The sequence below is a fragment of the Capricornis sumatraensis genome, chromosome 14 (genome assembly GCF_032405125.1).
Source record: "Capricornis sumatraensis isolate serow.1 chromosome 14, serow.2, whole genome shotgun sequence".
Lineage (NCBI taxonomy): Eukaryota > Metazoa > Chordata > Mammalia > Artiodactyla > Bovidae > Capricornis > Capricornis sumatraensis.
In genome coordinates this window covers 68,259,001-68,380,896 of record NC_091082.1, presented here as the reverse complement: position 1 = coordinate 68,380,896, position 121,896 = coordinate 68,259,001, and the positions used below count along the sequence as shown (strand labels likewise).

General features: G+C 40.2%; 4 protein-coding genes across 10 annotated transcripts; 2 read left to right on the top strand and 2 right to left on the bottom strand.

Moving 5' to 3' along the window:
- Positions 1-569: 569 nt before the first annotated feature.
- TOR1AIP1 (torsin 1A interacting protein 1) lies at positions 570-43,808 on the bottom strand. Of its 5 annotated transcripts, XM_068985825.1 has the most exons (12): positions 43,135-43,808; positions 40,669-40,746; positions 34,762-34,821; positions 33,368-33,412; positions 18,307-18,348; positions 17,300-17,383; positions 15,266-15,322; positions 12,787-12,828; positions 12,181-12,249; positions 5,502-5,546; positions 5,087-5,143; positions 570-3,005 (listed from the first exon to the last, which is right to left on the bottom strand). In XM_068985825.1, exons 1-12 carry the CDS (start codon positions 43,613-43,615, stop codon positions 2,218-2,220), a joined length of 1,848 nt encoding a protein of 615 aa, XP_068841926.1. In that variant the 5' UTR covers positions 43,616-43,808; the 3' UTR covers positions 570-2,217. The 5 variants fall into 5 exon arrangements, with proteins under 5 accessions (XP_068841926.1, XP_068841928.1, XP_068841927.1 ...); XM_068985827.1 differs by lacking the exon at positions 5,502-5,546; XM_068985826.1 differs by lacking the exon at positions 33,368-33,412.
- Positions 43,809-48,975: 5,167 nt separating this feature from the next.
- LOC138090353 (torsin-1A-interacting protein 2) lies at positions 48,976-64,150 on the top strand. Of its 3 annotated transcripts, none has more exons than XM_068985866.1 (2): positions 48,976-49,086; positions 61,588-64,150. In XM_068985866.1, exon 2 carries the CDS (start codon positions 62,252-62,254, stop codon positions 62,645-62,647), a length of 396 nt encoding a protein of 131 aa, XP_068841967.1. In that variant the 5' UTR covers positions 48,976-49,086; positions 61,588-62,251; the 3' UTR covers positions 62,648-64,150. The 3 variants fall into 3 exon arrangements, with proteins under 3 accessions (XP_068841967.1, XP_068841969.1, XP_068841968.1); XM_068985868.1 differs by lacking the exon at positions 48,976-49,086 and adding an exon at positions 49,263-49,281; XM_068985867.1 differs by lacking the exon at positions 48,976-49,086 and adding an exon at positions 55,521-55,615.
- On the top strand, positions 49,013-84,026 carry LOC138090352 (torsin-1A-interacting protein 2-like). The gene is made up of 5 exons (XM_068985865.1): positions 49,013-49,086; positions 75,082-75,260; positions 77,206-77,715; positions 81,983-82,087; positions 82,920-84,026. The coding sequence occupies exons 2-5, from the start codon at positions 75,227-75,229 to the stop codon at positions 83,678-83,680; spliced, it is 1,410 nt and encodes a 469-aa protein (XP_068841966.1). The 5' UTR covers positions 49,013-49,086; positions 75,082-75,226; the 3' UTR covers positions 83,681-84,026.
- A 23,845-nt stretch (positions 84,027-107,871) lies between these two features.
- On the bottom strand, positions 107,872-109,195 carry LOC138090123 (protein FAM163A). The gene is made up of 2 exons (XM_068985582.1): positions 109,081-109,195; positions 107,872-108,282 (listed from the first exon to the last, which is right to left on the bottom strand). Exons 1-2 carry the CDS (start codon positions 109,171-109,173, stop codon positions 107,872-107,874), a joined length of 504 nt encoding a protein of 167 aa, XP_068841683.1. The 5' UTR covers positions 109,174-109,195.
- Between the last annotated feature and the right edge of the window lie 12,701 nt (positions 109,196-121,896).

The window sequence follows — 121,896 nt, the reverse complement described above, 5'->3', positions numbered from 1 at the left end:
AAAGTATTATGGTAACATGAACAAAACAATGTTTCAGGCATCAACGATCTAAAATATGGATGTTCTTGAGCACACATTTTTAGTGAGGGCAACAAAATCTTACCCTTCATGTGTATAAAGCATAAAAATATGTATATGATTCACAGTCTGTATGAAGTATTAAAATTTCATGGGGGTAGATGATTAGGGGGGAAAAAAAAACCCTAAAAAGGTTCCTTAGGCAGGTGAGAATGGAAAAATTGAGAAACATGTGTAGATTTTTACCAAGTGAGGAATACTTCCAATTCAACTTTCGTGATAGGTCAAAATCCCCAGATGAAACAGAAAACCACAGTGATTGTATTTTCTACCAACGTACTTGTGAGGAGCTCCAGTTTTCTCTTTGCCCTTTATTTCTCCAAGCAGAACTCACTAAAATTGTTTAAGTGTAAAGAAAACCCTAGGAATTTTTTAAAAGGTATACGAGTCATTAAACTTACAACACAAGAGTACAAACCAAAAAAGTAAATTTATTTAAATTACTAAAATAGCTTTTAAAGTCATTTACAGATTAGCTGCTACAATTATTTTTCCTGATATAAGTAATATTATTTTAAAATTTTGGTCAATGAAACAGTTAATAAAAACATCTGTTTCTCCATATAATACATATATGTATAAAATAAGCCTTTTCAAAAATTCTTGTTTTAGAATCCTCTATAAATCAAGAATATCTGACTTCTGACAGTGTCAGGAACAGATTATAACAAGGAGTATAAACTTACGAATACTGGTAGTCCTAGTGGGAAGAAATAAGACCATATTCTACCATCAGTTATGGGATCCTCAAAAGGTAAATGAAGAAGCCACTGACAGGCTTTAGTATTCTAAAAGCAATATTGCCATTTAAAGGTTTGTAGACAATAAAAAAATAAAGCTGATCCAGAATGTTAAGATTTTAAGAAAACCAAAGCTGTTGACAGATGAGAAAGCTGTTAAGTGATGCAAAGTTAAAACTGAAATACTATGGTACAGTTATGTACAGCAGTACATCTTAACATCCTTCATATATAGTAAACTTCACTTTCTTTTTGGCTTGAGGCACTCAACAGAATTTATCACGTGCATAGTAAATCTTTATACTTGTTACAAGAGTGTCATTAAAGGACGTAGACTGCAACAAATGGACATGCAGAAAATCAAAGCCCTCTTTAGTCACTGAGGAGAGGTGGTTGACAAAGCGGTTTACCAATTTCTGACATTATCTTTCTTAACAAAATTTTCAGGATATGAACAAAATAAACTGCCTGAATTTGCCTGTTCTTAAGCGCCAAGTGAGCAAATATACTAAACCTTATCATATACATGCTTCAGAATCCTAGGGAGGAGTAAAAATTTCTTCAAGGAAAATAAAAGTCCCAACAGAATTCACTGAGAATGGAGTTCATATAGCTATGTTTGATGAACCCCAGGTGACAGTGACTTTTTTTTTAAAATTTCTGAGTGTGCATGGGGTGGCTTGCAGAAACTTAGCTCCCCAACCAAGGATGGAACCCAGGCCCTTGGCAGTGAGAACATGGAGTCCCACCCACTAGACAATCAAGGAATTCCCCAAGTGACTTATTTTAATATTTCATCTTGAAGACTTTTCCTCCCCTTTCCTTCTCCATTCCACAACTTTTCCCTGGTCTCCTTTTCCCTGTCCTCCAAAATTAAAGAAAAAAAGAAAGAAACACCCAAACAAACACTCAGATGGCCCTTCATTATTTTTGTTCCTATAAGGAGAAGCTGACTAAGGAATTCACATCTAAATGATGAAAAAAGAGAACAAAACAGGAAAGCCCACAGTTGCGCTCAGGGAGCTATCTTCCTAATAACAAACTCTGTGAAAAAAAAACCAAGTTAAAACATTAGGGAGGATTTATAGGAAGGAGCCAAATCCCTCCCACTGGTCATACCACAGGAATAATGATTCACTCCAGAATTTAAGTAGATCCTCTATGGGACTGTATATAATTTATAGTCTGTAGATATCATTAACAGATCTCAGTGGGAAATGAGTCTCTCAGGTAACAGATAATTAGGCTGAATAAACAATACAGATGTTCCATGTTTACCTAAGAACCTAACCTCCTTTAAAAAGAAACCAGGTCTTTCAAAAAGAGCTGAGTGCTGTCTGGTTAGAAAGTTTGAAAAAATTCTCAGCACTTGAGACGTAATTTTCTCTTCCATCTTCCTTTAAAAGCAGATGCCCCTTTTCAGGTCATTTTCAGGTTGTACAGGCAGGACTAAGTGAGAAATACGGCTCCAGAGCCCACTCAGTTTGTCTGGGTCCATATGCTTGTAGGAGCTGGGTGTGTCAGAGTTGGTGAACTTGACTTTGAGGAAATCTCTCACTTTTTCTTCAATTTCCTTGAGGCCCAGATTGGTTCCAAGTGTCTCCTCCTCCAACAAGACGGTCAGGACTAAGGCTACATCTTTGAAGGCTGCACTTTCGTGGTCACAATACTTGTAGAAGATCAAAGTAGAGTCTGCAGGCAGTGACTCAAAGCGGTGGACCACAGCTGCATTCTGGCCATTTCTGAACCCAGTGCTCAGCTCCTGATCTACTTCTTCTTTGACAGTATCACTGTCTCGAGCAGCTTTGCCGGCCCCATCAATCCGGATGGCAGGAACACTACGGAAGGAGGAGTAGGCATCAGCGATCTGTTCGCTCAGACACCTGAGTGCTTCTTCAGCATCTCGGGCGGCAGTGAGCAGCAAAATCGCAGGCTGAGGCCGAGGTTGGGAACCATTGAGATGTTTTTCCAGTAATGTTTGGCTCCTTTTCCACAGCTTCTCATCTTGACCTTGGTACTTATTCATCAGTTGTTTCATCTGGTTCTGGAACTCTTGAACAGCAGTGGTTTCTGCTTCAGGAGGATGAGTGTACCAAAAACTCCCAATGAGAAGAGCGGCTATCACAACGAGGGGCCAATACCACTTTGTCTTGACAGAAGATGCACTTCTGGGTTGCCCAGTCATTTCTGCTCAGGAAAAAAAAAATGACACACACAAATATTATTTTCTTAGATTCAAGAGCAAGTGACTTTTAAAGCCCACATTAATGTTTACAAACATTAGCTAAGAGAGGGAGGAATTTAAAGAAGGGAGCTGATAATTTACTTTCTTAAAGAAACAATTTAACACATGTGTTTTAAGTTATGTATTTACTTATGTATGAGTATGCATATGTCTCTTCAATATCAAAATGATAGGAAGTCTCAGAGGAAAAGGAGAATTTAAGTATTTGAAATGGCATATGCAAATCAGAAAGAATATAATTTATAACGCAGAGCTATCATTACTACTGCTAATATTTGGGAGGTAAACAATATTAGAAGACACTTTACAAAATAGTTTTAAATTTAGAAACTAACATGGATTATTCTCCAAGGTGAAATGTTTAAGTATAAAAAGGGATAAACAAAAGGATGCATTATAAATGAAATCTTCCATGTAACTGCACTGATGCCTATCTTTTGTGGCATGCAGTTGTTAATATTGGCAAAATTTCGTTTGTAACTCACTCCTAATTATTATTGGCAATGATATCAGTTTATATTTACCTAGTGCTTTGCAGATGCAGTTTATAAAGCATTTTCTCATATACCGTATCATTTAACCTTTTAAATATGACAGCAATAATATTTTTACTTTCTATTTATGGACCCTGTAGACCAACAGATCTCAAAGTACGGCTGGTAGGCTATCTCAAGATCTCCTCAAGGGGATCTTTGAGGTTAAAGCTGTTCTCCTAACACTAAGATCTTATTCACCTTTTCCCCACCATATTGATATCTGCACCAATGGTGTAAAAAGCTGTGGTAAGAAAAACAACTGCTGCTTTAGATGAATCACAGGGCAGTGGCACCAAACTATACTGCTGTGTTACAACAATTGTATGGCAGCAATCAGGTCCCTGAAGTCTGAGCACGCCTTGCCTATGTCAGCTTCTTTCCTCATGACCTTGTCACAGGCGGGATTCCTCACACTGGCTTCCGGCACTATACTAGGAATGTCTTTGTATTCTTCACAGCCATGTATTCAAGGTTATCAATTTCATCTAAGAACATCCTTCATGAAGCATTTAAAGCTATTTACCTTATTAAAACTCAATCCTTGAGTATAACATTCTATGTGAAGAAATGGGAGGTATATATAAAGCACTTTGTGCAACTGAGTTGTGAGCTGAACTAGTGCTTTTTTTCAAAGAATTTTTACTGGAAAGGACAAGTGATAAACTATGGCTGGTCACACTTCGTATTTGGGAGATGTTTTCTTGAAAAGGAACAATGTGAGCCTCTTGCTTTCAAGGAAACTGACAATCTTTGTTCCCAGTGATAAAATTCAAGGTTTCAAGTGAAAACTAGAGTTGCAGGATATCTGCCATCATGAATTTAACAGCTCCCAATACTTAAGACTTCTTTGTCTTGAGACTAGTGGTGATCCTAACAAATGTGATCTTTTTATATCGTATTAAAAACATGTCAGCATTTGGAAGATCTATATAACTTAGTGAACCAACCTTTTCCAAATGACCAGTGTATGATATTCAAAGTACAAGAAAGACCAATGGGTTTTAACAGAATGTAAAATGTAACAGAATACAAAAAATTCATTAATATGGCTTCAGATTTCATATTTCAAATAACATTTAGAAACTAATGTTATCTGAGTTTGGGAGAATATCAAAAGAGAATATTTACAACTGTCTAAAGACTATTAAAACATTATATATCCGTACAAAGCTAAATTTTTGCAGATACCTCAACCAAAACAATATATTGTAATAGGCTGAATTCAGAAGCAGAATGAAATTCTAGCTCATTTTATTAAACCAGGCATTAGAGATTACAGAAAACACAAAATTATTTAAAAATAATTCACAAACATTAAAAAAAATTTTTTTTCAGCTTTAATCTCTAGGTAATTATGGACAGGTATAACCTTTTTTTTTCTCAAAGGTCTCTAGGGATACTTATTAAGGGATACTTATTAACTTTCCTAGTGGAAAGTGGTATTGAGACTGAGACTCATTTAATAAAAGATGAACAGACAAACTTACGTTGGTTGGAGGTTGATGGAGATTGGTTTCCAAGCTCTGATTTCTGAACACTGTCATCTAATGATAGGAGTAATAAAGATTATCAATTTATGTTTCATAATTTCAGTATTTCCAATAGAAAAAAGAAAATTTCACCAAGAGAAAATATTGGAGAGATCAGCCAGAAACAGAAGAAAAAGCAGAAGATTCAGGTGTCTAATAGATTGACAGCTGTTTGAGATACAAGACCCATTTTTTTCATAATCATTCATGGCATGTAAGAGTCTAGTACAAAGCATACTCTTAATACATTAGTTTTGTGAGAAAGCCTTGAATTTGATCCAAATTATTTAATTTGGAGTGGTAAAACTTCCAGGACAAAGGTACAAGGACAAAGAAAATAAGTACAACTATAATAAAAGGAAACATATTATACCATCTGAAAAACTGCCATATATTGAACGCTTGCCTGGTGATGATGCTGTGAAGAGGGAAAGAAGGACAAAATATGGATTATGGATTACTGAGCTATTTGGATAAGGGATTTTTAAGGTAAAACTCAATCTTAAATCTTCTTATTTTCCACCTAAAACTGACTCAATACTGCCTCTGGTGCTTCTGACCATTACAAATATCAGTAATATTTTTGAAATTACACTAAAAAACTTTTCACTATTTCTGTTAATAGACAAGTAGTTCTGTTTTAGCTTTGTGGCTAGTTAAACAATAGATATCAAAAATAATTTTCTCACAACTCCATCAAATCTCTATATCCATCATTACTTTAGAAAACAAATAAAAAACTATCCAGCTCTTTCCTTTTCCCCTCCATCTTTTTTGGCATGGTGACAGATTTTAACATCTAAGAAAAAGGAAATGGAAAGACAGCGTTCAGAAGGCGAAGAGGCTGAGTTATTCATTTGTATGATCTACGTTACCAATACTGTCATCCATCACTTGCCTGGAACTTTATAGCTTTCATGTGTATAAGTGATCTTTCTTGTATTTACCAACATTTTTCATTGGAGAAACACTGGACTAAACTGGAGGAATACAATTTATGCTGTTGTTTTTAAGAGAAATAGCCTTATGTCTGGTCATATGACAAAAAACCTCAAATGAAACAAAATGACATCAACCTTAACTCTAAACTTAATAATTGCTTTGCAATTACTAGTTTAGTCTAGGAAATGTCATCATTTAGAAGCTTCAAAGTTAGGTCACCAAAATTAAAATTAAATTCCACTAGATAATGTTTATCTTAAATACTTTACTCCATGACTGCAAAGATCAAATGAGATAATATACAAAAAATCTGTGACATAGATGATGATATTAATAATGGAGAATAGCTAAATTAGTTATTATGAAACATATGTAACATTTACAACTCATAGAAATAGAATTAAGAAAATCAAGTTAACACAAGCAGAACTCCCATTTACAACAGCATCAGAAAGAAGAAAATATTCAGGAATAAGACTAATCAAGGAGGCACAAGAATTATAACTGAAACTTCTAAAACACTGATGAAAGAAATTAAAGCAGATATAAGTAAATGGAAAAGACATCCCATGGTAATGGATTAGAGAATATTCTTAAAATGTCCACTACCAAAAGCAAGCTACAGATTCAGTGCAATCCCTATAAAAATCCCAATGGCATTTCTTTTTTATAGAAAAGGAAAACAATCCTAAAATTCATATGGAACCACAGAAGATCCCAAATAGCCAAAAATACTTTGAAATAAGAACAAAACTGGAGGCACCACACTTCCTGATTTCAAAAGATATCACAAAGCTAGAGTAATCACAACATTATGGTACTGCCATAAAAACAGACATAATAGACCAATGGAAGAGAATAGAGTCAGAAATAAACCTAAGATGTGGTCAACTGATCCTCAATAAGTGTGTCAAGAATACGCAATGAAGAAAAGACAGTCTCTTCAAGAAATGGTGTCGGGGAAATTGGATCTCCACATATAAAAGAATGAAACTGGATCCATATCATATACCACACCCCAAAATCAACTCAAAATAGACTAAAGACTGAAACTAAGAACTGAAATAATACAACTCCCAGAAGAAACATGGGGCAAAACCTTCTTGAAGTTGGCACTGGCAAGGATTTCCTGGTTATGACACCAAAAGCACAAACCACAAAAGTAAAAATAGACCATGGGATTACATCGAACTTAAAAAAGCACAGTGACTTATGTGACTAAAATCACAACATCACCTCACATTATCAAATGTATTGTGTAGCTATTATCAAAACAAAAGTACAAGCTATGTGGAGAAGATGTGGAGAAAACAGAATCTCTGTACACTGTTGGTGGGAATATAAACTGGTACAATCTCTAGGAAAATAATTATGGAGGTTCCTCAAAAGATAAAAATGGACAACCATATGATCTGGCAATCCCACTTTTGGATATATATCCAAAATAATTGAAATTCTGATCTTGGAGAGATGTACGCACACTCATGTTAACTGCAGTAATATTCACAATAGCCAAAACATGTAAGCAAACTAAATGTCCATTGACAAATTAATGGATAAAATGTGATATACACACAAAATGGAATTATTATTCATCTTTTAAAAAGAAAGAAAATTTGCCACTTTTGACAACATGGAAAGCATTATTATCCAGAAAGAATGAAGGGATGGAGCCAAAGCAAAAACAATACTCAGTTGTGGATGTGACTGGTGATAGAAACAAGGTCCGATGCTGTAAAGAGCAATATTGCATAGGAACCTGGAATGTTAGGGTCCATGAATAAAGGCAAATTGGAAGTGGTCAAACAGGAGATGGCAAGAGTGAACGTCGACATTCTAGGAATCAGCAAACTAAAATGGACTGGAATGGGTGAATTTAACTCAGGTGACCATTATATTTACTACTGTGGGCAGGAATCCCTTAGAAGAAATGGAGTAGCCATCATGGTCAACAAGAGTCCGAAATGCAGTACTTGGATGCAATCTCAAAAACAACAGAATGATCTCTGTTCGTTTCCAAGGTAAACCATTCAATATCAAAGTAATCCATCCAAGTCTATGCCCCAACCAGTAATGCTGAAGAAGCTGAACAGTTCTATGAAGACCTCCAAGACCTTTTAGAACTAACACCCAAAAAAGATGTCCTTTTCATTCTAGGGGACCGGAATGCAAAAGTAGGAAGTCAAGAAACACCTGGGGTAACAGGCAAATTTGGCCTTGGAATATGGAATGAAACAGGGCAAAGGCTAATAGAGTTTTGCCAAAAGAACACACTGGTCATAGCAAACACCCTCTTCAACAACACAAGAGAAGACTCTACACATGGACATCACCAGATGGTCAACACCGAAATCAGATTGATTATATTCTTTGCAGCCAAAGATGGAGAAGCTCTATACAGTCAGCAAAAACAAGACAGGTAGCTGACTGTGGCTCAGATCATCAACTCCTTATTACCAAATTCAGACTTAAATTGAAGAAAGTGGGGAAAACCACTAGACCATTCAGGTATGACCTAAATCAAATTCCTTATGATTATACAGTGGAAGTGAGAAATAGATTTAAGGGACTAGATCTGATAGACAGAGCGCCTGATGAACTAAGGATAGAGGTTCGTGACATTGTACAGCAAACAGGGATCAAGGCCATCCCCATGGAAAAGAAATAAGCCATATAGAGATGTGCAAATACTTCATGATGTCATTTATGTGAGGAATCTAAAATAGTCAAATTCATAGAAGAGGTAGTTTTAAGGGCCTGGGACAGGGGGATATCAAGAGATACTAGTCAAAGAGTACACAGTTTCAGTTAAATAAGATGAAAAATCCTAGACATCTACTATATAGTACCTGTATTTATTGTCCTATATATTAAAAACTTGCTAAGAGGGTAGATCTTATGTTAAGTGTTCCTATCTCACACACATAACAATAAGTAAAGAGGGTGGGAAAAAACTTGGAGGTGATACATATGTTATGGCATAGATTATGGTGATGGTTTCACAGATGTATGCTTATGTTCAAACTCATCAAGTTGTATACATTAAATACATAAGTTGTATACATTAAATGTATGTCAGTTACAGATGAATTGATAAAGATGTGGCGCATATATATATACACATATATACATACATACATAATGGAATATTAGCCATAAAAAAGAATTGAATAGTGCCATTTGCACTGGATGGACCCAGAGACTATCAAACTAAGTGAAGTAAGTTAGAGAAAGACAAATACCGTATGATATCACATATGTGGAATCTAAAATACAACACACACAAAAGGAACATATCTACAAAACAGAAACAGACTCACAGACATAGACAGACATAGAGAACAGGCTGACCTGCCGAGAGGGTGAGGGTTGGGGAGGAATGGATTGGAGTCTGGGATTAGCAGATGCAAGCTATTATGTATAGGCTGGATAAACAAGGTCCCTGTGTGTAGCACAGGAAGTTTATTTAATACCCTGTGATAAACCATAATGGAAAAGAATATGATAAAGAATATACATATTTATATATATATAAAACAGGATCATTGTGCTATATAGCAGAAATTAACACAATGTTGTAAATCAACTATACTTCAATAAAATATTCTTAAAAGGAAGAAAATCCATCAACATGCTTATCTTGAATCCATGGTTGCAAAGATCCAATGCGACAACACATAAAAATGTTTTTACATGCCCTTCTATGATGATTTTAAAGATATGGAATAGCTACTATATAGTGTATGAAAATTTACTATAACAGTTACTATAACATACTATATATTGTATGAAATATTTATTTATAGAATTCAAAGAACACAACCTTAGCAGGGCATATACTGTTGAGGCAGCACACTGTCTAAAAGGTAAACTCTATCTTTCTTATTAAAAATATTTTTAGAGACAGTAGTAAAAACTTATTTAAGAAACATCTTTTTAAAAAGATAAAGCTCAGAGTTTTTTTTAGCACGAAGAGTAGGTAATAATCAATCACTCTATAAGGTCAAGAGCAGAGGGCATGAATATTTCATAGCTATTACTACTGATTATTACACGTATACAGTTAAAAATAGATAAGTATTAATGATACATGGGGCTTCCCTTGTGGCTCAGCTGGTAAAGAATCTGCCTGCAATTTGGGAAACCTGGGTTGGGAAAATCCCCTGAAAGCCTTCCCACTCCAGTATTCTGGCCTGGAGAATTCCATGGACTATATAGTTCACAGGGTTGTAGAGAGTCAAACAGAGTGACTTTCACTTTTCATGTGATACACTGAGACCTGGGCTTCCCTGGTGGCCCAAACGGTAAAAGAATCCACCTACAATGCAGGAAACCTGGGTTGGGAAGATCCCTTGGAGAAGGGAATAGCAACCCACTCCAGTATTCTTGCCGGGAAAATCCCATGGACAGAGGAGCCTGGCAGGCTATATAGTCCACAGGGTCAAAAAGAGTTGGACATGACTGAGCAACTAATACACTGAGACTTAAAAAATGTGTTCACACATCTAGGTCATTAGAATAACCTAGTTATAGGTACTACTGTCCCAACTTTTAAGTTAAGAAAATTGAAGTTGACAACAGTTAAGTGACTTTACCGAGATCACTCAATTAGCAAAGAGAAGATCTGGGACCACAACCCAATAGCTCTAATTCCAAGCTCTCCTCTTTTCTCTATACCACTTTCAGAGGTAGGTTCCAAAACATGTATACTGATGAAGCATAGACTTAGAGGCCTGACTTTCCATGGACAGTCTTCCTTACTCTCACTATTTTATCACCTGGGAAACACCAAAAGTAAAGACAGTGGCTCTATCTTTCCCAAAAGGTTTGGATGCAGGCAGAAACCTGAACTGGGACCTGTCTACCCAGGAAGCCAGGGCTAACAAAGAATAATAACAATCTGGAATCCAAGTTCAGCTAAATCTAAAAATGAGTATTTTTTTTCTCAAAGAAGCAGAAGTACAGAGTTTAGACAAAGAGATATGAAACTTGGAAACCTAAGGAAAAGTGTTTTCAAATGATCTTAGGTTGAAGAGAAATCTATATGGCTGTCTGGAAATCACTGCAGTCTTCTACTTTGAAAATTCTTCCTGTTTATTGTTCTTATCTTGAAGTCCTTGTGCAGTCAAAAATCTAAAAAATGTTATCTGCACCTTGATGTGCAAACTTCTGCTACATAATTTCTATTTAATTCTGGAAGTCCTATATATACGATGGATGGCCATCAATCAGGATATAACTGTTTAAACCATAGCAAATGTACAAACTTAAGACAAAGCAGAAATGCAAACAGAGAATATACTACATCAATTTAGTCTAAGGCATGGCATGGATTTTTTTTAATACAAAGTTTAACATGGACACATTGCTATAGATATTACGATAAACACTGAATTCAAAGTTTTACAGCACCTATTTATTTCTTAAATATTTCTTAAACTGTACGACATCTACTCTATCCTAAACCTAAACATGAAAATACAATTTGAAGATTTCAGCATTTATAACTTAAAATAATAGGTATGCAAAGCTGGTCTAAGTGTTTGTTTACACAATGGTAAACAACTGTTTACCTTCCCTGGTGGCTCAGCTGGCAAAGAATCCACCTACAATGCTGGAGACCTGCGTTCGATCTCTGCGTTGGGAAGATCCCCTGGAGAAGGGAACAGCTACCCACTTCAGTATTTTGGCCTGGAGAATTCCATGGCCTCTAGAGTCCATAGGGTCACAAAGAGTCGCACACTACTGAGTGACTTTCACACAAACAATTGTCAAATATAGAAAAAAAACAGGTATTGTCAAAAGATCAGAATTTCATTTTCATGTGCAGACTGTACAACTGCTGGATAGAACTGACAACAAGTACAGACATATCATCCACTGGTTTTCTCACACTACTATCTACATTTTTTACCAGTCCAAACAGATAGAAATAACTACACTAGCAATCCTAAAAGTCCTTTATTAACGAGATCACAAACAACTCAAATGCTTATCTGAAGAATTAAACAGCTTTATCTGTTAAATAATTAAGAAAACAGCAAATAAAATTACTTCGATAACAGAGATTTAAAAATACTTCAATAACAGGTACAGATTTATCAACTTACTTTGCATCCTAGTCCTTATTCTTGTGGTTTGTTCAACCCGTTCCTGAGGAGTTTTCTGATATCCTGAGCCTGCGACATATCAAGATATCACTGCACATACTTTGAAAATGTATACTATATCTAAGTGTTATAAGGTACATTTATCAGAAAGGTAAAACAATGTTAGGAAGGGAAAAAAACAAAAGCAACAGGTTCACAAGTAAACGATAATGTCAAAAGATCACATCAGTGAGGATGAACTACTTCCTACAGCAAGACAGGCAACAAATAAACACATAATCTCCTAACAGACAAAACTAGGTACAAGTCCTTTGCTATGGTCTATGAGAATGGGATTGTCAATACCTGAACTTCATTAACACTTCGGTGTTAATTAAGAAGAGAAAGGTTAACCATTTACTTTTGTAAATAAATTATGTTTGGTAAAGTAGTCCTGAACACATTTCCACATTACAGAGTACCAATATTACATATAGTACTGATCTATGGTGGATTAAAAGGCAAAGGGGATAAAATGACTTTCAATCCTATTCAAATTTTTGTTGGCAGAATAAGACTGGGTTAGACTTGGATAAACTAATAAAGAATAGACAACCAACCACTTACTTAGCATTAATGGTTGCTTATCAAAAGCTGTGAAGTCTCTACCTGAAACAGAAAACAGAGATAAGGTCATAAAAACCTTGGGGAAAAAAATGAAGATGGCTGGATGCATAGACATTTTGCTTGTTTATTACTGACACCAAAACCAAACAAAAAAAAATCAAACCTTTCTGTCATCAGTCCCAAACATATACAACCTGTGTTTTCCTTTCCTAAACTTCAAAATGTTCAGGAATTGGATAAGAAGCAGCTAGCTTTAAGGGAAACACCATCAAAATAATGGCTAAATGTACTGACTGCTTACCAGTACTAAGTATAATTTTATTAATTCTCACACTTTATGTGGTAGATACCATTATTCCTATTTCACAAATAAGGAAATTGAAAATTCCTCCAAGATTAAATATGTAAAGGTAGTGGGACTGAGATACAAACCTAGAAGTTCATACATAGCAGTATAAACTACACAAGCAGATTGGTGAACACCATATAAGCAAAGCAGTGCAAGATGCTACTTCATGTTTTGGGATGGTATTTAAGGACAACTATAAAACGATACATGGGGATAATTAGAAAATTATATTACAATTATAATGTGGTAGATTTCCAAATCTGCCCTGAAGAAACAAGTTACTTCTACCTACTGATACAAGCATCAATATACATTTATGTTCAATGTAATTTTTTTTCTGACTATAAATGTAATATATATGCTGGCTGTAATACAAACACACCATTCTAGAAATGCATAACCTAAAAATTCATTAACATCTATTATGTGTCTACTATGTGCAAAACACTGTAGGAAAATTATGATGAATAACACAGACAGACGTATATTCCAGATTTGTTTCCAGTCGATACTAACAAAGAACTTCAAAAAAGTAGACACACGCTTTTTTGTATTGTCTTTCATTGATTCTATGAAGTACTTTTTAAAAAACACCTTTGCGTTAGGGCTGTATCTTACAATCAATGGTATGACACAGTTTAACTAGATGGTTTTCTTTCTCAGTGACTTGTAAAAGCGATGGCATTTTACATTCAGTGAAATATTTACTGATCACCTAACTGTATACAAACAACTCATTTTCCATAACTGAAAAGTATACCATTGCATAAGTATAGCATAATTAACATAGGGAGACACATTTCAGAGCTTCCAAAGATTAAAGATTTAGAATAACAAAGGGCAAACATATAAGATGATTCAGGGAGTAATTTTCCATAAAAGACTGGTTTTTGTTTCAGCTGCTTTAAATTCCAAACTCAGAACCTACTAAAAACTAATACATTTATAGTATATATATACACACACACATATATGTATGTATATAGGTTCAGTAGGTTTGTGTGTATACACACACGCACATATATATACACATACATATATATACACACACACACACACACACATATAAAGTGCAATTCTATGAACATAGTGATTATAAAACAGATTTCCAAAGCTTTTCTTTATAAAAATAGTCTCATGGCTAGTCTCACGGCTTCACTGGTGGCTCAGTGGTAAAGAATCTGCCTGTTAAGGCAGGAGCTATGTGTTCAATCCCTGATCCAGGAAGATTCCACATTCCATGGAGCAACTAAGCCCATGTGTCACAACTCTAAGCTTGTGCTCTAGAGCCCAGCAGTGGCAACTACTGAAGCCCACATACCCTAGAGCCCAGGCTTCACGACGAGAGAAGTCACTGCAATTCTGCAACCAGAGAAAAGTCAGTGCAGCAATGAAGACTCAGCACAGCCATAAATAAATAAGTAAAATTACATATATTAAAAAACACGTTTCTTTAAAAATATAAAAAGTCTCATGTTTAATATGGCCATGTGGGAGGAGAACAAAGTCCTTGAAGATTTCACATTCCAGGATATTTTTGATTGATTATTAATTTGAATTCTGGGATTTTACTTAAAAATGGAAAAGAAAAAAACAGTGTAATTTCTGCTTAATCTAAGAAATACATACTCATTATAGATAATCTAGAAAATATAGATAAAAGAAAATGAAAAACATCAACAACAGTTTTACTATCCTGAACAAATCATTGTTAGCATCTTCATATTACCTCCCAAACTGTGTTACATTTTCTCAACATTATGAAAAATTTCAAAGTTGGAAGCAAGGCTATAAGACTGTTATATACACACCAACTAATGAACTTTACTATACCTGATTTATCAACAAATCTGTACTGCAAATAAGGACATTCAACAAGCCACAGAAAGCAGTCGTTTTTTGTTTTTCTTTCATTCAAAATCAAGGTTGAGTACAGAGGTGATTAACTCAGGAAGCAAATTCAAGATACAAGATGAGTTGTTGTTGTTGTTGTTGTTGTTGTTTAGCATTCACTATACTCTCTTTCAACATTTTACACTAAACTGCAAAAGACAATCTTCAAAAATAAGAATAGCATTTGACCACAATCACAGCTAGACTTTTAAGAGTGTAAATTACAGTTTCACCTACTTTGTGATGACTGCCAAAGTGATTCTTTATATTGACTTGACGATCTGGTGGTTTGGTCTAAAAACAAAAAAGAAAAATAGTATACTATAAAGCACATTTAACTTTCTAAGTGTACATTTACCAGAAAATAATGAATAATCAGAAGAGCAAAAACATTCAGATAAACCTCAGGGAATTCAACACTTGAATGTGAATGTATAATTTATTTTAAAAAACAGTTTCTAAAGGGTCATGTTATATCTGAAAAATTAATTATCTGTCTTTTCTTTTTAAAGATAAAAGTAAGATACAGAACATGGCAGGAGATAAAAGAAATAATGACACCTGTGAATGGGGGAAAATCTTAAAAGTTTACAATAATGGGTCTTCCTGGAATCATTACCATCCATTTTGCTTTAAATTTTTCTTGTAAGTGATCAATATATTATGTATTTTAGTCTTCCCTTCTTAAAAATCTTCAATTTTTTTTTCATTTACAAGTAGAATTTATAACAAATTATGTTTAAAAGCAATCAGATTGCTATCTTGGGAGCAAAAGTATCTGACACATCCCCAGGCAGTGGCTAAGTAGTTTTGCTAGTGTACTCCTATAACTAAAAAACTTTTGAGCATAATCTCCAAAATATATTTTAAGTTTATATATAAGCATTACTAAAATAATATTAACTGATATACATATTATAAAACAAACTAAAATAGACATTTTAAATGGATGAAATAAAAGCTGTAATACACTAAATTCTAATATTTGCCTTCTGCACTCCAGTGGATTTTCTCCCACCTCTGCGGTGACAACAGGCCCAGAAGAGAATCTAGAAAGATCAGTATTCTTCCTAATATGCTTCACTTCTTTGTTCTTTAGCTAGAGTTTTCTTCTGCATGGGGTATATGTGGTTCAATAAGAATTTATTAGAATTCAAAAGGGATTACAGAGCCTGTGGTTTATGTGGTTTCAAAGACTAGCACTGGTGGCAATGGTATTGAGCTAGCGGCTATATGAATGGCTTAATCAGTCTCTCAGTTTTGGAGCACAGGTGTATGCATATAGGAAAACTAACAACAACTAACAACAGCACGTAATTTGAGTGTTTACTATTTGCCAGGCATTCTCTGAGTAATTTAACCTCACAACAAACCAGAGAGGAAACTGAGGAACAGAAAAGTTAAGCAATTGCCTGAGGGCACAAAACCTATCAATAGTACTGGAAGAGTGAAACGCAGTGAAACTCAAGAGTCATGATCTTAACCACTATATTAGAGTTTTGCACATCTCCGTTGGGATTTATGTGTCAAGAAAGGATGAGGGAACATGACAAAGGATGGGAAATATAAAGAATATCAAATGCCCATAAACTGGCTCCTGAGCTCATTTTGAAAATAGAATGATTAAGTAAAACATAAATAAATTATAGAAATTCTCAAAAGGTGGGGAAAAGTAGAGATTTTATTGTCAATGGGACTAACATATAAATAAAACTATTCATAAGTTACACTGTTTACAAATTTGATCGGCACTCTCACTAAGCCTCAAGCTGGTACTTCTTTTTCCTTCAGCTGATTTTTTCCTTGAATAAACTTAAACATCAATTTTTATGAATAATCAGAAACTGTTACTGCTAACTTGATGTGAATTTGAACAATTCAGAGATAAAAGTAGTAATCTAAGTTCACTAAAACTTCCTAAAAGCTAGCTAACACTCCTGACAGTACGGTGAGTCTATGCCAGTGTGATTAGTTTCTCTATCAAAGTTTTTTAAAAACCACAAATAACTTTTTTTTGGTGCAAAAAGATATGTACCACAAATAACAAGGCAAGGTAGAAGTGATTTGTTTGTTAGATATTATGTTACTAATCAGATACATATGTGGAATCAGTAATTTTCATAAATGTTTAATGTTTAAAAGTACACTTTTTAAAAAGTAGTTTTAATACTTTAAAATATTTTTTAAAAAAGCAAATTCACAGAATACTTTATACTCTACCTAGAGCTACAGCTCCTAAGAAAAGAGTCATAAAGCATAAAGCAATGTTACCTTCAGACTCAAGAGAATCCCCGGATCTGACTTTAACAGTAACATCACTGTCAGAGCTGTCTTGATCATTTTCTTCAGTTTCCCCTAAAACAAAATAAAAACACATTATTATAGTCTTTATTCTACATCTTTAAAGATCTGGATTAAAAAAAAATAAAAATCTGACATTAAAATGAAGCCTTTTAAATAATCAGATATCAAATTGCTATTTATTACGCTTACTATCCTGAGTCACAAAGTTCTAAATAAGCTAAAATTGAGCTCATTCATTTCATGTTCTCTGAAGTACATAATTATATCCCAAACGAATACTCAGTAAGATTGTATTCTAAGGCTTTAGAGCAAAAAAGTAAACAAACGAAGATTAAACAGAAGGAAAGTTTTACCTTATGGTGAGGAAAAGTACAATTAGAGTACAAATTCATACAAGATTAGTATATGCACTAATGTGTTTGCATATACGTGTGTATGTTTGCCAACAGGGCGTGTGTATACATACACCCATCCACAAACATTTCAGTATGCAGGGGACTAATCTCAGATTATGGTGAACTTAAAAACAGACTAACCTATGGCTGATTCATGTTGAGGTTTGACAGAAAACAACAGAATTCTGTAAAGCAATTATACTTCAATTAAAAAATAAATTAATTTAAAAAACACACTAAATTTTACTGTACTATTCAAAGATAAGATTTGGAAAACTAGTTATTTTAATACCATAATCAAAGGCTAGCACATGACAGAAATGGAAAATATTAGCTTTGCTTAAATTAATTTCAACACACAAAAGATGCTTAATATATACATAAAAGCCATCATCACACATTCTATCCTATTTTACCTGTCCATTTAACAGTTCAGATTTTAAGCATGAATATTTCTTTTCCTGAAGAAAAAGGCCTTCTTTTCTGTCCTCTCTCTTAAATACTTCCCAAAAGTGCTTCTAATCTTAACAACAACAGAAAGATTTAGAAAATACTGCATGGTATTTTAAGTGAAAATACCTTCTTCCAAGTAATTGACCTTCTGATGGACACTGGCAGCTTCTAGAAAAGAAAAGCATACATGTTCTATATAACATCATAAGCCAAAGTTCAGGAATCAATAAGAACATTTAATTTAGGAAAGTGAATATTACATCACAACAATTAAACTTTTCCCATTAAATCATAAAAAAGAAAGGATTATTTCCCTTTACACTATTTTAGGAATAAGTATGCTACAAACTAGAATCAGAAACTGTGTTTCTTTACTGAGAGGTCTATTTGTATTATAAAATGTAACTTGTGTTTGTAGAAAATGTGAAGCTCTATGTTGATAAATAGAGTCCCCTAGGTTGGTAAATCAGAGAGGGCAATGGCACCCCACTCCAGTACTCTTGCCTGGAAAATCCCATGGACGGAGGAGCCTGGAAGGCTGCAGTCCATGGGGTCGCTGAGGGTCGGACAAGACTGAGCGACTTCACTTTCACTTGTCACTTTAATGCACTGGAGAAGGAAATGGCAACCTACTCCAGTGTTCTTGTCTGGAGAATCCCAGGGATGGGGGAGCCTGGTGGGCTGCCATCTATGGGGTCGCACAGAGTCGGACACGACTGAAGTGACTTAGCAGCAGTAGCAAGTTGGTAAATAGGTTTACTGTATTCTCTTTCTCATATCTGCTAGATTTCCGATACTCCTTTGAAAAAGCCAACCACACAAGCAGAGCTGAAAAAGCAGCGTTTTAATGCACTGGTGAGTCTGAAGAGATTGTAAGAAAGGTAAAGAAACGCTCCTAGTTCCAGCAGGTCCACATACACCACTGTTCTCAGAGTCAGAGAATTTGGACAAATATAAATGAGTAAAATGTGTCAAAGAAATGCTGTATTTTCACATGGGCTATTCTGATTTTTTTGGGGGTTTTTTGGCTGTGTCATTTGGCTTGTGGTATCTTAGTTCCCCAATCAGGGACTGAAGCTGGGGCCTTGGCAGTGGAAGAGCAGAGTCCCAACCACTGGACCACAGGGAATTTCCTGATTTTTTTTTTTAATAAAGGAAGATATACCCAAATGCAAGAATTGCACAATTGGGCTAAAATGTTGCTGAATGATCATATGAGAACAGAATGAACCAGAATGAAAATTTGTTTCCTTTCAGATCTTCCTCTGTTGATTGTAACTCCTATTTGCTTTTCAAAAGAAAAAAGAATTGTATTGTAGAAGGCAACTAGCAACCCATCATTCTATGAATGTGGAAATAATTTTTAAAAATCAGTTTAATTAGATTGGTATAACATTAATACTAGCCAAGCTACTTTTACTTAATAGTGGCAAGTGCAAATCAGCATTTGACAACATTTTTGCTCTAAAAAAAATTGACTCTGAGAAAACTGCTAATACTACTATGCAATTCTTTCTTTGGGTTTCCCTGATTGCTCAGCTGGTAAAGAATCTGCCTGCAATGCAGGAGACTCAGATTTGACTCCTGGGTCAAGAAGGTCTCCTGGAGAAGTGTTAGGCTATCAACCCCAGTATTCTTGGGCTTTCCTGGTGGCTCAGAGATAAAGAATCCACCTGTAGTGTGGGAGACTTGGTTTCAATCCCTGGGTCAGGAAGATCCCCTGAAGGAGGGCATGGCAACCCATTCCAGTACTTGCCTGAGAATCATGGACAGAGGAGCCTGGTGGGCTATAGTCCATGGGGTTGCAAAGAGTGGGACAGGAATAAGCACAGCACAGCACAGGATTCTTTCTTTAGAAAGACTGTCTTTTCATTTTATCTTCTTTTTCCCAACCAGAAAACTGGAAAGTCAGACCTGTCTTACCGCTATTCTATTAAAATGTTAATATTTCCATTCACATTAAAAGGTATTGCCCTCTTTTTGAAAATTTTCTAAATCATAACCATTAACAGTACTTCTTTACACAGCAGTTTTGCTTTATTCATTTATGCAACTATTTACAAGGCATACAAAAAAATATTTTTAAGAGCCAATGGTCATGTCTTAGTTATTTTAATAACAGTAAGTCCTTAGTATCTTCATGTTGCTAGTTTTCAAAAAACTTCATGTGTTAATCTGATTCCCATAACATTATAAGAGAACACTATGATAGGTAAGGCTCAAAGATACCGAGTGCCCTGTCTAAGGGTGTCAAGACTGACAAGCGACAAAAAGGACTTGAATAGACTCTTCTGATCTCAAGAATTCTATTCTACCACTACATCAGCTTTGTTCAAAATAACAGCACATTGTAAGCACTCAGTAATTTTAAAAATTAATTTTTAAATTAATTTTTTAAAGCAGTTTATGATTCATGAAACTGGAGGAGGGAGAGAGATTTCCCATATGCTCCCAGCCTCTACTTTTCTTTTTGCAGTTCTATCTTGATGCTGCACCTTCTATGGGTTTAGACAAATGTACAATGACATGTATAATTCCATTATGGTATTATACAGAATATTTTCACTGTCCTAGAAATCTTCTGCGCCAGACTTATTTGTTGCTCCCCCATCTCCTACCCCCAATCCTTGGCAATCACTGATCTTTTTACTGTCTCAAGAGTTTTGCTTTTTCCAGGATGCCATATAGTGAGAATCATACAGTATGCAGCCTTTTCAGATTAGTTTCTTTCACTCAGTAAGATATATTTAAGGTTCTTCCATGTCTCTTCATGATTTGATAGTTCTTTATTATCCCATTGTCTGGATGTTTATTTAGCCATTCACCTATGGAAAGATATCTTGGTTGCTTTTAAGTTTTGGCAATTATGAATAAAAAGGTGTCACACACATGTGTACAGGTTTGCGTGTGGACCTAAGTTTTCAACTTCTTTGGGTAGATATCCAGGAGTGTGATTGCTGGGTTGCATACTAAGAGTATGTTTAGTTTTTTAAGAAACTATAAAAGTAACCTCAAAGGGGACCACCCTGCATTTCCACCAGCAACAAAGAGGACTTCCTGTTGCTGTACATTCATATCAGCATTTGGTATTGTTAAGTGTATGTAGTGCTATCTCACTTTTTCAATTGCATTTCCCTGATGACATACAATGGAGAGCATCTATCTTTACATATGTTTATTTGCCATCTAACTGCTTTCGTGAGCTATCTATTATGCTCTTTGACCCATTTTTTACATTGTTTTCTTATTGTTGAGTTTTGAAGAGTTCTTTGTATATTTTGGATAACAGTACTTTTCAAATACGTCATTTGCAAATAGTCTATGGCTTACCTTCTCATTCCCTTGACACTGTTTTTTTGCTGAGCAGAAGTTTTTAATTCTTACAAAATTTGGCCTATCAATTATTTCTCTCATGGATTCTGCTTTTGGTTTATACCTAAGAAGGCACCACCAAACGATCTAGCTTTTCTTCTATGTAATCTACAAGTTTTATACCTTTGTGCTTACGTTTGGGTCTGTGATCTATTTTGAGTTATTTTTTCTGATAGGTGTTAAGGTCTGTGTGCAGATTCTGTTTTTTTTCCTTCACGTAATGTCCAGTTGTTTCAGTATCATCTGTTAAAAAGACTCTCTGTTTCATTATATTGCCTTCACTCCTTTGTTAAAGATCAGTTGACTATATATGGCTCTACCTATGGGCTCTGTACTCTACTCCAATGATATATTTGTTTATTCTTTTGACAATACCACATTGTCTCAGTTACTGTAGCTTTAGGTTTAGTTTACCTTGGAGTTCTGTCCTACTTTATTCTTCCAATATTCTGTTAGTTACTCGGGGTCTTTTGTTTCTCCACATAAACTTTGGGACCAATTTGTTGATATCCATGAGTTAACTTGCTGGGATTTTGTTCAGTTGTTGCATTGAAGCTACTGATTGTTGGGAAGAAATGACATCTTGACAATACTGGATCCTCCTATCCATAAACATGGAACATCTCCCCACTCATCAAGTTTTGTATTTATATCTAAGTATTACATTGTGGGATATGCTAATGATATTGTTTTTTATTTTCAATTATCTCATTCATTGCTGGTATGTAAGAAATTGCTTGACTTTTGTGATTAACCTTGTATCCTACAAACTTGCATGATGGCTTCTAAGTGCCAGGAAGTTTTTGGTCCATTCTTTTGGATTTCCTACAGACAGTCATATCATCTGTGAATAAAGACAGTTTTAGTTCTTCCTTCTCAATCTCTATATCTTTTATTTCCTTTTCTCTTACTGCACTAGTTAGAACTTCCAGCCTGATGTTTAAAAGTGGTGAGCAAGGTCATCTTTGCCATGCACCTGAGGTTAGTACAAAAGGTTCCAGTTCCTTACCTATACACGATATTAGCTATAGTTTCTGCAGACAGTCTTTATCAAGTTGAGACAGTTTATCTCTATTCCTAATTTTTTATCATGAGTGGGTGTTGGACTCTATCAAATGCTTTTTTTCTGCATCTATTGACATTATTGTATGATTTTTCTTTACTCTGTTAATGATTATATGAGTTGATTTTCAAATGTTAAATCAGGCTTTGGACACCTGGGATAAATCCTATTTGGTTGTAGTGTATTCTTGTACTTTTAGTGTCTGTGTTCATGAGAAATATTAGTCTGTAGTTTGTAAAACAGTTTCAAATATTTAAGGAACACTGATCTATAAGTTTCATGCAGACAGCATTACATATCTCCATCTATGTGCTCACAATCAAATATTTGATCCCCCTTTACCTACTTCCCCTTCCCCACTGTTCTTTCCCTTTTGATAATCAATACTTTGTTCTCTATATCTACATGCTTACTTTTGTTTGGTTTGTTCATTTATTTTAAATATTAGCTTTTTATATTCTACATATGAATGAAATCATATCTATGTCTTCCTCTGACTTATCTTACTTAGCATTATGCCCTCAAGATCCATACACATTGTCACAAATGGCAAAATGCCATCTTTTTATTACTGAGTCGTATTACACTGTATATATGTTATATATATGTGTGTGTGTGTGTATATATATATACCACATCTTCTTTATCCACTTATCTGTTGATAGGCACTTGGGTTGTTTCCATATCTTGGATACTGTAACTAATGCTGTGATGATCATGGAGGTAAGTGGCAATGCAGATATCACTTCAGATTAGTATCTTCATATTCTTTGGATAAATGCCCAGGAGTGGGATAGCTGGATCATATGGTAGTTCTATTCTTAATTTTTTAAGGAATTTTCATACAGTCTTCCAGTCACTGTATCAATCTACATTTTCACCAATAATGTATGAAGAGCCCCTTTCTTCCACATCCTTGCCAACACTTGCTTTATCTTTCCTTTTTTGAGAATTCTGACACGTGTGAGGTGATATCTCACTGTGATTTTGATTTGTATTTCCTTAATAATCAGTTATGAACATTTTTTCATGAATCTGTTAGCCATCTGTGTGTCTCTTAGAAAAAAACATTTATTCAGCTCCTCTGTCCAATTTTTAACCAGGTTGTCTGGGGTTTTAAAATTTTTGAGTTGTATGAGATCTTCATATATTTTCGATATTAACCCCATATTTGATGTATCATTTGCAAATACTTTCTCCCATTCAGTAGGTTATTTTTTCATTCTCTCAATGGTTTCATTTGCTGTGCGCAGGTTTTTTAGTTTGATGCAATCTCACTTGTTAAATTTTGCGTTTGTTCCATCATTTACCCAATAGTTGTTCAGTTTCCCTATTTGTGACTTTTCCAGTTTTCTTCTTGTAGTTGATTTCCAGTTTCATTCCACTGTGATCAGAGAGGATGCATATGATTTCAATCTTCTTAAACTTACTGAGACTTGTTTTATGCCGCAACATATTGTCTATCCTTGAGAAAGCGCTGTGTTCACTTGAGAAGAAAGCATATTCTGCTGCGTTTGGATGGAATGTTCTTTAAAAATCTGTCAAATCAATCTGGTCTAATGTTTAATTTAAAGTCAGTGTTTCCTCGTTGACTTTCATCTGAAAGATCTACTCACTGATGAAAGTGAGGTGTTAAAATGCCCTATTCTTATGTTGCTGTCGCTTTCTCCCTTTAGGTCTGTTAACAATTGCTTTAATACACTTTGGTGTGCCTGTTAGATGCAAACATGATAATCATTGTAATGTCTTCTTGATGGGCTGTCTCATTACTGTATACTGTTCATTTTTACATCTTGCTACCTTTTTTGGCTTGAAGTCTATTTTTCCAGATATGAGTACAGAGATAGCAGCTTTCTTTTGGCTGCTATTTGCTTCATGTATTATCTTCCATGCCTTTACTTTTCGCCTACGTTTAGAGCTCTAGCCTCTTTAGAGCTGAGGTCTAGAGGCAACATGTACTTGTTTTTCAACCCATCCAGCCACTCTGTGTCTTTTGACTGGTGAGTACAATCCATTTATATTTATGGTGATTACTGATAGATAAGGACAGTTCTACTATTATATCTTTCTTTTTTTTTTTTTTTCTAGTTGATCTATATCTTCATTGTTTCTCCTTGTATTTCTGTTGCCATTTTGGTTTGGTGATTTTCTAAGATATTTTCCAAAGGTTCCTCTCATGTTTTGTGTCTCTGCTTAATGCTTATCCCAAGTTTTGTATGAAGTATCTCAGTTAAAATAGTCCATTTTCTGTTGACAGCGTCTTATCTTCATTTACCTATACAAGTTCTGTCCTTTTCCTCTTTTCCTTTTATCTTTTTGTTGTCTTAAATTATCCCTTTTTAAGTTGTGAGTCTGTTATCAAAGTGAGATAGCTCTATTTATTATTCTGCTTTTTTCTCCCTTTAATCTTTATGTGATAACAGATGGTTTAAAAACCTTTTCTGATAGACAGTTGGAATTTTCTGGCTCTACTTATCACCTTGCTCAAAGTTTTGCACATTTTGGCCACTTTGTTTCTGGTTGAAGAGCCCCTTTCAATATACTTTGCAAGGCACGTTTAGTGTTGAACTCCATCAGTTTTTGTCTGGGAGAGTCTTTTTCTCCTTTATATCTGAATGATAACTTTGGTGGATAGAGTATTCTTCTGTGCCAGTTTCTAGTTTTCAGTATTTTGAAAATGTCATTCTATTCCTTCTTGGCCTGTAGGGTTTCTGCTGAGAAATTCACCAATAGCCTAATGAGGGTTCCTTTGTAGGTCACCATTTTTTTCTCTGGCTGCCTTTAAAATACTGTCATTGAATTTTGAGTATTTAGGACTCCTTCATTTTTAAAACATCTTATTTCTCTTTTCTCATCTACTTGTATTATTTCTAGATTTCTATCTAGACGTCCCTACCTCTCTCTTCATTACTTTGACATTACTTTGCCGACAAAGGTTTGTCCAGTCAAAGCTGTGGTTTTTCCAGTTGTCATGTATGGATGTGAGAACTGGACTATAAAGAAAGCTGAGCGCCGAAGAATTGATGCTTTGGAACTGTGGTATTGGAGAAGACTCTTGAGAGTCCCTTGGACTGCAAGGCAATCAAACCAGTCCATTCTAAAGGAAATCAGTCCTGGGTGTTCATTGGAAGGACTGATGCTGAAGCTGAAACTCCAATACTTTGGCCACCTGATGCAAAGAACTGACTCATTTGAAAAGACTCTGATGCTGAGAAAGATTGAAGGTGGGAGGAAAAGGGGATGACAGAGGATGAGATGGCTGGATGGCATCATCGACGTGATGGATGTGAGTTTGAGCAAGCTCTGGGAGTTGGTGATGGACAGGGAGGCCTGGCGTGCTGCAGTCCATGGGGTTGCAAACAGTCGGACACGATTGAGCGACTGAACTAAATTCTCTCTTCATGTGGTCTGCTCTCATTCTAGTGAATTCTTCATCTTATTTATTGTGTTCTTTAGCTCCAGAATTTGTTTCAGAATTTTAATATTTTGGTAAGGCAATCTTTCTGCCCATTAGTCTTATCAGTGAGCTCATTAAACTGAGTTTTATTATATCTTTGAGTATCTCCTGAGTATTATATATCTTTGATTATCTTCATAACTTTTAAATTCTCTAACAGTCAGTTACAGTATTTCATGACTTTTTGTTTCTGGAGAACTGTCATTTTCTTTTTGTGGTATACTGTTACTGTGGTTCTTTGTGTTGTTTGATGATGAACTGTTCCTCTGTCAGCGCATTTGATATTAAATGATAGGTGAGAAGTTAGACTCCTTTGTTTTCCAGTTGGTGGCACTATCACATGGGTTTTGTTTTTCTTACCTAAGCTGCCACTGGTTACATCTATCTGAATGGCATTTTATAGACCCCACCTTCTCTGTAAGAGGTGTGACTGTGCCTTTGTTGCAGTTTTTTTGTGCCACCAGGGTCATAGCTCCTTGCCTGTGCTAGAGCCTTTTTCATCACCAGGATAGTGGGCTCTTTCCATTCCTTGTATCTGGGATCCCCTGAGACACAAGCTCCATCATGAGGGAAGATGATGGAGGGGGCAGAGGGACTGGAATCACACAGGCAACTCTTCCTCATCTGTTATAAGGTTTGCAGGCTCTGCCACTGTGAATGCGAGGTGATGTGGATGTGGGCACCTCAGTGGCTGTTGATTTGGGGTCCCAGGCCCCACTGCTGCCATTGACCAGTTACTTGTGGCCTTGGGTGCCAGGCCGGTTGGTTCGCTCGAGTCATGCGTATAGCCTTTCTTGCTGTTTCTGAGTTCTCTGTCTCTGGGCTCTGCTGTTCCCATCAATGGACCCAAATTGCAGCCCCCTTTCCACTATTACCTCAGTTCCCCTTCCACCAAGTATTACATTTCACCCACCTGTAGATGCACAGATGTGTGGATTTCTCCAGCATCCTGTTGCTTTTAGCAGAGACGCTTTTGTTAAGCTGTGGATTTTTCACTGGCTATGGAGTGAAGGGGAGACAAAGGTAAGGTAGATGTTTCACACTGCTGTGTTTCTGACGCTGGTGGTCTATAGTTTTTTCTAATGTTTTTGTCTGGTTTTGGTATCAGCATAATGCTGGTCTCACAGAATGAGTTAGAAAGTTGCTTCCTCTGCTTCCATCCTCCAAGAGATTGTAGAGAATTGGCATAATTTCTTCCTTCAATGTTTGATAGAATTCACTAAGAAACTCACTTGGGCCTCATGCTTTCTATTTTGGAAGGTTATTAATTGTTGATTCAATTTATTTAAGAGATATAGAGCTATTCAGATCACCTATTTCGAGTGAATTTTGGCAGATTATATCTTTCAAGGAATCAGTTACATCTCATCTAGGTTATCAAATTGGTGGGCATAAAGTTGTTCATAATATTCCCATGTTATCCTTTTAATTTCCATAGGATATACAGTGTCCCCTCTTTAATTCTTGACGTAACTTGCATCCTACCTTTTATCCCCCTCCATTTTTTCCCTTCTTTCCTTTTCTTTTTTTCTTAGTTATCTTGGGCAGAGGCTTCACCTTTGAAGGATAGGTTTGCATGGTACAATAGTCCAGGTTGGTGGGTTTTTTCCTTTGAACACTTTAAATCTTTTACTCCGATCTCTTCTTGCTTGCATGCTTTCTGAGATGTTAGATGTAATTCTGACCTTTATTCCTTTACAGGTCATGTGTTGTCTTCCTCAGGCTTTGTTTAGGTTTCTTCTTTTTTTTTTTTTTTTTACTTTCTGTGGCTTAACAAAGATATGCCTAAGTGTATTTTTATTTTTGGCATTTATCTTTCTTGGTGTTTGTGAGATTACTGGATCTGAGTTTAGTGTTTGACGTTAACTTGGGAAACTCTTAGTCATTACGGGGCTTCCCAGGTACCTCAAGTGGTAAAGAATCCACCTGGCAATGCAGGAGACGCAGTAGATGCAGGTTCAATCCCGTGGATCAGGAAGATACCCTGGAGGAAGAAATGGCAGCCCACTCGAGTATTCTTGCCTAAATCCCAAGGACAGAGGAGCCTGGCAGGCTATAGTTCATGGGGTAGCAAAGAGTCGGATGCAACTGAGCACACATGCACACAGTCATTAATATTTCAAACATTTCCTCTATTCCTTTCTTCTCTGTTATTCACAGTATCCATACGTTATACCTTTTGTAGCTGTTGCACAGTGTAGGATATTCTGTATTATTTAGTCATTGTTCTCTTTGCTTTTTGGTTTTTAAGGATTCTGTTTTTTTTTAATTGAGATATACTGATATTTAACATTGTGTCATGTGTAAGGTATATAATGTGTTGATTTGATACATTTATATATTGCTGTATTATCATAGGACTAGCTAACAAATCATGTCATATATTATCATTTCTTTGAGAATGCTATTGATATTCTATTGCTAGAGAGTCTAAGCCATGTCCACTCCAACAAGCCCATCAAGATTCTTCATTTCTGTTAAGTGTTTTTTATCTGCAGCATTTGATTCTTTCTTAGGATTTCTACTTCTTTGCTGACATTGTTCATCTGTTCTTGCATGTAGTCTACTTTATCCATCAGAGTCTGTACCAGATTAAATCATAGTTGCTTTAAATTCCTGATCTGATAATTCTAATATCCATGCCATATCTGGTTGATATTGCTCTATCTTTTCAAACTGCTTTTTTGCATTTTGTCATGTTTTATAATTTTTTTCTTGATGTACTGGGTAAAAAGAATAGTGCTGTAAATAGGTCTTTAGTAAAGTGGTGGTAAGGTGTTGAGGGAGGGGCAGTATCCTGGGAGAAGGGAAGTATCTTACAGCTCTAGGTGTCCACTTTTTAGTAAGCTTATGCCTCAAGACCATGAACTTCACAACAGTTCAAAGTTTTTCCTGTTCCTGTTTAGGTGAAATAGAATGCTCAGAATGGTCTGGAGTTGGGTTTATTTCCCATCTCTCAAGTCAGCTGGGCTTTGATACAGTAGGTTCAGTTTGGTTCAGTTCAGTTGCTCAGTCGTGTCCGACTCTTTGCAACCTCATGCACCGCAGCACGCCAGGCCTCCCTGTCCATCACCAACTCCCGGAGTTTACCCAAATTCATGTCCATTGAGTCAGTGATGCCATCCAATCATCTCATCCACTGTCGTCCCCTTCTCTTCCCGCTCTCAATCTTTCCCAGCATCAGGGTCTTTTCCAATGAATCAGCTCTTCACATCAGGTGGCCAAAGGATTGGAGTTTCAGCTTCAGCATCAGTCCTTCCAATGAACACCTAGGACTGATCTCCTTTAGAATGGACTGGTTGGATCTCCTTGCAGTCCAAGGGACTCTCAAGAGTCTTCTCCAACACCACAGTTCAAAAGCATCAATTCTTCGGTGCTCAGCTTTCTTCATAGTCCAACTCTCACATCCATACATGACCGCTGGAAAAACCATAGCCTTGACTAGACCAATAGGCTCCAGTTAACGAGATTTCCTTGAGGGCTTGTCTTGTTAAGAACAGAATACCCTGGCACGTTTCAAAATGCTGCCTTTTGGGATCCTTCTAACTTGCAGAAGTATGAAGGGATTTTTTTTTTTTTTTAAATGTGAGCCTGGCTGAGCCTCTGGAGGTAAATTTCACAACACAGTAGGGGCCCGCCTTAGACTGGGTCCTGTTGAAATTTTTTAACTCTTCAGACTTGTCCACACAGAACATCCAACAATTCATTAACTGCAGTTCAGGTTTTCCTACCCAGCACTACCTCCCGCAGAGGCTTCCACTTGTGAGTCTCGGCTCCAGCAAGCTATGACTTCCTGTATTTGCCCATTTCTCAAACCTTGGGGGCAGTGATTTGACCTGTGTCATTTCCTCTCTTATGGATGGAAGAAGAGTTGTTGATTTTTCAGTTGTCAGTTTTTGACATGTTATTAGGCTAAAGTGGTGACTTCCAAGCTCCTTACATGTGGAACCTTTTTAAAAAGTCTCCCTCAATAATTTTTTGAGTAAAATGAATGAATGGGGGGAAAGCTGAGAAGTGAATTCTTTCTAAAATGAGAGGTTCCAACAATACCTAAATGTAATACAGTAGCTTTGTTAAAATCACATTTATATTGGGGCATTATGTTTTATATAGTTCAAAAATTATTTGTTGTAGCAAAATTTAAGGCTGAACTGATTTTTGAATCTGTATTAATGGAAATAAAAGTATGTTGAAAATTTACATTCATTCACAAACTATCAGAAAAAACAAATAGTACAGTAATCCCTCTTTTTTCATCCTGATAAAATATATTTCCACAATACTTTTGCAAATCTATGTCAATTGTCTAGAGCAAATTAACTAATAATTAATCCTTTCTATACCAGGTTGCCTACAATTCAATCTCCCTTTTTTCTGTTTATGTTAGTTATGTCAATTAGTTTTAATTAGCACAGTGAAGAATTTAGAAATATTTTTAAATCAGCTTCTATAAGGGAGTTCTGCACTTGCTTTTAATACGAAGTATTAAATAAATCATGGATTTAATCTATTTTTGAACACTTTTAAGACATTTAACATAGGGTCTAAAAATCCTTTCTTTAGAATTCCATGTTCCTAACAGTAAATATTTATCAGACTATATAAGACATAAATAATAATTTATCAAGCAAGGCTATCATGGTAACATCACTAAGAACAAAAAACAGCATTATTTTGTGCCTTATAATCCAGCAGGATTTTATGAATTAAGACACCTTAAACAATACATTTTATATAGTTGACAAATACTCTTCACTGTAATAGGCTTTTGTCCTGATTGTATACACATTTTAAAACATAGTTCTCACTCTAGAAACCCAAGTTTACCAATTGAGAATGTCATTCTGAAAATCATTTACCACAAGATAGTTCAAGGAGCCACAGTTAATGTGAGTGTTGTTTCTAATGTAGAGGAGTTTCTCATATTGCCTGAACTCTAAACATAAAAGAGTGACATTCTATTACAAGACAAACTGTAGTATTTACAACTCTCCTTCTCATTTTGCCTGTTCTGCATCCTTCAAAATTCTAATTTTATCGCCATTAAATCTTCCTGACCTCTTCCACAGAGTAGGGCTCTTCTCTACCATATACATATACCACTATTTTAATGCTTATAACAATTTTTTTTACCCAAGCAGCAAAGAATGTATAGATAAATATCCAAATACAAACTGATGATGAATCAGCAGTATCTATGACTATATAGCTTTTAATTTCATTTCCCTCTTTTGTCATTCAGCTTCCTTTATTCTCAACTTCTTGGCTGCTACATGGGGGAAGCTAAAGCATTAAAAAAAATTTTTTTTTAAGTATTACTCTTTCCTACATACATGTGAAAACTTTCTAGACATTAGAATTCTATTTGGAGCAATAATACCCTAACCAAAAAAAGGTTATTTTAAAAAAATTACAAAGGCTGTGGCTTTTAGACAAATGGCAATAATTAAATGTGCTGTTAAGGAGGTGTCACTTTTCTAACAGTTTTAACCAACTAGGAAAAGATACTTCAGAAGTTTAAGGTCTTTCAGTTTGTTATAAAAAACAGATCACTTAAAACCACCTCCTCTGGTGGACATCAACCATTATCTGTATCACTTCCTGTTCACTTTCTTTTGTCTGGTCACAGTTTTAAAGAAAAATACAAAGTCCCAGGATATTTCTACTATAGGCTTTCTTATTCCAAGAGATTTATGGAATGTGTTGGTGTGAGGCGTGAAGGGTATTCAAGGAAATACAAACCATAATTGTGTTGTGTCTGGGGACAAAGGCATGAAGATTCAAAAGTGAGACGATCATGCTTTTTCAAAGAGAAGACAGGAGTCACCGTGTCTCCTTTTTGTGTTGTCAGTAAAACCTAGTGTGGAATGTTCAGTCTATGTGTGGACATAAATCTACGTCAAGGCAGTTATTTAACTCTCTGAATTTATTCTTAGAACAAATGATAATTTAGGTGATTTGCTGTCTTTAGGTCTGCCATTAATGTAATTAGAGATGGGTAAACTTTCTCCATCAAGGGCCAAAGAGTAAATATTTTAGGCTTCTCTAGCCACATAAAGTCTCTGTCATATGCCTGTGTATACATATATATATTTATTCCACAAAATGTAAAAATTTTTCTTAGCTTACAGGCTGTATAAAAACAAGACCACATGTCAGATTTTACTCAGAGGCTATACTCTGGGGATCCCCGGTATAGATACCTTACTATTCAATGCCAATCATGCTTTGGAGAACAAGAGAGTGGCGCAGCAAGAAGAAGAGAATAAAGAATAGTCTAGAAATATCACAAATGTTCAAGCTCCATGAACAGCCATTTTATACATTTCAAGATTTACTAGCATTACTATTGGGGGAAAAAAAAGGGGTGTCATTCTTTATTGATCTCACAGAAATTTCCTTTAAGCTGAAAGTACCTTTTTTAAAGTTAGTTTTTATTATAAAGTACTTACAGAAATAATTTCTAAATCTAGCATAGAAAGAACATAAAAGTGCTAGATTATTTCATCTACAAGTTTGCTTCTATTTAAGACTCAAAAGAAATTATTTTTTAAGTTTTTATATAGAGCATTTGAGAAATTGGTAGGTAAAAGTACACATGATAAGTTGCATACTACAAGGATCATTTTCAGTACCCAGACACTGTAAATTCTGAAGTCTCTAAAAAAAATTGAGCTTAAGTGGAAGACAAATTTAAAACAAGTTGCAACTATTTATAAAGAAAAATGAAGCTTCTCTCCTTTGACTCATCTCCAGATTTAGAAAATTTGTAACTTAAGACTAAGTCCAACCACAATCAATGTAAGTTCACTTAAAGCCACAGATCTTGGTAGCTCAAGTCCTATATCAAGGCAAATCCTGAAAAGAATATAAATCACTTCAACAAACATGGCAAAGGACACAACTTACTACAGAAAAATTTCCAATTCACTTTCTAAAGCAAGAAAAAACTTAATTGGTAAGTTGTTATCTCTTTTCTCACAATAGTGTTAACTTAATAACTGCTAATAAAAACTAAAATATAGGTTATGACATTTTCTTACGTGAACTTAAACAATAATATAACAAAGGACATAATTTCAGAGAATAAAAACCAAGGCTATTTCTACTATAGGCTTTCTTATTCCAAGAGATTTATGGAATGTGTTGGTGTGAGGCGTGAAGGGTATTCAAGTCCCTCAAGCTGAAATAATGAACAAATATTTTCAAGCCAGTGACCAAATGAAAGTACTCCTGCATTCTACTGATAATTCGAAGCCTCAAAGAGAACCTATAAGAATTAGAGATAAACAAACCTAATTCACTCATTTTAGTATTTCCGTTTGTTTTGCGTGCCAAATCTGCAAGAGAGATAGCAATAAAATGATTAGTGCTTAAAAGGAAATGCATCATATGGTTCTTTACCACAGGTTCATCATCAAAACCTTAACAGATTTTTATCACTTAAAAGGACAGTCATCTATCAGAAAAAAAAAAAAAAATCAACCTAACTTTTTTTAAAAGAGAATAACCGAGGAGTAGAAACCTCATGTGAAGGTAAATGTTTCCTTTTTAGTTCCTACAATAAAGCACCCTTATGGGCTGGGAAACTCTAAAAATGAAGCAGATCTCTTGGAATGACATTCCTAGTTTTCTTTCATAGTTACGAAATCAATTTAAGGGCAATACTCTTCTTAGGTCTTAAAGTGAAAGTTGTTCAGTCATGTCCGACTCTTTGTGACCCCATGACTATACAGTCCATGGAATTCTCCAGGCAGGATACTGGAGTGGGTAGCCTTTCCCTTCTCCAGAGGATCTTTCCACCCGAGGGATGAAACCCAGGTCTCCTGCATAGAAGGCGAATTCTTTACCAGCTGACCCACAGGGGAAGAAATGCAGTTAAGGCAGGAAAAATTTATAGCCCTGAGCCACAAAGGCTCAGTCTTCAATTTTTTATTAGCACTATACTGGGAAGAATAAAAAGTCCCTGACATTAATTTAAAACCATTTTGCTAACAAAAAGAATCATAGCAACATACAAGGACACAACCTCTAAAAAAGAATGAAAAAATTATTTTATACACTTATATGGAAGGATGTCTCAATATATTTTAAGTAAAAATCAACAGTAAGAAGGTACAGAAAAGAGCAATTATTGGGCTAAAATGTGGGTTAAAAAAGATAGGAAAAGATGATTTATACATGAATTCCCTTGTATCTCCATAAAATATCTCTGGAAGACTACCTAAGAAACTGACAGCACTGGTTGCTTAAGGAAACTGGGTGGACAAACAACAAAAGGAGCTGGGAGACTTTCCATCGTATATTTATAGAAATTTTGAACTTCTAACCATATAAATACATGTTCTTGTGGCTGCTAAGTCACTTCAGTCGTGTCCGACTCTGTGCGACCCCATAGACGGTAGCCCGCTAGGCTCCCCCGTCCCTGGGATTCTCCAGGCAAGAACATGGGAGTGGGTTGCCATTTCCTTCTCCAATGCATGAAAGGGAAAAGTGAAAGAGAAGTCGCTCAGTCATGTCTGACTCTTAGCGACCCCATGGACTGCAGCCTTCCAGGCTCCTCTGTTCATGGGATTTTCCAGGCAAGAGTACTGGAGTGAGGTGCCATTGCCTTCTCCAATAAATACATGTTAAGTATCCTATTTAAAAATATGAGAAAGCTGAACCAACAGACAAAACAATCTCTTACCAGATCTTGAGCTTCTTAGAGGAGGTCTACACAGGCTGATTAGAGGGTCTTCACTCATCACTAATATTGGAAGAGAAAAAAATAAAATACATACATAAAATGTCTAACATATTAGATTTATTATACAATCACCTATTTAGTCAGCAAAGTTTTTTCTGAGCTCTCCATTATGCTAAGTATGGGAATACAATAGTGAACTAGAGAAAGGTTTGCTGCTATGAAAAATACATGGGTTTGATGTAAAATTTGACAGTTTTTCTCACCAGACCATATTTGTATAAAAAGTAAGGAGTATCAAATAAAACTTTTAAATGTCTCAATTAAGAACCAAAATCTGTACTGTAGCACCAACTCAATTATCTATTCCATTGTGGCATACCCTCACTGTGGATTATTTACGTCGAACTTTGATTTGAGGGTTAACTTCCTAAGAGTTAATACACTCCCTCCAATTATTTAAATTGTGTGTTTCAACAAACACAAACTCTAATTTAAAAAAACATGTTAATGTTAGCCATAATTTATTTCAGACTATCTACTGTTCAATGGCACAGGGTTAATGAGGAAGCCAATCCCATTAAATAATAAGTTAATGTTAGCCTAGAAATCCAAGGTGTATGACCTCAAAGAGCCTCGCATAAATAATATAAACCCCAATCTATATTTAAATTTGGATTATATTACACTTGGCTTCATTTGTATCTATAAAAAAAGCAGTATGTTTGGCTCTGCTTGAGAAGTACAAAAACCATGCTCTGAACCAGCTACCACTAACCCCCTCTCCATTATATTGGCTGCCTATGTTTGTTCTCATAAAACTGACTTAACCCCATATTTCCTCTTCACAGTATCAAGAAGAGAAATCCTGAAGGGACATCCATTTATTTGTTCTAAAAATATTTATTGAGCATGTTTTTGTACATCTTAAAGACAGAGATGTAGAGACATAATTAAGTTGATTTTATGTAGCTCGAAAGGCAGAATTAAGATCAAGAGAAATTTACAGCAAAGTAGCTTTTAGTTCAGCGGTAAAAACAAAAGCAACCAAATTATTAGTGTTGTCTCCAAAACAGAACTGATGGTGAGGGAGTGATTTCTACATCACTGCAGACGATCAACAGTGTATGAATGGATGTTAACAGAAGGAGACCTATACTGACAGAAACTCTGAGTACATGACTCTCCTAAACCTTCCAGCTGTAAGATTCTATGCAATGTATCAGTTGTTAGCATTCTACATAACACATATTTAGAACTTACATAAATAGCTTTAAAAAGAAATATCACATATGTTTGTTACTCTTATTATTACAATGACTTTCCTCTTTCCCCCCCTATATTCCCATCCTTTGCAGGTTTAATTAAAACCTAAAACTCAACTTTAATCTATAGATATCAATTACTATTTCAGACCCCATCTTCTCATTTAAGTTTTTCTTGTATGCTCTACCAAACACATAGCCCTATGTAAGAGGGGTTGAAGGAGAGAGAGTAGCAGAGAGGGGTATTAGGGAATAAAATAACAAGGATTCTTCTTTAGTAGCAATCTCCTTCCCTTTTTTGCTCACCACTGCACCCCCAGAATCTAGCAATGGCACTAGTATAAAGTAGGTGCTCAATAAACATCTGGAGAATGAATGAATTCTGTAATTACAGCAGTCAGAGAATCAAATGTTCATGACAAAATGTGGTTTAGTCACTTGGTCATGTCTGACTCTTCTGCAACTCCATGGACTAGATGGAGCACACCAGGCTCCTCTGTTCATGGGATTTCCCAGGCAGGAATACTGGAGTGGGTTGCCATTTCCTTCTCCAAGGGATATTCCTGATCCAGGGGTCGAACATGTGTCTCCTGCATTGGCAGGCAGATTCTTTACTCCTGAGCCACCAGGGAAGCCCTCATGTTAAAACAGAAGGCAGTAAAAATATTTAACAATAATTATTTGACTAGAAACCATAACTACTAAAAATATTTAACATTAGGAAAAGTTACTAAAATTTTCCTACTATATTTTTAGGTTTTGAAATTAGTTTCATGAATGGAATGAATCTGGCTATAGAAGAAGTTATATAGGTATGTATGAACGGAACTGATAGAACAACCTAATCACTATCTTAATGTGAAAATAACGCAATTCTGAAACTTCAAACAATAAGCTACTCTTGACTAATACAATCAACATTTTCATGACTTCCAAAACAGGATGACAAATAATGTGGCTGTCTTTACTAGCATGTTTTAGAAAGTGGTCCCTTGGTGTGTGTGTGAAAGTTGCTCAGCTGTGTTTTTGCTACGCCATGGACTGTAGTACATGGACTGTAGTACATGGAATTCTCCAGGCCAGAATACTGGAGTAGCCATTCCCTTCTCTAGGGGTTCTTCCCAACCCAGGGATCGAACCCAGGTCTCTCATAGTACAGGTGGATTCTTAACCAGCTGAGCCACCAGGGAAGTCCCTTGGTATAGGTCATCATTTTCAAGGATATTTTTGGACAAAGTTTTGGCAGACCACTCCAGTGGTCCTATATAAAATTACAGCACGATTTTGAACACCAAAGTTGAATTGAAAGCCTGCGATTCCACAAGAAGGAGGAAGAGCCTATATTTTTTTTTTAACTGAAGTACAGTTGATTTACAGTTGTTGTATTATTAAGTTTCTGGTGTAAAGTGGTTCATATTCTTTTCCATTATGGTTTATTACAGGATATTGAATACAGTTTCCTGCGTTATACCATAGAATTTTGTTGTTTATCTATTTTATATATAGTAGTTCATATCTGCTAATCCCAAACTCCTAACTTATTCCTCCTCTACCCTCTTGCCCCTGTGGTAACTGTAAGTCTGTGAATCTGTTTCCGTTTTGTAAATAAGTTTGCTTGTATCATATTTTAGATTCTATGTACAAGTGATACTAGATATATATATCTTTCTCTTTCTGACTTATTTCACTTTAATATGATAACCTCTAGGTCCTTCTATGTTGCTGCAAATGGCAGTATTTCATTCATTTTTATGACTATTATTCCATTTTGCACATGTGTGTGTATACATATATATACACACACATACATACATACACATATATATATACACACACACCACTTTCACTTCTTTATTCCATTCATCTGTTGATGGACATTAAGGTGGCTTCCATGTCCTGGCTATTGTAAATAGTGCTGCTAAGAACCTGTGGGTGCATGTATATTTCTGAATTAAGAGTTTTCTCCTGATATATGCCCAGGAGTGGGATTGAAGGATTATATGGCAACTCTATTTTTAGTTTTAAGGAACCTCCTAGTGTTTTCCATAGTGGTTGCACCAATTAATATTCCCTCAAACAAGGGAGGGCCTATCTTAAACTTGCACTTAAAGTAGTTTTCCATCAAACTGACTCCTGTTAAGTAACTCCTCTGCTAGACAGACTTTCAGTTCAGTTCAGTCGCTCAGTTGTGTCCTACTCTTTACGACTCCGTGGACTGCAGCATGCCAGGCTTCCCTATTCATCACTAACTCCCGGAGCTTGCTCAAACTTATGCCCACGGAGTTGGTGATGCCATCCAACCATCTTATCCTCTGTCATCCAATTCTCCTCCAGCCTTCAATCTTTCCCAGCATCAGGGTCTTTTCCAATAAGTCAATTATTCACATCAGGTAGCCAAAGTACTCGAGTTTCAGCTTCAGCATCAGTCCTTCCAATGAATATTCAGTACTTTAAAAGCTTGTAAAGACAGACTTTACAAGCATTCATTTAATGACTTTCCTAAACATTCTCCTTTTTTAAGAGGAATGACAGAGGAGCAAGACAAGTACTAGATATAGTATGACTTTTAAAAGCACCTTTTATAGTAAAAGAACCCGAAGTATCTCAAATCTCCCCAAAATGCACATATCTTTATGTCTAGTTATACTGTAGCACAATATATTCCAGCTAATACATGCATGAGTTCCATCAATCTACCATCTACACTGGGAAATGTTTTGTCTTTTCCACTATCAACCACAGCATGAGCTTTGTCAGAAAAAGAAATGCTTAAGCAAATTTTATGAACTTTACACTGCCTGCAAAGTGTTGTGAGGGAAAAAAAAACCCCACCTTATATCCATATGTTTTACTGTATGCTAAGTGATTTTGCAAGTACTATTTCACTTTTGCAGTGAGCTTGTGAGTTAGGCCAGGTTAAGTCATACAGATAAAAACCTGAGGGGTCAACATGGCTAGCTAATATGACCAAGATCCAGTGCTCTTTGCACAACATTATGCAGCCATGTACCTCAATAGCAGGCCTAAAATACAAGCTTAATGTGAACTCCAAAAGACTGTATGAGACATTCTATTGTATAATAGTTTTATAATGGTCTGTATGGTCTATAGGCTGGTGCTCAACAGTCTTCATTAAATCAATTTACTTAACCCCATAAATTTTATAAATTTACTGTAGATTTATTTTTGCTGTAGATTTTAAAAATGAGAAACTTTTGTTTTTCCAGGCATAAGCGTCATGTAATTGAAGCTACTGTAAATAAAATTTCAAGAATATAGTTTTCCCAAATGGCCTGAAAAATGTGATTATAGAGAAGGCACATTATCCTTAACTGGCAGCATTTCTTCCTCCTAAGTGAAAGTGAAAGTCGTTCAGTTGTGTTCAACTCTTTGTGACCCAATGGACTATACACTCCATAGAATTCTCTAGGCTGGAATACTGGAGTGGGTAGCCTTTCTCTTCTCCGGAGATCTTCCCAAACCAGGGTTAGAACCTAGGTCTCCCACATTGCAGGCAGATTCTTTACCAGCTGAGCCACAGGGAAACCCAAGAATACTGGAGTAGGTAGCCTATCCCTTCTCCAGAGGATCTTCCAAACCCAGGAATCAAATCTCCTGCATTGCAGGCAGATTCTCTACCAACTGAGCTATCAGAGAAGCCCAAGAAGAGGATGTATCTTACAACTGATGAGATCTTAGATTTAATATAGTATCAAATTGAGATTGATTATATTGTGTCATGATTTTACTATGCAGACCATTTAATCCATTTTACATGACACATTTATTCATTCAACACTTAACAAGCTTTACTGAGCAGTTAATTATTCCATGGGAGAGTGACAGTGAGGTACTTGGGGCAAGTGAAGGGGCTTTGGAGAAGACAAGCCTAGGTCTGAATTTGGCTCAGTTACATAGCAAGTAATCATAAGAGAAAAGCCAGCTACTCTGAGTTCCAGTTTCCTCATCAAAAAAGTGGGTACAGCTATCCTGCATAGTTATGTGAATTAACATATACCAAGTATATGGTACTTAGCAAGTATTCAAGTATGCGCCCTGTATGTTCTTGACACATGCTGCTGCTGCTGCTGCTGCTAAGTCGCTTCAGTGGTGTCCGACTCTGTGTGACCCCATAGATGGCAGCCCACCAGGCTCCCCCATCCCTGGGATTCTCCAGGCAAGAACACTGGAGTGGGTTGCCATTTCCTTCTCCAATGCATGAAAGTGAAAAGTGAAAGGGAAGTCGCTCAGTCATGTCCGACTCTTTGTGACCCCATGGACTGCAGCCCACCAGGCTCCTCCGTCCATAGGATTTTCCAGGCAGGAGTACTGGAGTGGGTTGCCATTTCCTTCTCCAATGCATGAAAGTGAAAAGTGAAAGGGAAGTCGCTCAGTCGTGTCCGACTCTTTGCGACCCCATGGACTGCAGCCCACCAGGCTCCTCCGTCCATGGGATTTTCCAGGCATGCTACTATTGCTTAATTCAATTTAACAACCTAAAAATAAGATTCACTGAAACTTTGAATGAGGTATGATTTGGCACCCCTGATCGACCCAATATCCAATAACCCAATAATTATAGGCTATAATCAATACATTAAAAAAGCTGACAGGTTAGGAAAAAAACGAACTCAACTCCTCTTACCTGGAGTCTCTCGTGTTCTCCTGATAGCTTTCTTTGTGACCGTTTGGCTTAAAACAGTTTGTGAAGGTGGTTCATCCTCTAAAGAACAGACATAACAATTATAAAATTCAGAATATGAAAAGTGAGTAGAGATTATGTATATTAACAGCAATATATAAACAGCAATGCAAGTAATTCATTGTTATGAAAACTTGGTCTCTCTGTGCACGGGTGCCACATCAAATCCCAGAGACAGAGTCGTGAGTGAAGCGGAAAAGGATAGCTTTGCTGCTTTGCCAGGCAAAGGGAGACACCCCAGGATTCTGCCTCGAAAAACTGTCCCATCCCCAGAGGACTTCATGAGTGTTTTTATAAGTGGGTCAAAGGTGGGGTGTCTGACAAGATAAGGGTGTGAGCAGGGTTTGCACTCCCTTACTCTCATCTCAGGTGGTCAGTCTCCTAATCCTGATGATTAATCTGGGCCTTTTAATCTTGCATCAGGTGAGTTGTTGGTTGTTCTTCCCTTGATTAGCAACTGTTGGAACCTGCCCTTTGGAACTCAGAGAAGGTCATAATGGCTAGCGTACTGCCTCCAAACAATGGCGAGACTCACAGGGGCCCACTCAGTTTCAATCTCTTCAGAAATGTGTAATTAAGGGGTTCCCTGGTGACTCAGTGGTAAAGAATCTGCCTGCCAATGCAGAAGACTTGGGTTTGACCCCTGGGTAGGGAAGATCCTCTAGAGAAGGAAATAGCAACCCATTCCAGTATTCTTGCCTGGGAAATCCCATGGACAGAAGAGCCTAGTGGGTTACAGTCCATAGGGTGGCAAAGAGAGTCAGACACGACTTAGGGGACGCTAAACAACAAAAAATTAGGTTTACCAAAACTTGGGAATTGAACTAGTAGTACTCTTTAGGACAACATAAAAATAAACTACTCACCAATGATGCTTTACAAAATAAATATAGAAATATTACTCTAGAAAATTTAAAAGATGGGCTAAAGAGGAAGAATGAAAAACGTGTAGATTCTCATAGATTTACTAAAAATAAAAGTAAATCCTTTGTGTGTTAAAAAAAAAACAAACTAGCTTATACAATTGCATAGGCCTGTGTTGAAGTCATACAACTTAGCATATTTCCTTTGCCTTCCAAAGCATTCTTCTAGCTAGTGGAGATACAGAAAGAACATAAACACTGACGTATAACATGGTCCCTCAAATATATATGTAGGATCTGTGTATATATGTAGGATCTTTGTCTTCAGAAGTTTATAATCTTAAAAGAGATAAAACATATATAGGGGTTACACGGTCTTGAATTGCTACTCCCAACAGTAACTCACATATCTTTAACATAATTTCCAAAATCATCAACACTTCTACTGTGTCAGCACTTCAGGCATCAGCAGGCAATGTGCAGTCTATTTCTCAGCTCTAAACTGAGAAAATCCACCTCCTCTTCATCATATCCACCAATGGTCTATCACCAACTATGTAATCCCATTATGATTCAAACCCCTTGGTTTTACCTCACAGGTGCGCTACCTGGAGCCAACATGAAACTCCATCTGTGACTCAGTGTTAGATGGGGTAGGGGCAATGTGGGACAGGATGCATTACCGGCGATGATTCATTCATCTGTGACTTTCCTAAAACTATACAATCACTTTGTCAGTAACCCTGTGGCCCATTTAGATGAAAACTAATGAAAGTCTTGCTTTGTCACGCTACTGCTTAACTACTGAGGTTACACTGACGATCCCCAACATCCGAATTTCTGGCAGAGACCACCACACTAGAGAAAGAGTGATCAGTTCAAGTTTATCACACACTGGGAAGCTTCAGGTTCAGGATGACTGCCTTGACCCCGTTTCAGTGTAAACCATGTGGGTGGGATCTCAAATCAATTCATCAACTATGCTACTCCTCAAAACGGCCACTCACGAAATTCCCCTTCCTTTCTCCCCTCCTGGATAGTGACGGGGAAAGACTGGAAGGTTAGATGAGGACCAAATCTCATTGAAGGATTTCTGGCCTCGGAGTTAAAGGAGGAAATGGAAGTGGCTTTGGCAGAAACATCCGCAGGGTAGAGAGAACCGATATGAAACCGATGTGAAACTGAACTCTTGAGTGATTCAGTGTCCTGCCTTCTGCCTAACTCGCCGCCCCGAAGTGCAGGCCTGCAGAAAACGGGCAATCCTGACACCTCTAAATTGATGCCCAAGGAAGCACGCGGCTCCTCGACTCTGCTCAGGTCACTACGCACGACCGCCTTTCCTTCAGGCGCCCCCGCCCTGCCACTTTCCCGCCAGCCGACGGGGCGGCCCGGGGGTGGGGGCTCACGTCCAAACCGGAGAAGCTCAGAGGGGACGAGCTCAAGGCAGGCACACGCCCGCCCAGGACGCGCACACCCTTCGCGCGTACCCGCCCACGGCACTCCCTCCCTGACTCGCGGCTGACACTGTTACCTCCGACTGTCTCACCTTCGGATGAATGGGAGTCCCGTAATCCTCTTCTGGTCGTAACCGGAGAGGGTCGTATCGGAGGCGGCGGCGAGTGCAGCTGCTCCTGGAGGCGAGTAGCTCTCCGCGTCTGCATCTCCTCGGCTTCGTGGAGTCGGGGTTGCCTTCGCTGCCGAGACCGAAGGTAATAGGCGCTTTCTCTCACTTCCTCTTTCGCCGAATCGGGCCGGAACCCTTCTAGCGGAATCTGTCTTCCCACCCGGGCCTTTTCTTTGGCCGCCCGGGGCTCGAAGTCGCCGTACACTTCGGGCGGCTCTTCTGAGAACCTCACTTCCCGCCGGCCGTGGCGCGACGGCGTAGGAGTTCCGTACGCAGGCACGTCACTGCTGCCGCCATTTTGAGGGGCGAGCCGGGGCCTTCCCTCCCGTAGCGGAGCCCTGGGCGTGACGTACAGCGCCCATCCTTCTCTCTCCGGCTCCGCCCGCCGCCCCTCGCCTGCCATAGTTGTTGACGTAGCTTGAGTCGCTCGCGACGGTGTTTTGCGGTGCCCTTGAGAGTCTCCTGCCGTTGGTGGCGATCGTTTTTCGGGGTGTAGGGCGGTGGTGGCGGCGGTCAGGGAGGCAGTTGAGCGTCGCCGGGGCTGCCGCCTGCGTCGTCGCTGCTGTGCTGCAAACCGGCCCCTGGGCCCATGGTGTGCTCCGAGGGCTGTGGGAGAGGCAGTGCCTGTGCTGGGTCAGCTGCCGCGCGGGTCACTCCCGCCTCCTGGCTGAAGGCACCAAAGAGGAGGAGAAGAGCGAGGAGGCGTCGCTGTCCTCGGCCTTCGGGGAGGGAGGGAGGGAAGACGGAGAAGGGACAAGTGGCTGGGCAAATTGCCGGTCCTCAGTCCAGCTGCTCCTGGCAACTGTTGTCTGCTCGCAAGAGGCGCCCGGCCGGGCCCCCAGCACAGAGTCGCTGGGAAAGGCGGAGTGAAACGCGGATGGAGGAGAAGTCTCGGTCCTCAGCCCCAGGCTGTTGCGCAGTTTTCCCGCAGCCTTTTTGATCGACTCTTGCCCTCGCCGTACCTTTCCAAGTGTCCCTTTGCAGGGCTGATAAGACATATTCGCAGGTGTCATCTTTCCCTGGAGAAAATTTTAGTTTGAAGTTCCTTGGGAAAGCAGTTTACCAGTTTTAGGTTTTAAAAGTCACTTGCTGAGTACAAAATCGGATCTACAGGCTTACTTGGGTGGATTTCCATTTACAAAATGTACGCAGCAAACAGTATTACTCCTGATTTCGTATAAAGGCTCTACTTCAGCAACACTGTTCAGAGACATTGTTAGTGCTGTGCTATGGGGAGTGAGAAGTGAACAAATACTTTGATTAAAGACAGCACTGTAATTTTCAGTTGTGATCCTTTATTTTCACTTTGCTTCTGAGCATGACTTGATATGCTGCGTGTGATACAGGGTTTTTTCTGCGTTTAGTTACTGAATAAGAAAACATGACAACAAGCCATTTGTTTCACTTCTGTGTACCGTATTTGCAGAGGTGGAAAATCTGCAAATATCTAAACTTAGACACACTGAGGGAATGTTATTGAAAAATCGGTTAATCTTGCCTTCACATACACACCCCCTTCTCGGACGATTTTCCATAATTGATTTTAGTGACTAGATTTTAAAATTTGCAATTTGGATAGCAGTTACAGTGAATGGGCCTGAAAATTTTGAAGTGAAGTGTAAGTCGCTCAGTCATGTCTGATTCTTTGGGACCCCATGGTGTACCGTCCCTGGAATTCTCCAGGCCAGAATACTAGAGTTAATCTTTACCTTCTCTAGGGGATCTTCCCAACCCAGGGATCGAACCCAGGTCTCCCGCATTGCAGGCATATTCTTTACCAGCTGAGCCACAAAGGTGTGTACTCTTTCATGTATTTAAAATCACTTTAGAATGTTTTTGAGCAACTCATTGTCCAAACTGGGGGCACATATTTTATTTTAATGAAATCTTAACGATGTCTTGTGTTTTCACTAATAGGCCATAAATTTGGCCACAGACACAAGTAATTACATGCTTTAGAATCACCTAGGTTTTTGCTTGATGGAAGCTCTTGTTTAGTTTTCTGTTTTGTTTTGTTTTGTTTTTAATTATATACAATACAGCCAAAGAAACTGAAGGAATAGCAACATGAGAGATGCTACTTTTTAAAGAATCTTTTATCTTAGGGAAAATTAAAAGCATGTTCTTCCTTGTCAGCCTGAGTTAGTATATTTGAAAAATTTGTGGGACGTTTCTCTGACAAAATGCCAAGAAGTGTTGATACTTGGTTAATATCTGGCTTTTACTTGTTTTAACTAGTGCTTTATAAGGTACCTATTATATTACTCTATTAATATGTAACAGGAAAAGTACTATAATAGATGAAAAGATATAATAGATTCAAGGATATAATAAAGGAATGAGATAAAAGGATATAAAACTTTATACAAGTAGTATTAATAAAGTTCATATTATAGTGGTAATATTAATACATATATTAAGCTCTTTAACCAAGGACAGTTAACTATATAGAAACTTGGATACAGATTGTAAAACAGGTTTGGGGGGCTGTATTAAAAAAAGAAGACAGGAGATTCACTACATAAGTACATACATTGCTGCTGCTAATTTGCTTCAGTCCTGTCCGAGACTGCAGGCCCTCAGACTGTAGTCCACCAGCTCCTCCGTCCATGGGATTCTCCAGGCAAGAATACTGCAGTGGCTTGCCATGCCCTCCTCCGGGATCTTCCCAACCCAGGGATGAAGCTGCATGTCTATGTCTCCTGCCTTGGCAGGCAGGTTCTTTACCACTAGCACCACCTGTGTCATCTTGTAATTAAAAATGCTTGAAGAACTTAGGAATGGTTTTCAAAATCATGAGAAGCTTGACGCAAAATCAGAGGAATAGTAACTTCAGCATTAAAACATACATTTTTTTAGGGTTTTCCCTCTTGTCTAGGTAATAAGGGTACATAATCCTAGCTCTGCCGTACGTGCCTCCCACACTTAGCAACCCGACAAATACCAACTTTCATTACCAACTGTGAGGTAAAGCTAAACCCTTGTCGAACCAGATATTCTGCTGTAGATGTTTTCCAAACCCAAGGGTGGCACAAAAGAGGTGACATTATAGAGGCGGTAGGCTCCGCTGATATCATAAGGGAACTGCTGGACTGCTAATACCAAGAGGAAGCATGAGCTCTGAATGTTAAACAGTTATTGTGGGAGTTTGAGATCTATGGAGGAATTCAGTGAATCGACAGAGAACAAGAGAAGAAATGATTTGAACAAAGAATAGACTCATTAATTCATGTATTTATTAAACATCTGTATTCAAACAATAGATGCTTAATAAATATATGAATTCAATTAAGAGTATTCTTTACCCTGAGGGAATTTGCCATATATTAGTGAAGACATATATACAAAATTATAATTGGCATTAATTTAAATACCTAACTATTAGGCCTCAGTCTAGAAATCTAATGTTCTTGACCCTGGATTTCTAAGTAAAGCAGCTATTTTACTAAGATAATTTTTTACATGAGTTTTTTGTTTGCTGTTCCGTGCCTAAGTCATGTCTGACTCTTTGCAACCCCATGGACTCCAGCAGCCAAGCTGCTCTGTCCTCCACTATCTCCTGGAGTTTTTTGTTCAGGGTAAGCAGAAATCCTGTTATGTAGTGAGAAAGCATTTATCAATTCATTGTACATAGTGTTCACAGTTTTGGTCAGAAAAATAACTTTGGGGTTATATTTTAGAAAAAGGTTAACTGTTATTTTTAATAAGATTAAAATATTAAATAAGAGGAAGTAAAGCCATGAAATTAAAAGACGCTTACTCCTTGGAAGAAAAGTTATGACCAACCTAGATAGCATATTCAAAAGCAGAGACATTACTTTGCCAACAAAGGTCTGTCTAGTCAAGGCTATGGTTTTTCCAGTGGTCATGTATGGATAAGAGAGTTGGACTGTGAAGAAAGCTGAGCGCCGAAGAATTGATGCTTTTGAACTGTGGTGTTGGAGGACTCCTGAGAGTCCCTCGGACTGCAAGGAGATCCAACCAGTCCATTCTAAAGATCAGCCCTGGGTGTTCTTTGGAAGGAATGATGCTAAAGCTGAAACTCCAGTACTTTGGCCACCTCATGCGAAGAGTTGACTCATTGGAAGACTCTGATGCTGGGAGGGATTGGGGGCAGGAGGAGAAGGGGACGACTGAGGATGAGATGGCTGGATGGCATCACCGACTCGATGGATGTGAGTCTGAGTGAACCCCAGGAGTTGGTGATGGACAGAGAGGCCTGGCGTGCTGCGATTCATGGGGTCGCAAAGAGTCAGACACGACTGAGCAACTGAACTGAAAGACATAGTAGCCAGCTGCATTTATTCCCCATTCTCACAAGTGATAGAAAAAATATTTTGAAGACAATATAAATGAAAATGTCTTGCTGGAAATGAAGTGACAACAATAAATGGCCTTCCACTTATTCTTTGTTGAATTCGAAATTGCAATTAAACATCTAAAAATGTTCCCAAATCCTGCAACTTCTGCCAAAAAACGATGGTTGAAGACACCAAAAAAATAAGTTAATGAAGAATCATTAACCCAATAGAATTTTGAGCTTGTGCTATGTACTGCTGCTGCTACTGCTGCTAAGTCACTGCAGTCTTGTCCGACTCTGTGTGATCCCATAGAGGCAGCCCACCAGGCTCCCCCATCCCTGGGATTCTCCAGGCAAGAACACTGGAGTGGGTTGCCATTTCCTTCTCCAGTGCATGAAAGTGAAAAGTGAAAGGGAAGTCGCTCAGTCGCATCTGACTCTTTGTGACCCATGAACTGCAGCCCACCAGGCTCCTCTGTCCATGGGATTTTGCAGGCAAGAGTACTGGAGTGGGGTGCCATCGCCTTCTCTGGTGCTATGTACTAGGTAAACCCTATTCTAGGTGCTGGGGATATAGCAGAAAAGAATAGACCAAAGACAACCCTCTCTTCCTTCTAGGGTTTTATATTCTATGGGAGTCAGATAAAAATCAATGTAAGTAAAATAATACATTGGTCAGTAGTTTTATAGGAAAAAATTAGGAAAGGGGAAGTGAGATTTATGTGAGCAGATTTCTTCTCTGTTGTCTTGAATTGGCCCAGTTCAGGAACAGGACTTTTAGACTGACTTGACAAGTTGCCCTTAACCAATTATGTGTTCTTGGGTAAACTGCTTTCCATCTCTCAATTTTCATTTTTATAAAATTAATAGATCAAGAAAACAGGTCTTTTATCCATTTAGCCGACACTTTTGTTCATTATCTCATTTACTCATAACCACCTTATGTATGTAGCGTTGTCCGCATTTAACATGGGGACAGGCACCTCATAAAGCTGGCAGTCGGTTTCCAAATCAAGCTTGACTGGTGCTTGCCATTATCATTGGCTAGTGCCGCTCACTGCGTTGGTTCCATTGGTTCCTCAAAGCCTGTGAGCTTTAGGTTTTTTAAGGGCTCGGTTCAGTTCAGTTCCGTCGTTCAGTCGTGTCCGACTCTGCGACCCCAAGGGCTGCGCCAGGCTTCTCTGGCCATTCACCAATTCCAGGGCCCTCCAATATGTTGCAGAGATGTCTGCCTTCGGGTCAGAGAGCAGCACGACTGCGAGAACGCTGGGAGCCTTTGCGGTTCTGTCCCTGCTCTCCCCACGCCTCCAGCCTTCCGCCCCGCCGCCGGCTGCTGGGGGAGTGGAGCCGGGGGTGACGCCTGGGGGAGGAGGGGGAGGAGCCGGCGCCTACCAGTCCCAGCATTCCGCGGGCGCCTACCCTCCCCGCGGAGGTCTCCATCACGTGGGCAGGGACTGGGCGACGTTCAGTTCGGCGGCGTCCGAGGGGTGCAGCCCCGCGTCGTGAAGCAGAAAGAACGCTCGAAGGGCTCTCCTGACGTTGACAGTCGACGGTTTAAAACCTCGCTAGACATTGTAAGTAAAATGTGTGTACAACTTTTCCATGTTTTAATCTTTGATCTGATACCTTCTTTTTAAATATCTTTCAGAAAAGATCCCTCCCCACCCCCACCTCCTTACCGCAAAAACCTTAAACGGAGCAGGTTGGAGGTATATTTTTGTTCTGGAGTGAAAAAGAAACAGAACCGCGTAAGCATTAAACACAGGAAGGTGAGAATAAATCTTTGGTTTGGACCTTGAGAAGCAGAATTCCTCTAAGGTTCAAATGTAAACGGGAAATCGACCAGTGCAGGTGTTGATTACTCCCTTAACTCCGTGTTTGACTGGATTCCATCATTCGTCTTCTTAATCCTTGTAAGATAGTGCCCCCACCGCCCCTCACTCCCCAACCCCTGCCTTTTAGCCTTAATGGTGCTAAAAAGAGCGAAGTTTAAAGTTTTAATGAGACCCTGCAATTACCAGTTCATTACATATTATATATGTATTCCCAATTGTATTTCATACCCAGTGAGAAAGTTTATCCCCTTTTCCTTCCTCCAAAAAATGTACTGCCTACTTAATCAGTAGTGCTTAATTGAAAGATTTTATACACAAGATACAAAAATCAGTTATCTTAATCTGATTCAATACACTGTTTCTATTTCAATTTTACCTCTCAAAGTTCTAAAACGTTTTACTTTAGATCTCTATAAGAGATTGCTTCCTTGTATCTGTTTGTTAAGAGTTAGGGCTGTGACTGTTCTCCATATCTATCAGTTCAGTTTTGTTTTTCAAGCACAGGATTAGTATGTAACTGGCCAGTGGAAAATAATTTCAAAAGGAACTTAATGGTAGAGGAACTGAAAATGTTCCTGGAAGCCTTTATGTGGATTAGAATAGTTTGGAAAACTGGCTTTTGCTTTGAAAACTTTGAAAACCTCTCCTCAGCAATATTTTTTATGCTGAATGCAGAGTCCAGAACTTGATTACCAGTTTTGTTTCTGGTTTATCACGTAACCATAAGTGACTCATTTAAGCAGTATTTCACTTGTTTTTTTTTAACTTATGTAGAGATAATACTAGCCTGAGAGCGTCTGTAATTCACAAATAAAATAACAAGAAGTTATCTAATTATTTGGGGGTTATTGGGTATTTTAATAATGTATAGTGTCTTGTATGTAATCTATCTTTGCCATGGAAGTTGTTTTGAAAACTGAAGGAGAATCCGCATTCCTCTGCAGTGCAACTTGAATTTCCTGAAGGAAAGTTTGCTCAGAGAAGCTTGGTATGCTTTATGCTGTTTCTCATTTTGCATTTAGAAATTTAATTGTGTTAAAATTTCATTGCTAGTCAATATTTTATGACTATTGTGCCCAGCAAGAGGTAATTCAGTGCACTGATTATACTTTATTGTAGGTTTTGGACAGCAAATTAAGCACTTGTGAGTAAAGAAAGATGGCTCCCACATTGGTTATGAACATAGACTTTGGAGTCACAGCTGAATTTAAATTCCTGTCCTGTCACTTTGTAACTTGGGCAGGTTACTTTATCACTCTGACCCCATGAAAGCGGAAATTTAGAGTTGTTTGGAACATTAAATGGGATAGTTTAAGGACCTAAGTGGAAACAGTTATTGCCAATTGGGCTAATTTTCTCTTTACTAATATTAAAATAAGTGGCATATGGTTCTGATAATCAGAGTGGAGGAAAATTTACCTGTAATTCCACTACCTCAACAAATCAAAAATTTAAAATGTTTATGCACTCTTCTTTAGCCTCTGTTCATGGATATACATAATGTAAATAACATTTTTGCAAACAGGCAAGTTTAAGACATTAGTTTGTAAACTTCTGAAGGTTTTGTCTTAATTATATAAGTAGAGTTTTCTGGTTCTGCCTCTCTGATCTACTGGTGATGAAAGAGCAGAACTTTCCTTTAGCACAGTTTGCACTTGTTTTCCTCAGTCCGTTAGACTAATAATAAACACTTTCTGACACTTATTTTATGGTAAGGACTGCACATTATCTCTTTAACACTCATAATGCTTCTTTCATGTAGGTAGTGTTATTCTATTTTGTGGTTATTAAAACCAGAGAAACAGGGAAGAGTTCACCAAGTCAGGTGCTGGAGCAGTCATTCAGGCCTTATGCAGTCTGACTTTAGGGGACTGTGCTGCCAGTCTTTCCTATTTAGAGATTCACTATATGGATGTCAAGTTGTATGTGTATGCAGGAGATGATCCTGGAGGCTGACTTACAACTTCTTTGTATAAAAACAACAAACAGTATTTGTACCTTACAACAGCCATAACCACCACATGTAAAAAAAAATGTTTAGGAAAACAGGAGTAGGGAGGTTTTAGTGTCTTCATAGTTGAGGTATTCACCTACATTTTTAATAGTTGTGGCAGTAAAAAATATGATTTATACACCAGACAAGTTATTAAGACTAAATTTTCCCTTTTTTTATTAGAGATAAATATCATAAAGTAAATACACAGTTTATAGTGAAAGAGAGCTACCTTTTCTTCACTAAAACAGTGTTTATAAGTGTTCTTTAAACTTTATAAGGAGCATCAGAATCATCTGGTGAGCCTCTTAACACAGATTCCTGTACACCCTCAAAGTTTCTGGTCTAATAAGTCTAGGGTGGGGCCTTAGAGTTTACATTTCTAAAAGTTCCCAGGTGATGTTAATGATTTCCAGCTAATGAGTTTAGTATGGAAACAGATATTAGTGGTGGTTGTCCAAATTGTTGGCCTGATAGTGAAACCTCAGTAGCGTTGAGCACCCAGCTCCTGTTTTAAAACACTCTCCTCTAGTAAAAGGAACCAGGACTTTTTTTGCGGGGAGGGAAGCTCTTGAATCTAGGGCATGGGCAGGGAAAATATAAGAGGAGCCTGAAACATTTTGTGGTGCTGGAAATAAAGGAGATGCTCGAAGTGGTTTAGGAGCTCTTTGAAAAGACACAAGAGTGACTTGAAGGAGCTCCTCCTGATTGCCAAAGTTGGAACAACTTGACTAATAGAATGCATAATGGTAGTACTGGATTTTAACTCATAGAATAAGTGGCCACAAGTCCATACTGACATAGCTGAGTACACAAATAGGATTCAAGAAGGGACAGTTCTTTCTTATAGAAGAATTCCAATAAATAAACATGGAAAGAAGGAAATAGAAAATCACTATTAGGCAAAACAGCAGCATAGAAATTATTGCAAACAAAATGTGCCTGTAATGCTGGTAGGTGAAAGTTTGAGGAAATACAGGATATTTGCGCAGTCTCAGAGTGTCTCCCCAAGATAATTATTAGTAACTTGACAGTGGAGATAACCAACTGACCAAGGTTAAAATCTCCACAGAAATAAGGCTTATGGATATCATGAACTCAGTGATGTGATGCACTTAGAAACACATCATTTCTTTGGTATTATTCTTGCCCAAAATGCATAACCTCTTTATCTTTCTACTCATGCTGCTGCTGCTGCTAAGTCACTTCAGTTGTGTCCGACTCTGTGCAACCTCATAGACTGCAGCCCACCAGGCTCCCATCCCTGGGATCCTCCAGGCAAGAACACTGGGGTGGGTTCCCATTTCCTTCTCTGATGAAAGAAAGTGAAAAGTGGAAGTGAAGTCGCGTGACCCCATGGACTGCAGCCTACCAGGCTCCTCGGTCCATGGGATTTTCCAGGCAAGAGTACTGGAGTGGAGTGCCAGTGCCTTCTTTTCTACTCATGGGAAAACATTATAAACACAAATTGAGGGACATTCTACAAAATAACCAACTGATATTTTTTATTAGTATCAAGGTTACAAAGACCGGGAAAAGTCACAAAAGATAATGACAGAAACTGTCACAGATTGGAGACTCAGGAGAATAAACAACTAAAGCAGTGAGCGATCCCAGATTGAACCATGGAACAGAAAAGGAACATTAGTGGAGAAACTGGCAAAATTCTAAGTCTGTAGTTAATTGACTTGTACCATGTTAATTTAATGTCTTGGTTTTATAACATATAAAATTAGTTCAAAATAAGATATTTAATAAAAATGTGCTGGCTTCATGTAGATACTAAAGATGATTAGTGGAGTTGAACTGACACTGGGAATCAGTTGTGCTGCCCACTGTTGGAATCATAGCAAACTCTCTGAACCTTTGTGCATTGCTTTTTGCCTCTACAAAAGTCATCCTAAACCTGAGATACAAATCAGAGGAGTTGGGAGGGAGTAGAAAGAAGGGTAAGAAGAAAAAGAAGACTTTCTGTACTCAGGAAAGGTATATATCTGAACTGCTCCAGGCCCTTGAAAAACAGTTCCCCAGGGAAGTAAGTGGAGTGCTTTCTGTTTTTAGTGTTTAGTACTTTCTCAACTTGCCTTTTAAAAATACGGGATAAGTACTACCTAGGGAAAACACTGGGAAATGACTTTAACTTGTGATAATAGTAATCCTAACTTACTATGACAGTGGATAATGGTACAGAGGAGTGGGCAAGACTTAGTTAGGTACTTAGTTTTCAACACAGACATGTGTAGTGTTGGTTGTTGTTAAGTTAGTCCAACTCTTTTGGGATTCCACGGACGAGCCTGCCAGGCTCCTCTGTCCATGGAATTCTCCAGGCAAGAATACTGGAGTGGGTTGCCTTTTCCTTCTCTAGGGATGAAACCTGAGCCTCCCGCATGGCAGGTGGATTCTTCATCACTGATTCACCAGGGAAACCCAAATTGCTGGTACAAATTCAGAAATACATAACCTTAGTGCTACTAGGTCTCACTATTGAAAACTGCTAATTAACTTTAAAAGTTTGGCTCCTAGTGTTTTAAATTGAAACTGTAGGCAGAATTTGAACCATGGACTTGTGTCCACTAGGGCAAAGTAGATTGAAATGCACCGGTAAATGTCTAAACCAGTTGTTCCCCTTTGTGGAATGCCAGCAATGCACAAACACACCTGGTATGTTTGTCAGTTCTTTGCTTTTTTTTTTTTTTTTTTTGACTGCACCTCTCGAGGCTTGTGGGATCTTAGTTCTCCAACCAGGGATTGAACCCTGGTCCTCAGCATTAAGAGCTCAGAATCTTAACCACTGGACCACCAGGGGAGTTCTCTTTGTGTCAATTGCTGTGTGACTCAGGATAGTTTTTGTTCAGCTTATCTTCTTTCAAAGAGGGAATAGTGTGTGTGCCAAATAGTGCTGGAGTGTGCCTTCTCTCTGTGATCTCAGAACTTTGCCAAATTAAAAGTTAATTCCTCACAAAACAGACTGAAAACTTATTTCAGGAGTATATATATTCCTAATATATTTTAAGCAAAGAATTATTTTAGATTATGTGAATTTAAAAAGGAGAGGAATTCTTTTTTTTTTTCATACTTTTAAATCTGTGTTGTGTGTGCTCAGTTGCTCAGTCATATTCGACTCTTTGGGACCCCTTGAACTGTAGCCCCCCAGGCTCCTCTGTCCATGGAATTTTTCAGGCAAAAATACTGGAGCAGGTTGCATTTCTTCCTCCAAGGGATCTTCCCAGCGCAGGGATTGAGGCACCTCTTGCGTCTCCTGCATTGGCAGGCAGATTCTTTACCACTTTACCTGGGAAGCCTTACTTCTTAACTCTCAACATCTAAATTTAGAACTCGTTAATGAAATAAGAAGCTTTTGAGATTTCACTTTATATGTGAGACTTATAGGGGAAGATACCCTGGAGAAGGAAATGGCAACCCACTCCACTATTCTTGCCAGTTAATTCCATGGATAGAGGAGCCTCATGGGCTACAGCCCATGGAGTCACAAAGAGTCAGACATGACAGAGCACACACGCATGAGACTTCTAGAGAAACTGTCTCATACGAAAAATAGTTTTGATTATTGATTAACTTTAGAATAAAATATTCCACGGAAGAAAATATTTAAAATGGAAAGTCAAGAAAATTTAGAGCATTTGTATTTTTTCTGTGTCTGTCTTTTGGTTTTATGTATTATATGAGGACTTGGCTGAAATGATAAATTTGCCTGGAGAAGTCGCTCCAGCTCTACTCAATCTGAAACATATTATGCAGCCTAAAAAGAATAAGGTGGTTTTTGTCTATCAAAGGCAGATTTGAACTAACTAACATGCATTCAGGAAATAGTGATTCTTGATATAGACTTGAGCTGCCATTTTTTAGTAGATGTAAATTTCACTGGTTTAAATAGAACTGCATTTTCTATTTTGATGTTAAAGTGCTGTTTTCTAAATTTTCCTCTAATAAAGCTGCAGAAAACATCTCACACAAAAATTTTGATTTAGGGAGTTCCCTGGTGGTCCAGTAGTTAGAACTGGGCATATTCACTGCCATGGCCCAGGTTCAGTTTCTGGTTGGGGAATTAAGCCTCACAGTGCAGTTAAAAAAAAAATTGATTTGTGTTTTTCTTTTGTAGAGTTGGTCTTCTGTATCTACAAGTCTCATGTCTGTGGATTCAACCAACCATGAATAGAAAATATTTGTGGAAAAAAATTCCAGAAAGTTCCAAAAAGCAAAACTTGAACTTGCTGTGCTCTGGCAACTATTTACTTAGAATTTACTTTGTATAAGGTATCGTAAGTAATCTTGAGATGTGCATAAGTTATATGAAATTCTATGCCATTTTATGTAAGGGACTGGAGTGTTCATCCCTCCGTGCATTTTGGTATCTCTGTGTGATCCTGGATTGAATCCCCCACTTATATAGGATGACTGTATAGAGCTTATGTGGTAGAGAAGCCTTTTAAACTTTGTTTTTTGCTCACTATTGTTGGCTGGAAGGTTCTTGAAAATAAAAACATTCTAACTTCTTCTGTGGGCCTTCCATAATTTTCTGTGATTTCTATAGGTAGTCTTTTTATATCCATCTAAAAGCCCTTAAAACCCACCCTGGTGGCTCAGACAGTAAAAGCATCTGCCTACAATGCAGGAGACCCAGGCTCGATCCCTGGGTAAGGAAGATCCCCTGGAGTAGGAAATGGCAACCCACTCCAGTACTCTTGCCTTGAAAATCCCGTGGATGGAGGATCCTGGTAGGCTACATTCCATGGGGCTGCAAAGCTGAGCGACTTCACTTTCACTTTCAAAAGCCCTTATAAGACCTTTACCTAAAGCATTGGTTCTACTCTGGATTCCCTGGACATCTAGAAGTTCTGTAAGGTTTTTCTCTTTGTATTTATAATATTTAGCATTGTGCCTAGAACATGTTGGTTTGTTCCCCAGCTACTTTCAGCATTTCTACAAGCCTAATGATGCACAGTGGTAAAGATGTGGGTTTGATCTCTGGGTCTGAAAGATTCCCTGGAGTAGGAAATGGCAATCCACTTCAGTATTCTTGCCTGGAGAATTCCATGGACAGAGAAGCCTGGTGGTCTCTAGTCCATGGGGGTCACAAAGGGTCACATGTGACTGCGCAGGCATGCAAAAATGGTTATCATATATTCACCTCAAATCAACTACTTCTGACTTAAGGTAATGGTGTTGAGAAAGGAAACAAATCCAGAATGTCTCAGTGTTTCCAACTTCATGTTACAGATGCTTTGAATATTCTCTCTGATTTATATTGAAAATTTCTGAACCAGGGAACACTGGTTTTTCACTTGTTTTATTAGAAGTTCTGACTGGCAGAGTTACATGTCTAATTAATAAAATGAGAAAATGACATTATTACAAGAATGGTAGTTGTTCCGGCATTCTTCCAAAGTGAGATCTGAGAGGGGAGCCTAAGAATAAAAATAGCCTTTGATAGTGGAATGATTAGGAACCATTCCTGCTCAATGGTTCTGAACCATTTCAGGTTCCTTCGGGAATCAAAATGTGTGTACAGTTCACTTTTGAACAACACAGTTTGGATTGTGTGGGTCAACTTACATGCAGATTTTTTTCAACAATAAATAGTATGGTACTGCATAGTCTGTGGTGGTTTGAATCTTAGGATGTGGAGGAACCCTGCTTCCACTGCAGGGGGCGCATCCCTGGTGCAGAACTAAGATCCCTGCTTGCCATGCTGTGTCGCCAGGAAAAAAAAAAGGAATATTACTTCACAGATGGAGGATTACTGTTGAATGCTTGGCCAGGTGAGGCCAGTCAAGGTTCTTTGGACTTCATCTTGCCTGGAAGGAGAGTGCTTCTTTTCTAATATGCACAAACGCACCGTATGAAAAAACAAAGTGCTGCACAGAGATGTGTGCCTTTATAGAATATGCCAAGATAAACTTTGCTTTCCATTAGGTAGCTAATGGAGAAATTAATTCCATTAATTAACATTAGGTAGGGTTTCCCAAGTAGTTCAGCTGGTAAAGAATCCACCTTCAATGCAGGAGAGCCTGGTTCGATTCCTGGGTCGGGAGGATCCTTTGGAGACGGGATAGGCTACCCACTTCCAATATTCTTGGGCTTCCCTGATTACTCAGACAATAAAGAATCCACCTGCAATGCAAGAGACCTGGCTTAGATCCCTGGGTTGGGGAGATCCCCAGGAGGAGAGCATGGCAACCCACTCCAGTATTCTTTCCTGGAGAATCTGATGGACAGAGGAGCTTGGCGGGCTATAGTCTGTGGGGTCACAAAGAGTCAGACACGACTGAGTGACTGAACAACAACAACAAATAGTTGATTTGCAATATTATATTTTCTTTTACCTTGTTTCTAGAAAGAGATAGTTACTTGCAGACACAGCTCCATGTCTTTCTATAGGGTTCCTCTTCCTCAGTCACCCACCTTGCCTCTGAACAGAATAATTGCAGCTGATCTTCTTGTCCCCAGTGTGAAAATTTGGTTTTGCCTATTAATCTGTTTTTCTAGCCTACTCCCTATTTTCTGCTCTGCTCTAAAGAGTAGATATATGTTTAAGTATAACTGATTCACTTTGCTGTACGGCAGAAACTTAACAGCATTGTAAATAAACCATACTTCAGTAGAAATTATTTAAAATATAAAAATGAAGATAGAAAGAGAAAAAAAAATACCAAATAGAGGTTATGTAAGTTGTTAGGATTTGTGATACCATGACCATTCATGTATCTCCAACCATTCAAAGAAAAAATGTTTATGATTATCTTTGAAATACTCTGTGTGCCTTTCCTGCCCCCATCTACTTCCCTCTCCCATCAAAGGTAGTAATTATCCTTGTGCTTATCTTTTTTTTTTAGCCTCATTGCATATTTTTCCCAAGCAATATATTTAAACTATGTAAATGGAAACTATTACATAAGAGAGAGTGAGTGTATGCTTTTTATAAGAATACTTTTTTTTTTTTATAGCCATTCTACTGTTTGTGGACATTTTGGCTGTTATTTTGCTATTATACAGAGAACTACCATGAATATTTTTATTCATGTTTTTAAATAAACATGTAATTTTCTCTAGGGTAGTTACCTAAGAGTGGAGTTACTGAGTTATAGGAAACTCACATTCTCAGCTTTATTAGATACTGCCCAAAATGGTTATACTAATTTATGTTCCATCATTAGGGTGTAAGAATTCAAGTTGCTCTGTGTTTTCTGATATATATTTAATATATCAAAATGGTACATGTTTTATGGGGAGGGAAAGTAAAGAAGGAGAGGGAATATTGTCTCACTGTGCTCAGAGCCATAGGGGATTAGAGATTAAGGGGATGAAGTATAATCAGGAAGCTTTGGGCTCCATGTGGTAATTGACATAAGCAGAGGTACAGGTTTGATGGGATTGGTTGGTCCTCATATTTTCAAGCAGATAATGGTAGCGAAGTTGTGAGGGCAAGAAGCGGGAAGGTTTGAGAATCTTGCCAGGAATATTTTGGGAAAAGCCTCTTCACTCTTCCAGTGATAAGGCTGGGAATGAGTTAGGAGGCTGGTAGTATGTGATCTTGTTCTGAGCATTTAGTGCTTTGGAGCCCCCTTTTAACTCCCCTCTTACCTGTAGTGGTTTGGAGGACCAGGGGAGGGTCGGTTTTGTCTGGAACACATGGAACACTAGAGTTCTCTTAGTTCAGGAATACTTGGAGCTCTCAGTTCAGTTGCTCAGTCGTGTCCAACTCTTTGCGACCCCATGGACTGCAACATGCCATGCCTCCCTGCCCATTACCAACTCTTGGAGTTTACTCAGACTCATGTCCATTGAGTCAGTGATGCCATCCAGCTGTCTCATCCTCTGTCATCCCCTTCTCCTCCTGCCCTCAATCTTTCCCAGCATCAGGGTCTTTTCCAGTGAGTCAGCTCTTCACATCAGGTGGCTGAAGTATTGGAGTTTTAGCTTCAGCATCAGTCCTTCCAGTGAATATTCAGGACTGGTCTCCTTTAGGATTGACTGGTTTGATCTCCTTGCAGTTCAAGGGACTCTCAAAAGTCTCTAACACCACAGTTCAAAAGTATCAATTCTTTGGTGCTTAGCTTTCTTTATAATCCAACTCTCACATCCATCCATACATGAGTACTGGAAAAACCGTAGCTTTGACTATATGGACCTTTGTTGGTAAAGTAATGTCTCTGCTTTTTAATATGCTGTCTAGGTTGGTCATAAGTTTTCTTTCAAGGAGTACACGTCTTTTAATTTCATGGCTTCAGTCACCATCTGCAGTGATTTTGGAGCCCAGAAAAATAAAGTGTCTCACTGTTATCATTGTTTCCCGATCTATTTCCCATGAAGTGATGGGACCAGATGCCATGATCTTATTAGTTTTCTGAATGTTTAGTTTTGAGCCAACTTTTTCACTCTCCTCTTTCACTTTCATCAAGAGGCTCTTTAGTTCTTCGCTTTCTGCCATGAAGGTGGTGTCATCTGCATATCTGAGGTTATTGATATTTCTCCTGGCAGTCTTGATTCCAGCTTGTGCTTCATCCAGCCCAGTGTGTCTCATCATGTACTCTGCATATAAGTTAAGCACTTAACATATAAGCACTTGGAGCTCTAGTGCTTTCTTAACTCTTAAAGTTAGAGAAATGAAGGTTGGGAGAAGGGTGGATTTATTCTGAGCATTTGGAGCTTTAGGACTTCTTGACTCTGCTATACAGAGATGTGGAGTCATGGGGGAGGAGAAGTCTTGCCTAGGGTCTATAGAGCCCACATTGTCAAACTTGTTAATTTTTGCCAGTCTGGTTTAAATGAAATATGGTATCTTGTGGTTTTAATTTGAGTTTCTCCTTTTTACTCTAAAAATTCCAAAATGCTATATCTTTTCAACATCAAACTTAGTCATATAACTTTACCATTAATTTTTGTGTTAAACCTCACAATAACGTGGGTTTATTCTTCATCTCTTCATTGTACCCGATTTCCTGATTCAGCAAGTGAAACTTCTACTCTAGTGGCTCCTGACAGTAGACCCTCAGGGCAATCTGCTATACCCTATGTTGCCACCACAAAGGTCAGAAACCCTGTTTTGTGTTCACTCTTGCCTGAGGGGGCTGGATTGGTAGCCTTCACACATTGTCACCTAACCTCATAAAACACGGATACACTGATTCTATCTCACCCCATCCGGAGCCCCCACCAAAATATTTGCTCCATGTTGCAGCCCTGTCAGAGGTGGCTCTTCAGTTATCTTTTAAAGTTGCCATTTTAAAATGTGAGAATCACAGCTACTGTTGATAGTCTGTAAGGAAAATGCTTTGGCTGATCACAGCTAAGGATATAACTGCCTCTGCTTTTCAGGCTGTATCTTTATACAGTTTTAACCCTGTATAAATGGGACACCCATCTTCCCCAGTGTTCCTTAGTGCTCTCACAGCATCAGGCCTCAGAATTCACAAAAGAATTGCTGGAGAAAGGCAGGCTATATATTGTATTGTGATGCTCTGTGGCACACTGGAGGTGGCTGTCTAGTTGTTCAGTACATCTTACTTTACCTCACCTTGTTCACTTGTTACTTGTTTAAATGTCATGAAGGAGTACAAAGATGGTGAAAGTGTCTCTAAATCCCAACTGATTTACTATGTATGTCCCAAGAATAGTTCAGGACTGTGCCTTAATTGGCTTAAACTTAAATGTGTATAAGCCTATAAAGACGGATGTGGGCAGTGAGGCATGTCCCTTATGGTTTTTTTTCCAGCCTTCAAAAGGATTTCACCCAACTTTCTATGGTTGGTTATTAAGAATATTATCTAATAATTTTGTAAGGTTTTCCTTGCATTGAAATCTGTTTTAGAAGACTGTCACCATTGTTAACATTATCCCACCCATTATGGTAATACTATGTATATGGCACCCATTTCATGGAAAACAGATAAAAGAAATCTCAAAGTTTTACCATGTATCTGATTATACAGACCATATTATTCCCAAAGTGCAAAAGGAGTAGGAAAAATAAATATATAGTCCTAAAAAATAAATGAGACTAGTACAAATCTTAAATGAAGCAAAATCTTCCCTGTTGCCCAGTCGAGCATAAGAATAACTCCCAACAGATAAGTTGGTTTGAACCCATATAAAGTTGTCATGGGGAATCCCATGAGACAATTCTTACGCACCTTGACTGACCCAAATGATTTCCAAATGCATGTTTCTAATGATATTGTGAGCAACTCAAAGCCCATATGAGTTGTCTGAAGTTTTATTATTTACAGGTATATGAAGCATTCCCAGAACCATTCAACCAACTCAACAGCAGCTACTTCCCTGTGACTGGGTCCTGATTAAGGTCCTCCCAAGAAAGACTTCATTGGATCCACGCTCAAGAGGACACTGCCAAGTTTTCCTGACCCCTCTACATCGCTATAAAGTGCTAAGGCCTTAAGAGTTGGGTACTTGTATTACAACGGCAAGAGTGCCAGCACCCACCAAAGACTCATTGGACTGTCAGCTTCTGTTTCACCAAACAGACATAATAACTTACCAGCAAAGCAGAGTAAGCCAAGTGTCTCTGCAAATACCACCACCTGATAACACACAAGAAAAAGTAACTTAGACTAGAACCCTGTCTTTTCTTAAGAAGCTGAGATTTAAAGGAGCTATTGTGACATCTGTGCTGCTAGTAGTGACTGATAACATAGACTGGATCAGTCCCTGAGTTTGGAGACTGGCTACAAGTGAGTGAAAAATAGACAACAAAATCTTGAAGAATTGCACGGAGGTGCAAGCCAAATTTTACCCTCTCCAAGTAATGGTGGCTGGACTCAGAAAGTGCTAAACCAAAATTGTAATAGGTCTGGTTACTTGGGTGTTTCTCTTTATTATCATTGTTGCCTCTTATTGTTACATTTGCTTTCTGTGTTGTCTCTCCAGGTCCCAATGTTCTCAGATAATTCACATTGCCCTGACTGTGGGCAGCAGTGGTTCCCTAGTTTAGAACTAGGGCATTGGTTGTACCAAACTGAACTGGTTGAGAATGAATGTTACCAAGTCTTCTTAGACCGTATTAACAGAGCTGATTATTGCCCTGAGTGTTATCCTGATAATCCTGCTAATAGAAGCCTTGTTCTTCCTTGGTCTTTCCCACTTGAGTGGGCTCCTCAAAATCTTACCAGGTGGACCTTTGAAAAAGCTTGCCACCCATTTCTTCTGGGTCCTCCACTGGTTAGAAAAAGAATACATGACTCTAGAGTCGCTGGTTTTAACCCTGCACTACAGTTAATCCTGACGAGGACAGACAAAACCTTAAACAAAAAACTTGGCCAAAGCAAATAACTTCTTAAACAGTCAAGATCATAGAGACTCTAGAGGGTTTTGTACTAGTAGCCCAAGGAAGATGGAAAAATGACTCCTTTCTGAATCTGATCCAGACTGTCACTGCTTTGGGAAACTGCTTAAATTGTTGGATCTGCTTCCAGGGTCTATTTATCTCTTGTTCAGCATAAATTTAATTAGTAGTCCAAGCCAGACTGTTCCTCTGGAACCTGACTAATCCATATTTCCTATGTTTTGGAATTAGCTTGCTCCTCCTAAAAATCTCCACAGAGTAATCATTGATGTTATTATGACAAGGTAGTCCTGGAGGAGAAGCCTCATACTGTGTATACTTTAATTATATTCTAGTAATAACTTTTGTGGGAAAGCATCCTTGTAGCTGAATTCTAGATTATTCCAGTAAAACAATTAGACATTTAATAAGAATCTATATTGTTCTAAATTCCACCTCTTATATATTAATCATTGATAACTATATATATATATAAGATTGATTCGTATCTAACCAAATATTCATCATTGGCTCTATTTGGTTTATCCTCAGTGTGGCTTTGACATTATTAGCTGGTCACTGTCAGAGAAACCACATTCACACAGGCAACACCTATATAGGTTACAGAATAATATGCAGAAATGCCACTATTTAGTTACTTGGCTCTACATAAGCAAAGACTATCCTGTCTTTGTGGTGACTGAACTTAGAATGTCCTCCTCTGGAAATGGAAAAGTACCTGTATTAGAAGCTAGGTGACAGAAGGAGTTATCAAACTTGACTCCATATAGATTATGAACAGTTTAGGGGAAGCATTTTTCTTAGAACTAAGAAGAACTTACCTGACATTGGCCTCATTCTGGCCTTCACTTGTTCATAAGAATCATGGAACCAGAGTTTGAGTTAAGAAACTTGGAAAAAGTAGCTGAAAACATCTCAGAGTCCATTTAACAATTTAAAAATTCCACTTAAGATGCTAAATAATCCATTGCTTATGTAGCAACTCAACAATGTTCTCAAGGTCCCAGGTTCTGTCTTTCCCTTCTGGGATCCTTATTGTATTGGCTTTTTGTCCTCATAGTTTTCTCAGTGAGTACAGTGTAGCTTGTTGCTGCTCCAGACATTTCAATCTCTCTGAAAAGACTGGAAGTAGGGAGAAAAAAGCTTTGTCCTTTTAAGTCTCTGTTTTTTATTTGGGAAGAAAATCTTTCTCTCAGAAGTCCCTCAGATTTTTCCTTACATCTCGTTATATCAGGGATTTTCCCTTACATCCTGGATTCACAAGGAAGCCTGGAAACCTGACAGAGGGGAATGGAGTTGACATTTCCTGGGTAGGACACATTGTCTCCCCTAATAAAATCAGGGCTCTTGTAGGAAGAAGTGAGGAATGAATGGCTGTTGGTGTGCAACAAACCATGCCTGCCACATGTTGTTAAAAGTCATTTGTTAGTCTGTATACAGAATGTACCCCAGAGATCTTCCCTGTATCTGCCTTATGTCTGTCATGATTGACGTTCTTTTCTGTCCTATTGCTGAATAAATTGTGTGTGGACTGCTATACTGAGTGAAGACTAATTAGTTTATTATTAATCCTTGGTTAAGAACTACACTATCCTAAAGCTTTATCTAAAAAGTGAACATTTACTTTGAGGTATTGCTTTTGAGGATGGTATTATAGTCAATATTACTTCTCCTAAACTTTTTTAGACACACACCAAAAAACACTACTTATGTTCAATTCAGGAGAATAGAGAAAGGTCCTTTTGTTTTTGTTTTAACCAATCTCATTCTTAAATAGTGGCTTCCCTGGTGGCTCAGAGGGTAGAGAATCTGCCTGCAATGTGGGAGACCTGGGTTCGATCCCTGAGTCGGGAAAATCCCCTGGAGAAGGAAATGGCAACCCCCTCCAGTATTCTTGCCTGGAAAATCCCATGGACAGAGAAGCCTGGTAGGCTACAGTCCGTGGGGTTGCAAAAAGTTGGACATGACTGAGCAACTTCCTTCACTTAGAGAATAGAGAAAGGTCCTATTGTCTTTGTTTTAACCAATCTCATTCTTAAATAGTAGGACATTAAATGGATTTATACAGTTGAGTTTCAAGTCAGTGCCTCGGTGAGCTTGTCAAAAATGCAAATTTCCTGATCTCACAGAAGTTTTGATTTCCAAGGTTTCTTATGGGGCCCAGGAATCTACATTTTATAAATAGTGCCTCAGAAGATTCTTATGCAGATGCTCTATGAACCATACCTTGAAAAATACCATAGCAGCGTATCCATCATATTTAGTTACCTAGCTTAAAAGACTGGGAACCGAGAGTACTCATAATACTGTAAGATAGTGGTAGTTGTACCTTGCCAGTGACATATAAAGAGGTTTCATAGCAGACTGAAGGACTCTGCTGATACTTCAGGTCATAACTCGGTCACATTTTTCTCAACCGTTTGTGGGGAGGACTCTATTGTAGCCCTTAAACGGTTCTGTCGGGTCTCATAAACTTTGTGAGTATATGGGTGAGAGAAAGAAATCAAAAATACTAATTTTAATGTTGCATTAAGAAGGGTACTTTGCCCTCTTACATGATTATTATCACATACCTGGTATGGTCAGCTCTCAGAAATAACATCATCTGGTAGAGGTCTTAAAATGGAGCAAGGGGAAAAATTTAGAAAACTTCATAGCTTGTCAACTCAGGTCTTTAGTAGGACTTCACTGGGTTTAAAACATTGCAGACTATTCTAAAATACTCATTCGTGGTTATGAATAATGAATTTGAAAGTGTAAGTGTATTCCTAAAATTAATTCTCATGACAGATGATCCACTGTTGTGGATGATGTGAGCCATATTAAGCTCCACTTTCATCCTCTGGGAGAGTTGATAATATTACTTACATGTAATGGTGGCCATTTCTAAAATGACTTCCAGAACTTTCTGTTACTTTAATGCAGACCTAGGAGTAGAAATTTAACGGAAAGTACCAAAGAGAAGGCTATCTTGGGTTGGGTGACTGAGGTAAGATTCATCTCTAAGTTGTAGGAGAACATAGTCCAGACAAGCACACATGCAAGAAAGAATTCCATGACATCCAAAGAGTAGGTGGCAATCAATACACGTGTCTGTCAAAGTGAGTTGAGAGCCATACCCCTCTCTCTCTTTAGTCTCCCCTGGCAGCCCTTGAGTCTCAATGCAGTCTTCGGAACACAGCTTGAAAACTGCTTGTTACAGAGGAAAAATAATGGCCTTGCAGCCAGCCGACCTGAGTTTGTCTTCTAATTCTGACATTATTAAATGAGCTTGGGCATTTTCACCTTTCTTTGTCCAGTGTCGTCTGTGAAGTAAGTTGTGTTATAATACCTACTTCATAGTGTTGTGAGGTTTAAATGTGATACGTGTCTATCAGTCAGCACCACAGTAAGTCTTTAGGATGAGAGGTACAAGAGAATGAGGCAAAAATTAGAACTAGGGATAAGATAGAGTCTCGGCTTTAGAATAAGGATTAAGGCCAGCTGTTAGAACTGGATGCTAAATTATCAAAAATTTCTTAGATCTTTTCTGATGAAGGATAAGATTTATCTTGTAACTGAGGCTGAGCCTGTAGTTGTGTGAATCACATGGTCTGAGATGAAGATTAAGAGGCTGAGAGGGATGAATGACCCAAGGCAGATCCTTGTCGACTTCACACAATGCTGAAAAAAGCAATTAGAGAAAAGTTGAATGTGTGTAAATTTACACACATTCATATGTGTTAGAGTCACAATTCAAGCCTAGATTTGGAGTGCCTTGTAGTAGGTTTACTGTGTGGTTTTATTGTTGTTCAGTATCATGGTTAACAGCCAGGGTCCCACAGTCAGAATACCTGAGTTCAAATCACCTGAGTTCAATCCTAACTGCCTCTACTAGTTGTGTGTTCTCGGGTAAGATTCTTAACCTTTCTCTGTCTCAATTTCCTCATCTGTAAAATAGAAGGAATATTAAGTCCATATGTCATAAGATTGAAGTTCCCAGGATGGAATAGAGGTTGGGTAAGGTCCTACTTCTCTCCCAGCCCCAGTTTGATTCTTGAGAGTAGCTTTCCTTTGTTCTGTCTCCTCTCAGCTGGTTGTGACAAAATGCATAGGAAACTGTTGTTGAAGTGTGCCTTTGTAACAGAAGTTAATTGTGTGTGGGCTCAGAGTTAACCCTTACAGGTTTTTCGTTTTGATTTTTTTCCTCACAGAAGCTATTACATTACATTTTATTACTCATTTAAAAAATTTATTAACATCAATCATTTTATAGAAAAGTGCTGAAAATAGTATTCACCTATGCAGCCAGATCTAAAATATATTAACACGGGAAAGATGTCCTGTGCTCTTGGATTGGAAGAATTAATATTGTTAAAATGGCCATACTACCCAAAGCAGTCTACAAAATGTAATGTGATTCCTTATCAAATTACCTATGGCATTTTTCACAGAAATAGAACAAATAATCCTAAACTTTATATGGAACCATAAAAGACCCAGAATTGCCAAAGCAATTCTAAGGAAAAAGAACAAAGGAGAAGGCACAACTCTCTCAGGCTTCAGGCAATACTACAAAGCTACAGCAACCAAAATGGCATGATATTAGCACAAAAACAGACATACTTGGGTCAGTGGAACAGAATAGAGAGCCCCAAATTAAACCCCCACCCCTGTGATCAGTCTTCAACAGAGGAGACCAAAAATATACAATGGGAAAAAGACGGTCTCTTCTGCAGGTGATGTTGGAAAAGTTGGACAGCCACAGGTAAATCTATGAAGTTGAAACACACTCTCATACCATACAGAAAAGTAAGTTCAAAATGTCCTAAAGACTTAAACATTGAAACCATAAAACTCCTAGAAGAGAACATACGCAAAACATCTGACATAAATCATACCAATATTTTCTTAGGTCTGTCTCCCAAGGCAATAGAAATAAAAACAAGAATAGATGGGACTTAATTAAACTTACAAGCTTTTCCACAGCAAAAGAAGCCATAAACAAAAAGACAAGCTACAGACTGGGAAAAAATATTTGCAAATGATGCAAGTGACAAAGTCTTAATTTCTAAAATATACAAACAGCTGATACAATTCAACAACAACAAAAAACAAACCTGATTGAAAAATGGGCAATTTTCATACAATAGTAGGATACAAATTCTATTCAAGGTTCTATAAACTAGCAGACACTGAAACATATACAGGGACATAAAACAGTTGCAAAATTTTCATGAACTAAAGATATTGAAATCATACACTATAAATCTTAATCATGTTGAATTGGTTCATGGTGCTTCTACTTTTCTGTATATTCATTTTGATAATTTTTGAGAGTTTTATATTGAAACTCCAAATAAAAATCTTAATTTATCTGCTTAAAAAATAGTGGAACTATCTGTAATTTTGTTCTGTATTTTCCAAGTCTCCTGTAATTGTGAAAAGAAAGAGAAAAAGAAAAATGGGCAGAAGACCTAAATAGACATTTCTCAAAGAAGACATATAGATGACCAGTAGGCACATGAAAAAGATGTTCAGCGTCACTAATTAGAGGAATGCAGATCAAGACTATAAAACAATGAGGTACCACCTTACACAAGTCAGAATGGCCAAGATTAAAAAATCTACAGATGGAATTTCCCTGGTGTGCAGTGGATAAGAATCTGTCTGCCAGTGCAGGGGACATGGGTTTGATCCCCGGTCTGGGAAGATTCCACATGTTGAGGAGGAACTTAAGACCACGTGCCACAACTACTGAGCCTGTGCTCTAGAGCCCACAAGCCACAACTCCCGAGCCTGCTTGGTATAACTACTGAAGCCTGCATACCCTAGAGCCTGTACTCCACAAGAGAAAGCCACCACGATGAGAAGCCTACACATCACAAGGAAGAGTAGCCCCCACACTCTGCAACTATAGAAAGCCCAGCCCACAAAGCAACAAAGACCCAGTGCAGCTGAAAATAAAAAAGAAAAAGCAACACTTCTTGGAAAAAAGTCTACAAATAGCAAATGTTAGAGAGGGTGTGGAGAAAAGGGAACCTTCCTACACTGTTGTTGGAAATGTAAGTTGGTGCAGCCGCTACAGAAAACAGTATGGAGTTTCCTCAAAAAAACTAAAAATAGAATTACCATATGACCTAACAGTCCTACTCCAGACAAAACTATAATTCAGAAAGATAGGGGATTCCCTGGTGGGTCAGTGGTTGGGATTCTTTGCTTTCACTACTGAGGCCCTGGGTTTAATCCCGATGGGGGAACATCCTGCAAGGTTCTTGGCATGGCAAAAACAAAAGATACATGTACCTCTATGTTCATAGTGCCGAGACTGTTCACAGTAGCCAAGACATAGAAACAATGTAAATGTCCATGGATAGAAGATGATATGTAGAATCTAAAATATGACTCTAATGAACTTACAGAACTGAAAGACTCACAGAGAATCCATTTGTGATTGCCAACAGGGGAGGGAAGGTAGGGAGAGGCGTTGAGTGGGAGTTTGGGGTTAGCAGATACAAAGTATTATATACAGAATGGATAAGCAACAAGGTCCCTGTGTAGCACAGGGAATGCTAATCATAGATAAAGTATACTAACATTTTGCCACATATACCTCATTTAAAAAGCTTAACAGATGACAGTTGAAACTCATTCTTGTTCTCATCCTCTTCCTATCCTTTCCTCCACAGAAGCAAATGTATCTTTTCTGATCATGTGTTTAATTTTTATGTACATCAATGTACATTGCAATTAAAAAGTTGAACACTTTCAACATTTTATTACTCAGTAACAGTTGTATATGCATCAGTTTGTAAAATTACTCTTAAAGCTTCTAATTTTGTGTCTTCCAGGCTGCTAAACTTGGTTTTATTACTGCAGTGCAGAGATCATTCTATGTACCAAACAATAAACACCTGCCAGGTTGTCAAAGCATTACCATTGGTACATTGAGATGGAGCAGAAAGGGTGCACCTTAAAAGACAGAGCCAGGGGACATCCATGGTGGTCCAGTGGCTAAGCTTTTGAACTCCCAAAGAGCCCAGGTTCAGTCCCTAGTCAGGGATCTAGATTCTGCATGTCACAACTAAGAATTCACATGCTGCAACTAAGACCCAGTGCAGCCAAATAAATATATAAAAGGAAGATCAGGGCATCCACAACAGAAGAAGCAGTGAGGCAAATCTGTGTCCCTCTTCAGGGAAGTCCTGAGATATTGAAATTAAGGAAGGCATCCCTCAGCCTACTCCCTGTTATATTCTCCATAGACAGTAAAACTGTATTACTTGAACCTGATTTGAGCCCTCATGGAGACAGTTAAAGGAAAACACTAAGTTTTGCTGCAGATTTCAGGATCATAGGGAAGCAAAGATACCTACCAATGATAAGGCTAAGTTTTATTTAAGTGGGAAAATGAATCATTGTAACCTCTATAAATGGGGGACTGAAAACCAATATTTCACAATTGAACTTGTAAGGGATTCGCTAAAAGCAAACATCTTCTGTGCTAAATGAAGCATGTAGGTCTTCATCAGTTTTTTTTTTTTTTTTCTTTCAAGATACCATCAAAGATGGGTGGTGGTGGTGGTGGTTGTTTTTGAGATGCTCATGGATGGTTTTTCCTGAAGCTGCAAAGAGTTTTAAACGTGTCCATTTTCCATCAGAATGAGGTGCTACCTCAGTTCTGTTATGCAGTCCAGAGGTTTCTAATGCACACATTTCCCGGTATGGGTTAGACACAGTTCAAAAAATTGACCTGCCTCTGGAATCTGCCTCCAGGTCTCCCAGATACCCCACCATGTAATTTCTTCTGAAGATACATCAAGAACTTCTGTGATTATATCATTTCTTCCTTGTAGCCTTAAGGGAATACTGGTTCAGCTATGAACAGCAGTGTGTGTCAAAGGGTCTGAGGGAAATGGGCTATAGAAATGATGTATGCCTTGTGATAAGAAAGGCATATATTGAGCACTTGTAAGATTATAGATATATCTCTGGTGTTCCTTTGCAGATTGCTTATTGACTACAACCTAGTTTCCAAGTAATGTGTGTGTGTGTGTTTTTAAGCATTCAGTTAGGTTTACATGAAATAAAGTTTATTGAGAATATCCTACATGCAATAAGATGCACAGATTTTAAGCCTGATGACAAATGTAGCCACCACCTCAGTAAAAATATAGAATACTTTCATTACCCCAAAAGGCTTTCTCATGCCCTTTTCCAGTCAGCAGTCCTTACCCTCAGAACCACTTCTCTTTTCCATCACTGTAGACCATTGGCCATTCTAGAACTTCGTATAAATGGGGTCATTTGGCATATAATCTTGTGTGTGGCTTTTTAACCTCATCACATTTTTCAGATTCATCCATCTTATGTATCAGTAGTTGGTTCATTTTTTTTCCATTTGTTTAATTATTTTTAAATCACTCTATAGTATTTACAGGCTTCCCAGGTGGCGCAGTGGTAAAGAATCCGCCTGCCAATACAGGAGACACACGAGACTCAGGTTTGATTCCTGGATTGAGAAGGCCCCCTGAAGTAGGAAATGGCAACCTACTCCAGTATTCTTGCCTGGAAGATTCTCTGAACAGTGGAACCTGGTGGGCTACAGTCCATGGGGTTGCAAAGAGTTGGACATGACTGAGCATGCACACACACACACCCCCCACACACATGTAGTATTTTATGCTTCTTAAATTGTATATAAAGGCTTTAATATTGTATATTTATGAATTTTTGATACATGTTAATTGCTGTATATAATATTACATTTAAAGAATATGCCACAATTTTAAAAATCTAGTTCCTTATTTATGGACATTTAAGATTTTCTCAATTTTTCCTCATTTTTTTAAACAATGCTGCCACAAACACCATGGGGCACTTTAGGAAAAGTTTCTCTAAGGTACATGTCTAAAAGGAGAATTGCTGATTTGTAGAATGTGTGTGTCAACTTGGTATTCCGTATTGCCCTCCCAAGTTGTAACAGGTGGCCTCATTGTCAATACAGATCAGCTGCTGCTAAGTCGCTTCAGTCGTGTCTGACTCTGTGCGACCCCACAGACGGCAGCCCACCAGGGTCCCCCGTCCCTGGGATTCTCCAAGCAAGAACACTGGAGTGGGTTGCCATTTTCTTCTCCAATGCATGAAAGTAAAAAGTGAAAGTGAAGTCGCTCAGTTGTGTCCAACTCTTAGCGACCCCATGGACTGCAACCTACTAGGCTCCTCTCTGACCATGGGATTTTCCAGGCAAGAGTACTGGAGTGGGTTGCCATTGCCTTCTCCGCAATACAGGTCTGGGTGTCTCCAAATCCTCACCAACAACACTTGGTATTACATTTTTTTTTTCCAGTCTGATGGCTGTGAAATGGTATCTCATCATTTACTTTGCATTTCCTTGCCTACATTTCTTAACCAGTTCATAGACTTTTAAAGTCCTCTTTTTTATTTACCTGCTTGTTCATCTCTTTTGCCCACTTAAAACACAAAATAGCAGTATTTGTCTCTTAACTGATCTAGGGTAGTTTTTATGTATTCTAGATATTAATCCGTTGATGATTATATGTGTTGCTGATAGTTTTCTAGTCAGTGAATTTATCTTTTAACCTTGATTTTGATGATTTGTATATGATTTGATTTTTTAATGTCATCACATTTGTTCCCCTCATGGTTTGTATGCCTTTTATATCTTGCTTAAGAAAACCTTGAGGTTATAATGGTATTCCCCACTTTCTTCTGAAAATTTCAAAGTTTTACACTCTACATTTAGGTATCTAATCTGCAATTCATTTTTGTGGAGGTAGAAATCTAGTTTTTTTTTCCCATTTGAAAATCAGTTGTCCCCAAACTGTTTATTCACTAATCCATTCTTTCTCTTTGTCAGTTTCCTTTACTTAAGTATGTACATATTTCTTGGCTCTCCATTCTGTGTTATTAAGTTTGTCTGTTCTAACACCAGTGCCCTATTGTTTTTAGTATCTTGATATATCTGGTAAAGATTTCCCTCTTTCAGAATTCTTTTTTCTTCCTTCAGAATTATCTTGACTCTTAATTCTTCACTACTTTTCATGAATTTTAGGGTCAGCTCATTCATTCCATAAGAAACATATAACAATAAAAAAAATTGTCTGAAGATTTTGTTTCAAATTGCAATGAATTTACAGATTATTTTGGAGGGAATTGGTGTTCAGTTCAGTTGCTCAGTTGTGTCTAGACGGACCTTTGTTGCTAAAGTAATGTCTCTGGTTTTTAACATGTTGTCTAGGTTTGTCTTAGGTTTTCTTCCAAGGAGCAAGTGTCTTTTAATTTCATGGCTGCAATCACCATCTGCAGTGATTTTGGAGCCCAAAAAGATAAAGTCAGCCGTTGTTTCTACTGTTTCCCCATCTATTTGCCATGAAGTGATGGGACCAGATTGAATGTAGAGTTTTAAGCCAATTTTTTCACTCTTCCTCTCTCACTTTCATCAAGAGGCTCTTTAGTTCCTCTTCACTTTCTGCCATATGGGTGGTGTCATTTGCATATCTGAGGTTATTGATATTTCTCCTGCCAATCTTGATTCCAGCTTGTGTTTCATCCAGTCCAGCATTTCTCATGATATACTCTGCATATAAGTTAAATAAGCAGGATAACAACATACAGCCTTGATGTACTCCTTTCCCGATTTGGAACCAGTCTGTTGTTCCATGTCCAGTTCTAACTGTTGCTTCTTGCCCTGCATACAGACTTCTCAGAAGGCAGGTCAGATGGTCTGGTGTTCCCATCTCTTTAAGAATTTTCCACAGTTTGTTGTGATCCACACAGTCAAAGGCTTTGGTGTAGTCAATAAAGCAAAAGTAGATATTTTTCTGGAACTCTCTTGCTTTTTCCATGATCCAGCAGATGTTGGCAATTTGATCTCTGGTTCTTCTGCCTTTTCTAAATCCAGCTTGAACATCTGGATGTTCACAGTTCATGTACTGTTGAAGCCTGGCTTGGAGAATTTTGAGCATTACTTTGCTAGCATGTGAGATGAGTGCAATTACATTAAATGGCCTTGAATCTTACTGTCTGTACACACAGTATATTTTTCTACTTAGGTCCTTTTTATGTTCTTCAGTAAAGTTTTAATACTTTTCTCCCTAAAAGTTCTTTTTTAAAAAAATAGTTTTATTGAAGTATAATTTACATACCATAAACTTCACCCCATTCCAAAGTCCTTGCATATGTGTTGTAGATTTATTACTAGGTACCTTTTAGTTTTTATTATGAGGTCCATGCATGCGTGCTTAGTTGCTTAAGTCATGTCCAACTCTTTGCAACCCCATGGACTGTAGCCCACCAGACTCCTCTGTCACTGGATTTTCTATTTATTTTTAAAGTTTTGCCTCATCTGCTGTATTCACCTAACCTCTTGCCAACTGACTACCACTTCTTCAAGCATCTCGAAAACTTTTTGCAAGGAAAACACTTCCACAACCAACAGAATGCAGCAAATGCTTTCCAAGAGTTTGTCAAATCATGAAGCATAGCTTTTCACGCTACAGGAATAAACAAACTTATGTCTCGTTAGCAAAAATGTGTTGATTGTAATAGTTCCTATTTTGATTAATTAAGATGTATTCAAGCCTAGTTATAATGATTTAAAATTCAAAAACCCAAATCACAATTATGTTTGCACCAACTGAATATAAGATATGATTGAGTTTCTATTGCTTATAAGTTAACTCTGGTTTTGATTCCTTTTGTATACAGCTTTTAATAATTTATATATATTCTTCTTTGATCTATAGTCCATGGGGTTGCAAAGAGTCAGACATGACTGAGTGACTAACACAGCAACTTCTTTGAGCAGTGTATAGAAGGGCATTGTATAAAGAGATAACTATCTCCATATTTTATGAAAGAATACTGTAAGAAAACCACTCTTAGTGACAAAACTCCAAATGTGTATTTGTTCTTCCTAATACCAAGACAGCCATCTTCATCTGTAGGTCACCCCTGTGCATGTTCCTTGTTAATGATAAATGGAAGTTTCTGGTAGGCAAACTGAGAAATTTATATGGGACAGAAATTGAAGACATAAGGGAAATCTGCAGTGATTAACTCTGCAGTGACTTAAATTTTTACTCTTGGAATTACTTTTTATTTCAGTTTCAAAGGTGTTTCCTTCAAGATTCTGGTCACTTGTTCTTACTTTTTACATCCTTCCAGACACACTAGAATGTATTAGAAGGTTATGTCATCTACAAGGGTTAATAATCTGAAGCTTTTTTTTTTTTCTATTTATCGTCTCGGATTTGGAATATGAGCCTCATGAAAGCCAGAAAACATTTTTTCTTCACTAGAAAAGTTTCAGAGAGGAAATAGTACTCAGACTAAACAGATTTAGTAAATAAAGCTGAACTAGGCATTTCTCCCATGTATGAATAAAAAAGTCTTTTCAATTCTTCTCGTTTTGTTTTAGTCACTGTATATATGCCTTCTTTCCTGGGTCCACGGGAAGCATGAGCCTGTTGGGACTTGGGACAAGAAGAAACCAAGACATCTTTACAAGGAAATCCAGATACTAACAGAAAGTGCCCCAAAGTCTGAAGAGATAGAACTCAAACATGACCGACAGAGGACTTAGGGATCCTCCAGAGGGTAAGAGTTGTTTGTACAGCACGAAGTTTGTGCTGTAGGAAACTAGGGCTGTGCTAAGAGAGAAAGTCTCTGTGATTAAAACTGAAGTTTGGAAGTAAAAAAGAAGTTAGTTGCTTGATTGATTATGATTCTTATTCTTTGATATTTACTGAATTTTACCATCATACCAGACCCTAATTATGAAGACGATCAAGTTTTAGACACTCCTGTAGTATTGGGAAAATACATCTTAAAAAAAGATGGGCTGGGAGTGGGCGGGTAGTTAAAAAAAAAAAAAGATGGTAGACAGATCTTTAGAGTTATATTTTTAAAAGTCAAGTTAGCTGTGATATGCTATATATTTAGAGCAGGATCTTTCAATTATAAGGAAAGATGAAATTTAAATTTTTCATCCTGCCTAAGTGTATATATAGGAAATATAGGCAAAATATTAAATAGGTTTTTTGGAAGAGAAGGGCATATTTAAATATTTTATTAAGGATATTTTTCAATATATAAAACTAGCACAGTATAATGAAGTCACATGTACTCAACATCTAACTTCAACTTTTACCTGCATAATGCTACTCTTGTTACCTGCTTTGAAATATTTAAGTGCAAATCCAAGACATGATATAATTTTGTTAGTACTTTAGTTTACGTCTCTTAAAGCTACATTAAAAAAAAAAAGAACCAAAATAGTTCTGTCACACATAAAAATAAATTGTTATTCCACACTATTCTTCATAAATACACCCAGTATTCACATTTTCCAATTGTCTCATAAACTCTCTTTCTTCACAGTTGGGTTTCTAATTTTTTTTCTTTACATTTGGGTCACAGATTGCATTTCATTGATATATCTTTTCGGTTGCTTTTTTTTTTAACTTTATTATGGAAAATTCAAACATACATAAAGTAGAGAGATGAAATGAATTCCATGACCCAGCTTCATCTGCTGTCAACATATGGCTAACGCTGTTTCATTTATACTCTCTTACTTCTCTTTATACCCGTATCATTGTATTGAAGCAAAATCTAGATATATTATTTTAGCCAAAATACTTGAACACTTACCTCTAAATGGTAAATTAAAACATTACCCCCATTCCTTTATCATACCTAGAAGATGAACCAATAATTCCTTGGTCTCATTAAATAGCTGGTATTCAGATTTTCCTGATTATCTCATTAATGCTTCTTTAAAAGTTGGTTTGTGGGACACTGGATCTATAATGTGGTCCACACATTGTCGATGTGTCTCAAGTATCTCAATCAATAGGTCACCCCTCCTTTTTAAAATCTTTTCTTGCCATTTATTTTTATTTCTTGCTGTTACTAAAGAAACAGAGTCTTTTGTCTCTTAGAATTTCAATCATTTTGAGTTTTTCTGATTACATTCCTGAGGCATAATTTAATGTAATCCTCTATTCCTGTGTTTCTTGGAAACTGGTAATTAGCTCTAGAAGCTTGATCAGATTCTGCTTCAGTTTGGCAAGAATACCTCATAGGTAGTATAGTGTACTTCCTGTTGCATTGAATTCAGGAAGTTAGAAATGTCTGATTTTACTTCTTTTTGCGGTATTAAGATTCATCAGTGGGTTCAGGAGTTGGCAGCCAGGTTCATTCATTATAAAATTCCTCTTCAGTCTTTCGAATAATGGTTTCAGTTGCTATTGATGACTATTGCCTAGATCTGTTGTTTCATTAGGGAAGAGGATGTATTTAATATTACCAAAAGTTGGCTTGCCATTCAAAATAGTTTTCAATTAATATTATTTGTTAGATTAGCAAGATAATAAATTTGGGTAATCAGTCTCCTTTAGTGAAAGTCAAGAGAAGCAATGTTTAGGAAGAGTGCCTCTTCAGCCATAAAAATCTATATAAATATTTTTATTAATCAGGGACCTTGTTGAAATAAAAAATATAGGGAAATTTTTAAAATTATAAATTTTTGTCTCAATAGACCCGCAAAAGGATTTGGAAAATGATCCATCACTAAATACTCAGGAGACTACAGTCATTACAAGTACCACTGAAGAAGCTCAGACCCCAGACCCTGCCCCTGGGCTTAACAAAGACCACCAAGAGGTAGAAACAATTGGCCCAGGAAGTACAGATACAGATGCTCAATCAGAAAATCCAGACGAAACAGATTATGGGAAATATGTAAAGGTTACAGAAGGTGAGAACAGCCAGAGTTTTCAGGGTGGAGAACAAGGCCATCAGCTCCCTTCAGAGAGTCTGAGTGAAGACCCTGTGGATCCAGAACCCAAGTGTTCTCCAAGTGACAAGGTAGGAAGAACAGACGTACACATAGTGGGCAGCTCTGCAGCCTTCCCTGAGCATGTCAGTGATGGAGCTGGAGCATCTCAGGAGCCACCAGTCATTGACCCTCAGGATGCCCAGAGCCCTGGCCATTCCAGTGCAGGGCTGGAGAGCCAACACACACTGAGGAAGCGACTGCTGGCACGAGGTGAGAGAAGCCCTGAGCCTGTCCTGTTGTGTACTGTTCTGTCCTGGGAACACAGCATAGGTGAGGCCCTCCTTTTCAGAGAGCTTCTCTTTACTTCATAGGATTAAGGCCTTTGCATCTTGCCCAAGGTCACAAAGAGATATGACTATATTGAGATTAAATGAGGTTTCTCATCTCCTAACACTTCGCTGGTGGCTCAGAAGGTAAAGGCTCTGCCTGCAATGTGAGAGACCCAGGTTCGATCCCTGGGTTGGGAAGATCCCCTGGAGAAGGGAATGGCAACCCACTCCAGTATTCTTGCCTGGAGAATCTCATGGACAGAGGAGCCTAGCAGGCTATATAGTCCATGGGGTTGCAGAGTCAGACACGACTGAGAAACTAATGCTCTTGCTTTCAAGCTAGCTCATTCTGCTCACTACATAAGATGCTTCTCACTTATACATAAGCTGCATTTTTTAACAGTTTCCATTTATTTACTGTATCTATGATTTTTTAAATTTTTTACAGGTATGACTTAAAAAATTTACCCCTGGCCTTTTATTTCTTATAAGCATATTTTTGCTTTCACTTTTTAAAATCTTTTACTTTGGGGGAAACTAAATGCTACATGAATCAAGAGATAGGTATATTTAAAAACCAGTATGTGGTATAGTACCCTTGAAGTGAAGTGTTAGTCACTACAGTCTGTGTCTGATTCTTTGTGACCCCATGGACTGTAACCCACCAGGCTTCTCTGTCCATGGGATTCTCCAGGCAAGAATACTGGAGTGGGTAGCCATTCCCTCCTCTAGGAGTTCTTCCCGACCCAGGGATTGAACCTGGGTCTCCTGCATTGCAGGAAAATTCTTTACCATCTGAGCCAGTACCCTTAACTCAGGCATATTTCAGTTTTATAGGACTTTGAGCAAATTAGTTATTTCTCTATACCTGATTGTCTCCACTTGTATATTAAGGAGAACAGCATGCTGTCTTTCCTCACGAAGAATAGTTGCAGTGTGCTAAGTCTTTAACTGGAACTCAAGAGATACAGATTCTAGTTGCAGCCCTACCACTTCCTAACTTGGGTGACTTTAAGCAAATCTCCCAACTTGCTGGTACTTCAGTTTCCTATTTGTAGAAATGAAGAAGTTGAACAAGATGATATCCAGCTGGTTTCTTCCAGCTTTTACCTTCTGTGATATTATGGAGTTGGATTGTGTGGATTTGTGTTTTATAAGTACTCTGAAAGCTCAGCCTGAAATGCCTATTTGCCAGAGCAAAGGAATATAAAATGTAAGACATTGTTTTTGTTGGACTTGACTGAGGGCTAGAATTCCATGTTTCAGTGTAAGTCAATGACTGATCTCAAATATGCATTTTATTAGTTTATTATTAACTTGAGTGAAGACAAGGGCTATGTCTCACTCATTGTGTTTCTGTGGCTCTTGGCACAGAGAAGTGACTTTATGAATATTTGTTAAATGAGCAAATGATAGGATTTGTATATGGACCAATATGTGCCATCAGAATTTCAGTGGTATGCAGGTTCACTGAGTAGGGGAAGAAAACATTGGTTTAAAAATGCAGTTTAATATGTGAGAAGCAGCTTAATATAATGATAAAGGACAGATGGTATGGACCTACTGAAGCAGAAGATATTAAGAAGAGGTGGCAAGAATACACAGAAAAACTGTACAAAAAAGATTGTCACGACTCAGATAATCACGATGGTGTGATCACTCACCTAGAGCCAGACATCCTGGAATGTGAAGTCAAGTGGGCCTTAGAAACCATCACTACAAACAAAGCTAGTAGAGGTGATGGAATTCCAGTTGAGCTACTTCAAATCCTGAAAGATGATGCTGTGAAAGTGCTGCACTCAATATGCCAGCAAATTTGGAAAACTCAGCAGTGGCCACAGGACTGGAAAAGGTCAGTTTTCATTCCAATCCCAAAGAAAGGCAATGCCAAGGAATGCTCAAGTTATTGCACAATTGCACTCATATCACATGCTAGTAAAGTAATGCTCAAAATTCTCCAAGCCAGGCTTCAGCAATACGTGAACCGCGAACTTCCTGAAGTTCAAGCTGGTTTTAGAAAAGGCAGAGGAGCCAGAGATCAAATTGCCAACATCCACTGGATCATTGAAAAAGCAAGAGAGTTCCAGAAAAACATCTATTTCTGCTTTATTGACTATGCCAAAGCCTTTGACTATGTGGATCACAATAAACTGGAAAATTCTGAAAGAGATAGGAATACCAGACCACCTGACCTGCCTCTTGAGAAATCTGGTTGCAGGTCAGGAAGCAACAGTTAGAACTGGACATGGAACAACAGACTGGTTCCAAATAGGAAAAGGAGTACGTCAAGGCTGTATATTGTCACCCTGCTTATTTAACTTCTGTGCAGAGTACATCATGAGAAACGCTGGACTGGAAGAAACACAAGCTGGAATCAAGATTGCTGGGAGAAATACAAATAATCTCAGATATGCAGATGACACCACCCTTATGGCAGAAAGTGAAGAGGAACTAAAGAGCCTCTTGATGAAAGTGAAAGAGGAGAGTGAAAAAGTTGGCTTAAGGCTCAACATTCAGAAAACTAAGATCATGGCATATGGTCCCATCACTTCATAGCAAATAGATGGGGAAACAGGGGAAACAGTGTCAGACTTTATTTTTTGGGGCTCCAAAATCACTGTGGATGGTGACTGCAGCCATGAAATTAAAAGACACTTACTCCTTGGAAGACAAGTTATGACCAATCTAGATAGTATATTCAAAAGCAGAGAAATTACTTTGCCAACTAAGGTCCATCTAGTCAAGGCTATGGTTTTTCCAGTGGTCATGTATGGATAAGAGAGTTGGACTGTGAAGAAAGCTGAGCGCCAAAGAATTGATGCTTTTGAACTGTTGTGTTGGAGAAGACTCTTGAGAGTCCCTTGGACTGCAAGGAGATCCAACCAGTCCATTCTGAAGGAGATCAGCCCTGGGATTTCTTTGGAAGGAATGATGCTAAAGCTGAAACTCCAGTACTTTGGCCACCTCATGCAAAGAATTGACTCATTGTAAAAGACTCTGATGCTGGGAGGGATTGTGGGCAGGAGGAGAAGGGGCGACAGAGGATGAGATGGCTGGATGGCATCACTGACTCGATGTACGTGAGTCTGAGTGAACTCTGGGAGTTGGTGATGGACAGGGAGGCCTGTCGTGCTGCAATTCATGGGGTTGCAAAGAGTCGGACACGACTGAGCGACTGAGCTGAACTGACTGAGGAGATAAGAAACCTCTTTCTAATCTCAGTTTGGTCTTGGGCAAAGCCCTTGACACCTCTGGACCTTTTGTCACAGTAGGTAAGGTAGGAGGCTAGAGTAGGTGATCACTACAGATCCTTTCAGTCCTTAAATTCTGTGACATGGTATTTTAAAAACCCATATTTTGGTGTCATCTAAGTAAATGAACTATTCTTTATAGGTAAAGATGACTCTACTTCTTTATGTTAATAGATTATGCTATTTGAGTTATTTCTCTAGTAAGGATTATGGGCAGTACTCAGCTGTCATTGTTATATGAGGTACCTGGCTGGGGTCAGGCACACATTTTGACTCTAGAGGGACTTAGCTCAGAGTCTACAAAATACTGCCTCCTTTTCACCAACACATTTTAAGATTGATATCACATCCCATACCTGCATTTTTATATAGTTCATAAATTTTCTTAACCTTGTCATCCTTGTCTCATATACCTCACTCCTTAAGTTTCAGGCTTGCTTTTTTGTAGGCTATTTTGCAAAGTAAGCTATTAGTGTATAGTAATCCCTTCTGTCTTTAAACTTAGTGTCTATTATTTGCATATTTGGGAGTTGAGGATCCTTCTGAAATATAAATACTGAAATTAGAGCATCATTGCCCCGTGATGTTGAGTCTTGTGTATAGCTAACGTTTCTTAAATTCCTTCTTAGTTCTGTACATTTTGTCAAATCACATTTTAGATAGGTTTGGCTGCAGTCTTGTTTCTTTGTCCTTGATATAAGGGCTAGTGAAGAATTGTGGATGTAACAACAGTAACCTTAAGTGATTTCACAGCATTTTATTTTATTCTTCTAAGTAGAATGAAGTAGAATAGTGAGCTTTAAGTAAAAGACAGGAAAAGTAATTAGCTTTGTACAAAACAAACTTTTATGAAGTATGGCATCCTCAATCAAATTCTTTGCTTTGATAAGAAGTATGAAGGAACACACACTCACATTAGTGTACTCTCTAATAATAATGTTTTGTTTTGTTTTCCAGAGGCTGAGAGACATCAACAAGAAACACAAGAACTGGAAGAAAACAAAGAGAAGAATGCACAGGATACCATAAGAAGGACTGATAAAAAGGATTTTTTGAGCTATGGTGAGAACAGAAGTGGTCTTACTGCAGTAATTCACATTCAGAAATCTGCAGAGAAATACCCAGAAAACTAGCAGATTTAACAGCTTTAGTATTGTTTTAATATATATTTTTTAATGTTTGATAGTAATATGAGAACAGAACAATTGAGTTTTAGGGATTTTTCCTTTAGGTGTGTTAGCCAATATTTTGCCATCCTTAACAAAATGGGAATCCCCAAAGGGGATTCAAAGGGGATTTATGAAGGTCTTTTCATAAACAAGAAACTAAAACATTTTTTTGATCGAAGTAAACCTGATTTACAATGTAGTGCTAATTTCAGGTGGGCAATAAAGTGATTAGTTATATATATATATATTTTTTTCAGATTATTTTCCATTATAGTCTATTAAAAGATATTCAATATAGCTTCCTATTAAAGCTGCCTTTTCAGTGAGAAAGAAAGTATTAACTTTTGAAGTGGTATTTTTACATTTTGACCATTTAGGAAAAAATGGCCTGTAGGTAGTAGATACTTCTGAGAAGGTATTAATAGAAGAATATGCTGATAGTTCATTTCTAAATCACATCATTAGATATAGCAAAATATATATAAATTAGATTTTACCTTTTACCTTTTAACAAAGATACTGTATCTTTAAATAATTTAAGAAATTAAAAAGTATTTCTGGTAGATTTCAACAGCTAAAAATTATAAGGATTTAGGCAAAAGAAACACACCACAGTCAGTAAAATCAGATAGTGTATCTGTATCTGCCTCTTTTTGGTTTGCCACAGGCTTTATTTCTGACTCATTCTCTCTAATTTTGTCTTTTATTTTCTCTTTCTCTGACAGGCTCCATCTTTCTTTGCTTCCTGGTTCTTACCATAGTTTTGCTCAGTTGTGTTAGTAGCTACTATTCGTCTCCAGCACAGCAAGTCCCCAAAAATCCAGCTTTGGAGGCTTTCTTGGTTCATTTTAGCCAACTGAAGGATAAATTTCCAGGCCAGAGTTCCTTTCTGTGGCAGAGAGGACGAAAATTTCTCCAGAAGCACCTCAACGCTTCACACCCCAGTGAGCCAGCCACCATCATATTCACAGCAGCCCGAGAGGGAAGAGAGACCCTGAAGTGCCTCAGCCACCATGTCGCAGATGCCTACACATCTGCCCAGAAGGTCTCTGCCATTCAGATTGATGGAGCTGGGAAAACCCTGCAGGACAGTGATAAGGTCAAGCATTCAGTTGACATGGAGCTTAGCTCTGGATTTGAAAAGGGCCAGAAGGCAGCTGTGGTCCATCGCTTTGAATCCCTTCCTGCAGGCTCCACCTTGATTTTCTATAAGTATTGTGACCATGAGAACGCTGTCTTTAAAGATGTGGCCCTGGTCCTGACCGTCCTACTGGAGGAGGAAACTTTAGAAGCAAGCGTCAGCCCAAGGGAGACCGAAGAGAAAGTGCGGGATTTACTCTGGGCGAGATTTACCAACTCTAACACTCCCAGCTCCTTCAACCACATGGATTCAGACAAACTGAGTGGGCTGTGGAGCCGTATTTCCCACCTGGTGCTGCCCGTCCAGCCAGTGAGGAGCATAGAAGAACGGGGCTGCTTTGTATAAGCTAAGCACAGAGGTGGTTTTGGTCGGCATGGGGTTATTAAAGTTAGTTGAAAAGCCTTTTTATGTGGAAGGAGGTTGATGAATGTGAGGAAATGCCTGGAAAGCACAAACAAGCTTATTTTGGCAAAGAAATTTTCATTTTTTACCTTCTGTAAAATCTTTCTAATCTAAGCTTGGCAAAGCTAAAAGTTGACCTGACTTTCTTTCCTTGCCTTTCAAGTGAATCAGGTATATACAACGGAGGAATTTTTTCCAGTCCAAAAATAGAGCAACAGAATGATTAAATGGGAAGATAATCTTCTCACAGTAACTACAGAGTGATTTTTGTTTTCTTGAGACTCTAAGGAGCCTTTTGGATAGTATTTGGACTCAGATTAAAATAATTACAGTTATAAAGCAGTTTAAATTTCTAAAAATTTTCTATTATATGTTAAATGTTTGAAAAATTCATTTTAATAACATAGTTGCAGGACTACATCTTATGCTTTTTTGCACTTTTGAATAGTATGAAAAAAGAATTCAAATACTTATTTACCTAAATACTATATGTAAGGCAGTATGTTTCTCTTCCGTTAATGAGCTCTAAGGGAAAAGCAGCCTGTGCTCAAGAAATGTTCTTAAAAATTGGAAACGATGGGGGAACTGTTTATAATCATTGCAAATGAATTAATTGCAACTGGCTGTATCTTTGCTTCAATTTTCTGATATAGAGCAGTCATTTCCAAGCTGTCTACTGGCCCCTCTCCAGTTTGTATCAAAGAAGTTCTGCTTTTGCCCATTTTACGTATTGGGATCCTACATGAGATTTAATTGGAATAAAGAGTTCTGCTGATAAGTGTGAAAATCACTGATTAAGGGAAAAGACAGCTTGGAAGATAGGAAATGGGTAGGAAGAAATGAATTAAAACTCATGAATAGGTAGAAGATGAAATACAAGTTTGTCATAGAGACATGCTATTTATGAAGAATATAAAGACCCACAGATGAGTAGCAGAATGTATAAACTTATATTTACTAGCATAGTTCTATGCGTTTGTTAATTTCTGTTACTCAGCATTTCTGTCTCTCCTGATGAAATTCTGTAATTGTCTGAGATGAGGTTGAATGCTTTATGCAGAACTGATTTTAATAACCAGTTGAATAGTAGGTTTTTATATGGGTACATTGGTATAACTTTACCATACTGTTTATTTATTGTACAGTGATGGAACATTATATGATGCAGCTCATTTCTTGACCTTCTAGTTAGAAGTACCAGTAGGTTAACAATTAGAAAAATGCAGGAGATATTATACTTAGTGAGAGAAAGTAGAAATGGTAGGTAGATTCTAAGAGGTTTTAACAGCTAGTATTGTTGGATCATGTTCTGTGATTGTAAGAAAGCTCTAGGACAGTGTTTACGGAGACAGTGATTATTGATTTGCGTTTCAACCCCTAAAGCAGAAACTTTAAAATGATCTTGATCTAGTGAAGGATCTAACCCATTACTTGGCATACCCAGGAACTATCACCATGAACCTAGAATATTTCAGCTAGGTTTTGACCTCTAAAGTCAAGTGTCTAAAGGATAGAAGGATTTTCAAAAACAGTAAGAAGATATAGGGGTCTTTATTGATACCTATAGAGAGATAATAAAGATATAGGAGGAAGAATCTATTTGAAAGTGTTTGTCACAGGAAAAACGTATAAATCTGTTCTAACCAAGACCTGACACTGTGCTCAATTGAGTGTAGGGCCACATACCTAAAGGAACTGTTTTCACTGGGGCCTTTGTGAAGGACTCTTCTGCTAGATTTGAGGTGAGACCTTCCTGAACAAATAGTTAAAACATAGTGTATATAAGATCAATATCAATACAGTATAAAATCAATAGAAATGGAAAGAAAATCTGTATACCATATTCAGTTTTTTTCCAATATTTCTAGATCTCAGATGCTAGCATTACATCACACAAAACCTGTGGTGCCTTGTAGAACTGCTGCCTGCTGACCTGGGCTACCTCGGGTCTATAAAGAACCAGTGTGGAATATGCACGTGTCATCAGTGACTCAGATCACAGACAAGGATTGTTTCTTCATTCAGTTGAATATGGTGTTTCCTCATTTCCTTAGAAAAACATTTCCAAATGTCACTTTTTTTTTTTTTTTTAAAACTCTGGTGTTCGTTAAAAACAGCTTCCCTGGTAGCTCAGCTGGTAAGAATCCACCTGCAGTGTGGGAGACCTGGGTTTGATCCCTGGGTTGGGAAGATCTGGAGAAGGGAATGGCTACCCACTCCAGTATTCTGGCCTGGAGAATTCTATGGATTGTATAGTCCATGGGGTCGCAAAGAGTCAGACATGACAGAGTGACTTTCATTCACTCACTCACTTCATTAAAACAGTCTCCTTCAATGTGGAAGTGCAGTCAGCTGAAACTGTCGTCAGTTTTCTGTCCACTATTTCAAAAATCATTTTTAAAAGAAGCAGTATGTTAGCTCTGGGTCTTCTCATGAATAAAATGATTTATTCTTAAAGCATAAAACTTCATATTTTTTAAATGTACAAATAAAATCTATTATATAATGTACTTAAGTTAATTTCTATTCAGTTCTTTTGTTTTTTTTTTACATTTTTCAAGTTTCCAAATTTTCTTTTATGTTCATCTTTCATTACTGTGATAGATAGTTTGTCTGACTTAGAACAATGACTTGTGGGCATACGATAACCATGCGTGATACCCAAGCATCACCGTTTAATTATTATCACAGAACAATTCTCATTATGTTATACATTAATGTAAGTCACTTCTTTGAGTAATACCAGAGTTCTGGAAGCAACTGGTAGAACTATAGACCATCTCTAGACTTAAGTGTCTTTCCCCATGGGGTAAATTTTGAGTTTCCCAGTTCCCAAGGGTTAGCAGTGATGTTCTAGGGGATTCATAAAACCAAAGGTAGCAATGCTGTTGTTTCTATTTCTAATTTTTAAATCAATTAAGTAATTTATATTTCATCTGAAACCTGCCAGGCTTATGTGGTGAGTAAGGGACAGCAGGCCTGTGACCCACCATCCTCCAGGTAAAGACCCAGGTAAACAGTGTTAGCTGCTGAGGTGGTTTTGTCCCTTTCACAGTTTTTAATTGTTTGATTTATGTAAGAAGCATAAGGAGCACTGATGTTAAAAATACAATGAATTCAGCATGTGAAAGTGGTAATTCAGCAAGGTGGTCTTCACTGGGACTGTGTTTGCATACATCTGACCAGTTTTTATGCAGCATAATCAGGTGTCTAGTACTTTAAAACCTAAGCAGAAGATATACTCATTATATCTGATTATCATTTAATGGGAATAAAGCTTATATCAATATACAGTTTACTGACCGAGAAGGACTTTCAAATAGGAACCTGACACCTTATTTTTATCATCTGGAAATAAAAAATAATTATAAAAGTAAGACATCTTTATAAAGCCTTCAATATATGATTTTATAAAAGCAGTTTTTGATCTATTTGTCATGTTGAATATGTAGGTAAATACTAATCTTCATTTTAATATTTTGTCAATCTGAACATAATATATTTCACTTTGAAATTTATTTATTGAAAAGTCATAGTGGTTCTGTTTTCTGTTTGTGTTTTTCCAAAATTAAAATACCTTGGACACTATATCACTTGCTCAATGGGACTGTTGATATTTGTCTTTATATGTGTATTATGATTATTATTAATGATTACAAATACTATAATCCATAGAACTATGATGAAATGATTATTTTAAAATATATCTAAGGGTTCTATGAGTTTATGAAATACTGAGGCTTGTGAGTCACATGGGAAATCTTGTTTTGAATAATACATTTACAAAGAAGGTATTACCAATTCTAGAGAGAACGAACTAAAAATATCTGTGTAAAACAGTTTTTCCAGATGACTTTAAAATAGCCTTTATTCCTATTATGTTAAGTTTTAGGCCTTAGGCTGTAAAGTAGTTGATGATGTGCGGCCTAAATTTGCCTCATTCAGAGACTGGGCTATTGAAACTGATTTCCAAAATACTGCCCTATCAGATCTGTATATGGCAGTGCTCCTCGACTGGTTTTAAAAATTTACTAACTAGTTAAGAGCACTAGCCTTGTCTAAACGGCCTGAGAACACAACCGGTATCCCCTAATCTGTAAATAATTGGTAAAGATACAAATAATTTAGTCTTCAATGCCTTTCCTTCCAGGGTTGCATGCTCTGTTTACTTCAGTTTGTTTTGATGGCTTTAAAAATCCATAGACTGGTTCCTATACTGAGAAATGATCTCCCACTTTTCCTTATTGAGGCTCATAAACTAAATTTGTCCTTGGCTAAGAGCAGTCACCTGAACCAGAAAGGACATTTTGGACTTGGGAAGCAGCGGGCTGAGTAGGCAGGAAGATGTGACGCTTGGCACTCCCGCCCACAGCAGTCAGAACCTTCTTCCTGTGCCCACACTGGCCTCTGCCTTCTCAGCCCAAAGCTCCAGGCAGTTGCTTCTGGTTGGTCAGATTACAGGAGATTAAAATCTGTTTGTCATCCCTGTCATAAAAGAAGCACACATTGACCTTCAAACAACTGCATTTTGCTTTTTTTCTACTTAACAAACATAAATGGCCCATATTAATGTCAAAATTCTGGATATTCCCCTTCTTCCTTATGTAACCATGATTGTGTTTGCATTTGTTTCTCATAGATGTTGATGAATGTGCCTTATTCAAATTAGTTATGTGGTTTTACCAAAAATAAATCTCCTTAATTTTTCTCTGTTGACTGATTCTTGATTCTGTTTCTCAAAATAGCAAGTTTATAGAAATGGGTATATTGTCATTGATGATGGGAAGGGAAACCACCCTCATTCGGTAGTAAGTTCAAGAGCCAAAGAATCCTGTGAATGTCAGGTGGCACTTGGCCATCAGTTACTGGCCTCGTTGGGCATACTACATGTGCTCTTTTTACTTAACAAGGCTTTCTTGAGTAGGAGAGAAACAGGACTTGGCTTAATAAGTAGAGCTCCGGGAATTGCTCCTAACTTTGGTGTGCTGATTGGGAATTGTGTTACTCTTAAGGGCAGACATCTTTCAGTGTGTTGGGGTTGGGTGAACTGAGTTTTGAAAATCTGAGATTTATTCTTGCAGTTCAGAATAATAGAAACTCTTGGGAATCAGCATGTCTTAAAATAAGAGCTCTCCATGAAAGGGCTAAAGTCAAAGGATAAGTTGAGCCTAAAGGTAGAGAACATTCAGTTCTCCAAATGCCACAGTGGGTTTGCAGCAACTTGATTTTTTTAATTCTTATTCATAAACTCACCACTAGAGGATGTTAATATACTTCTCCAAATACATAGAACAGACTGGGGTCTCAGTACTGTGAAAATTGTTTTAATAAGGAAAAGAGGTGCTATGAATTATTTGGTTACTGTAGAAATTGTAATTTTAAATAGTATACTATAAAAATGATGTCTGAAGTTGCATTCTGGATCATGGTATATTTGATACAGAAGCTACAATGATTCTTTGCTTGCCCAAACTTTAGTCAGGCTCCTGAATATCTTCCTAGGCCTATCTGTGTACTTCAGAAAATAGTTTTCACAAGAATCCCAGTTTAACTAGGACCCTCCACCCTCAATATCTAACCTGTTTCCTCATCCTTCAGCATCCTTAGTCAGTGGTCCACAGCCTTTTTTGGCACCAGGAACTGATTTCATGGAAGACAATTTTTCCACAGACAATGGGTGGGGGCATGGTTTGGGGATGGTTCAAGCACATTACATTTATTGTGCACTTTCTTTCTAGTCTAATGCCACCACTGACCTGACAGGAGGTACGGGTCTGCAGCCTGGAGGTTGGGGACCCCTGCCCTAGGTAATGTCTTATCACTCTGGCCTGGCTTCAGCTAGAATTCTGAGAAGTCAGTTTAGCCAGAACCCCTGTTATCCCTGCTGTTTCCTCTTGGTTGTTTTCTATCCCTGCTCCTTGGCTCTAAATTCCTTCTTGCCCAAGCTGTGTTTGGAGTTGAACCTGGTTTCTCTCCACACTTTAACATCCTTTTTTTAAAATATATATATATAAATTTATTTAATTGGAGGTTAATTACTTTACAATATTGTATTGATTTTTCCATACATCAACATGAATCCACCACAGGTATACACGTGTTCCCCATCCTGAACCCCCCCTCCCTCCTCCCTCCCTGTACCATCCCTCTGGGTTGTCTCAGTGCACCAGCCCCAAGCATCCAGTATCATGCATCAAACCTGGACTGGCGATTCGTTTCATATATGATATTATACATGTTTCAATGCCATTCTCCAAATCATCCCACCCTCTCCCTCTCCCACAGAGTCCAAAAGATTGTTCTATACATCTGTGTCTCTTGCTGTCTCGCATACAGGGTTATCGTTACCACCTTTCTAAATTCCGTGTAGTGTTTGCACACTGTAACATCCCATTGCAGTGGTCCCTATACCAGCATTAACATCCTGAATGAAGTCTGCCTTATAATTTTTAGCATGTGTCACTGAATTATTTTTTCTTTAACAAGTAGCTTCATCGAGCTGAACTAGGGAAGGAACTTAGCTACTGAAGTCCTTAGCTACTTTAAGAAAAGGGAACAAATCCTGTTTCATATATGTGCAGGGTACTCTACCGAGGAATCTACCCACATGACATATGAATTTAGGGCCTGCAGAAGGCCTTCATACAGACACTACAAATGAGCCACAAATCAATTTTTTTTCCTTGTAGCCTGACACCTTTTAGGATCTCTAATTTTCTGATATACAAACCAGTACTTAAGATGAACCCTCAACTTGGTAATGCCTTTTATTATAATACCAAAGATGCCATTTTAAGTTCTCACTTTAACATCTTTTTGTAACCCCGAACATGTAACAATAATAGATAAAATAAATTCAAGGGAATTTAAAAAAAACAGCCATCATCATTGCTAATTATTAGAGAAATGCAAATCATAGCAATTTAATGAGGTACCACTTCACACCAGACAGAATGGCCATCATTTAAAAAGTCTACAAATAACAAATGCTGCAGAGGGTGTGGGAAAAAAGGGAACCCTCCTACACCGTTGGTGAGAATGTAAGTTGGTGCTGTCACTATGGAAACCAATATGGCACTTCCTCAGAAAACTAAAAACAGAGCTGCTATATGGTCCTGCAATCCCACTCCTGGGCATATACCCAGACAAAACTATATCAAAAAGATACATGCACCCCTGTGTTCATAGCAGCACTATTCACAATAGCCAAGACTTGGGAACAACCTAAAATGTCAATTGACAGGTGAATGGATAAGGAAGATGTGGTGGATATATACAGTGGAATATTACTCAGCCATAGAAAAGGATGAAGCATCATTTGCAGAAACATGGATGGACCTAGAGATTATCATACTAAGCTAAGTAAATCAGATGGAGAAAGACAAATACCATATGCTTACCTGTGAAATATAAAAGGACATGATCTGAAAAAGAGAAACAGGTTCACAATCATAGAATGTTGCCAAGGGGGAGGGGGGTGGGGGAGGGAAGGATTGGGAGTTTGGGGTTAGCAGATACAAGCTGTTATATGTAAGATAGATGAACAACAAAGTCCTATTATATAGCACAGGGAACAATATTTAATATCCTAAACTATAATGGAAAAGAATATGAAGAAGAGTGTATATACAACTGAATCACTTTGCCACACAGCAGAAATTAACACAATGTAAATCAACTATACATCAATAAAATCAGAAAATAAAACACAAAGCCAGGTTCAGAAACAACAGATGCACCTTTGAGGATCAGAAACTGTAAAAACCAAGTGGTAAGTGGGGCTGAAGCCACAGGCCTGCTGGGTCCTGCATCCAGTCAGGCAGAGGCTTCTGGGTGCTTAGAACCAGATGCCCCATGTGGGGCACACCAGTTTAGTTATATAAACAACACAGCTGATAGGCAATCCCTGCAAAATTAGTATTGTTATCCACAAAACTGAGTAATTCTTTGTTTCAAGCAGCTTTTTAAGAAAACATCTTGTTTGAATGCATCTTATAAGTGTACTGCAAGCCAGTTTCATAATTTCTTATATTCCATGTAGTTTGTTTGGAGAAAGTTAATTTAAAAAGTCCCCACTAATCTTTTTGATTATAGCCAGTAGTTTCATTACTTGATGTGGGGCTATAATTACTCATCAGACACATTACTGAACAGTGTGAACAAAAACCACACACTTCTGGTTACTAAATCACCATCCTGGTCTGTTGTCAGCGATATTGCATCACATTTTATCAATTTTTCATTCATTTATTTATGAATTTCACAGAGATAGTAAGCACATGTAGAATATTCCCCAGGTAAAATCTAGAGCAAATGGTTTTTCGAAGAATGTCAATATGTTTGCTGGAAACTAGAGAAAAAGTAACAAAACAAAAACTTCAACAATTACATTTGATTTGAAAATTTTATACAGCAGCAATCAGAATGAACAGGAGCTGGGACTTCCCTGGTGGTCCAGTGGTTAAGAATCTGCCTTCCAATGCAGGGAACATGGGTTCAGTCCCTGGTTGGGGAACCAGAATCCCACATGCCACGGAACAACAAACCCAGCACACCACAGCTACTGAGCTCTTGCGCTCTGGAGCCCCCATGCCACAACTAGAGAGAACCCGGAACACTGCAAGGAAAGACCCCACCTGCCGCGACTGAAGACCCAACACAGCCAAATAAATAAATGTAAAAATATATACAGGAGCCACAGTAGAGGAGCTGGTGCCATTTTTTTTTTTAATTTATATTCTTGGTAGGTACAGAAAGAAAAACTACTCTCCCTCTTTCTTTAATTAAAGAATATCACCCTCAATAATTACTCCATGTGAACTCAAGGTAATAGTCTTTCTATAGAGTTGTCTTTAAACTTCATGCCTGAATTAACAAATTTAAACAAAGAAGGAAAGTACCTTTTAGAATAGCCATCAGTTCAGTGGGTTTTATTTAGTGATGAAAGTATGGGGCAGATTTACCAAGAGGTTGCTGCTGTTGCTAAGTCCCTTCAGTTGTGTCCGACTCTGCGACCCCATAGATGGCAGCCCACCAGGCTCTGCCGTACCCGGGATTCTCCAGGCAAGAACACTGGAGTGGGTTGCCATTTCCTTATCCAATGCATGAAAGTGAAAAGTGAAAGTGAAGTTGCTCAGTCGTGCCCAACTCTTAGTGACCCCATGGACTGCAGCCTACCAGGCTCCTCTGTCCATGGGATTTCCCACTGGAGTGGGGTGCCATTGCCTACCATTCCAATTACCAAAAAAAAAAAAAAAACCCAGCATAGATAAAATGTATATTTCTTCAATCAGATTTTTACCATAATGCTTCCTGAGTGAGATCAGGAATCCTCAGAAATTTCTCAGAAAGCAAGAAAAGCAGAAGCACAGATGAATTCACCATCAGTCCACCATGATGTCAAAACCACTAACAATTCTTTTCATGTGATTAAATGTCCCCTTGTATTATTAAATGAGTATATTTAATATTAGTTAGCATTTATATTGTAATTATACTGCTTCTCGGCCTTTTGGCTAAGAGCAAGAGTAATATATTGTACTTCTGTTCATCATATACTTTGTCCTTTATTAACTGATTCATAGGTGTTTTATACATAATTTTGGAATTATTTCCTTCCCATAATACTTCAGTGTAGCAAAGTTGACATCTTAATTTTAACATATCTGTACAAGATGTGAAAAATTCCTAGTAAGTCTAAAAGAAAAAAAACTCTTGACCTAAATGGAAATAAATACCTATTATCAAGTCCAACTTCATACAGCTAGCTATACAACAGGCCAATAAGCTGAGAGATGAGCTGTTGGGGCAAGGAATAGTGACTTTATTCCCGAAGCCAGCAGACTAAGATAACAAACTCATATGGCAAAAAAACTATCTTACCTGAGTTAGAATCAGGCTTCTTTTATACTAAAAAGGGAGGGCGTAAAGTCAAGCACTTCCTGGTTCCCATCAGCCTCTGGAGGGGATGTGTTAATTTCTTCCTCCCTGCAGTCATTCACACGTGGACCTGGTCAGGATGATTCCTCTGAGCTAAACAAAGGCGTTTTAGCTTAATGCTCATTACCTGGGAGGCAAGGTTCCCAGAGTTGGGCCATTATGTGTATTTAAGCTTATAGGCAACATTTCCTTAGTGATTAGCTTATAAGAGAACACAAAGGTTCTTCCCTATTACACACCTAAAAATTAAATGTAGCACCCCAAATGCTACACTAATGCTAACTAATAGCACCCCAAATAATCATAGGAAGATAGAATATTAGAATTATGATATCTAATCTCTTATCTGCTTTGAATTACTTTCATTTTCCCCAGGTTTACGAGGTACAATTGGCAAATAAAATTATATATATTTCAAGTATACAACATGATAACTTGATATATGTATACTGTGAAATGATCACCACAAATAAAGTTAATTAACATATCCATGACCTTACATATTCACCTTTTTTGTGTTACGAACACTCAAGATTTACTTTTTTTTCAAGTCATATGCATAAGTTTTATTTTATTTTATTTTTTTACCCTTTAAACAGAATTTGCTTATGTTTTATTCATATTTAAGAACAATATAGCACCTTGTCCCATAATGTGTGTCATTCTGGCAGTTTTAGATCATTTAGTCAGATATTTTATTTTTTTATTTTTTTTCATGAATACAACATATTTTATTTGTTTTTCTTTTTATTTCTTTTGTTGTGCTCTCTATTATTTATTTATTTATTTATTTATTTTTAACTTTACAATACTGTATTGGTTTTGCCATACATTGACATGAATCTGCCACGGGTGTACATGAGTTCCCAATCCTGAACCCCCCTCCCACCACCCTCCCCATATCATCTCTCTGGGTCATCCCAGTGCACCAGCCCCAAGCATCCTGTATCCTGTATGGAACCTAGACTGGCAATTAGTTTCTTACATGATAGTATACATGTTTCAATGCCATTCTCCCAAGTCATCCCACCCTCTCCCTCTCCCACAGAGTCCAAAAGTCTGTTCTATACATCTGTGTCTCTTTTGCTGTCTCGCATACAGGGTTATCATTACCATCTTTCTAAATTCCATATATATGTGTTAGTATACTGTATTGGTGTTTTTCTTTCTGGCTTACTTCACTCTGTATAATAGGACCCAGTTTCATCCACCTCATTAGAACTGATTCAAATGTATTCTTTTTAATGGCTGAATAATACTCTATTGTGTATATGTACCACAGCTTTCTTATCCATATCCTGATGGACATCTAGGTTGCTTCCATGTCCTGGCTATTATAAACAGTGCTGCAGTGAACATTGGGGTACACGTGTCTCTTTCAATTCTGGTTTCCTCAGTGTGTATGCCCAGCAGTGGGATTGCTGGGTCATAAGGCAGTTCTATTTCCAGTTTTTTAAGGAATCTCCACATGGTTCTCCATAGTGGCTGTACTAGTTTGCATTCCCACCAACAGTGTAAGAGGGTTCCCTTTTCTCCACACCCTCTCCAGCATTTATTGCTTTAAACTTTTGAATCGCCGCCATTCTGACTGGTGTGAAATGGTACCTCATTGTGGTTTTGATTTGCATTTCTCTGATAATGAGTGATGTTGAGCATCTTTTCATGTATTTGTTAGCCATCCGTGTGTCTTCTTTGGAGAAATGTCTATTTAGTTCTTTGGCCCATATTTTGATTGGGTCATTTATTTTTCTGGAATTGAGCTGCATAAGTTGCTTGCATATTTTTGAGATTAGTTGTTTGTCAGTTGCTTTATTTGCTATTATTTTCTCCCATTCTGAAGGCTGTCTTTTCACCTTGCTTACAGTTTCCTTTGTTGTGCAGAAGCTTTTAATTTTAATTAGATCCCATTTGTTTATTTTTGCTTTTATTTCCAGAATTCTGGGAGGTGGATCATAGAGGATCCTGCTGTGATTTATGTCGGAGAGTGTTTTGCCTATGTTCTCCTCTAGGAGTTTTATAGTTTCTGGTCTTACTTTTAGATCTTTAATCCATTTTGAGTTTATTTTTGTGTGTGGTGTTAGAAAGTGTTCTAGTTTCATTCTTTTACAAGTGGTTGACCAGTTTTCCCAGCACCACTTGTTAAAGAGATTGTCTTTAATCCATTGTATATTCTTGCCTCCTTTGTTGAAGATAAGGTGTCCATAGGTGTGTGAATTTATCTCTGGGCTTTCTATTTTGTTCCATTGATCTATATGTCTGTCTTTGTGCCAGTACCATACCGTCTTGATGACTGTGGCTTTGTAGTAGAGCAAATTTTAAGTATACAATGCAGCGTAAGCTACAGTCACCATACTGTATTGGATTTCCAGAACTTACATCTTATAGCTGAAAGTTTGTACCTTTTGACTAACATTTCCTCACTATTATTTACATTTTAATAAGTGGTGTTTATCTTTAAAAAAATGTAATGTTATTCTCCTAAAGGTTTAGTTTAGTTGCTAAGTCATGTCCAACTTTGTAACCCCATGGACTGTAGCCTGCCAGGCTTCTCTGTCTATGGGATTTCCCAGACAAGAGTACTGGAGTGGCTTGCCATTCCAGGGGATATTCCCAACCCAGGGGCTGAACCTGCGTCTTCTGCTTGGTAGGTGGATTCTTTGCCATTGCACCACCTTTGTGTATGTGTGTGTTCGTTGCACAGTCGTGTCCAATTCTTTGCGACCCTATAGACTGAGCCCGCCAGGCTCCTCCATCCATGGGATTTTCCAGGCGAGAATACTGGAGTGGGTTGCCATTTCCACCTGCACCCCATGCAGTGGAAGCGTTTCATCCTAACCACTGGACTGCCAAGGAAACCCAAAGAGCATGCATGTGTATTCTGTTTTGCTGCACCACACAGCGTGAGGGATCCTAGTTCTCTAAACAGGGATCAAATCTGTGTCCCCTGCAGTGGAATCACAGATTTTTAATCACTGGACCACCAGGGAAGTACTCCCTGCCAGATGGTTTCTAATGGTTGATGGAAGAAATTTTCACTTATTGAGATTTGAGGAAGTCATTCTAGCTTGTACATGATTTGGCTTGAACTTTATGCCAGTTAGGACATTCTGTCTGTGGTCCATCACACAAATATTGTACAGCTGCTCTAACCATTAAAGAAAAGGGTGTGGTGTCCAGTGTTCTGAAGACAGAGATAAATGCCCCCCTTCCTGGGACATCAATGCAAGTACTCCTTTGATGATAAGGCTCCCTTCCCGGCACCAAGGTCATACTGACTCACTGGATGTGCTAATCTGTCTTTTTTTTTTTTTTTAACTTGAAGGAATGCACCCCGGTCATGTTTGATCTTCTTTGTTCTGATAAGATATAAAACTGCTGAAAACCGTGCTTCCCTGGGGTAATTCCCAGAGCTCCTGAGAAGCTGTTTCCTGGGCTATAATTCTCAGTCTGGCTTGAATAAAACTCCCCTCTATTTTTAGATTGGTTATTGATCACTTGCATTGACAGTACATTGAGGTGAGGGTGATTATGTGACCTCTGACTGCCCTCTATCCCTAGGACTCTGATCCTCACAATGGTATTGACTCTTCCAGTCTATCTTTTTTCTTCTCTCTTTAATTTACCACACTATGTATCTCCATCTTCTCAAGGCTCTAGCACATCCTCTTCATATCTGTGCCCACTCTGGTTGAATTTCAGTTTGTGTTTACCACCTAAAAATTGCCTTGATTAATGGTTTCTGCCCCAGGGACCTGGGAAACGTCTGTTATGGACTGAATGCTTTTGTCTCCTCCAATTTTACACATTGAAATCCTACCCATAGAGATAATATTAGGAGGCACAGTCTTTAGGGGGTCCTGAGGATGGAGCCCTCCTGATAGGATTTAAGAGGCCCCAGAGAGCTCTCTAGTTCCTTCCACAACATGAGGACACAGTGTAAGATGGACATCCATGAACCAGGAAGCGGGCCCTCTCCAGACATCAAATTTGATAGTACCTTGATCTTGAGCATCCCAGTCTCCAGAACTGTGAGAAATAAATGTTCACTGTTTAAGCTACCTATCTGTGGTAATTTGTCAGCCTGAGCTAAGACACTGTTCTTAGCAATTTCACTCTTTCTAACATGAGGACAAAGTCTGGCAGGAAAGAAATGCTGAGCTGATATCTACTTCCTAAAGTAACGAAGCCACATTTGACAGGTGGATGGACCCCCCTGCCCCTGGCTTTGACCATGCCAATCTGAAGACAATGGACTCCATCTTTTACTCTTTGAGTACCCACTCTGTTTTTTGTCTTTTTTAAATTTTTTGGCCATGCCACGTAGCATGTGGGATCTTAGTTCCCTGACCAGGGATTGAATCCATGCCCCCTGTATTGGAAGCACGGAGTCTTACTTAACCACTGGACTTCCAGAGAAGTCTCTTCACTCTGTGTTTTAGTTAAGGGCGAGTAAATACCTGGAAGTTTTAGTATTTTACCTGTGAAATATGTGTTAATTTTCTATCCTAGAATATAACCCACTTTGAGGACAAGGGTGGTACTTTTCATTTCTATTTCTCTAACTCCTAGCACAATGCTTAGCACCTAGTGTTACATCCCCAGCAAATGGCAGTTGAATGAAGAGTTTTGCCTATGTTAGCTCTGCTCTCTCATGACTGTTTTCCTCCATTCGGGCTTTTTTCCCGCCTAGCTCAGCTTGGAAGCACCTTGGTTCACCCTTGGTGTTGGGTCACACGGCTCAAAGCTCTGGACATGGCTGCAGAGGGAAGCACTTGGCTCACCAAGAGAATGATGGTTTCTGGCCCCTTGCCTTCATTTAGAACTTTCTGCCACATACCGATTTCCGAAAGTTACAAACGTGTCAGATTTCGGACAACCAGGAAGTTTTGTCTTTGCTGAAATGTGAATTCACTTGACTGGATTTAGATAACCAATAGGATCCTTCCGTTTTGGCTTTGAGCTTCTTTGCCTAGAATCTCCTTAAAAAGGGGACATGAAATACTAAAATGAAATGATTGAAATGGTTGTATAGTCTAAATAGTCTAATCTCTCATTTTACAGGTGGGGGAACTGAGGGACTAAGTGACCATTTAAGGCTGTGTGTTCACTAGTACAAAACTGAGACCAGAACCTAGATCCTGAGCCCTTGGCCCCACTGCCCTCTCTAGGGGAGAAACCTAGCAAATGAACTAGAGAAGCACAGTATTAAAAGAACCTACTGTGACATTGAAAATATAGCATGTGGCATTCAAAGCCAGTGCACTGGGACAACCCTGAGGGATGGGATGGGGAGGGAGGTGGGGGGAGGGGCTCAGGATGGGGGACACAGGTACACCCATGGCTGATTCATGTCAATGTATGGCAAAAACCACTGCAGTATTATAAAGTAACTAGCCTCCAATTAAAATAAATTAATTAAAATAAAATATCACAAAAAATATAGCATGTGGGGGTGAGAGGAGGTGGATAAAAAGGTAGAGCTTCAGAATGCATTTAACTTGTCATCAACTTAAAAAAGTAAAACTTCCAGTTATGAGACAAAAAGTCCTGGAGATGTAATGTGCAGCACGGTGACTACAGTTAATAATTATGTATTTTTAAAAATTACTGAGGACTACCCTGGTGGTAATCCTAAGTGGCTAAGACTCTGCAATGCAGGAGGCCTGGGTTCAATCTCTGATCAGGCAGCTAGATCTTACATACCACAATGAAAACCCAGTGCAGCCAAATAAGTATTTTAAAAATCACTGTATTGCATTTGGGAAAGTTGCTAAGAGCATAGAACTTAAAATCTCATCACAAGAAACAACAAATTTGTCACTGTATGTGGTAATGGACATTAAAAGTATTGCAGTGATCATTTTGCAATATATATAGATATTAAATTATGTTGTACACCTAAAACTAATACAATGTTCTATGTCAATTATATCTCAAATAAATAGGTAAATAAATAAGTCCACTATTGAACTAAGGCTACTGAATTGTATACCTCGAAATGTTTAAAACTGTAAATTTTATGTTATAGATAATTTACCACAACAGAAAGCAATTCCAAAAATTTTTATCTGACATGAACGTATGTGGGTTGACACTGTTTTTCCCTTTAGTCTTCTGCCCGCTGGTCTTGTGGAGAGAAAATTGCTCCAAACTTGTAGCACAGAAGCCCCTTTGCCTGTGGAGAGTGGGCACACACGAGCCATGACCCAGCCCCAGAGCTGGGAGAGTCCAAACGCGGCAACATCTGAAGAGGCTCCTGACCACTTGGCATCTCTTCAGATCTGAGCACAGGCCTCAGCAGGCTTGCCCCCAAGGGCTCTGCTCATAGCCAGGCATGTACCTGCATATGACTTCCTGGAGGGTACTTGCTATTCTCAGACACAGTCTGGTATAATTTAACTGAGAGAAAACAGTTTTCAAAATATAAAGTCACCAAAGGAAAATAACATAACCAGGTATATATTCAAAGAGGCTTCCCAGGTAGCAGTAGTGGTAAAGAACCTGCCTGCCAGTGTAGGAGGCATAAGAGACATGGGTTTGGTCCCTGAATCGGGAAGATCCCCTGCAGGAGGGCATGACAACACACTCCAGTATTCTTGCCTGGAGAATCCCATGGACAGAGGAGCCTGGAGGGCTGCAGTCCATAGGGTCACACAGAGTGGGTCACGACTGAAGCAACCTAGCACGTGCATACATTGGAAAATTTAGTTTCTGCCTTCATCTCACCAATTCCCCTGTCCCTTCCAACAGGAAGCCATTTTTCTGTGTGTGTGTGTGTGTGTGTGTGTGTGTGTGTGTGGTGTGTGTGTGTATTTTCCAGTGTCAGACATTTTATATTACCGCTTTTTTCCCTCTTCAAAAATTCTCGATTCTTAATTTTTCTATTTTGGGTTCCTCCTCATTCATTGACACCAGCTCATGACTCCTTTCTAGATGCAAAGATAAGGGGCCACATGCAGCGGGAGGGAGGCAGAGGAAGGGGAGGACGAGGGGGCTGCCGAGACTCTTGATCTCTACGTAGGGGTCTGGGGTTTGAGGTCCTCTGATCATTCTAGATTCCTTGGTTGGGCCCTACATGTTTGCAGAAAGAACTCAGATATTGTGAGGAGGGTCAGGCCTCAGTTATGAATTTAGGAGGTTTGATTAGACCCAGAACATGGATCTTCTCAGGGGAAGGATCTTTTGTTAGGAGTAAGGATGCAATTCCCAATGAGTAGAAAGAAAATCTCTGGCCTAAGGCAAAACCCAGCCCAGGAGGATATATAGATGCTGTGATGGGTTAGCGTGGGTGTGGGACCTGGCCTGTACCTGCAGGCAGGCCAGCACTGGAGCCCCACGGGCCTCCAGGGCCTCAGGTGCCAATGGCCAGGGCTGGCTGGGCCCTGGCATCGGCTGTGGAGACTTGGAGGGAAAGGTGATCTTAGATGTCCAGTCACCCAGTTTCTGGACATTCACCCCTGTGAAGACTGGACTTGTCCTGCCCACTGGGTGGAGCAGGCCTGGGAGCCAGTGAGCTCAGGGAAACGGCTGCCTTGCCTACCTGCCAGCTCCGAGCTATGGCTGGGGTTTCTTGCTGATGGTAGTGGTGTTGTGTGTCTAAGAAGGTGTCGGGGGTTGCTTCATTACCGGATGGAGAGGATGTTGGGGAGTCAAGTGCTCCCTGGAGGCGTGGGCAGATCGTCCCCCTGAGACCAATCACCCTTGGGAAAGGACCATCCTCGGAAGCAGGCTCACTTAGGATTGTGGGGGGCAGTTTGCTGGAGAAAGGGAGACTTCTGCTGTGTTTACAGCTAGGACCCTGGATGGATGTTCATCTCCTAAGCTTCAGGAAGAGTTCATGGCTGCCGAACAAATGGATTACAAGGCAGAAAATATTATCCTTAAGAATATTCATGAGAACTGTGTTATTCCTGGATGTATTTGAAATTTTTCACTGGACAATGCTTTCGCAGATTTGGTGAGTGTTGAAATTTTTCATAGCCTATGTGTGGTTGCTTTTGATGATCTTGCCTTTTAGACATTAGAAGGTGGAGGTGCCATTCTCCACCCTCCTTCCACCCTCCAACAGGGACCTGGCCTGCTCAAGATTCCTGCCAGAAGGAGAGTTCAAGAGACTCCATTCCTGGGGAGTGAGCCATGGCCTCCTCAATACACTGATATTGCGGGCAACAGCACCGACTGTTTATCTGAAGACCTGTTCCCTGGTTGGGTCCTGTGTTTGGGAAGAGTTCAGAGAACTTTGTGAGGAGGGTCAGGCTTCTGTTTAACCTTGAGTTGTTTAGTTAGGTCCAGAACAGAACTTGTGATTAAAGTGTCAACATTACTTCCCTGGTGGCTCAGATGATAAAGAATCTGCCTGCAACGCAGGAAACCCAGGTTTGATCCCTGGGTTGGTAAGATTACCTGGATAAGGGAATGGGTACCCATTCCAGTATTCTTGCCTGGAGAACTCCATGGACAGAGGAGCCTGGTGGATTATAGTCCACCTGGTCGCAATCAGTTGGACATGACTGAGGATCTAACACTTGCACTTTTTTACACTCATAGGTTCTCTTTCCTCCCATCTAAAAGTACCCTGTAGGGCCTTCTCTATTGACCCAGTGGTTAGGACTCTGTGTTTCCACTGTAGGGAGAGCTGGTTTAATTCCTGAGCAAGGAATTAAGATCCTGCATGCAACATCCAAAAAAAGATAAAAGGTACAGGATTGTAAGCTCCTGATGCAAAGGATGTATTTTTGCTCTACTTTGGTCACCTGATGCAAAGAACTGACTCATTGGAAAAGACCCTGATGCTGGGAAAGACTGCAGGCAGGTGAAGGGGATGACAAAGGATGAGATGGTTGGATGGCATCACCGACACAATGGACATGAGTCTGAGCAAGCTCCAGGAGTTGGTGATGGACATGAAAGCCTGGTGTGCTGCAGTCCATGGGGCCGCAAAAAGTCAGACACGACTGAATGACTGAACTGAACTGAAGCAAAGGGAAAGGGAGGAAAGGCAGAAGCAATATGATCTGGACTGATGAAGCCTTTTCCCACTTGCATCCACAGCAAGACACAGAGGAGGGATGAAGGCAGGTGGGGCGGGAGGTACTTGGGTGGTGCTTGGTGGCTGTCTGGATCTGGCTGGCCGCCCCCCTGTAAGGATGCATGCGGAAGCGGGGCATGGGAATGGTTTGCTGCTCTTTTACAGAACTAGCAGCGTTAGGTCCCAGAGTCCTATTTCCCAGCTCTCAGTCTCCTAGCGCCAGTCAAGCTGCCTCAGCTCATTTTGAAGTGGAAACAAGTCCGTGGATACATTTCCCCAAATAACTTAGAATTACATGAAAAACTTCCCTAAAGTCACACTTTAAGTGTTATGACAAAAACAGATGAACAGGAGCACAGCAGGGTTGCAGAGTCGGCTTACCCTTTTGGAAGCTAAATAGAGAAAGAGGACTTTGATTTTCTTTCTTGGGAATTCTCCCCCACCCACCCCCCAGATAGGAGGGATTAGAAATGATGATATGGCGGTTAGCCAGGGAAATAGAGTCCTTCGTGGCCTGTGGGTTATGTTGTAGAGCTCAGCCATAAGTTCCCTTTATTCTCTGTGGGTTTAGGCAGAACACAAGGAGGGGGACTCAGAGCCGAGTGGAGGTGGGTCCTATAGAGCCCACTGCGAGAGGTCATAGGGTGAGGCAGGTCCCATTCTCCTCTGGTTTCCCAACTCTGTGACAGTGCAGATGGTGTCCTACAGAAGCGCATTCCTGTCCCTCCCAGCCAGATGTTGGGACTTCCTCCCTCTACTCTTTCTCCCACTCTCACCTCCCCACCAACACCTGGAGGCCTTCGTCCACACCTCGACAGAGAAGCCAGGATGTCTAGCAGGTTCTGGGTGAGACTCAGCAGGGCCAGGGATGGACAATTTGGGGAGTCCAGGCTCAAGAGGAAGGGCTGGAGGGGTCCCCTGGACCCCTTCTGACCTGACTTTTGAACCCAAGTCTTGAACTTGAAAGCCAGTGAAATAAGCACAGAACTCAGCTGAGAGCTGAACTCTTGTATGGATGAATATTCTCTCCCTTATTTGTATAGTTTACTGAGGCAAATATGAGGCCAAAAGGCAGTCCTAGGTTGATCGGGGCTTCCCAGGTAGCTCAGCTGGTAAAGAATCCGCCTGCAACGTAGAAGAGCCCGGTTCGATTCCTGGGTCTGGAAGTTCCGCTGGAGAAGGGATAGGCTACTTACTCCAGTATTCTTAGGCTTCCCTGGTGGCTCAGGCGGTAAAGAATCTGCCTGCAATGTGGGAAGACTGGGTTTGATCCCTGGGTTGGGAAGAGTCCCTGGAGGAGGGCATGGCAACCCACTCCAGTATTCTTGCCCAGAGAATCCCCATGGACGGAGAAGCCTGGCGGGCTACATTCCATGGGGTTGCAGAGTTGGACACGACTGAGCGACTAAGCACAGCCCAGCACAGGTTGATGGGACCCTGGGTCCCTCCAAGAGTCACAGGCAGTTATGGGGAGGGAAGTTCCAAATGAAGGGAGAGGCAGTGATGGGCAGAGAGATGATCCAGCAGTGTCTGGAAGAGACAGGGAGACGTGGCGATGGAGGAGAGGTGGCGATGGAGGAGAGGCTTCAGGAGGCTTGGAGGGGAGCAGGGATGAAAATGAGCCCAGAGGAGCCTTTCACCCCAATGTCTGAGCGATCCCAGCTGCCTCCACAGCTCCAATTTAGTCCCCACCAAATCCTTCTAATGACAATGGCTACCGTGCCTGCTGAGCTCAGGCAAAGCAATGGAATTTTCAAAGCAATGGAATGCACGCCTCTTCTGATATCACCATCCCTGCTGAGCTCAGGAGCAGGTCCCCAGACTCCCTGGCCTTCCTCCCTCAGGCTGTCAGGGTCTCCTCAGGCCTCAGAGTTGGGGACTTAAGGCAAACTACAGGGGGGACACCAGGGCCTAGACAGTGAGGCCTGGGGAGCAGGCTGCTCCCCAGGAAGACTCCCCACCTCAGGCTCCTTCCACCTCAGGGGGCAGCAGCAGCTATGCTTCAATCCCCTTTCCCAACACATGATACATCCCTCCTGGAAGTGAGCTCTGATTGAGGCAAGAAAAGGGATGGGGGGTGGCGGGGGCGGGAGGGGGCACGGCAGAGGGAAGCTGGAAGGGAGAGGAAGCTGGCAGATCTCAGTGCGGAGAAAGGACACTCTGGGTGCTGAGAAGGGGGCGTTCACTCTTCAATCCGTGCCCCGCTGCCTCTCCCCCCAGGTAAAGCACGGAGGACCCTGCAGGGGTTTCTATTTCAAATTTCTCCTTTATTTTGGACATTTGCTTGGTTGTGACTCCAAGTTATCAAAGATGCAGGGCAAGAACTCTGTAGCGGGAGCAGTGAAGTGGAGAGAAAAGTTGGCGAGAGCAGGGGGTCCCTGCCTCTGTGCTTCCTTTTTAGGGCGCAATTTGAAAAGTGTCCAAACAGTGTCCCAGAGCACAGACTCGGCGGCTAAAAAGTACAATGCAGTGGAGTGGGGTGAGCTTCCTCTTCCACAGGCAAGGTCCTCGCAGCTGCTGGGAGGCTGGCGGGCAACCTCGAGGCTGTGCCTGGAGCAGCGTGGGGCAGTCGGGGCAGGGGGAGCCATGGCCACCATCTCTCCAAAACCCCAAACTCAGATGTTGACTTGCGGGTTGATTGAGGCTGGGGAAGCTCTGGGAGGAGAGAGGGACGGTAGAAAGATGTTTTCACTCCGGGATCTCAAAGGATGAGGGCCAATAAGCACGCTAAGAGTTGACTGGGTCCTGACTTCTCTGAAGGTGGGAGGTACTGGAATTTTGGGGGTGAGGAGGGACAGCCCCTGATGTGGTTGTGCGACTGTGGAATCCCAGGGCAGCAAGGCACTGGGGCTGGCCATCAGGAGGCAGCTAGGGTGGCCAGGCCCAGCAGCTCACATCAACGGGTGTGCTTAGTCCAGGAAGGGTTGGCAGTGGGATGGGTGTGGGGATGCGAAAGCCATTGTCCCTAAGCTGGTCCCTCTGGGCTCTCGGAGACAGAGCTGATTACCCCCACTGAAAGCTGCTTCCTAGTAGCAGAGAACTTGAAGTCACCCAGTAGCAGGGTCAAACATGTTGGCTTTTTTCTGATGTTAAAATTGTTTCGCCAGCTAATCCTGCAATGTACTGTGGTCTTGGATCCATCAACATGCATCTGTGCACACTGGATCAGGCAGTTGGAAAGTGTATCCAGCCCTCTGCCAGGACTGGAGCGAGAGGGAGAGAGGTCTGGCCAGCAGGACTTTTCGGGGAATCCTGGTTTCCTGGAGCACTAAAGGGCCCTCAGAGTCCATCTGGGCGAGTCCCATTTCCCTGGAGGAAATGGGGTCTCAGAGGAGAAAAGGGACCGGTCCTCAGAGGACCCAGAGTAACCCAATGTGACCAGACCCCAGGTCCTCTGGTTCTCAACCCAGTTAGCCTCGATTCCAGATTGAGATGCAAGGTGAGAAGCGCCCAGAGGGATGCAAAAATATGGTGAATTCTCTTCCCTTTCACCCCTCCCCCAGCTGCACCCTCCCTTTCTCAGATGCAAAAATAAAAAATCAGCAAAAATTGGCCAAGGGGCCTGCTCCCTTCTTGTCCCACACACTGCAATGACTCAAGAGAGGCTGGGGGTTACTAATGCCCTTGGGGGGGGGTGGGCAGCCACCCCTTACATCAACTGGGACACTCATCAGATGCAGCCACGCAAACGGCATAAGGCCACAGCTGAGTTATATCTGGGATCTAGACTTGGGGCCGGAGCGACCCAGCAATATACAGGCCCTCGTTCAGAGACTGAGGGTTGGGTCAGCAGAGGGAGGGTGGCCAGCATGGAATCTGATTGCCAAGTCAAATCTGCCCCCATCCTCGGAGCCAGCGCTGCTGTCCCTGGTGGAAAGACGGGGTGCTGGTCTGCGGCCTCACAGCTGGATGCCCAGGTAGGACACCGGGTCTCTGGAGGGGCCTCCACGCGGCAGCATTGTTTCACGGGAGACTCCGCAGGCGCTTCCTGTACCCATCAGCTGGCTGCTGCGGCCACCATCCTGACCACCTGTCACTCCTGCTGTCTGGAGGCAGACTTTCTTTCTAGCTGGCACATCACTCTTCTGCTCTGTGGTTCCTGAAGGTGGCAGAGCCCTGGTGAGTGCTGGTGGTGATGGGGTGTGTGCACACACCTGGTGGTAACAGGTGCGTGTGCGTGTGTGCACACACCAGGTGGTGACAGGCCTGTGTGTACACACTTGGTGGTGAAGGATGTGTGTGTGTGTGTATATACCTGGGAATGCACAGGTCCTTGCAGGGCCGCACTGAGGCACCACACTCAGCGTGGCGGACCAGGGCCCCAGACACCATCGGCAGGCTCTCCTTCGCTAAGCTACTCAAACTCTAGTAACGAAACTTGGAAAAGTTTCAACAGCCGGGATAGCTGGTTCCCAAGACAGAGAAAGAGGATTCGTGGGGAGACAAGGGTAGATGTTCATGTTGGGTGCATTTCCTGCAAATAACTTTATGCCATGGCCTTTAAAGTTGCCTTTGTTCCATGAGGATGGGGGCAAATACAAGCATGTCCAGGAAGTAACATCTGTTGGTACAGCTACAGGGACTACAGTCTCTAGGAAGCTGAAGTACAAAACGAGACGGTGAACTAGCTCTTGGATTCATTGCGGCAAGCAAGTCCTGAAAAAGCCCTTCAATCCTTCCCCACCCTTCTCGAGTTCTGCCAGGGCCTCAGGTCTGGCCTCTCCCCTTGCCCTCAACCCCACTTTCTCCTTTCACCCGCAAGGACTCTGGAGACCTCTGGAGACCTCTGGAGCCGTTGCTTAGCTTCTCCTGGTGCTCCTGCTCGTCTCCTCAGAGTCTGGCCAAAACAGGGGATAGAGGGAAGCGCAAGGGCTGTGGCCATGCTGGCCTGGCTGGAGGAAAGTCCCAGCAGAGAAGCCAGCCAGGCTGCCAACACGACCTGTCAGGCCCCCTTCCTCTGGGCCGTGGGGCCAGCCCCTGCCCTGGCTCTCAATGCCCTCGACACCCTGAATCCGGGTGAGCCTTCCGCTGTGGGGCAAGGAGAGCCAGAAAAACTGAGAAGGTCCTTGCAGGCTGTGGGAGGGGTCGTCCGCTGTCCCCATTGATGATCCTGGGGGTGGGGGGCAGCAGTGTTGGTATGTGTTGGGGGGGTCGGGGGTGAAAGGGGTTACACGTCTGTACTAATAGCCCTTGGATTGGTGAAGGCCTCGCGCCCAGAGCCTGGCCACGTCACCGGGTAACTCTGGGGCGCTGCCACTTGGAGAGATGCGGGTCCCCCCTCCTTGTAGTAGGTGGGAGCAAAGGAGAGCCGCTCGCCTCCACCCCCGTTGGGCACCATGTCAGCCGTCCGTATGTAAAAGGGGGAGGTGTATGGGGAGCAGGCGGTGCAGTGGCCAGCCGCCACCCTGCACGGCTGGCCGCAGGGCTCGCCGGGGACGGGCGCCAGGCTGCCTCGGCCATCCAGGGCCTGGGAGCTGCAAGCATTGCAGGTAGGGCCTCTGGGGTGTGTGGGCAGGTCGTGCTCCTCCTCCTCTTCCTCGTCTGCATCCTCCGCTCTGCTCTTCTTGCAGCAGTAATACTGAGGGGAGAGAGGGGAGAGCTGCCTGAGGGTGGGGTGCCCCCCTCTGGGTACGCACAGACACCCACACCCCTGCTCCGCCAAGGACCCTGCATGGGGCCGTTGGTCAACCCTGGAGACACAAGTCAACACCAGGCGCCCACGGTCCACAGCGAAGTCCTCCCGGCCCCACAAGATCAGTTCTTCTCGCTTCCTCCACCTACTTCTTGTGTATTAACTCCACGTGGCTGTTGAGGGGCTTCCCAGGTGGCGTTAGGGGTAAAGAACCCACCTGTCAATGCAGGAGACTTAAGAGATGCGGGTTCGATTGCTAGGTGGGAAAGATCTCCTGGAGAAGGAAATGGCAACCCACTCCAGTATTCTTGCCTGGAGAATCCCATGGACAGAGGAGCCTGGTGGGCTACAGTCCTTGGGGTCACAAAAAGTCGGACCTGACTGAGCAACTTAGCACGCACGTGGTTGAGAGAGGCGGGGAGGCAGAGAGGGAGGGACATACAGCTTCCACTGAGTCCAGGCTGGGGTGCTGGGAGCTGCTTTCAGTCTCCCCACAGGTGTCCTTCCCACTAATCCTGAAATCTCAGACATCCAGGAGACACCACACAAGCACCCGGTGCTTTCCCAGCTCACTTGCTCGGGTGCCCAGAGTGTGCAGGCTGAGGGAAAGCTCCCTTCTGACCACCCTGCAAGGTCCAGCTCCCTCGACACAAGCCTCCCACTTTCTAGGCTTGGGGCTTTGTTGCCTCCACGCTGGGGAAGTGGTTTGCCGGCAGCCTGTGGCCCGGGGCCCCAGGCACTGACCTGGAGCCTACAGTAGCACAGGACGGCAATGATGCAGAGGAGGATGACCGTAGCTAGGATTCCGCCAGTGATCACAACTGTTCCCGCTGTCATCCGCCCGGCGCCCCATCAAACTCTGCAAAGACGCGTGGGAAGAGGTGAGGGCAGCTGACATTTCTCAGCTGGAGGCATGGTGGGGAGGGGGGCACCTGAGAGCAGGGAGGGCCCTGGGGGTGGGACGCCAGGAGCTTCCTGCAGACACAGTGGCCAGGCCAGCCTAACCTGGGACTCACAGCTTTGGGAGGGAAGAGAGGCGGCGGAGAGCTGACTGGGGGTGTAATTCTGCTCCTGGTTTCCCTCTAGTTTCAAAGGTTCTTGCTGTCTTTCTGCTTTAACTCTCCTCTCCCCTCTCCCCACATCATGCTCAACCCCCCACCTTGGTCCTTCCCCAGGCCCCCCACCCCATGGGACCAAGATACGGAGAATAAATAGCTTCTGTTTCTGAGGGCTTAGCCTGTGTGAGGCACTGTGCTGAGCACACCCCTGGTTATCTCAGTTAATCTTCAAAATCACCTTTCGAGATAGTTGTTCATTATCCCTGCTTTACTCACAATGAACTGAGGCTCTACTTGATCTGGCTGAGAGTCCACCCAGCCTGGTTCACCCCCAGTGGTCAGGCTCTTAATCACTGCACCCTCAAGGGCACAAACACCCATGGTCCCCAAGCCCTTGACGTAGGTGGAAGGCACAGGGTCTGAGCCTCAGAAGTTCCACTTGGTTCTGCCCCGACTCCAAACCACACTCATTCGGGTGGCATCTGTTCTCTCTTTCCAACTCATACAGGAAGCAAGGGCAAGGTGAGCTCAGAGGGAGCTGGCAGGCACATTCTGGCTCCTGGAAGGTTGGGGCGAGGCTGGGGAGACGGGTCCTGCTAAGGGGGTGGGTGGGGCAGAGGCATGCTCCGGATGTGAGGCTGTCTGACGGCTGACTCCCCTTTCAGGTCCCTGAACAAAGATCCTCGACCCCCCCAGGCACACAGGGGCCAAGGCTGACTCTGCCAGTGGAGCAGGAGGGTGGGAGGAGACTTGACATCTTGAGGAGCGCAAGCACTTACGTTCATAAAGGGAACGGTGACCTGCAAGACAACAAAAGAAACGGAAATGTGTTAGAAGAGTGTCATCCTGAAAAAGGCCCCAAGGGTTAGATTAGTCGCTGGGCTCCACCTCACCTCACCCGGCTCTGTCATCAGTGGGCCCACTGGTCCCAGATCTGAGTCTCCAGCTTGCAGCTTGAGCCCAACTGTGACAGGCCAAGTCATTACCCTGTCTTCCAGTGGGCTCCCCCACCTCTGCCGACCTCTGAGTTATCGGTTCTCCTGGAGCTGCCACAAAGGGTTTTACAGGTTGTCTCTCTCTCTCAAAGGGCAAGCGGGGGCTGGAACACCAGCTGCTCAGGAAGCCGTGTGCCCCACTGTGTCCACCTGGGGAAAGGGTGCCTTTCCTCACCCAGAGACACCATCTGCTCCTCACCATTGTGCTCCTGGAGTCCGGCACGGACCCGGCACTGCTTCTAACTCACTCAAAGATGCTCACAGTGTGGTCTGTGGACCAGTCCAGGCAGCACCTGGGAGCTGGTTAGATACGTAGCATCTCAGGCCCCTCCACCAGCCGAAGGAGTCAGAACGTGTGTTTTAACGAGGCCCCAGGTGATTATCTGCACATTGGAGTTTGACAAGGTTGTGGCGCATTCCCTAGGTGCCCAGAGTTTCTTCTTTTAAAATGTTTATTTGTTGATAAATAAGCATTTATTTTCAATGTTTAAAATAAATGGTAAACACTCTTTGTTGCTGCACACGGCTTCCTCTAGTTGCGGTGAGCGAGGACTCGTCTTTGTGGCGGTGCACAGGCTTGCGCTGCCATAGCTTCTCTTACTGCTCAGCATGGGCTCCAGGCACATGAGCTTCAGCTCAGGAGTTGTGGCGCACAAGCTTAGCTGCTCCATGGTGTGTGGGATCTTGCTGGGCCAGGGATGGAACCTGTGTCCCCTGCATTGGATTCTTAACCACTGGACTACCAGGGAAATCCCTGCCCAGACTTTCAAATCCTCCAATCGTTTGGCTTCTTCCAGTCTTCGATTCTTCATACCAGTTATGACTGTATGCTGCATACCTGCACTGGTGCGATGGGTTCCTAAAGGATTTCACTGGTTTTGTCTTCACATCACCTACAGTCAGCCCTTCACCCCTGCTCCCCTCTTACTCCAGAGCCTTTCTGGCACCGTGCTGCCTTCAGGACACATTTGTCTGGGTGCAGACTTAATTTAGACTGAGCTTCAGTGGCTTTCCCCTCCCTGACTTCCCTGCATGCTCACCACCAATATATTTTTCCCTTCTCACTGTCCATTGTCTGCCCTCCCCTGCCTCAGAAATTCTCTGCCCATCAGATAGTCCCAGTTCTTAAGACGCATATTGCCTAGGGATGAAAAGACACTTAATAAACCTTATGGACCAGAGATGCACAGACCAGGGGCTGTGAGAACACAGAGGAGGGGGCAGCTACCTAATTGGGGAAAAGTTCCAGAGAACACATTATGTTCCATGAGCAGAGTTCTAAAAGCGGTGTGGAGGCTTGTCCAGCAGACAAAGTGCAGAGGGTGGGATGCACAGTCCAGGAGTGTGAAAGAACACAGAGGCAACATACAGTTCTCAGGAACTGTAAGGATCCAAGAAGGCTGGGGTAGGGATGAAGCAGGAGAGGCTGTAAAGCAGGCAAGGACATGGGATTTAATGCTTATGGAGACAGTGGGGGCTCCTGAAGGGTTTCAGTAGGGGAGACCATAATCTCTCACTTTCTCCATCTGTTTCAATTCTGCCCATCCTTCAGGGCTCTGAGAAGCCTTCCCCAGCTGCCTCATCGTGATGCAATCTCTCTTTCTGCACTTCTAATGCCTTTCCACGGGCCACTTTTTAGATCCTATCTTGGTGCAATGCTTGTCAACTCGTGTGGGAACCTTGTGACTCCTGCACTAAGTTATACGTCCTCCAGGGTCAGGAGTTGCATGTTATACTCTCTCCTATCCTGCAGCTTTATACGTAGGGCCTGGCACACAGCAGGCACTTAATAAAAGTAATCACTTCCCCATATTGGCTTCCCTGATGGCTCAGATAGTAAAGAATGTGCCTGCAATGCAGGAGACCTGGGTTCGATCCCCGGGTTGGGGAAGATCCCCTGCAGGAGGGCATGGCAGCCCCCTCCAGTATTCTTGCCTGGAAAAGTCCATGGACAAAGGAGCCTGGCGGGCTCCAGTCCATAGGGTCGCAGAATCCGACACAACTGAGCGACTAACACATACACATATATCCTTCCCCATAAAGCGTTTCTTTTACAGGCCTGGCAGTAATGACCCTAATTGACCACCAGAGGGCAGTGTATCTCTCCACTCGCGTCTCATCTGCAGTCAGAGCATCCTTGTTGGAAACGTTTGACTGCTGAAATGTGTGGTGAGCCATGCTTCAGGGTTCATTGGGGCGTTTCTTGGGACTTGGGGTGAGAAGGTGAACCTCAGCCTTGGGAGGACTTATACACCATCACAACAACACCAATCCTCCTTCTCCTGCTTCACTGGCCTGCCCACCCCTGAGATGGCTCAAGAGAGAGAGAGACCCTAGCGACCTGAGGTTGGAGGAGCCAGCAGTGGTCCACTCTCCTGAAAGTCTTGGTCCGGTCCCCTGGGATATGCCCAGGCCGCTTTAGGAAGCAGGGAATTATGAAACCATACAGGCAGAGAGTCCTTCCCTCTCTGCCCTCCGTGCCTGGCCTCCCTCTTTCAGCACCGTGAAGGCTGCGCAGCAGAAGGGCCTGGAAAGGAGAGCAGGGCAGTACAGGCAGAGCCATGGGGCTGAAGGCCCATTCAAAGCCCAAATGTGCCACTTAGCAGACACCCCATCTTGGAAGCTGGCCTTCTTTTTCATTTGTAAAAGAGAGATTACGAAAAAAACGCAGCTTACTAGTATGACGGTGAATGAAAGGATTCACATATACAATGGCCCCTTGTAAACTCTAAGATGCCCTTCAAACATGGTTATCTGTGTAGAAAAGGGAGGCCCAGACATTTTGTGACCGCTTAAGTCTGGCCTCACAGTCATAAACCAAGAAGGGGCCTGTAAAGTGCATGTGGTCAACTAGCCAGGTCCCCGTCAGCCCCCTGGAGGGTCCAGTCCTGGTGGTGCATTTCAATTCTGCCCCCCAAGGGTGTTTATGGTTTCAGGTGGGCTTATTTTCTCCTTGCAAATAGATGTAAATAATCACAATAACTCCCTGAACCTAAACAGCTTTCATTCTACAGTTTACCGTAAGTCTGAAATAGCAACCCACTCCAGTATTCTTGCCTGGAAAATCCCATGGACAGAGGAGCCTGGTAGGCTACAGTCCATGGGGTCACAAAGAGTCAGACATGACTGAGCGACTTCACTTTCTTTCTTTGTCTTTTCTCCTACATATGAATGCCTTCTGTTCTGAGAGCACGATCATTAAGTCCAGTTTGCTCGTTAAGTCCAACAAAGTTAGCCCAGGTACCCAGCTAACACAATTGGCTATATAGTAGTGTACTGCAATAGGCTTATAATACTTTCCACACAAATAATATGTAAAAACAAACACAAAACATTTTTAATCTTAAACTACAGTACCTTGAAAACTACAGTAGCAAACAGCTGGCATTCAGGGGCTGGCATTTACAGAACAGGCAAGAAGATTACTGAATGGAGGAGGGAGAGGAGATGGGAGATGATAGAGCTGAAGGACTGTCAACAATAGGAGATGGAGGGCAAGCTACAATTTCACTCACGCCTGATGTTGATGGCACAGGTTCTGGTTCCTTGCTGGATTCAATTCTATCTGTTGTTCAGTCACTAAGTTATGTCTGACTCTTTGCGACCCTATGGACTGCAGCACGCCAGGCTTCCCTGTCCTTCACTATCTCTTGGAGTTCACTCAGACCCATGTCCCTGGAGTCAGCAATGCCATCCAACCATCTCATCCTCTGTCATCCCCTTCTCCTCCTGCCCTCAATCTTTCCCAGCATCAGGGTCTTTTCCAATGAGTCAGCTCTTCGAATCAGGTGGCCAAAGTATTGGAGCTTCAGCTTCAGTGTCAGCCTTTTCAATGAATACTCAGGGTTGATTTCCTTTAGGTTTGACTGGTTTGATCTCCTTGCTTTCCAAGGGACTCTCAAAAGTCTTCTCCAACACCACAGTGTGAAAGCATCAGTTCTTCGGCTCTTAGCCTTCTTTATGGTCTAACTCTCACATCTGAACATGACATCTCAAAAACTATAGCTTTGACTATATGGACCTTTGTTGGCAAAGTGATGTCTCTGCTTTTTAATATGCTGTGTAGGTTGGTCATAGCTTTTCTTTTAAGGAGCAAGCGTCTTTTAATTTCATAGCTGCAATTACTGTCCAAGGTCATTTTGGAACCCAAGAAAATAAACTCTGTCACTGTTCCCATTTTTCCCCTGACTATTTGCTATGAAGTGATGGGACCAGATGCCATGATCTTTGTCTTTTGAGTATTGAGTTTTAAGCCAGCTTTTTCATTCTCCTCTTTCACCTTCATCAAGAGGTTCTTTAGTTCCTCTTCGCTTTCTGCCATTAGGGTGGTATCTGCATATCTGAGGTTATTGATATTTCTCTTGGCAATCTTGATTCTAGCTTGGGCTTTATCCAACCTGGGATTTCTCATGATGTACTATGTGTATAAGTTAAATAAGCAGGGTGACAACATACAGCCTTGACGTATTCCTTGACCAATTTTGAACCAGTCCATTGTTCCTTGTCCGGTTATAACTGTTGCTTCTGGACCTGCATACAGGTTTCTCAGAAGGCAGGTAAGGTGGTCTGGTATTCCCGTCTTTTTAATAATTTTCCACAGTTGGTTGTGATCCACACAGTCAAAGGCTTTAGTGTAGTCAATGAAGCAGATGTTTTTCTGGAATTCCCTTGCTTTTTCTATGGTCCAACAGATGTTAGCAATTTGATGTCCAGTTCCTCTGCCTTTTCTAAATCCAGCTTGTACATCTAGTTCTTAGTTCACATACCGTTGAAGCCTAGCTTGAAGGATGTTGAGCATGACAGTGTGTGAAATGAGTGAAACTGTGCGGTAGTTTGAACAGTCTTTGGTATTGCCCTTCTTTGGGATTGGAATGAAAACTGACGTTTTCCAGTCCTGTGGCCACTGCTGAGTTTTTCACATTTGCTGCCGTATTGAGTGCGGCACTTTAACAGCATCATGATGATTTGCCTAAAGTCATAATAGCAAGTGTCTGAGTCAGGACTGGAGTCAGGACTGAAGGGCCAGTGCTATGGAGCTTCTACCACATCCCTTGCCTGATTAATTTCCAAGGCTTTGAGAAGAAGGTCCCTATGTACCCTCGCAGGGCCTGGACAGAATAGATTCAGTGGGAACCAACTCAGGGGCTGAGGGCAGCCAAAGAGAACAAAGGCTGTTGCCAACTGCAGAGCCCCGGGCCCACCCTCTGTGACCAGGACTTTCTGGAGCTCCCTCTCCACCAGCACCTCTCTTCACCCAGGATCCAGGTACCTTCCTCCATGCCTCACACTTACGTGAACAGCTGGATCAGTGACAGCCCAGTCACGCTGGCTGTGCCTGAGCAGACAGCAGCTGGGGGCACATCATGGCCAAGGGCATCAGTTCCTGCCAGAGAAGGGAGGGGAAGAAAGTCAGTGAGAGCTTGTCGGGGAGGCTGAGAGGACAGACGGGTACACGCTGGCACCTGGCTGTGGCCCCAGGACTCTGGAGTGGACACTCCCAAGGGGGGCTTGTTTCCTGACCTCCACCACAGCCTTGGTCTGAGGTCCCCCCAGCCTGAGAACCTAGGCTCAGACCTCTAAGGCCACATCCTATCCCGTCCTTGTTTCTTTCCCTCAGTGTCACTGCCTGGAACCCTCTGCCCGACGCAGCATCAGGACAAGAGCAACCTCCTGCTCTGGGAAGTGAGCCTCAGTCCGGGAAGGGAGTCCGGCTCCTCTTCCATGCTCCTGCTGGAGCATGCTGCCCTGTCCCCTGGTGGACGTGTCCCTTTTGGCTGCATAGGGATCCCTCTCACTCTGGCCCCATATACTTCTTTCCCATCCCCTTACCTCATTCTTTCCTGGAACTGTCTGTATTCCCAGTGCCCAGAGTTGCTCACACCTTTCTCTTACTCCAATACCCTGACTCCTTAGGGCAACATGCCAACCAGACACTTGGATGGATAAGTTCATGGTGATGGAGGTGGAGGAGGTGAGATCCACAGAGGAATCCAGTGTAGGCAAATTATTGGGCATCCCTTCAAGCCAAAATTCTTTATCCACTCAACCTTATTTAGAGGAGCATCTGGGCCCAACCTAGGAATGGGGTGTTGGGGGTGGTGGGGAGAGGGAGGGTGCCCCCGATGGTGATGCTGGGCTGCTGCTCACTGTCCTGAGGAAAACCTGCTCCACCGGGTGTGTGTTTTCATTAGAGGGAACCTAACCATGAATGGGATGTGCTGAGCCACCTTCCACAGGGACAGAGCTGACAACCTCCAGGATCTCTGGCTCAGCAGGAAGCTGGAGGTCAAAGCACAGACATTTTCATGCCTCAAGGACTGCACCCATCTGAGTTCAGCAGGTCTCAAGAACAGAGCTCCCAGAGAAGTTGAGAAGGCGGTTGGTCACCTGCAGAGGTGCTCCATCCCCACCTTCACCTCCTTCTAGATCTAGGCCTTAACAATGTCTTCAGTGCCTGCCTTGGATGTTCTGGACACTCAGGCTTTCTCTTCTAAAAGATGTTTTCACTCATATGAAAATACATGTCGTATGTAGCTGGATGTCGGAGTGGGACTCTTCCCACCTAAGTGCTGATGGAGATGCCAGTGGGTTGACATCAGAAGACTAAAGTGAGTTTGGAATAGGTCCCTCCTCCCTGGCCATGTGCAGGGACATATACACGGGGATGCACATCGGCTTCAGGATTCATGTTGTCGTTCAGTCGCTAAGTCATGCCAGACTCTTTGTGACCCCATGGACTGCAGCACACCAGGCTTCCCTGTCCTTCACTGTCTCCTGGAGTTTGCTCAGATTCATGTTCATTGAGTCAGGATTCATGAGTGCTTTGTAAAAGAGATGGGTCAATAATCTGGTGAAGATTTGGTGAGGAAGATTTCTTTGGCAAGAGCTGTTGTTGCTGGGCCGTGAATCTCACTCCAACCAGCAAAAGTGGCGGGAGGGCCATGGAACTGGAAGGGCTCGTTGTCTTGGGTCCTGCCCAATAGTGCCACCTGGAGGCGTGAGAAGACCCCAGTCGAGGAGGCCAGGCCTCCAGATATCCCAGGGGCTGAGCAAGGAGTTGCCAAGAAGGCCAGGAATAGAGATGATGTGTTTGTCTGGGTTAAGGGACCATCAGGGAGCCTCAGAAAAGCCCCAGAAAGCATTCACAAAAGCAGGAACCAGTCTAAAGCTACTCTCTAACCAGTAAGAATTCTCTATTTTGCAGCAGCTCTTAAGGATAGTGGGAGGGAGGGTAAGAGCAGGGGGAATGTAGACAGCAAGGGATTCTGTCCAATGCCCCAGCTGCAGCAGATCCAAACTGGAGAATAGGAGAAGAGTAATGCTGTTGGGTGGGGAGTATTTTGATTATCACTCATGACTGACACTCTAATTTCTGAGCTGAAACTGCGTCTATAACTTAGAGTGACTATGAGACTATCATCTAGGAGGGAATGAAAAAGCAATGGGCCTGGCAGTTTTACTCTAGGGGCAGGGGCAGATTTCTCCCACTGAATACATTTTAAACTAAAGGGATACTTGATCGTACACCATGATCAAGTGGAATTTATCCCAAGGATGCAAGGATTCATCAATATGCATATATCAATTAGGGTGATACATGACATTAACAAACTGAAGAATAAAAACCATACAATCATCTCAGTATATGTAGAAAATTTTTGACAAAATTCAACCCATTTATGATAAAAATTCTCCAGAAAGTGGGCACAGAGGGAACATAACTCAACACAGTAAAAGCTATATACGACAAACCCATAGCTAACTTCATTCTCAAGGGCGAAAAACTGAAAGCATTTCCTCTAAGATTAGAAACAAGACAAGGATATCCACTCTCACCACTTTTATTCAACATGGTTTTGGAAGTCCTAGACACAGTAATCAGAGAAGAAAAAGAAATAAAATAAATTCAAATTGGAAAAGAAGTAAAACTGTCACTGTTTGCAGATGATGTGATACTATTTATAGAAAATCCTAAAGATGCTACAAGAAAACTGCCAGAGCTCATCTATGAATTTGGTAAAGTTGCAGGTTACAAACTTAATACACAGAAATCTATTGCATTTCTATACACTAAAAATGAAAGATCAGAAAGAGAAATTCAAGAAACAATTCCATTTACCAGGCATCAAAAAGAATAAAATACCTAGGAACAGAGCTACCTAAGGAGACAAAGGACTGTACTCTGAAAACTATAAGACACTGATGAAACAAATAAAAGATGACACCAACAAATGTAGAAATATACCATGTTCTGGGGTTGGATGGATTAATACTGTGAAAATGACTATACTATACAAAAGCAATCGACAGATTCAATGCAATCCCTATCAAATTACCAATAGCATTTTTCACAGAATTAGAACAAAAAATTTTACAATTTGTATGGAAACACAATAGAAGAGCCCGAATACCCAAAATTATCTTAAGAAAGAAAAATGGAGCTGGAGGAATCAGCCTTCCAGATTTCAGGCTATACTACAAGCTATAGTAATCAACAGTACGATGCTGGCACAAAAACAGAAATTAGATCAATGGGACAGAATAGAAAGTTCAGAGATAAACCCATGCACCTATGATCACCTAATCTATGACAAAGGAGTCAAGACTATACAATGGAGAGAGAACAGTCTCTTCAACAAGTGGTGCTGGGAAAACTGGCCAGCTACAAATAAAAGAATGAAATTAGGGTACTCTCTAATATCATACACAAAATAAACTCAAAATAGATTAAAGATCTAAATGTAAGGCCAGAACTATGAAGCTCTTAGAGGGAAACATAGGCAGAACACTCTTTGACATAAATCGCAGCAAAATCTTTTTTGATCCACTTCCTAGAGTAATGAAAATAAAAGCAAAAATAAATGGGATCTAATTAAATTTGAAAGCTTTTGCACAGCAAAGGAAACCATAAACAAAATGAAAAGACAACCCACAGAATAGGAGAAAATATCTGCAAATGAATTGACCAACAGGGATTAATCTCCAAAATATACAAACAGCTCATGCAACTCAGTATCAAAAAAACAACACAATCAAAAAGTATTTATGTATGGTAGAAACCAACACAAATATTATAAAGCAATTATCCTCCAATTAAAAATAAATAAAATGTTGAAAAATGGGCAGAAGACCTAAATATACATTTCTCTAAAGAAGATATACAAGAAGGCTGAAAGTCACATGAAAAGATGTTCAACATCCTAATTATCAGAGAAACGCAAATCAAAACTACAATCAAAACTATCATCTCACATACATTAGAACGGCCGTTATCAAAAAAATCTACAAATGATAAGTGCTGGAGAGGGTGTGGAGAAATGGGAACCCTTCTACACTGTTGGTAGGAATGTAAATTCATATAGCCATGATGGAAAATTAATATGGAGAGTATTAAAAATCTAAAAACAGAACTACCGTATGACCCAGCAATCCCACCCCTGGGCATATACCCGGAGAAAAGACATAATTCAAAAGGATACATGCACTTCCATGTCCCCAGCAGCACTCTTCACAACAGCCAAGTGTGCTCTGAGTGTCCGTCAACAGAGGAATGGATAGGGAAGGTGCAGTGCATATGTAAGGCAATCTGACTCAGCCATTTGTTGCTGTTATTTAGTCACTAAGTCGTGTCTGACTCTGTGAGACTCTATGGAGTCCACCAGGCTCCTCTGTCCATGGGGTTTCCTAGGGAAGAATACTGGAGTGAGTTGCCATTTCCTTCTCCAGGGGGTCTTCCTGATTGAACCCATGTCTTCTGCTTGGCAGGCGGATTCTTTACCATTAAGTCACCTGGGAAGCCCTTACTCAGCCATAGAAAAGAACAAAATAATGCCACTTGCAGCAACATAGATAGACCTAGAGATTGTCATAGAGTGAAGTAAGTTAGACACGGAAAGACAAATATCATACCATGTCGTTTACATATATAATTTTTTAGAGAGTACATACAAATGAATTTAATTACAAAACAGAAGTGGAGTCACAAATGTAGAAAACAAATTTATGGTCACCAGGGGATGTGGGGGGAGGATAAGCTGGAAATTGGGATTGACATGTATACACTCCTATATATAAAATAGATAGCTAATAAGAACATGCTGTATAGCACAGGGAACTCAGCTTCATACTCTGTAATGAACTACATGGGAAAAGAATCTAAAGCCCCTATGCTGGGAAAGACCGAAGGCAAGAAGAAGGGGGAGACAGAGAATGAGATGGTTGGATAGCATCACCAACTCAATGGACATGTTGCTGTTGTTATTCAGCCACAAAATTGTGTCCAACTCTTTGCAAACTGCAGCACACCAGGCTTCCCTGTCCTTCACTATCCTCAGGGGAGTCTGGTACGCTGTCATCCAAGGCGTTGCAAAGAGCTGGACACGACTTAGTGACTGAACAATAACAGCGAATAACCGATCCACTTTGCTGAACAGCAGGAACACAACATTGTAAACCAACAATACGCCAACAGGAATTTTTTAGAAAATAAACTGATAGAGCTCCTAGATTTTGATCAATGAAAGTGAGACAAAACACAAGTTACAGACTAGGAGAAATGAAAATGGAATATTACCACATATGCTGCAAACATAAGGAAACTAAAGGGTATTAAAAACTCGATGCCAATAATCTAAAAATATAGATGAAATGAATACATTTATGGAATAATGTAACCTACCAATATTTCCTCAAGAAATAAATTACTTGAAAGATAATATGAAGAAATCAAATCATCAAAAGTTGACTTTCAAAATAAACAAGGAAAAAATAAAATACTTAGGCCCAGAGAGCTTCAGCAGAAACACCTACCAAACATTTAATAAAGAAATCATCCTATCTTACACAAAGCATTCCAAGAACAGAAAAAGAAGAAACACTCTAGGTCATCTTACTATCACTTTTCACTAGCAACAAACAGAAAATGTAATTTTAAAGACATCATATAAAATAATGAGATAATTATTAAGTCCTAGCAGAGAAGGCAATGGCACCCCACTCCAGCATTCTTGCCTGGAAAATCCCATGGGCAGAGGAGCCTGGTAGGCTACAGTCCATGAGGTCGCTAACAGTCGGACATGACTGAGTGACTTCACTTTCACTTTTCACTTTCGTGCATTGGAGAAGGAAATGGCAACCCGCTCCAGTATTCTTGCCTGGAGAATCCCAGGGATGGGGGAGCCCGGTGGGCTGCCGTCTATGGGGTCGCACAGAGTCGGACACGACTGAAGCGACTTAGCAGCAGCAGCAGCATTAAGTCCTAGGTGTATATGATCCCCTGGATAATGGAGTAGAAAATGGCAACCCGTTCCAGTATTCTTGACTGGGAAATTCCATGGACAGAAGAGCCTAGCAAGTTACAACCGAGAACACACACACATATAATACAGCTATACAGGAGACAACAGAGGACGAGATGGCTGGATGGGATCACTGACTCAATGGACATGACTTTAAGCAAGCTCCAGGAGGTGTTGAAAGACAGGGAAGCCTGGCGTACTACAGTCCAT

What these genes read in the sequence shown, in the direction of transcription:
- TOR1AIP1 (XM_068985825.1), bottom strand. Translation starts at nt 43,615, where the DNA reads ATGGCAGGCGAGGGGCGGCGGGCGGAGCCGGAGAGAGAAGGATGGGCG. An exon ending in GGACTCCCATTCATCCGAAG is followed by an intron (nt 40,747 to 43,134) that starts GTGAGACAGTCG and finishes TCTGTTCTTTAG; the next exon opens with AGGATGAACCACCTTCACAA. An exon ending in GAGAACACGAGAGACTCCAG is followed by an intron (nt 34,822 to 40,668) that starts GTAAGAGGAGTT and finishes TTCCAATATTAG; the next exon opens with TGATGAGTGAAGACCCTCTA.
- LOC138090353 (XM_068985866.1), top strand. Translation starts at nt 62,252, where the DNA reads ATGTTCTCAGATAATTCACATTGCCCTGACTGTGGGCAGCAGTGGTTC.
- LOC138090352 (XM_068985865.1), top strand. Translation starts at nt 75,227, where the DNA reads ATGACCGACAGAGGACTTAGGGATCCTCCAGAGG. An exon ending in ACTTAGGGATCCTCCAGAGG is followed by an intron (nt 75,261 to 77,205) that starts GTAAGAGTTGTT and finishes TTGTCTCAATAG; the next exon opens with ACCCGCAAAAGGATTTGGAA. An exon ending in GAAGCGACTGCTGGCACGAG is followed by an intron (nt 77,716 to 81,982) that starts GTGAGAGAAGCC and finishes TTTGTTTTCCAG; the next exon opens with AGGCTGAGAGACATCAACAA.
- LOC138090123 (XM_068985582.1), bottom strand. Translation starts at nt 109,173, where the DNA reads ATGACAGCGGGAACAGTTGTGATCACTGGCGGAATCCTAGCTACGGTC. An exon ending in TGTGCTACTGTAGGCTCCAG is followed by an intron (nt 108,283 to 109,080) that starts GTCAGTGCCTGG and finishes CTCTCCCCTCAG; the next exon opens with TATTACTGCTGCAAGAAGAG.